The 144,179-nt window shown below is 42.7% G+C and overlaps 1 protein-coding gene and 1 non-coding gene across 2 annotated transcripts; one reads left to right on the forward strand and one right to left on the reverse strand.

Annotated features, from left to right (window-relative positions):
- Nucleotides 1-11,732: 11,732 nt before the first annotated feature.
- On the forward strand, nt 11,733-11,805 carry trnad-auc (transfer RNA aspartic acid (anticodon AUC)). Its single transcript has one exon. It is a non-coding gene; the product is annotated as a tRNA-Asp (tRNA).
- Nucleotides 11,806-33,623: 21,818 nt separating this feature from the next.
- On the reverse strand, nt 33,624-109,541 carry LOC129824233 (forkhead box protein J3-like). The gene is made up of 13 exons (XM_055883712.1): nt 109,273-109,541; nt 87,696-87,798; nt 84,147-84,571; nt 70,276-70,350; nt 57,960-58,043; nt 52,944-53,036; nt 52,682-52,798; nt 47,137-47,332; nt 43,517-43,825; nt 40,230-40,331; nt 37,210-37,398; nt 36,833-36,934; nt 33,624-36,753 (listed from the first exon to the last, which is right to left on the reverse strand). Exons 3-13 carry the CDS (start codon nt 84,465-84,467, stop codon nt 36,644-36,646), a joined length of 1,698 nt encoding a protein of 565 aa, XP_055739687.1. The 5' UTR covers nt 84,468-84,571; nt 87,696-87,798; nt 109,273-109,541; the 3' UTR covers nt 33,624-36,643.
- Nucleotides 109,542-144,179: the final 34,638 nt, after the last annotated feature.

Here is a 144,179-nt window from a genome sequence, read left to right on the forward strand (position 1 = left end):
TACTTTAAAGTTTAACAGAAAGACTGTAAATCTCCACATTTTCCAAATTCTGAAATAACATTCAAAGATGTCTGTAGAAAGAATGGTGCGTCAGCATACAATTCTGTCAGTTATATGAAATGATAATTATTTTACGGTTATAAGAAAGGTGCCATTTCTATCTTTCTGGCAGTATAAGCATTAATAGGTAACACAGGAGGTTGGTGGCACCTTAATTGGGGAGGACGAGCTTGTGGTAATGGCTGGAGTGGAATGGTATCAAATACATCAAACGCTCATGATAAATAATTTATCTTGGGTATGTCTATTTAGGCGAGAATCGACATTTTGACATTACATTTAATAGGATCTCCTTAACTGTGTAATTGTATACTTTCCACAAGGAAGACTTTGATGTAGACACATCTGTTTTAATTAGGTGATTGATGAGCCTATACGTTATTTGCAGTTACACCTTGTGGATGCAGACGGAAATGCAGGTTAAATGCTTGGTATGTGAAAAACACCTACTTCTATTAAATTTGTATTTTTCGATAAGGGAGTGGCCTAAACTACATGTTTTACCCACTTGAAGGTGGATATAATGAAAGCATTCCCTTAGTCTGATGTAGTCCACTGCTTACCATCTTCACTGAATCGTTTTTGACCATGGTTGTTTTCTCTGATGGGGGAAGGCTGCTGGCTGTAAGAAGAGACACACAAATATATTCATTTTTATTTTGACAAACAAAAGCATAATTCAAAAGACCTGATCAGCTTACTGTAGTAAAAACAGATTCGGACATGTTTCATTGCAAGCTAGCCTATGAAAATGCAATGCCGAGTAAAACCACTAGAGCTACAGTAGGAAACAGTCAGTCAGTGTCTAGGATTGTCACTTCCACCTGCTCCATTATATAACATTAAGGCCAGCAACACAAGCAAAACAGGACCAGTGGAGAAGCTTTTGTCAAGGTAATTTTGGCTGATTAGTATAACATGTCTCAATCAATGAGAGAAGATTTGAAATAGACAAGATGGCACATTACTTGATGGAGCAAAACAATTATTTAAATAACGGAGCATTTTCTAAATTCAAACACACCACCTGCAACTGGACATTTTAGGAGATACATGTTTGGCCGAATCAAGACGGAAGATAGTATTGCCAATACCAGGTTAGCTAAAATCTATGGTGACGTTTTATATAGGATAACCTGTAACACCCAGTAATTGATACCAGAAATCTTTGGTGTACAATCTGTAGCTAGGCCTTCTTTAGTTCAACTGAAATCGAGCTAATGCACTGACTAGACCAGCTATTCCCAAACTCGGTCCTAGAGTTCCCAAGGGATGCAAGTGTTGTTTTTTGCACTCGCACTACACAGTTGATTCAAATAATCAAAGCTTGATGCTGAGATCATTGTTTGAATCAGCTGTGTAGTGCTAGGGCAAAGACCAAAACGTGCACCTCTTGGGGTCCTAAGGACAGAGTTTGGGAAACGCTGGACTAAACAGTCAAAGAGATAGCTAGCCATTATTGTAAACAATGGGGGTCATTGTGGGGTTTTTATAATTTTTTTTTGACATGCTTAACTAACTATAAGCTAGTAGGGCTTCTTATGCATTAAAGTTTGAATTGCTGACTCTTGTGAACCTGCATTTTCCATTACTCTCTACTCTTACCAGTGCTCTGTCTAACCATGAGGCCACAGCCTGAAATGTGTGTGTGTATGAAATATGTGTGTGTATGCAACAAAGTATCAGTAGTGTGGGCGCTGTACTGTGTGACCGAGACTGCTAATCTTAGAGAGACACAGGAGGGGGTGAATCATGAGATTGCTGACTGTGGTGTACAATGGAGAATAACAGATAAGCTATACACACGAAGAACATATGTGAGGTTCTGAGTAATACTATAACACACGTGATTGAATATTAGCAACTGTATTACTTGTGATTGAATACTATAACAAACGTGATTAGCAACTATATCATATGTGATTGGATATTGACAAACTGTTGGTCTGGGCGCCTGGATGTGTGTGTGCTGGAAGTAACAGTTAGCTCAGATAAGAGTGCTGAGAAGCTGTAGTTAGCCTTGAGCGAGAACAGTGGACATTGTATACAGGTGGGAATATCTCAGACAATGTTATAAAACTGTCTGACCCCAGTCTCTGGGGTGAAGGAGCGTAATCTACACAGCAACAGCGACGGGACAACAGAGAGCGCAAAGGCATTAGGACTAGCTTATGCGCCAACACCAACGATATGCTGGGTGAGTCTAAACCACGCCCAGTCTCTACTCTGACAGGCCGGCTCGGAAGCGGGAACTATCTCTGTCACGAGTATAATATACTATCTTTGTCAGAAACAAATCAGTTCCTTGTTCCACCCTGCGGGGTGTTGCAGTGAACCCGTATATACGAAAAATGTATTTGCCATTTATTAGCTTTTGAATTAAACAATTATTTTAACCAAGTTCAGGTGTGGTATTGTTCCTATCTCAGTTGAACTTTCGCAACCCTAACATCATACGTCAATCAGACCTTACATGTTATCTGATTATTTAGTTTTCAGAGATTCTTAAATCACTAGATTTAGCCAAATTAAGATTGAGCCCCGGTCGACACATACATTGTGTGTCATATAGTGAAACCTGTGCTGTACCTCATCCGAACACCACCTCAGTCCTTATTTGTATGGATATACTGTATATAGCAAGCTAGCTATCAAATCCCGTTTCATTTCGCTCATGTTATTCTATCCGCAGGTTTCTGATGTTGACAAACTAGCTACGTGCATTTCAACCAATTATTTATTTCAAAGATGTTCTATTATATTGACAAGATAGTCGATTGGCCGTTCTAACAATGGAAATATACATGTCCTCAAAGATGGAAGGCAGGCAAGGTCAGGTGGGACCATTCTAGCCAATGAGGGCAGATACACCTGGGAACAGGCAGGCCATAGAGATATGTACAAGACTCATCTTTCTATCTGTGTCCTTATAAAACGGATTGTTTGGATCCTGGATGCTGATTGGTTGATATGCGGGAGTTGTCCGACACCTCTTGCAAAATCCGGTCAGGAAATTCATAAATGTCATCTTCCTCGGGAAAAAACGTCTACAGAAAGAAATAAAATGATTCAGAATGGCCAACTGACACCATGAAAAATATTTTTTTTGCGCAAAATAGTATGCAAAAAAGTTAAACATTCACCTTCTGCCACTTTCTGTCTAGCAATATGCACCACAACTGCCCCTGTAACGCAATGCTACAAGGCAAACGCAGCGTTTCATTGGAAATGTGTAGTTCTGTTGTACCAAAATGCCATAACGCTGTCGGTGGGTTCAAAGCGTCAGTGAACAGCATGCAGATAAAACAGGACTTTCGCAATATTTCAAATATAATCGCGGAAATACTGTTTGGATTCTTAGAGAAGACTAATCTGTCGGCTGTAGGTTAACAAAATATTTGAAGTTACAAATATTGTTTGAGCGAGATATACGGTTTAAGAAGTTAAGCACGAACGCATCGGCCATCACCTGTGAGTGAGCTGCGCTTGATTGGGTGAGTCAGTGAAACTAAAAGGCATGTTAAGGATTATAATTTTCTCGTCATACCACACATGGGCCTATACTATTGATGGATTCAAGTTCGTTTTTAATTGTTCTCAGATAATCAATTTGTCAGTGTCAAAGTAGCTTGTCATTTCGAATGTCATGATATGCATGTAATGCTTTATTATAATGGGGATTTTTTTCTCATGCTTTCCGGTACCTTTTAAAGCTTCCCAGGTCACCCCCTCTTGCGCTCACTTTTTGTACTGGCACGTCTCGATTTACAAATTAAGCACTGAAGTCCTCATCAGCTCATCGACAATACAGTAAAACCGCTATTCAAATATACCTTAGATGGGGTTTAATGATGCATCTGCTTCGTCACCTGTAAACAAACATTCCAACAGAGCTTGCCTGAAGGCTGTAATTGACCTTGCAGGACTTGTATTTTTTAAGACTGTCAGCTCAACAAGTCTCTTCTATTTCAGAGGCATTCATATCCGGGCCTTGAGGTCTGCAGTGCTGCAGGTTTTCTTTCTTATGTCCTTTGACTAATCAAAGCCCACACACCTGGTCTAAATTGGTCCAGATCCAGGATTAGAGGGGAAAATGAAAACCAGCAGTTCTGCAGACACTGATCATAGATGCATTAGCTTTATTCTCCACTAGAGTGCACTATGTCCCAATGTATAGAAGGAGATAGACCACTTTCTCCAAAGTCAGCATCTGATACTACAGGCTACATATAGCAAAGAATACCTTGCTTTGTTTTGTAAACATAATTATGTAGCTCATTATACAATAAACAGGTAGTAGAAAATAGTAGTAAATGTTAAGATGTTAAAGGCATATACTATTGAATCTGTTGTATCCTAGAGATTATGTAAACCTACATTTATACTGAACAAAAATATAAACACAATATGTAAAGTGTTGGTCCCATGTTTCATGAGCTTTGCCAAGATAATCCATCCACCTGACATGTGCAGCATATCAATGTGCTGATTAAACACCATGATCATTACATGGCTGCGCCTTGGGCTGGGGACAAGAAAAGGTCACTCTAAAATGTGCAGTTTTGTCACAATGCAATGCCACAGATCTCAAGTTGAGGGAGCGTGCAATTGGCATGCTGACTGCGGCAATGTCCACCAGAGCTGTTGCCAGATAATTGAATGTTAATTTTTCTACCATAAGCCGCCTCTCCTACATCGTTTTAGCTAGAGAACTTGGCAATGCGTCCAACCGGCCTCACAACCGCCGACCTAAAACCTCCACATCCAGCTTCTTCACCGGCGGGATCGTCTGAGAGCAGCCACCCGGACAGCTGATGAACCTCTGGATTTGCAAAACCGAAGAAATTTTGCACAAACTGTCAGAAACCGCCTCAGGGAAGCCAATTTGCTTGTCGCACAATTTTTTACTTAGTAGGTCTGGATTTGCTTGTGGTGTCAGTCTCTCAGAATTAGAGCTTTTTTTGTGTGATATTGATGTGTGAATTTGACCCAATTTTACTCTGCGTTTGCTAGAGGTTCACATCTCGCTGGTATATTCGTGGTACTTCAATCAAACCGTTACATTTCCTAAACGATACTGTACCATTGATAAATAATGCCTATGGTTCAAATGCTGATTTAAAGCCGTGCCAAAGCAAAAAATGATGTCAATGTATCAAACCTAAAGTAGCTGTAACACCATCTGAAAATAAGTTTATTTAGATTCACTTTTGACCTTAGTTTGGATAGTTCTGCTACACTAACGATGGCGGCGCGGCTGTAAAGCACAAGTAGCTCTACAGCCGCCCTTCTTCTGTTTGATTTAATGGGCATATACTGTATGTTAATATACCATAATGAGATTAAATGAATGAGGACCACACACAACTGAAAAAAAACAAGAATGGTGTCTAACTAGTGCCAGACAGCCACATAACACATGCCTGATAATAATCCAATATTACTCAGATTATGGAAGAGGAATTAGAAATCTTGCATAGTCTTACTCTTATTATCTATATAAATCAGAGTAGGGTCTTAATCAAAGTAATCATACTCTGATTAAAACGCATAGAATATCAAGCTATTTTCTGAATTATTAGAGGAGTATTAGGAGATGTAAACATCTTACTCAGACTAGTATTCCACAAGGTCGGTTGGCTGTTGACTGCATGTGAACCTTTGTGTGCAAAGTATTAGACGCCTTTTGAAGGACAAGGATAATGACAGGCAAAAACACAGCTTGTGGTGGAGTTTTGGTGTAGAGACATAGAGAACAATCATTTAACCATAATGAACTCAGCAAAAAAAGAAATGTCCTCTCACTGTCCACTGTGTGTTTATTTTCAGCAAACTTAACGTGTAAATATTTGAATGAACACAAGATTCAACAACTGAGACAAGAACTGAACAAGTTCCACAGACATGTGACTAACAGAAATGGAATAATGTGTGCCTGAACAAAGGGGCGGTCAAAATCATAAGTAACAGTCAGTATCTGATGTGGCCACCAGCTGCATTAATTACTGCAGTGCATCTCCTCATGGACTGCACCAGATTTACCAGTTCTTGCTGTGAGATGTTACCCCACTCTTCCACCAAGGCACCTGCAAGTTCTCTGACATTTCTGGGGGGAATGGCCCTCACCCTCCGATCCAACACGTCCCAGACGTGCTCAATGGGATTGAGATCCGGCCTCTTCGCTGGCCATGGCAGAACACTGACATTCCTGTCTTGCAGGAAATCATGCACAGAATGAGCAGTATGGATGGTGGCATTGTCATGCTGGAGGGTCATGTCAGGATGAGCCTGCAGGAAGGGTACCACATGAGGGAGGAGGATGTCTTCCCTGTAACGCACCGCATTGAAATTGCCTTCAACGACAACAAACTCAGTCCGATGATGCTGTGACACACCGCCCCAGACCATGACGGACCCTCCACCTCCAAATTGATCCTGCTCCAGAATACAGGCCTCGGTGTAACGCTCATTCTTTTCGACGATGAAACGCGAATCTGACCATCACCCCTGGTGAGACAAAACCGCAACTCGTCAGTGAAGAGCACTTTTTGCCAGTCCTGTCTGGTCCAGCGACGGTGGGTTTGTGCCCATAGGTGACGTTGTTGCCGGTGACGTCTGGTGAGGACCTGCCTTACAACAGGCCTAATAGCCCTCAGTCCATCCTCTCTCAGCCTATTGCAGACAGTCTGAGCACTGATGGAGGGATTGTGCGTTCCTGGTGTAACTCGGGCAGTTGTTGTTTCCACCCTGTACATGTCCTGCAGGTGTGATGTTCGGATGTACCGATCCTGTGCAGGTGTTTGAGTTTATTTTATTTTTACAGGGACAGTGCACATTAATCAACGTTTCAGTAAAAGTGCCGGTTTTAGCCAGCCGGCTAATTTTCAACCGCAGTCCCTGGGCAGGTTATTAAAAGCAATTACAATATAGACAATCATTGAGCAGTGAGCACACTTAGAGCAACATAGAACAAGCAAGACATAGCATACAGACAGAGCAACATAGGACAATAGGACAAGCAAGACATAGCATACAGACAGAGCAACATAGGACAAGCAAGACGTAGCATACAGAAAGAGTAACATAGAACAAAAAGCAGCAAGACAAAATTCATAAAAGCAACTAAGTGTTTCCACACCTCACAAGCTACAGACAACATGGAAAGCGGCAATACACAGCTAGGGATTATGTTCACAAATCTGATTGACCTTTAGCCATGTCTTCATGCATTTTGTGAAAGTGTGATATGTGGTGCAGTTATGTGTGTCTGATGGCAGTGTATTCCAGACATGGGAAGCTCTCACAGAGAAAGCGGATTTACTAAAGGTGCTTTTCCTTAAGGGAACTATACAGTCACCTCTCATGGCAGACCTTGTGGATCTGCTGCCATATGTTTGGGTTTTCTGTTTAACAAAAATACTGAGTGGAGGGGGAGCCAGGCCAAGAGTTACGTGGTCTGCCACTGCGAGGACGATCAGCTGTCCGTCCTGTAGCGCCGTCTTAGACGTCTCACAGTACGTACATTGCAATTTATTGTCCTGGCCACATCTGCAGTCCTCATGCCTTCTTACAGCATGCCTAAAACACGTTCACGCAGATGAGCAGGGACACTGGGCGTCTTTCTTTTTGTGTTTTTCAGAGTCAGTAGAAAGGCCTCTTTAGTGTCCTAAGTTTTCATAACTGTGACCTTAATTGCCTACCGTCTATAAGCTGTTAGTGTCTTAACGACCGTTCCACAGCTTCATGTTCATTGAACAAGCATGGGAAACAGTGTTTAAACTCTTTACAATGAAGATCTGGAAAGTTATTTGGATTTTTACGAATTATCTTTGAAAGACAGGGTCCTGAAAAAGGGACGTTCCTTTTTTTGCTGAGTTTATGTGCACCAAAGGTGGCTAGAGGCACAGAGGTAAATGTTTCAGGGGCACCGAGAGAGTTACAAAGGCTGATAGAGACACGGTGGGCATGTAGGCACAATGCTTGCAAGACAGTGAGGGACAGGCTGCCAGCATTCATACGTCTACGCAAAGAAATATCTGAAGAGAGAAATGGTGACAGAGCTGTAGAGGCAAGAGTTCTATTAGCCCAAATAGATCTAAACTTTGTTGGCCAATGTTTTGGTGAGATAAAACATCTGTCAGATATTTTACCGTCCCCAACTCCGTCCCCAACTCCGTCCCCAACTCAATTTGGGCATGGCTGTTACCCTTGTTGATTATTTTTTTGCTGAGTTTACATATAACCACCTCCACCCTTATTGTAACTTCAGAAAGCATTCAAATAATACATAATCATTCGTCAAATCTACATCTTTCATGTGAAAATCTCTCACAAATGCAATGGCTCTCAACCTCCCTTGACTTGTTGAGTTTATATTCAGTGATCATGTGTGTCAAATGTTTCCACCACATGTCCAGTGCATGCATGGCATCTTTTGTGACTTCTGAGAAACAGGTTAACCATACGATAAATGTGGCCGTCTGCCAAAACGAGGACTACTTTAAGGTTAACATGCTACTCCTCTACAGCAGTAGGATGACGGGACCTGAAAGCAAAGTTCACCCAATTTTAAAATACACTCACAGATCTACAGTCTGATCAAAGGTGATCTAAACGGAGCTATTGTTGGAAGAAATCAGTAAAACTGGGCAGAATCGTGCAACTGATTTAAATGCATGGGAAAGTATCCTGTCGATGCAGACACAATCTTGTGCCAATGACATGTGCGCCATGGCCACTGAAGTGTGAGGGACGGAGGGCCCTGTAATGCCGTTGTGAATCTGGGCCCCATCAATGCACAGTGTTTTGGGCAGAACAATAGGTGTCTCTTACAGACACTGAGTGTCACACGACGGTAATGCATGTTCCCAGCTGCCAGGCACAAAGCTGTGCCTCTCAGGAAAGTACAGTCATGCCATTGGAACAGAAAAACACTTCTATATATCTCAGCACACCAGATGTGCAGCCAAAGGACTCGCCCACAAGTACTTGTGCGTGCACACATGTACACATGCACAAAAACATACAAACACACAAATACCACCTGTCCTGGACGCCTAATGCCCGATTCATGGTAGAAAAGACAAGTGTATTCCGGGTTGGTTGCAGACAAAAGTGACGTCAGAGCAGACAAAAAGACCTGTGCATTGGCTGCAAAGGAGTGTTGTGGACACCCTTTGTTTTTTTTAAATTGTCACAGACACCCTCAGACCACACTTGTCTTTTCTACCATACATTTGACTTATTCTCCCATGGTCCTAGTTCCCTTAACACAAGACACACATGTTCATACACACCATACACAGTGCTCTCCCTGTCACTTCCTCAACACTATTGACGTGCGGGTTGACTCCTCCCTGCGGTTATATCTGCGGGGCAGGTTTAGGGTCATTAAATATTGTGGACGAAGAGAGGGTGGGTAGCGGGCAGGTTGAATGAAGAGAAAACAATGCATTAAAAATCCATGAATCTATCATTATTGTGCAATTCATATCAATAGGTTACCCTGAGGGTTTTTCTTTCAATATTTTGATCTGGCATTAGTGCATAAGCATACACTTTAGGGCCTAACTACGTGTGCCAAATACAAGCCAATTGGCAGAGTTGGGGAGTAACGATTACATGTAATCCGTTACGTTACCAGCAAAAATATCGTATTCAGATTAAAAATGTCGTCCAAGATGGCATAGCAGTCAGACGTCTTTTTGTCCTCGTCTTGTCGTGTCCCGTGTGTGTGTGTGTGTATATATATATACACACACAGTGGGGCAAAAAAGTATTTAGTCAGCCACCAATTGTGCAAGTTCTCCCACTTAAAAAGATGAGAGAGGCCTGTAATTTTCATCATAGGTACACTTCAACTATGACAGACAAAATGAGAAAAAAAATCCTAAAAATCACATTGTAGGATTTTTAATGAATTTATTTGCAAATTATGGTGGAAAATAAGTATTTGGTCACCTACAAACAAGCAAGATTTCTGGCTCTCACAGACCTGTAACTTCTTTAAGAGGCTCCTCTGTCCTCCACTCGTTACCTGTATTATTGGCACCTGTTTGAACTTGTTATCAGTATAAAAGACACCTGTCCACAACCTCAAACAGTCACACTCCAAACTCCACTATGGCCAAGACCAAAGAGCTGTCAAAGGACACCAGAAACAAAATTGTAGACCTGCACCAGGCTGGGAAGACTGAATCTGCAATAGGTAAGCAGCTTGGTTTGAAGAAATCAACTGTGGGAGCAATTATTAGGAAATGGAAGACATACAAGACCACTGATAATCTCCCTCGATCTGGGGCTCCACGCAAGATCTCCCCCCGTGGGGTCAAAATGATCACAAGAACGGTGTGAAAAAATTCCCAGAACCACACGGGGGGACCTAGTGAATGACCTGCAGAGAGCTGGGACCAAAGTAACAAAGCCTACCATCAGTAACACACTACGCCGCCAGGGACTCAAATCCTGCAGTGCCAGACGTGTCACCCTGCTTAAGCCAGTACATGTCCAGGCCCATCTGAAGTTTGCTAGAGAGCATTTGGATGATCCAGAAGAAGATTGGGAGAATGTCATATGGTCAGATGAAACCAAAATAAAACTTTTTGGTAAAAACTCAACTCGTTGTGTTTGGAGGACAAAGAATGCTGAGTTGCATCCAAAGAACACCATACCTACTGTGAAGCATGGGGGTGGAAACATCATGCTTTGGGGCTGTTTTTCTGCAAAGGGACCAGGACGACTGATCCGTGTAAAGGAAAGAATGAATGGGGCCATGTATCGTGAGATTTTGAGTGAAAACCTCCTTCCATCAGCAAGGGCATTGAAGATGAAACGTGGCTGGGTCTTTCAACATGACAATGATCCCAAACACACCGCCCGGGCAATGAAGGAGTGGCTTCGTAAGAAGCATTTCAAGGTCCTGGAGTGGCCTAGCCAGTCTCCAGATCTCAACCCCATAGAAAATCTTTGGAGGGAGTTGAAAGTCCGTGTTGCCCAGCAACAGCCCCAAAACATCACTGCTCTAGAGGAGATCTGCATGGAGGAATGGGCCAAAATACCAGCAACAGTGTATGAAAACCTTGTGAAGACTTACAGAAAACGTTTGACCTCTGTCATTGCCAACAAAGGGTATATAACAAAATATTGAGAAACTTTTGTTATTGACCAAATACTTATTTTCCACCATAATTTGCAAATAAATTAATAAAAAATCCTACAATGTGATTTTCTGGATTTTTTTTTCTCATTTTGTCTGTCATAGTTGAAGTGTACCTAATGATGAAAATTACAGGCCTCTCATCTTTTTAAGTGGGAGAACGTGCACAACTGGTGGCTAACTAAATACTTTTTGCCCCACTGTATATATATACACTGCTCAAAAAAATAAAGGGAACACTTAAACAACACAATGTAACTCCAAGTCAATCACACTTCTGTGAAATCAAACTGTCCACTTAGGAAGCAACACTGATTGACAATAAATTTCACATGCTGTTGTGCAAATGGAATAGACAAAAGGTGGAAATTATAGGCAATTAGCAAGACACCCCCCAAAACAGGAGTGATTCTGCAGGTGGTGACCACAGACCACTTCTCAGTTCCTATGCTTCCTGGCTGATGAGGTCATTTTGCAGGGCTCTGGCAAAAAAAATTCTTGGAGTTACATTGTGTTGTCCCGTGTGGCTCAGTTGGTAGAGCATGGCGCTATCAACGCCAGGGTTGTGGGTTCATTCCCCACGGGGGGACCAGGATGAATATGTATGAACTTTCCAATTTGTAAGTCGCTCTGGATAAGAGCGTCTGCTAAATGACTTAAAATGTAAATGTTTAAGTGTTCCCTTTATTTTTTTGAGCAGTGTATATAACTCATAAAAAAAAGATGTTCTCCTCTCTTCCTTACCAACTAGGTAAATTGTTTAGGATCAAGAATTGTTAAGATCTGTTAGTTTGTCATAGTGCAGTGGTTCCCAAACTTTTTATAGTTCTGTACCCCTTCAAACATTCTCCAGGGTCAGGTCACTCTCAAATGTTGTTTTTTGCCATCATTGTAAGCCTGCCACACACACACTATACGATACATTTATAAAACATAAAAATGAGTGTGAGTTTTTGTCACAACCCGGCTTGTGGAAAGTGACAAAAAGCTCTTATAGGACCAGGGCACAAATAATAATAATCAATCATTTTGCTCTTTATTTAGCCATCTTACATATTCACAATTTCGAAGAACAAATAAAGTTTTATAACTCACAACAGGTTAATGAGAAGATTGTGCTTGAAAGGATGCACATAACTCTGCAATGTTGTATTGGAGAATCTGTCTTAAATCATTTTCCACACACAGTCTGTGCCTGTATTTCGTTTTTTTGCTAGTGAGGGCCGACAATCCACTCTCACATAGGTATGTGGTTGCAAAGGGCATCAGTGTCTTAACAGCGCGATTTGCCAAAGCAGGATACTCTGAGCACAGTCCAATCCAGAAATCTGGCAATGGCTTCTAATTAAATTCAAATTTCCCCCGAACCGCTTGTGGCAATTTCGATGAGGCTCTCTTGTTCAGATATCGGTAAGTGGCCAGGAGGCAGGGCGTGAAAGGGATAACGAATCCAGTTGTTTGTCATCCGTCTCAGGAAAGTACCTGTGTAATTGCACACCCAACTGACTCAGGTGCTTCGCTATATCACATTTGACGTTGTCCATAAGCTTGAGTTCATTTGCACACAAAAAATCATACAATGATGGAAAGACTTGTGTGTTGTCCTTGTTAATGCAGACAGAGAAGAGCTCCAACTTCTTAATAATAACCTCAATTTTGTCCCGCACATTGAATCTAGTTGCGTAGAGTCCCTGTAATCCTAGATTCAGATCATTCAGGCGAGGAAAAAACATCACCCAGATTGGCCAGTCGTGTAAGAAACTCGTCATCATGCAAAATTATGGTCAGTAAAGAAAACTTTAAGCTCGTCTCTCAATTCAAAAAAACGTGTCAATACTTTGCCCCTTGATAACCAGCGCACTTCTGTATGTTGTAAAAGCGTTACATGGTCGCTGCCCATACCATTGCATAGTGCAGAAATACACAAAGTTCAGGGGCCTTGCTTTAACAAAGTTAACCATTTTCACTGTAGTGTCCAAAACGTCTTTCAAGCTGTCAGGCATTGCTTTGGCAGCAAGAGCCTCTTGGTTGATGCTGCAGTGTACCCATGTGGCGTCGGGAGCAACTGTTTGCACACACGCGTTATCACTCCACTATGTCTCCTTGTCATGGCTTTTGTGCCATCAGTACAGATACCAACACATCTTGACCACCAAAGTCCATTTGATGTCACCAAGCTGTCAGTACTATAAAAATATCCTCTCCTGTTGTCCTGGTTTCCAGTGGTTTTTACAGAAGAGGATGTCTTCCTTAATTGGCCTCCCATAAACGTAACGGACATTTTCCAGGAGCTGTGCCAGGCCCGCCACGTCTGACTCATCCAGCTGTAACACATAGAATTCACTGGCTTGTATGCGCAGGAGTAATTGTTTCGAAACATCTCCTGCCATGTCACTGATGCATCATGAAACGGTGTTGTTTGATGAAGACATTGTCTGTATAGTTTTTTGGGCCTTTTCCCCCAGCATTGTCCCAGTCATATACATGGCACCAGGAAGAATTAAGTCCCCCACAGTAGTATGGGGCTTGCCTGTCCTAGCCACTCGGTAGCTCACCATATAAGACGCTTCTAGCGCCTTCTTATTAATGTTGTCTGTTGCTTTTATACATGTCTTACTACTCGAAAGTCGTCTTAGTTGTCACTCCAAAAAACTCCTGTGGCTTACGTTTGTCTACATATGGACCGTTAGTGGAATTCCCACGAGAGCGTAACGGTTAATGTGATTGGATGTTCATTATTTGACTAGGCTACCTGTATTTGACATTGTTGTTATTTCGGTGAACACTAGATGGTTTAATGGTTTTTTTTGGAAGTGAAACGATGCTACTCAGGCGAGTAAAACATCTCATCCAAATGTATAGCCCCGTTGGAAAATGTGAAGATTATTAATATTTTTTAAAATGTGAATCACATTTTTATTTGGTGTACCCCCGACAGCATTGCATGTACCCCAGTTTGAGAATACCTGGCATAGTCCATCCAACCTTTCACAACCCACTGGGAACACACTGGTTGAATCAACGCTGTTTCCACATCATTTCAATGTGGAATAGACTTTGACGTCTGTGCCCAGTGGGAAGCTTTGTAGATGACAGCGACTGACTACTCTAGACTAGCAATATCTTGAAAATATGATAACCAAGCTTGTGGTGAGAGGATTGTAAAAAAAAAATGACTTTATTCATGTACACTGCATTCTGAAAGTATTCAGACACCTTGACATTTCCACATTTTGCAACATTGCAACCTTATTCTAAAATGGAGTGTCATTGCACAGCTTTTTTTCGCTGCACAGGATATAACCCCACCCACTTTGCCAAAGCACAGCCCCCGCACCACTAGAGGGATATCTCCAACCACCAACTTACCATCCTGAGACAAGGCCGGGTATAGCCCACAAAGATGTCCACCACAGCACAAACCAAGGGGGGGCGCCAACCCAGACAGGAAGATCACGTCAGTAACTCAACCCACTCAAGTGACGCACCCCTCCTAGGGACGGCATGAAAGAGCACCAGTAAGCCAGTGACTCAGCCCCTGTAATAGGGTTAGAAGTAGAGAATCCCAGTGGAGAGAAGGGAACCGGCCAGGCAGAGACAGCAAGGGCGGTTCGTTGCTCCAGAGCCTTTCCGTTCACCTTCACACTCCTGGGCCAGACTACACTCAATCATATGACCTACTGAAGAGATAAGTCTTCAGTAAAGACTTAAAGGTTGAGACCGAGTCTGCGTCTCTCACATGGGTAGGCAGACCATTCCATAAAAATGGAGATCTATAGGAGAAAGCCCTGCCTCCAGCTGTTTGCTTAGAAATTCTAGGGACAATTAGGAGGCCTGAGTCTTGTGACCGTAGCGTATGTGTAGGTATGTACGGCAGGACCAACTCGGAAAGATAGGTAGGAGCAAGCCCATGTAACGCTTTATAGGTTAACAGTAAAACCTTGAAATCAGCCCTTGCCTTAACAGGAAGCCAGTGTAGGGAAGCTAGCACTGGAGTAATTTGATCAAATTTCTTGGTTCTAGTCAGGATTCTAGCAGCCGTATTTAGCACTAACTGAAGTTTATTTAGTGCTTTATCCGGGTAGCCGGAAAGTAGAGCATTGCAGTAGTCTAACCTAGAAGTAACAAATGCATGGATTAATTTTTCTGCATCATTTTTGGACAGAACATTTCTAATTTTTGCAATGTTACGTAGATGGAAAAAAGCTGTCCTTGAAACAGTCTTGATATGTTCGTCAAAAGAGAGATCAGGGTCCAGAGTAACGCCGAGGTCCTTCACAGTTTTATTTGAGACGACGTTACAACCATCAAGATTAATTGTAAGATTTAACAGAAGATCTCTTTGTTTCTTGGGACCTAGAACAAGCATCTCTGTTTTGTCTGAGTTTAAAAGTAGAAAGTTTTCAGCCATCCACTTCCTTATGTCTGAAACACAGGCTTCGAGCGAGGGCAATTTTGGGGCTTCACCATGTTTCATTTCCAATTTGTAAGTCGCTCTGGATAAGAGCGTCTGCTAAATGACTTAGCTGTACATTTACATTTACATTACATTTGTGTGTCATCCGCATAGCAGTGAAAGTTAACATTATGTTTTCGAATGACATCCCCAAGAGGTAAAATATATAGTGGTCCTAAAACGGAACCTTGAGGAACACCGAAATGTACAGTTGATTTGTCAGAGGACAAACCATTCACAGAGACAAACTGATATCTTTACCACCTTCAAGTGCAGTCTCAGTGCTATGATGGGGTCTAAAACCAGACTGAAGCATTTCGTATACATTGTTTGTCTTCAGGAAGGCAGTGAGTTGCTGTGCAACAGCTTTTTCTAACATTTTTGAGAGGAATGGAAGATTCGATATAGGCCGATAGTTTTTTATATTTTCTGGGTCAAGGTTTGGCTTTTTCAAGAGAGGCTTTATTACTGCCACTTTTAGTGAGTTTGGTACACATCCGGTGGATAGAGAGCCGTTTATTATGTTCAACATAGGAGGGCCAAGCACATGAAGCAGCTCTTTCAGTAGTTTAGTTGGAATAGGATCCAGTGAGCTCCTCTCCACAGAGGAGCTCTGTCAGAGTGACCATCAGGTTTTTGGTCACCTCCCTGACCAAGGCCCTTCTCCCCCGGTTGCTCAGTTTGGCCAAGCGGCCAGCTCTAGGAAGAGTCTTGGTGGGTCCAAACTTCTTCCATTTAAGAATGCCGGAGGCCACTGTGTTCTTGGGGACCTTCAATGCTGCAGAAAATTTTTAGTACTCTGCCCCAGATCTGTGCCTCGACACAATCCTGTCTCGGAGCTCTACAGGCAATGCATTCGAACTCATGGCTTGGTTTTTGCTCTGACATGCACTCCAAACTGTGGAACCTTTATATAGACCAGTGTGTGCTTTCCAAATCATGTCCAATCAATTGATTTTACCACAGGTGGAATCGGATCAAGTTGTAGAAACATCTCAAGGATGATCAATGGAAACAGGATGCACCTGAGTTCAATTTCGAGTCTCATAGCAAAGGGTCTGAATATTTGTGTAAATAATGTATCTATTCTTTATTCATAATACATTTGCAAAAAAATGGGGTATTGTCTGTAGATGAGAATTTTTTTACTTAATTTTAGAATAAGGCTGTAACGTAACATTTGGAAAAAGTTAAGGGGTCTGAATACTTCCAGAATGCACTGTTTGTGGCCTGTTTTTCTTCACAGTTGACCTCATTCATCTGACTTGTGTAGTTGATGCTGGACTAGCTAAATTGCAAACATTCATGTACGCATGTTCTAGCATTATTGACAGATTTGGAATTCAATCCGAAGTGTAGAACACTTGACATTTAAATATTTTCTGATTGAGCTGACTTATGCAGCGTTCACCGTGAATGTGGTCTCTGCGATCACAGGAACATTGTCTTTAAAAGGTGAATTGTCGATAACGCCCAATCGGATTGAATCCCGGCATATAATAATATCACATTTCCAGTCACAAATTAACTCACGTCTGTGTAGTGGGTTCTGGATAAGCTAGGCTACAAGTATTGTTTTGTTACAGGGCATTTTCACATTAATGGACTGGCCATTAATTTCAAAGATTAACAAACCATACAATTTTATGCACAAGGACTACTTTTTACAATTTAACAAAAGCACATTTACTGGAAGAACTGTGCAGATGCAGTTTGGTAACAGAATTTTGGTCAAATCTCCCTAATTTTTTGGTGTTCACAATTGCCAAATATTTGCTCTGAATTAAGATTCAACGATGTCTGCAGAAAGAATGGGGTGCCAGCGATATCATGACACATTGACATTGAATCTACTCTGTTTATTGAACTACAGTAAGTGAAGTGGATTTACACCCAGTAATGGAGTTGCAGTAACGGAATTTCATCATGGGTCGCTGATCTGTACTACACAGAAATACATAATTATGGATGTGAATGTCGTTCTCTTCATGGTGATGTATCCTAAATAGCTACACAGAGGTAAGAAGATGCAATACCATCCTTTGCATTTGGGGGTATTATTCTATACACTGGCTGTTATTTTAATGAGCTCTGCACCCAAAACAAGATCAAATCTGAACCAATCGTTAGACGTCGATGTTTCACAAGTTTGGACATCAAAGTACAGCCCAGTATAGTAAAGTACAGTAGATTAGTGTACTCAACTCGTGTACTGTACTGAACTCTCCTGTGCGTTCCCAACTTTGACTACTATGATTTACCATTGTAGCCAATTCAATTGCAGATATTCTGTTAGATTTTAATTTCAAGTAATTTCTAGGAAGAGTCTTGGTGGGTCCAAACTTCTTCCATTTAAGAATGGAAGAAGAACAAAACAATACTTAACAAAATTGATATCAGTAAAAACACTAACTAATTGATTGGTCTACCTTTCCTTGTTATTTCTGTGAACTTTTATTATCCTCCCTCATGAGGGAGAGAAATTAGAAAATATGTTAAGAATATGGGTTTTTGGTAACGGAATTCCAAGGCACAAGGCAACGTTTCTTTAACTTCCAGAAGGCAGAACATTTTCTCAAACTAAATAGAGGTATTGATGTCAGTTGGCAGGGGTCTTTACTTGACCATTATTGTGATTTGATGTACTTTAAGACTTTTTCTGGTCTATGTTGTGTATCTATTTGACCAGAAATCAAGGCCTTTGCTTATTGCAATTTTTTGGGTTGGAAAATGGTTGAAAATGTAGATATGCCTTCATTTTGAAAAAAATCTAGACTCTTAGCTTTCATTTGACATGTTTCTATGAACTTCACATGTTGGCACTCATTGGTCCTTTTACATGGACAGGACCTACACAAGATCTCTAAGGACTTTCTATTTGGAATTTGTCTGCTTGCCTGAGTTACTGTATTGCTGCGCGTTTTCCCTCTGCTCGGCCTTCCTGAGTCGACAGGCCTATGAAACAGCCCACCACCTCTTGAGCAGGACAGGGGTGTGTACGTGTGCGCGCACAGGGATGCTGGGGGAAGCAGCCATAAAAACCCAGGCAGGAGGACACCGGCACAAGGATTTATTTCACACACACCAAGCTCATGTTTACACCTGCACAAGTGGGAGCTTATGAGGGAGGTATTGTTCACTTGAGGCAGGGAGTTGTGAATGTGTGTGCAGACAGACATGACTGAAGCCGTGTTTACAAAAAAAAAAAAAAAATGAATCGGGGCGGGCCAATTAATTTTTTTCTTCAACCAATCACATCAAATATTTTTCAGAGCTGATCTGATCGGTCAAAATACCAATTTGTGAGAGTTGGGCAGCCTGAGTTTGAGTGTGGCTGTGTGCCTATCCGGGCTTCTGCATCAGTGTGAAGGTGATGCTTGTAGTCTTCCGTGTGTGCGTGCATTCATGTGTACAGTATGTACCTGTAAATAATAATGTATACAGTTGTGTACATCTGCATGTAAGTGAATGGAGGAAGTGACTCCACCCTGGAGCAATGTACAGAATTTGCCCTAGCACCTCCTGTGGGGTGCGTGGGGAGTCCATGCAGGCTGTGTAATGACAGAAGGAGAGCAGAGCTGGGTGAGCATCACAACGGCCCATAGCCTCTCCATCTTTTCCCTCTCAAAAGACTCCATTGTTCCCTGTGTGGAGGGAGAGAGCAGAGCTAAAAGGGGATGAAGCTGGCAGACTGGGGGCGGCTGGGGCAGTGGGTTTTGGGACGCTGCCTAAAACCACATGGAGGAGAGAGCAAGACACAGGCCAGCTCTGTGTGCCTCACAGCTCACTGTTGGAGAGCTGCCCCAGGTTAACAGTGCCGTACGAAAAACTCCACAACATAAAAAAAAACACACGTAACTGTCAGAGAAACACCCCAGCCGGAGAGAGCTAACGGACTCAGCAGTCTCAGGCAGTCCATACAGGACCGCATTTGGCCGTAGTTTGTCTTGATTCAGTGGAGGGGTGTTTTGTGCATTACCTGACTGGAGCAATCAGCTTTCGCCACTGACTTCTACCCCAGTGCATGCTGGGTAGCGATGTGTGCTAATTTTACACTGACGGTTGTGTAAAAAGCAGAGTCATGAGATAATTACTTCCTGTGTCAGCACCTCTTGTTGCAATTTTGGGGGAAATTACTTGGGAAACTTGATTTGATAAGCAACAGCCAAAAAACAATGGAGCAACAAAGACAATATAACGTCTGAAATCTACCAACACACACACAAATAAAAACATGTCTCAAGCCAGCGTATATTTGGAGTGTTTTCACTTGTTTATTGAAACAGTATGAACAAAAACACTGCAATTAAATAAAAGGACTCTAAAAAAAATCTGAGGAGTAAAATGAAAGACCTAGATTTGATACTATGGAGCAGAAGCATAAACAAACATCGTTGCAAACGATTGCAGTGTCTAAAGCGTATCCATTAAACAATTGTCATCACTCATTCAGTGCACTTATTAACAGTTCTTAAAGCAAGCGGAGCTAAGCTGAGACTGAATAATTTTGACACCCATTGATGTCCTAATGATTATGAAGGAAATGTAAAACTGGGTGCAACTATTGAAGTCAAAACATCCTTTGCATTCAGTGGGGAACCTGCATTTAAAGATTGTGTGTTTGCTTGGTATACTCTAAAGTAAGCAGAAGTACAGTGAATACATTGTAAAGGACAATGCTAGCAGAATGGGGGCTGATGACTTCTACCTGTATATGGAACACATGATTTTTGTGAAAACCTGAAGTCATCAAAGCTGTCCTATTGGAATGGGTGACAGTTAAAGTACAGTCCATTCACATTAATGCACTTCAAAAGTAAAATCTCAAAACTATCCAGGGAATACCAGAGACAGTGGCACAAACCCTTCTGCAAAATTTCACAGATCTGTATTAGGTTTTTATATGTCAGTGTTAAAGCTGGCAGAATGTCACGTTACACTTGCAAATGAGGCGTCTTTTCATTAGCCCCTCGCTAACCCTCAGAACATGAGCACAATGTCGAAACAACTTCTGCATACAGTGCCTCATATAGTTGTTGAACACTTTGGTAGGTAGGGACTCATTGGCTAGGTGTTAAGGTGAGAAAATACTATGTGGATGTTTTTGGCTGCTTTGCAATGTTCCATTAACTGAATACTATAGTGAGCAACTGCAACATATAATCAAGTAATAACTGTAGTCCCTTTGCGTGGTATATACACCTTATTAAATTCACCACATTCTCTTCCGCCTTCTGTATTCAACTTTTTATTTTCTGTTTCTTTTGTGTCGTGTTTTTAGGTCGTCTTCAACTCAAATGCAAATTGGAATTAGTGTACACACCACTGCATAAGAGAGCGTTTTCTACCACAAATTAAATAATCCCTTACTTCCTTTCTTTTTACAAACACATATGAAAAATCCTGAAATTCACTGACATCCTGTGGGTCACTGTGGATGTCAGTGGGGGGTCACCCCCCCGTTTGGTTATCGGTGTGGAGGGTTGCTGTGTGGTTGGGCAGGACCATTGATATCAATGGCTCCGTCTGGGGGTTGGGGGTAGAAACATTCTTCTCCCCCCACACCTCCCCCTCCTTTTGGCAACAGTACAAGATCTTGGTTAGGTTAGTGCTGGTAGCATGCTTGTTTAATGACAGGAAATGACGTAGTTCAGCAGTTCAGAATTGCCATTACTTTTTGGGGACTTCCTGTCTTGCAGCTTTTCTCCTCAGGGGCTGAGGGATGAAGAGAGAAGGTGAAAGAGTAAAACACACAGGCCAACACTCAAAACAAAATCTGTTCACGGCTCATACATTTCAGATGATTGAAAAAATGGTTTGGATAAATGATATCTAAAAAGCTGCTTGGTTTAGGATTTTAACGATACCACAGCACACGGAGAACATGACTTTTAGTACATTTTTCATGAAATGTGATCATTCGTAGGGGGAGTCACCAGTGATTGTAACTGAATTAATTTCAAAAGTCACTCATATACTGCATGCTATCTTAGTTATGGGCCCTACAGCCATTCAGCTTGTATAAGGATATAGTTAGTTTTGAATGGTTTAAAGGAGAAACATACTTAACATAATGCTATTTATTTAATACATTTGACTCAGTTTACACAGTTTAGGTCAAGTTGGTACAATAAAAAACAAAAGTGATTCAAAACTGACCAACAACCTCTCCGTGTGTTATCCTGTTAACTAATTCATTCAAGAAGACAGCCTTGAGTTGCTACTCCACTTCGAACCATTATGCCACTGAGACAGCCAGCATAATCAATCAGAACTGATGTAAAGCCAAACAGCTGGGAAACCATGTGTCAATGGACCCACTAAGTCCATACATGAGCCTTTTGACTGAAATTGAAGTGCAAATGAAGCCACTTGTTTCACTGAATGAACAATGCCTGATGGCTCATTGGCCTATGAGTGGATGTCTCAGGGAGCGGTTGCAGGGAACAGCCTGTCGATCGGCGACGGACAGACACAAAGCGTGCATCCTAAATGGCACCTATTCTCCTTTATAAAGCCCTACTTTTGACCAGGGCCCTATAAAAGGAATAGGGTTGGATATGAGACGCATCATTTGTTTTGTGTTTGAGTCATGGGGTTAAGATGATTAACTGGGAAAACAATCAAAGAGAAAATGACAGAAAACAAGATGCTCTCTTTTGTGTCAGCCTTTTCCTTAGCAGCAGCAGCCCTATGGCATAAAAAAACGTTCCCTGTTAGCAGGCAAGCACATCCCCAAACATAACAATATTTTCAGAGGAAAAGGTGTGCGGTGTGGTAAGGAGTACAGCAGCTGTCGTGTCCTCTATTGGAAGACACTTCTTGTTCCCATTTAAAATATCTATAAATAAATGTCAAAAAAAAAGTAGATAAAGGGCTTAATTGCCAAAATCCCAAACTAGCCCTTTAAAGTACATGTATAAGTTGTGAAAATGAGAGTATGGCGCATGGTTTTATACAGTAGTAGCATGCTGTAGCAGCATGAAGCTTAGTCCTCTCATAAGATCACAAGGCAAACAGGACATGCAGAGTGTGCGTACATGTGCACATGAGTGTGTGTGTGTGTATATATATATATATATTCATAGAAATAAATTGACCAATACTTTGACCAATTCTAGTTCAATGGGTGTATCCCTTGGAGGTACTTACGAGTATTTGCCCATTCTCCTCACCAAGGCGATCACCACGGCGATGACAATGATCACTGCCACCAATGCGCCAATCACAATACCCACCACTTGTCCAGAGCCAGTGCCCTCTGTGGAAGGAACACAAAAGACGAAGTTAACCCACCAGACTGACCTCGATAGGGAATCAACACGTTTGGTGAAACAGGAAGGAAACCGAGAGAAGGGGGGGAAATTATGGAAATAAGGAGAGTGAGGCAAAGGCAAGGATAGAAATTTAGAGACCAGGGGGCAGAGCAATTTCATCGTGTCTTGAGCTCTACATATATCCTTGCCCTCTTTGATTCCCGCCTATAGGAGCATCTACAGACTGTTGCATTTACAGGGTTTCTCGGCTTCATGGCCTCTATATCTGTAGCTGACATCTTCTATCCTTACCCTCCTCCACCACCAACTCCTCCTCAGCCTCTGCAGCTGCCGTGGCCTTTGCTTCGGGATACGCTGGGGACGTGGTGGCGACAGGAAGGGCCTCCGTTGTGGCCGCCTCCTGCTCGGCAGCCTCAGTGGCCTTGGTCTCCGTGGGAGCGGCCTCTGTCACCTTCGGGGTAGCCTCATCGACCTGAGTAGTGACAGGTTTATCGGTGGCAGGGGCTTTCGTTACGTCCTCGTCGGCCGCAGTCTTGGGTTCAGCCGTGGGGGCATCGGTGGCTCCTTCTTTGAGGGTATCAGTGGCAGCAGGGATATCTGACACCCTGTCTAATGGTGTCACCAGTGTACCTGAGGGGCAGCAAAGAGAGGTTGAAGACTGCTAGAGGCAAATTAACAATATTTACACACGCTGAAGAAAAGGGCTACCACTTGTGATTGGATACATGACAACTGAGGTGAATTACTTTCTGAGTATGACCATAACTTCACTCTGTCATTTCACAATCGTTTTGAAATGTATTCGCTGGAAAGAGGGAACCGTTGGAAAGTCCCTCATTGCAAGGGCATTGTGGGAAAACTCTAAAGAAAAACCGACAAATATTAGCTCTTCCTTGACATTTTTTATTTCTCTCCCAGCCCATAGCTTGACACATCAGTAGCAGTAAGAACATGGCTGCCACACCCCATGACTGAACAAATGTTGGTCCTCCCCAGTGCCATCCACCTTGCCCCTCGCCATCCTGTCTTGGGCCGTGTTTGTGCACTCGCATGCCTCATCCGCTGCCTCATTTCTTGTTCATGGAGTCTCCGCCCTAACAGCCCCTGGATGGGGATGGCAGGAAGTCAGCATATGAGGCCATACCATTAAAACATAGTCACTAAGAGGGGAAAGAGGGGGAGGCAACAATGGACAATTCAGGGTAAAACAACACAACTGGGTGTTTAACAGAGATAACGGGATCCAAATGACTTGGATGTGTTGGAATTTGTTGTTGGTGATATTACGAGAGACCAAAGACCTACATGGATCTCAACTTCAAAACATCCTCTCATCAAGCCATTTTTTGATGGCAATAAGAGTTGTAATGGAAGCTCTGAGTTCAGTGGACTGTTTAAAAAGACCCTTGTTTTACCAGTTAAGTTGACTGAGAACACATTCTCATTTACAGCAACGACCTGGGGAATAGTTACAGGGGAGAGGGGATGAATGAGCCAATTGGAAGCTGGGGATGATTAGGTGTCCATGATGGTATGAGGGCCAGATTGGGAATTTAGCCAGGACACCGGGGTTAACACCTCTACTCTTACGATAAGTGCCATGGGATCTTTAGTGACCAGAGAGAATCAGGACGCCCTTTTAATGTTCCATCCGAAAGACGGCACCCTACACAGGGCAATGTCCCCAAACACTGCCCTAGGGCATTGGGATATTTTTTAGACCAGAGGAAAGCGTGCCTCCTACTGGCCCTCCAACATCACTTCCAGCAGCATCTGGTGTCCCATCCAGGGACCAACCAAGACCAACCCTACTTAGCTTCAGAGGCAAGCCAGCAGTGGGATGCAGGGTGGTATGCTGTTGTCAATGCTTGAAGTGAAATCTACCATCATCTATCCTATAATTGAATGTAACCCTCTTGTAATAAGAATAGCCTCTTTGATCAAAGGGTTGGACCGCAAAGTACAAGCTGAGTGAGACCTTACTGTTGTGCTCTACAGCCCGTCCTATCTGTGCCTGTTGGAAATATTCCCCTCCACACCACAACTGAAAGCTTTGCTTGGACAGCGCAGCTTCGAAATTAAGAAGCAGAAGTCAATTTCAGTGAAGGACTGAAATTATGGTTAACTTGCAAACTGGCAACATGTCCTTTTGCAATCCCTCCTTTTCCCTGAAAGTACTTTTTGCCCTTTTCGAATGTGCAGCTCAAAACTTCTCCCAACTCCAGAAATAAGAAGCTGAGCGATCGGTCTAAACTTAGAACCTGACATCATTTCTTCGTCCTTTTCCCTGATTGTTCGAGACCGTTCGTAATAGAGCATTCTTTATGAGTTAAATAACATTGAATAGATGACTCCTTCTCTCTCTCTCGAGTTGTCCCAGACCCATTATTCTTAGTTCCCTATTTGCTCTAGCGTTCATTAGAAACAAGCAGGTTTAAATATAACAAAAAGTTGTTCTCCCATTACAGATCGTGAAGCACTTGAAACTGCAACGTTTATGTTTGTTTGGAATGTCTGTGATGATAAAGTGCCCATAATTGAGTGAGAATAGCCTTGCGCTATATGTATGCATGCCCCCCCCCCCCCCCACTCCGCTAACAATTGCTTCATTATGTCTGCTGTGCTCACAATTAGCTCTAAGTACTATTTCCTTTCCACTGCGTTGGCTAATACAGATGCGCTAGTGAGTAAGAGAACACGACATCTCTCTCCCACCATACCACTCTCTCCCCCTATCTTCTCTCTGCCCCGCCTCACCCCGTGGATTAAGTTGTCCTGATAAAGGTTTTGGGAATGCTGTAGCTCTGCAAGAGGAGAGTGGTGTAAAAGGGTGGAGGGAACCCCAAAGGGAACGGTATGTTTTTTTACTTAGAGGGGAGAGCTCAGCGGCAGCCCATTCCGTTTATTCGCTCTCTCTAGCTCTATTTTGTGAACAGGGGCCTAGTCCCACAGTCTGTCTCTGATTTAATGTCCCATGATAGCCTGACCTCAGAGCAGATGTGTGCATGTGTGAGTGTGTGCATGCTTGAGTTTGAGTGTGTCATCAGCTCCCTTAACCACCGCTGCGCATTAAATGTCTCTCAATCGCCCTGCATTAAAATCTCTCTCGAACAAGCTCTTTGGAGAGAAGGGGGGCATACAAGGCAGGCAGGCAAAGGGGCGAGAGTGAAAAGTGAGAGAATACAGCAAAGGGCCAGGAGAAGCGGTGGGGCCCGTATGGGGTGGAGATCCTGCCTGTCGGACAGTAATGGCATCGTGAGAGGGGGAGAGAGAAAGATAGTGTGAGAGCGAAGGAGGGAGCAGGACACATCCATCACCATCACAATCAGCTGCCACTGAGGCTCCCCTGTGTGTGCATATGAGTGAGTGTGTGTGTGTAAGTCTGTGCTAAGCTGTCTGCAGACAGGAAGGGCCCATCTCCAGACTTGTGAGAGAGTGTGTGTCTGCTGTGGCCCCGGAGCCCAAGAATGTTGTTCCTTAGCTGGGGAGGGAGGTATCTGCCCATCTCATCACAGTATGGCACCTTGCAGCCCAGCTAGCCTCCCACGCTAGCTGTAGGAGTCATGCATAAACATATAGTGCCGCACCTCACTGCCTGGCACTTTGAGTTGAGTGGGAGAGGTCCGATAGAATATTCCACTCTGGCTAACTGGCTCTTATCTTAGACACAATAGTGTCCACATACAGGCCGCGTTTATTTTCCCATGAGTGGAGATACAGGACATTAAACATGTATCTTCTGGACAACATCAGTGAGGCAACCAATGGCACAAGACTTCTATGAAGCCATGGGCCTATATCAAATGTACTTGAACAATATAATCGGGCAAACAATAATCATCAATAACGGACTTGTGAAATAAAGTCAGCACAGAAATACTCCAATTAAGCCAATTTATTAGATACACCACCCCATTCACAAAAATGTTCGCTCCTACAGACAGTGTGGCCGTGGCTTATAAAGCAGGCAGGCAGGCATTCAGTTACAGTTTGATTGAACGTTACAATGGGCAAAACAAGTGACCTAAGCGACTTTGAGCATGGTGCGATCAACGGTGCACTGGACAATTGAGTTGTGGAAAAACATTGCCTGGTCCGACAAATCCTGGTTCCTGTTGCGTCATGCTGGTGGCAGAGTCAGGATTTGGCGTAGGCAGCATGAGTCCATGGCCCCATCCTGCTTGGTGTCAGCGGTACAGTTTGGTGGCGGTGGTGTAATGGTTTGGGGAATGTTTTCCTGGCACACGTTAGGTCTCTTGAGCAACATTTGAATGCCACACCTTGTAGAACCCATGCCACTAAGAATTCAGGCTGTTCTGGAGGCAAAGTGGGGTCCGACCCCGGTACTAAAGGAGTGAACCTAAAACTGGCCACTGAGTGTATAGGGATAAATATATGCTGTGAAACTCAATCAATTATTCATTACATTAAGTACAGTGAATTGAGATGACTTAAAAAGGGAGCCACAATAAATATCAGGGAACGTTAGTAATATATCAAATGAACGTCCAGAAAAACATCAAATTATTCTCAGTCCACTGGTGTATACGTTTCTCTGCAGCCCTGTGGGTTTTTTCTTCTTCGCTCCGTGTCTGGCACTGTGGCGTAGGTGCCAGAGACATGAGACGTTCATGCTGATAGTGAAGACACACAAACCCTTGGTTCGGCCATGTTGTGGGAGTGCCCCCTTGGTCTAATGGCAGGGCTGAATTACCCTCTCTGTCAGTGCCTGCCACACCAACCCTACAACTACGTCTGGGGCTACCTCGTTCGTGAGCTAAAATGGCCTCCGCCTGGGCCGACTCAAATAGATGTTTGTTTTCTCACCGCACAGATTTTGCTTTACAGAGGTAGGCTTACAACTTTCAACTCTACATTTTGGATGGCAATTATTATTTTTTTATCGCTGTAAGCAATGCTTTTCCTGAGGGGATTTTACATCGTACGCCTCATATTTGGCGAATGAGCACACACTTGACTCACTTTACAAGCCGGCACGGACAGAAAGCATTGACCCGTGTCTGCAGCCAGATGTGCTGGATGGAGTCTTTTAAAAAAGGCGAGTGGCTCAGACAAAGCTCATTATGAGCTGGGTGGGGCGTCGGCGAGGAATGTAGGGGAGTCCAGAGTCAACAGGCTGTTCTGTTCGGAGCGTGTGCAGGTTGTTGCATTTCTTTATTGTTGTCAGGGTATGGAGCAGAGAGGAGAAGCTTGAGGAGTTAACACTGTTACAAACAGGCCTTCGTTGGAAAGAGGCACGTCTGGTTGGTAAAGGTTGCCGTTTAAAAATAAATCCCACCACTTCCTCCGCCCCTAGACTCATCATCCGTTAGTAGGGGGAATAGTATCAGGGGGCGGCCGGAATGAGGGGTGAAGGGGGCTTGTAAAGCTTGATACCCTGCCTAAGATGGGTAAATGTGGAGGGGGCGGTGGGTCCTGGCAGTCTAACAACATGTGGTAGGGGTGGGGCAGCAGCAGCAGCCCTCACTGTTAAGCTCTCACGTAGCCGGGTGTTCGCTCTCCCGGTCCCATCCATGACAGTCTTAAAATATAGAGCTTCCCTCTATTAATACCCACACGCAAACCGACCCTGCCCTGCAGCACTCAGTCTCTGCCCCCTTCTCTCCTTCCCTCCCACCCCATGGGGAAAGACTTTGGAACCCAGGATGGGCGAGGGAGAGTGGGAAAGGGAGAGCGATGGAGAGGGGTAAGCTTTCCGATAAACGTGTACAGTGTGTATATTTGGCGAGTCAGACCCGAGCACTATTTGGGAGCCTTCCAAAGGATATTCCTTTTACTCCCTGCCGGCAGCCAAGAACTCATGTGCACGAGGCACAAGACCTAGCACCATTACATCACATTCCCCCTTGTCTCCAAATCAAACTTTCCCTCATCCCCTAAGCTTGGGGGGGGGGGGGGGGTAGAATCGACACAGACTATCCACCCAGTCAGCCCTCTGTATTACATTAACACCCTCAGCCAAGGCTTGTCTTTTTCCATCCAGGATGAGCCAAAGAAATTCACTGCTAAATGAACTTATACCTAGGAGGAGAATACATGAGTCCTATACCATAGCTGAGCAAATGTTAAGTGACAAAGACTACTGTGAATAATAAAATAAAACCTACATCAATCAAAACCAAAGAGAACATGTGTACGCTCTTCCTTGAGAGAGGAACTTTTGAACTAAGGACAAAGAGCTTAGAGCAGCCCCGAGATTCAAATTCAGGACGCTCCCGGATACAAGCCAAACAGACAAAGAGTGAGTGAGTATGAGAAGAGAGGTGTGGTGTGTGTGAGCCGAGCAGAGTGACCGGACAGAGCGGACACGGTGTGCTGCGAGGGCTCGAGCCCTGGATGTTGACTTACTTGCTCGTGCGACGGCACAGAAGGGGCCGACCAGGCCCAGCAAGAGCAGCAGCTGAACTTTGATCATGGTGACAAGTAGTCTTCTCCTCCTCCGGTCAACAGCGTACAGAGACCCCAATGGCGAAGAGCAACACTAGACCCTATCACACACAGCACAACCCGCACTGGCGTCTCAAGGGAGGTATCAAAAAAGAAAAAAGCTATTGAGGAAAAAGTTTCTGAAAAAGTCCCAGGGAACTTGTTGCAGATAGATAGACTTGGACCGTCAGCGGCGGCGAGGGTAGACGGGCACGGCTGAGGGAGAAAGGCGTGAAACGCTCGAGGGATGTCGACAGGGCAGAAGAAGAGAGAGGAGGTCTGGCTGGCTGCTTGGTAGAATGGAGAGAGACAGGCACAGGGCAAGGGAGAGAGTGCGAGTGTGTTGGGAGTGGAGGAGGGGGGGGGGGGGGGGGGGGGGGGGCTGAGCAGTGTAAGGTGGTCTCAGCCCCGGTCCTGCCTCCCTACTTGAACAGGCCAGTCCTGAGTGAGCCCCACTCTTCATGTAGTCCACCCCTCTCCAGTCCACTGAGGCTGCTGACTGCCTTGCAATACCAGCAGCACACAGAAATACTGAAAATAAATAAATACACCAATATATTTATACACACAAGGTAGACACCACAAAAACATAAGAAATCCGTTACATACAAATATACCCTCAAAACAAACACATTCTATCCCCACAAAACCTTTACAGTGAGTGGAGAAAAACATTCTAAACAATGTTTTTTTGTTCGAATTCACCATTTAATGATATGCAAGCAGTCCAATTGGATCAAATTACACCAGGAAATAAGTTGTTCTTAATCAGATTGTGATTTTAGATTCAGCTAATGGTGAGTTTTCCCCAATATACGTACAAATACATTTGACTAAAAGGAGTGCCCATTTAGTTCTATAGAGAAGTCTATAGGCAATACACTACTGTTTTAATAGATTTATCTTGTGGTTTCACTACATGGTTTAGGTTAACATCCAGTCGTTGTTGACAGAGTGGCCTCCACAGTAAATGCAGTTTGAACACTATGTGACTAACACATGCGGTCATGGTGGTCCAAATAGTTGACGAAAGTGCAAACATGCTCTAGCTTTGCACACTAGTGACACCTGTTGGAGGAAAAAGCAGCACTTGTGTAAAATGTAGGAAATAAATAATCAAATCAAATTTTATTTGTCACATGCAGCGTATACAACAGGTGTAGACCTTACAGTGAAATGCTTACTTACAAGCCCTTAACTCTTATTTTTCTGCATTGTTGGTTAAGAAAATATTTACTAAATAAAGTAAATAAGAGCAATAATAACATAACGACGCTATATACAGGCGGTACAGGTACCGAGTCAATATGCGGGGGTACAGGTTAATCAAGGTAATATTTACACTACCGGTCAAAAGTTTGGACACACCTACTCATTCAAGGGTTTTTCTTTATTTTTACAATTTTCTACATTGTAGATTAATAGAAGACAAACTATGGAATCATGTAGTAAACAAATCCAAATATATTTGAGATTCTTCAAATAGCCACCCTTTGCCTTGACAGCTTTGCACACTCTTGGCATTCTCTCAACCAGCTTCATGAGGTAGTTCCCTGGAATGCATTTCAATTAACAGGCGTGCCTTCTTAAAAGTTAAATTGTGGAATTTCTTTCCTTCTTAATGCATTTGAGCCAATCAGTTCTGTTGTGACAAGGTAGGGGGGGGGGGGGGGGGTATACTGAAGAGAGCCCTATTTGGTAAAAGACCAAGTCCATATTATGACAACAACGTTTCTTCAAGTGCAGTCACAAAAACCATCAAGCGATATGATGAAACGTTCTCTCATGAGGACCGCCACAGGAATGGAAGACCCAGTGTTACCTCTGCTACAGAGGATAAGTTCTTTAGACATACCAGACTCAAATAAATGCTTCAGAGTTCAAGTAACAGATATATCAACTGTGCAGAGGAGACTGTGAATCAGGCCTTCGTGGTTGAATTCCTGCAAAGAAACCACTACTAAAGGACACCAATAAGAAGAGACTTGCTTGGGCCAAGAAACACGAGCAATGGACATTAGACCAGTGGAAGTGTGTCCTTTGATCTGGAGTCCAAACATGAGATTTTTGGTTCCAACCTCACGTGTCTTTGTGAGACGCGGTATGGGTGAACGGATGATCTCCGCATGTGTATTTCCCACCGTAAAGCATGGAAGAGGAGGTGTTATGGTTTGGGGATGCTTTGCTGGTGACACGGTCTGATTTATTTAGAATTCAAGGCACACTTAACCAGCATGGCTACCAAAGCATTCTGCAGCGAAAAGTTATCCCATCTGGATTGCGCTTAGTGGGACTATCAATTGTTATTCAACAGGACAATGACCCAACACACCTCCAGGCTGTGTGAGGGCTATTTTACCAAGGAGAGTGATTGAGTGCTGCATCAGATGACCTGGCCTCCACAATCACCCGACCTCAACTAAATTGAGATGTTTGGGATTAGTCGGACCGCAGAATGAAATAAATCAGCGAATAAGTGCTCAGCATGTGGGAAATCCTTCAAGACTTTTGGAAAATAATTCCAGGTGAAGCTGGTTGAGAGAATGCCAAGAGAGTGCAAAGCTGTCACCAAGGCAAAGGGTGGGTATTTGAAGAATTTCAAATATGAAATAGATTTTGATTTGTTTAACACTTCACACAGTTGTCCAGAACAGCTGGCGCTCTCATGCATGCGTCAGTGTTGCTTGCCTCGAAGCCCGCATAGAAGTGGTTTAGCTCATCTGGTAGGCTTGTGTCACTGAGCAGCTCGGCTTCCCTTTGTAGTCCGTAATAGTTTGCAAGCCCTGCCACATCCAACGAGTGTCAGAGCTGGTGTAGTAGGATTCAATCTTAGCCCTTTATTTATGATTTGCCTATTTGATGGTTTGTCCAAGGGCATAGTGCGATTTCTTATAAGCGTCCGGGTTAGAGTCCTGCTCCTTGAAAGCAGCAGCTCTACCCTATAGCTCAGTGCAGATGTTTCCTCTAATCAATGACTTTTGGTTGGGGTACGTACGGTCACTGTGGGGACAACGTCATCGATGCACTTATTGATGAAGCCGGTGACTGATGTGATATATCCAATGGCATTGGATGAGTCCCAGAACATATTCCAGTCTGTGCTAAGATATACAGTACCAGTCAAAAGTTGACACACCTACTCATTCCAGAGTTTTTCTTTATTTTTATTATATTCTACATTGTAGAATAATGGTGAAGATATCACAACTATGAAATAACACATATGGAATCATGTAGTAACCAAAAAAGTGTTAAATCAAAATATATTTTATATTTGAGGTTCTTCAACGTAGCCACCCTTTGCCTTGATGACAGCTTTGCACATTCAGGCCAAAGAGAAAATCTGGGTTTCATCAGACCAGAGAATCTTGTTTCTCATGGTCTGAGAGTCTTTATGTGCCTTTCGGCAATCTCCAAGGGGGTGGTCATTGTCCTTCTGGAAGATTCTCCCATGGAGCTCTGTCAGAGTGACCATCAGGATCTTGGTCACCTTCCTGACCAAGGCCCTTCTCCCCAGATTGCTCAGTTTGGCCAGGCGGCCAGCTGTAGGAAGAGTCTTGGTGGTTCCAAACTTCTTCCATTTAAGAATGATGGACACCACTGTGTTCTTGGGGACCTTCAATCCTGCAGGTACCCTTCCCCAGATCTGTGCCTCGACACGATCCTGTCTCTGAGCTCTACGGGGAATTCCTTTGACCTCATTATGGGGTATTGTGTGTAGATTGATTAAATACAAATTGTAGAATAAGGCTGTAATGTGGAAAAAGTCAAAAGGGTGTGAATACTTTACGAATGGACTGTATTGGAGAATTTCTTGTGAGCAAGAATCATTCCTATGCCTCCTGAGTGGCGCAGTGGTAAGGCACTGCATCACAGTGCTAGCTGTGCCACTAGAGATCCTGGTTCAAATCCAGGCTCTGTCGCAGCCGGCCGTGACCGGGAGACCCATGGGGCAGCGCACAATTGGCCCAGCGTTGTCCAGGTTAGGGTAGGGTTTGGCCGGGCGCAGTTCACGCTGACACGATCGCCAGGTGTACGGTGTTTCCTCCTCCGCTTCCGGGTTAAGCAGCGTTGTATTAAGGAGTAGTGCGGCTTGGCTGGGTTTCGGAGGACGCACAGCTCTCGATCTTCGCCTCTCCCGAGTCCATACGGGGGTTGCAGCGATGGGACAAGACTAACTACCAACTGGATACCACGGAATTGGGGAGAAAAAGACAACAAAATCAAGTACAATTGATCAATACCATTTTAATAAACATTGAAACATTTAACTATAAGACTGCAGTACAAGGAAGAGTGTCACACAAAAAGCCAATGCATTTGATCACATTTATATATACACACATAGGGTTTCTCTCTTGAAAGAGGAAGAACAAAATACTACCCCTCCCTCCATTTATTTAATTCATGAGTCCCTTCACTGATGATTGCAATGACATACAGTTAGCACAATAACACACTGACATACAATATATTGTTTCTGCTCGTCTTCAAAAACCAGCACATGACAGAAATCAGGAATCTTGACCATAGATGCGGTAAAGAGGTCAATGGAAATGCCATGGAAACATATGGGGAACGTTCCCGAATCTCATCATTACCCCCCAGCAAAATGATCATACACTTAGTGCGAAGTACACATGTAAACAATAGCCTATGTTGAGGTAAAAATTGGAGTACAATGCTTGTATGGATGTCAGGCCCAATACATGTTCATTCATCATCACCAATCAACCGCATTATGCATTACAGTTAAAAACAACTAACACCACCGATTTCGCTCAAACGTGAGCTAGCATTTAGCAGTCACTTCTTCTAAACCTGAAAAGGGACTACTTCTAAATGTTATGTAGCAAAAACATCCAAATATATCTAAATCTGACTTTAGTAACCACATTGTGGGCCCGTTACAATAAATCCATCATTACGGATTTGACGAATATCCACTTTGTTAGAACAGATTTGTTGAACGTGAGGCAATCCGGCATCTGTTCCATTGACCTCTTTACCGCATTTAGAACTCGTTTGAGTTCTTTAAAAAAAGACACGAGCACTTTGGGTCCCGTTTAATAATCATCCCTGTATATATTCAGTTAAATACTGATTTACGTCGTTCAATGGATACGATTTCAATTATGGAACTGTAGGTATACAGAGAGAACAAGACACTGAAAAATGTAAGTATCACAGTTCAAATGCAGCTCATTTGATCATTTTGTCTGTTTATTTATTGTTTCTACTGCATTATCCACCACGCTCTTTCCCTCACTGAGCTCTTTTTATGATTTTTTCCCCAGAAGATAGGGGACAGGTTAGGCCTATCAGTCCAACCATTTTCTCTACTTGATGCTACCGTACCCAGCATTGTGCAAAAACGGCTCACCCTCTCCCATCCTATGACTAGGCACCTTGGAATCATCGGTGTCCCCGTCCATTCCGATTCTTTACCCTCAAAGTATACTCACCCCCCCTGCATTTCAAATGACTGGATTGGTGCAAGTTAATTCCTTTTAAATCTATGAGGGGCAATTCAAGGATACGATTGCACACTTCGGGAGAATCGGAATGTAGCCGATCTGTAACCATGTGATCATTTTGAACAGGAGGACTACATGTTATTTAGTGTCAGTCCAAATTAATATAATCCTTGACTAAAGTCACGTTATAGTAGTCTCGTTCACCGGGCACGCGAGTCTACTATATACTAAGTCCTAAATCCACATTTCACTTAATTTAGCTTATAACGTAGTACATTGGGTGTACCTTTCCACCACAGTGGTCGAAACACCTGCCAACAGGCACATTAAACTACACACATACCCATTTGACCTTTGACGTTTTGGTAATGCTAAAAAAGGAAGTGGGCGTTATGCATTATTCTGAAATAACAGGAAACAGGGGCCCTGAGGGCTTCGTACCATGGAGTTACTAACAGGACATTCCTGATGAACGCTAACACATACTTGCACACTCTCACACAGGCACAGGCGCATGCACTCACACGCACACAGACACTGAGATAGATACAACTGTAGACACCATAACACCACCAGTAAGGGATTGACAGGTGACACATACATAGCCCAGCGTCACAATTTTTTTCTATGAGCACAGAGTTAAGTGGTGACATACAAAGCACAAAATAACTGCTACAGCGGAAGATTTTTGTTCATCAAACCATTGAAAGTTAAAGCAAGTTACATAGACATTAAGGATTTTAAATAAAAAAATGTAAGGGTGCAATTCAGACCTGGGTTCAAATTCTCTATAAAACTTCCGCTGTGCTTGATTGAGCATGCCTTTTGCGATGGAACCAATAGAACCGTCCTTAAAGTGCAAGCCTCACTCATCTGGCACTCAAGGCGGGCTGAAACAAATGCTAAAAGAATTTGAATGATTTCAAAAAGCATTTGAACCGAGGTCTGGTGATTGTGATTTCTCCTCTGACCAAATACGGTAAATTCCCTCTGCAATATAAGCCTGCAACCACAAGATGGTGCTCAATTCCATACAATTGGCATTGTTTGAGTCGGTCAAAGAGATCAAACACTTGTTAGAATGAGCATCCTTATCTGGTCTTCCCTTATCAAATGTTGAACTAACTTTATTTCTTGGAAGTGGCGAAAGTATCATTCCATGGATCACTCCTGTCAGATAGGTGAGGGCTGCTACATTGAGGTACAAGGAGTTGCAATACTGTCCGGACTAACTGGCAAGATGCCAGATGTTTGTGTAGCGATGGAACAAAAATGTATCACTTTGAGGCAAGTCTTGTTCATATGTATAATGGCACTATCTTTTTCATCCACTCCCATTCCTTTCAGTTCAGTGGCATGCGGACGTTCCTTGAAAAAAAAGTTATTGTGAATCACAAACCCTAGCTTCCACTTTCAGTCTTCAGTGGAAAGAAACGAGAATAGAAGCATGAATAAAAAAATATATACTTCACCGACACTTGTAAAACTGTTTGCACTCGGAACATTGAGACGAGACAATGCAAACCATTCCAAAAGTGTTTTTTTCTCTCAAATGTGACCATCCAACTTGTCTACTGGCAAACGTTGACTAGTCTCCCTCTGTGTATGATTGTCTTCAAAGTCACTCTCTATACTCTCGTATAAAAAGACCAAGATCATGGGATTGATATTCCTCTTCTGGAATGTCTTTTTTTTCAGGGCAGATGGTTGTTTCCACTCTCCTCACGCCCTCTCCCTATCCCTCCTTTTTCTTCCTCTCTTCAGGGTGATTCTAAACGATGGCGTCCCAGTCAAAGTCGTCCTGGATGTCGTTGGTGGGCATCCTCATCTGGTAGTGCCCGGGTGGCATCATGTGCTGCTGGTTCATCTGGCCATGGTGCCCTGAGAATGGAGGTAGGCGTGTAAGGCAGCTGCACACACACACACACTATAAGAGGGTCTGAGTAGTTAGCAGTAGTACCTGTCACCGTGGAGCCTGCATTGCTCATGGGGGGCATGTGGGGGTAACCCGGGGGTCCCATCATTGAAGACATGTTCTGTCTGGAGTCCATGTACAGATTACCTACAGGAGATGAAGACATCCAACAGGAAGCAACAGTCATTCAGTTCTTACCTCACAACTCCACTGATCTACAGACTGTGATAAGATCAGTAAAAGGAGACTTCGTTTTAAGCAATCCAACCCTTTCAGATCTACGAGACACACGTTAGAGGTTGCCCTTAGGCATAGACCTAAAATCAGCTGCAGTCCTCAACCCTAAGTTACTATAGGGGAAAACGCAAAACTGAACTTAGATCAGTGTCTAGTGAGGCAACGCCATCCTAATGGCCACTGACCCGTGTTGATGTGCTGGCTGGGCTTGCTGGTGTGCATTGGGCTGTGGCGGGCGGGCAGGGGTGGCCCCTGTGGTGGGATGATACCGGTGCGTGTGAAGAACTGATTGATGGAGGAGCATAGGTCTGCTATCTGGGCCAGGTCCAGGGACCAGTTGTTCAGCTCTGCCTGCCTCATGTTCTCCTTCAGTCCTGTCATAGACACACACGGTCATTCTCATTTCACTAGTCCTTAGTGGTTTCCTCTTCTCCTAGTCTCCTTTCCCTCACCTGCACATGACAATCATACCCATAGCATGACGCTGCCACCACAATACTTGAAAATACAAGTGTTTCACTCTGTTGTATTTGATCCAAACCTGTAGTTTTTAATTTAGCCCATTCACATCCTTGTACTTTGTTTAGTACAATAGAAAAATGCATTTAGACAGTTCACATTGAAGTTAAGACATGTCATTATCTATCATACTTTCAGTGTCAAAGTTGCGATTGAGAAAATGAAGAAAAAATGTTACCTGAACAAAAACAACATGTAAAGTTTCATGAGCTGAAATAAAAGATCCCAGACATTTTTTTATATGCACAAAAAGCTTATTCCTCAACTTTTGTACACAAATTTGTTTACATCCCTGTTAGTGAGCATTTCTCCTTTGCCAAGATAATCCACCTGACAGGTGGGGCATGTCAAAAAGCATGATCATTACACAGCTGCACCTTGTGATGGGGACAATAAAAGGGCACTCTAAAATGTGCAGTTTTGTCACAACATGATGCCACAGATGTCAAGTTGAGGGAGCATGCAATTGGCATGCTGACTACAGGAATCTCCAGCTCCACCAGAGCTGTTGCCAGATAAGCCACCTCCAACGTAGTTTTTAGATTATTTGAATGTACGTCCAACCGGCCTCACAACCGCAGACCATGTGTAACCATGCCAGCCCAGGACCTCCACATCCGACTTGAGACCAGCCACCCGGACAGCTGATGAAACTGTTGGTTCGCACAAGTGAAGAATTTCTGCACAAACCATCAGAAACCGTCTAAGGGAAGCTCATCTGAGTGCTTGTCATCCTCACCAGGGTCTTGATCTGACTGCAGTTCGGCATCGTAATAGACTTCAGTGGGCAAACGCTCACCTTTGATGGCCACTGGCACGCTTGTGAAGTGTGCTCTTCACAGATGAATCTTGGTTTCAACTGTACCGGGCAGATGGCAGACAGCGTGTATGGTGTTGTGTGGGCGGGTGGTTTGCTGATGTCAACATTGTGAATCTCTCCAAGGTGTTGGAAAAAGTGGTTGCCGTACAGCTCCAGGATCATCCCAATCGAAACAATCTGTTTGAGAAAGTCCAGTCTGAGTGAAGCGTTCAATACCGCTATCCTCCTCGAACGCCTCCGGGACACCATCGGACCAGCCCCGAGTTGGTTCTGCTCATACCTCTTCGTCAGAACGGAATATGCCTCACTAGGTGGGTCCAGGTCCCAGACCCACCCTGTCAACTGCGGTGTCCCACAAGGATCCATTTTTGGACCCATCCTGTTCATTCTGTATTAGCTACCCCTTGGCCGTGTCGTAAGCCGGCATGGAATTTCCTTCCACTGCTATGCTGATGACACTCAGCTGAATGTAAAAACTGCCCCAAGTCCCTCTCCTGTGTGTGCCTGTCTGAACACCTGCCTTGAGTAGAGATGGCAATTTTAAATAATTTCACTATTCAAATATAATACAACATTTTCGGATACCCGGTTACTCAAATCGATGTAAAGAAGCTAGCTAAGATAGCTAGCCAGCTACATAGCTAGGCTAGTTGAGGCTATTTGGCTGCACTCCCCATCCATCCTTGTCTACAGCAACTCCATTCAGATTAAACAGCCTCCCTGTCGGTTGCTCATTGTAGCATACTCCTTCCATTTAGCTAACTTCATGCCATCATTTTAACTATGTTGCATTGATTAGAGATCTCCCACTTCACGTTGCTACACATGGAGCCTCTGACTAGTGCCACCAATAAGCTACTGTACATGCGGTCCAGCACTCACCCATAACCCACCTCACCATTGCAGGCCAGAACATTGATCTCCTCAGTCTAAAATCTGGGTGTTGAGCTCGACTCCTCTCTGACCTTCGACGAGCACATAAAACATCTGTGCAAAGCATCATTCTTTCACCTTAACATTGCCCAACTCCGTCGCACCCTCACTCCGTCTGATGCTGAGAAGATCATCCACGTCTTTAGATGCCAGGATGGGGGCGAAGTGTTAGTGTTCATGCACTCATCAGGATCCTGGCAGCACTGTTCTGAATATACTGGAGCGTTTGGAGACTCCTGCCAGTGATCCCGATGAAGAGTGTGTTACAGTAGTTCAGCCTTGAGGAGACAAAGCATCTCTGGACTGGCTCCCCGTCTCAATCAGAATCAAATTCAAAACCCTCCTGCTGACATGGCATCAAATTCTTTTTTTAACCTATTTACCTATTTAACTGGGCAAGTCAGTTAAAGAACAAATTCTTATTTACAATGACGTCCTACCCATGGCAATGCCCCTCCATAGCTCAAAGAATTGCTCGTATCCCATAACCCCAACTGTAATCTCAGAGAGCGATAGCCTGCTCCTCTACGTTCAAGCTTTGCTCCACAGGGGAAATCGGCTTTCTGCTCGACCGTCCCCCCGCCTCTGGAATGCACTCTCGGACCAGCTGAAGGCATCAGACTCCTTTAAAAAACCCTCCTCGTTATGAAGGCCTTCCATTAGATATTGCTGTGTTCCTTGTTGTCCTTGCCCCTTATACCGTCAGCTATGTTCTTTGTGTAAGATGCCCTGCCTAGTTGTGTCCTTTGTCTTTGTCTTGTTTTTATTTATTGTAATGCATTCACTGTATGACTTTGAAAAACGAGTTATAAATTCAATGGATTATTATTATTACTATGAGTGTGACAGACGTTATAAGAGCATTATACACATGGTGGTCCAAAGAAAGTGTTACCACAGTTTCTTCATTTTAGGATAATGCAAGTCTGTTACCTTGGAATGGAGAGAGGTCCACGTCAGCCCAATTGTAGCTGCTGGCAATGCGACAGCTCTCCTTCAGCCACTCCAGGTTGGGGTACCAGTTGGCGGACAGACCTGCGCAGGCAGGCAGACACACACACACACACACACACCCTGCAGTGATTCCTCCCGATTTCTTCTAAGACAAATTATTTCAGGTAGGGGGAGTGGGTAATAGAGCTAAACAGGCTAGGCAGGAAGACGCAACTAAGTAACGGTAGGAGAAATGTTAGTCGTGTCCACCAGCCAGCTCTCTAAAACATTGTAGCAATTACCCTGGAAACGAGGTTAGGGAAATGTTGACAAGAGCACGGTGCTGTAATCAACAGAGTGACAGTCAAGGACCAACAGAAGTAATGTCATGTTTGAGTCCGATGCAGTGATGCTTTTGACCACAAGATGTTGTTTTTTCACGTCACAGACATTAGTGAAGAGGAATGATTTTCTGCCTTTCATCACAAACCCAAATGGCAACACATTTGAAGCTGTGGATCAAAGACGGGGATTGCTTTTATTCATCCCAGCCACTGTGGAGGGAGAACTAACCCAGATAATGGAGCGTCTATTTGTATAGGGCTTCTCTGAGCCGAAAGCACAGTGCAGAGACACAGGAAAAACAAAGTCTAGGCAAATGAAAGACGTCGGCGAGTTTCAGAAACGCCTGTCTCTGAGTTTGTCAGCTTCACACAGCGTTTGAGGAGTAGCAGAAAAACAAATGACATAGCTACAGTGCCTTGCAAAAGTATTCATCCCCCTTGGTGTTTTTCCTATTTTTTTGCATTACAACCTGTAATTTAAATTGATTTTTATTTGAATTTCATGTAATGGACATACACAAAATAGTCCAAATTGGTGAAGTGAAATTGAAAAAATTACTTGTTTAAAAAAATGTAACTGAAAAGTGGTGCATGCATATGTATTCACCCCCTTTGCTATGAAGCCCCTAAATAAGATCTGGTGCAACCAATTACCTTCAGAAGTCACAATTAGTTAAATAAAGTCCACCTGTGTGCAATCTAAGTGTCCCTGTCACATGGTCTCAGTATACATATGTACGCACACACACACACACCTGTTCTGAAAGGCCCCAGAGTGTGCAACACCACTACGCAAGGGGCACCACCAACCAAGCAACACCATGAAGACCAAGGAGCTCTCTAAACAGGTCAGGGACAAAGTTGTGGAGAAGTACAGATCAGGGTTGGGTTATAAAAAAATATCAGAAACTTTGAACATCCCACGGAGCACCATTAAATCCATTATTTAAAAAAAATGGAAAGAATATGGCACCACAACAAACCTGCCAAGAAAGGGTTGCCAACCAAAACTCATGGACCAGGCAAGGAGGGCATTAATCAGCGGTGCAACAACGAGACCAAAGATAACCCTGAAGGAGCTGCAAAGCTCCACAGCGGGGATTGGAGTATCTGTCCATAGGACCACTAAGCCGTACACTCCTCAGAGCTGGGCTTTATGGAAGAGTGGCCAGAAAAAAAGCCATTGCTTAAAGAAAAAAATAAGCAAACACGTTTGGTGTTCGCCAAAAGGCATGTGGGAGACTCCCCAAAGATGTGGATGAAGGTACTCTGGTCAGATGAGACTAAAAATGTAGCTTTTTGGCCATCAAGGAAAACACTATGTCTGGTGCAAACCCAACACCTCTCATCACCCGAGAACACCATCCTCACAGTGAAGCATGGTGGTGGCAGCATCATGCTGTGGGGATGTTTTTCCATCGGCAGGGACTGGGAAACTGGTCAGAATTGAAGCAATGATGGATGGCGCTAAATGCAGGGAAATTCTTGAGGTTAACCTGTTTCAGTCTTCCAGAGATTTGAGACTGGGACAGAGGTTCGCCTTCCAGCAGAACAATGGCCCTAGGCTTTCTGCTAAAGCAACACCAGAGCGGTTTCAGGGGAAACATTTAAATGTCTTGGAAAGGCAGAGTCAAAGCACAGACCTCAATCCAATTGATAATCTGTGGTATGACTTAAAATTGCTGTACACCAGCGAAACCCATCCAACGTAAAGGAGCTGGAGCAGTTTTGCCTTGAAGAATAGGCAAAAATCCAGTGGCTAGATGTGCCAAGCTTACACACCCCAAGAGACTTGCAGCTATAATTGCTGCAAAAGGTGGCTCTACAAAGTATTAACTTTGGGGGGGGGGTGAATAGTTATGCACGCTCCAGTTTCCTGTTTTGTCTTATTTCTTGTCTGTTTCCCAAAAAAATGGTAGTCATGTTGTGTAAATCAAATGATACAAACCACCCAAAAAGTCATTTTTATTCCAGGTTGTAAGGCAACAAAATAGGAAAAATGCCAAGCGGGGTGAATACTTTCACATGCCACTGTAATATAATCAGTGTTGGAGAGTATGGAACTACATTTCGTTCAACTTGTAATTAAACTACATTGTGCAGTAGCTTGATGGTAGTTCAACTAAATTCAAATCTAGGTCCTGTTTTCAGTAGTTAATTACTTTTTTTTTTTTTACCATGTAGCGGTGTAGCTAACTACTGGAACTACACACTACTGTTTTACCATGTAGCAGTGTAGATAACTACTAGAACTACACTACTATTTTTGCACAAAAAAATGAAAATCTGGGCAATGTAGAATTTCCGTTTTCTGTTTCAGACCGGCTTAATTCTCACTTTAAACAGTTTTTATGTTTAATAGGCTAAATTACACATTCTGTTAACATATGATCCCAAAGTGATATGTTCTTGCAATTTATAGTCTGACATTTCAGATTTTGATATGACCATTTTTCACAAAGTAGTTTGGATGTAGTGAACTACTTTTGAAAAGTAAACTATATTTTTCTTAGGGGTAGCTTAAGTGTAGTTTAACTTCTTCCAGTGTGAAGTAATTGATAAACTATTTTCAGAGTAGCTTCCCCAACACAGAATATAATGGAATCCATGCAGAGCATGTAGATATCAATGCTATATATAGTAAGGGACTAGCATTTAAGGATAGTCACTGTTCCTGAGGCCTGCCTGTAATTCCAAACACACGCAACGATGAACAGCTAAAAGCTGAGCGTGACCGTCCTATCGCTTGCTGTCGCCACGGTATGTTATAGCGACAAGTGGTGGTTGTTTGCGCTGATGATTCAACATATAGAATCGGCGGAAAATTAACAGAAAACTATGGCCAATAGTCTAGTCAGAGGCACTCTGCTGTCCATCGTTTGGGTGTGTTTGCTCTCTGACAGTACAGTAGTGTGTAGTGTGCACTGTACTCTCGTGTCTTACAAGTGTTAGTGCAGGTCATCTGTGGTGGCTGGCCAGTATGGTGCTGGGACTGCTGCCCACTGTTGGGGTGCTGGCTGTGTTGAGGGTGCTGCCCATGTTGAGTGTTCGGATGAGGTTGATGTTGGTTGTGCGTCACGTGGGGAGAGAGGTGCTGCGAGAGAGGCGGGTGGTGGTGGGGGTGGTTATGAACGTGACCGTGGTTGTGTTGGTGGCTGTGGGCACTGCCGCTGCTGCCCACACAGGGGGAGTGCTGATAGGAGCACGACGTCCGCGGTTGCTGGCTCAATTCACTGGGCATACCCGTGATACCTGCAGGGCCAACCACACACAAGGACAGACAGACAATTAACTAACCATTCTGCCTACCTGTAAATCATTTTGCTTATGCATTTTCCTTGACTGTCCTTTTTTTCTCTTCAGTGTTTGTTGTTTGCAGTAACGTCTTTGTTGTAAAACCGCAAACAGACATGGCAGTTTCACCATTAAGGATTCCAGCTTTAAAACTATGTTCATATTTATATATATTTTCTTGTTTGCCACAACAAAATAAATGCTACTATGCTACTACAGTGCAGCATGTGACTGACAGCTGCAGAGATGTCGTCTCTAATATATAATACTGAAACAAACCAGAGGGATTTCATTCGGATGGTTTAAGGGAATTTACTCTTAAAATAGAATGGAACAGAGCGACATTTTCTTCACACAAAAGTGCACAGATCGGTGCAAAAAAAATACCATAAACCTAATTTTTATCTCGCAGCGTGATTTAATTTGTAACATTTAAAAATATCGAACATTAAGGAGGCGATATATTTAACTCGACTAAAGTTCACCAAACCTCGCAATGCATAAATAGTTGCCTCCTTAAATGAATGCATTTTAACGCTAGGGGTGTAACGGTACACATAATTGTACCGTACCGGGGACCTCGGTTTGGTCAGTATTGTGAAACCGAATAAGCACATAAAAAATATATTTACAAAATTAAAACACTAGGCCTATAGGCTATGCTTGCGTTGTAGATCTATGCCGCTTGAGTAAATCTGAGCTGAAAAAAAAAAACAAAAAACATTTCAGGCGCACTTCAAACTGTCCTTTGAGGCGCAGCCGGGAACTAGTTCTGTACGATGGCGAGTGGTGGGGTCAATAAACCAAAATTGGAGGATCCTCCATCATCCTTTTAATCACCACATTTTGGCTTCCCATTAGATTACAACGCTGGTTGACAGAGAGTTGTGGATAAAACGTTAACAGTATGTCGGCACGCTCAATGAGAAATAGACAATGCAGCAGTTAACACATTTACACCGACATTACGCCGGAGCAAGACGGAAACGTAAAGCAACACAACAGTCTCCCATCTTCATTCAAGCAGCCCTTGGCAGCTGATTCTGACCGAGCCAAATAAATCACAAGAGCGGTAGGTAGGCTATGTTTACATCTTATGGTCTTTGGTTTATAGCTGCGGATATGCGCCCATTCCCAGTGGTTGAGAATAGGGTGTTTCAGCATCTCGTGAAAGTGCTCAAGCCACGTTACGAACTTCCTTCGTGCACTCACGTCAGAAAACAGGTTGTATCGCTCTATATAAGCAAGCCAAAGCTGAAGTTTTCAATGAATTGGCCAATGCACCCTGTGAAACACAACCAAAACAAACTGCAAATGCATCCAACAAGTGTGGTCACCAGCTTGATGTACAGTAGTCATTGCGTGCTAGGAATATTGGACCAAATACTAAAAACGTTGACTACTTTAATACACATAAGTGGATTTGTCCAAATACTTTGTTCCCTAAAAATGGGGGGACTATGTACAAAAAAAGTACTGTAATTTATAAACGAGTCACCTGATATGGATAAAAATACCCTCAAATAAAGGCTGAAAGGCTGCACTTTAAAAGGTCCAATGCAGACGTTTCTATCTCAATATCAAATAATTTCTGGGTAACTATTAAGTACCTAGCGAAGATCAATTTCTCAAGCTAAATTTTTGCTAGTACTCTCGGGGTGGGTTTGAGTGGGGATGGAAAACTAGCTGTTATTGGCAGAGAGGTTTGGAACTCTCTTATTGGTCTTTTAACTAATTTACCACTTGGTTATGTCACCAGGCAGGCCAAAACTCCATCCCACCACAACAGGCTTAAATTGCAGGTGGTCTTTTCAAATAGCTCTTACACTAAGGGCATTTTCAAAATTTCACAGTATTATTCCAACCTCAGTGTGGAAGTATATAAAACACAGAATATTTTTTTTTTTTTACTGAACTGGGCCTTTAACCTCAGTCATTGTATCATCTAAAATCCCAAAGTGCTGGAGTACTTACCTGACAACTCAAACTGAATTTATCCTCTGCTCTATCATTCACTACAAACTTCAGTCTGAGACTGCCATAATTGAAGTTGTTTGGTTGTCAAAATGAGGGGTGTTGTACAAAAAATATAAGTAATCAGCGATTGGATGATCTCTAACCAATCAGAGTATCAAAGCCAATGATGAACGTTCAAAATGCTGCTTCAGCCACGTGTGTTATGGCCCTGGCCCAACCCATCAGTTTCTGGGACCAATCAGATCTAGAAAGGATTACCATTCTAGAAATCGCCTGGGAGGCAGACTCATTGCGGAGGAGAAACTAATATCCATGGGCGTAGTGTAGCGTTTGGCCCGAGCAAGGAGTTTGGGCACCCAAGCAACTGGAGTACAGAGCCAAAACAACCACTAAATGTGTCAACTACTTTTGGACCTCACTGTATGTGTTCTTTGCATGATAAATTTGCTCATATTGTATGGTGGGAGTATAGCAAACTGCCAATTTATAAAAAAGGGGCTTGGACCTTATACACTGCGGGATAGAGCGCTGCCATTCCAGCCATTGGGTTTCAATGCTCCCTAGAATGTGTCAGTGTTATTTATTCTCGCAGTGATGTATATTTGTTAAGTTTGGATTTTCAGAATTGTATTGCTGTACACAATTCAGCTCGTTGCTGCGACTTAAAATATTTTTAAAAGGTTGATTTCAGGCAACAGAGAGACGATCAACAGAGCGTGTTCATGTCTGGGGTTAAAAAGGTGGATCGTAATAGAAGCAGGAGGAAGGCTGTTGACCCAATAGGAAGCTGCAGGAAGCAATTACAGAGGAGCTTCACAATCTAATTAGCAAGTTTCAAAGCTACTCCCACAGCCACTGAACTTTTCTCCACTCAAGTGTCAATATAATGTTTTGTTTTTCTCCAAATTGGCCTCGCTCGTTTGACTGAGCAACGCAACGATTGTAGATATGTGGCACAATTTATTATTTGTATATGCAAGTACAAAAGAGGAATACACACAAATGCTTTTATTACTGTTTAACATAAGTGTCCAATCTGTGGTGTAGGAGATTATTTTATAGGTTAGCTAAAAGCACAAGGTAATCATTCGCACTAGTGTTAGCCATACTGTTTTCTCATCAACCGGGTAAGACGTTAGCTGTGAACGTGCTCGTTTTCTTTCAAATACTTTGAAGACGTTTGATAGAGCTTGCTTGGTTGCAAAATGCACCCATCTGTCACACCAAGCAGGCTCATCTAAAACACTATTTCAACCCCGGTCTGCTTCAGAGTACTGTTTCCCATGACCCACCTTGCTGGCTGAAGGACTGCTGAAAGACAGACTTATAGAGGTTTTGGAACGAGACACTGAGGTCCTCGAAATCAGAGAAGAGGAGCTGCTTGTCCTGCTCGGCCACACTGTACTGGGGTTGGGAAGGAGGAGAGGGAGGGGGGGGAAGAGGCTGCTGTAGACTCAGAGACTGGGAGGGCTCCAAGTTACTACTGACCTACAGAGAGATAGAAAGAGAGACAGTCACTTATTTTCATTACTTTAGGTCCAATCACTAAAAAGGCTGAATTCTAACTTGAGATATCCACACTGTCTGTTTTGGGCATGGCAATGGTAAACGCGTGTTCAGTATCCCTGTCTCCTGCTGGTCATTCACCCTTCTAACCCGAGGGCCCAGGCCGATTGTACCTACAGTATAGTCATGGGCGCCTGACTTTGTCTTAAAGTGGTGGTACAAATATATATATATACACACATACACACAGTGGGGAGAACAAGTATTTGATACACTGTATTTGAAGACACCTGTCCACACACTCAATCAAACAGACTCCAACCTCTCCACAATGGCCAAGACCAGAGAGCTGTGTAAGGACATCAGGGATAAAATTGTAGACCTGCACAAGGCTGGGATGGGCTACAGGACAATAGGCAAGCAGCTTGGTGAGAAGGCAACAACTGTTGGCGCAACTATTAGAGAATGGAAGAAGTTCAAGATGACGGTCTATCACCCTCGGTCTGGGGCTCCATGCAAGATCTCACCTCGTGGGGCATCAATGATTATGAGGAAGGTGAGGGATCAGCCCAGAACTACACGGCAGGACCTGGTCAATGACCTGAAGAGAGCTGGGACCACAGTCTCAAAGAAAACCATTAGTAACACACACTATACACATGCCCCATGAGGTGAGATCTTGCATGGAGCCCCAGACCGAGGGTGATTGACCGTCATCTTGAACTTCTTCCATTTTCTAATAATTGCGCCAAGAGTTGTTGCCTTCTCACCAAGCTGTCTTGGCCATTGTGGAGAGGTTGGAGTCTGTTTGATTGAGTGTGTGGACAGGTGTCTTTTATACAGGTAACGAGTTCAAACAGGTGCAGTTAATACAGGTAGAGTGGAGAACAGGAGGGCTTCTTAAAGAAAAACCAACAGGTCTGTGAGCCGGAATTCTTACTGGTTGGTAGGTGATCAAATACTTATGTCATGCAATAAAATGAAAATGAATTACTTAAAAATCATACAATGTGATTTTCTGGATTTTTGTTTTAGATTCCGTCTCTCACAGTTGAAGTGTGCCTATGATAAAAAATTACAGACCTCTACATGCTTTGTAAGTAGGAAAACCTGCAAAATTTAGCAGTGTATCAAATACTTGTTCTCCCCACTGTATATGTATATCTATATATATAACACACACACACACACACACACACACACACACACACACACACACACACACACACACACACATATAATATGTGTGTGTGTGTATATATATATATAATATGTGTGTGTATATATATAATGTGTGTGTGTTATAATATATATATATATATTATATATATATACACACACATACAATAAATGTAAGAAGAAATGTAAGATAATGTCTAGATCAGGGCTGCCCAACCCTCTTCCTGGATATCTACTTTCCTGTAGGTTTTACCCTGATCTAGACATTCTTACATTTCTTTTAGCCAGAGATTTGTATAAACCTTTCTGTCTGTCTCTCCAACGTTTGCAAGATTGTTTCAATATTCAAATTCGATCTCCAGCTGTTAATTGGCTAGCTCCTCTCAACAACAGTGACCTGACAAGCGAGCACATTTTCTATGCCAGGTGAAATTGCACCTCATTAGCTAGAAAACAGCTTAAACAAATGCAAATGCAGCTACTTTGCTGTTATTCTGGCTGCACTTTTTGACGTGACTGCGTTAACCCTTGTTTGCTAGCTAGCCAACTATGGCTAAGAATGTTAACAGTCAGTATGGCAATGGAACATTTAGAATGAACGACTGGGTTGCTTCCATACATACAGAACAAAAAGACTGAATGACTGGGTCGTGTGTCTAGCTGGATACCGCCCAACCGTAGCTGGCAACTCCAACGGCCTCTCTTTTCCATCGTCTCCCCCATCCCTCTTATAACTCTTGAATCAGTAGCCTAGCACAAAGCACGTCCCAGTAGTAGCAATATAGTTTGGACACTTATTTTGAGCAATTCAAAATATATATATTCAAGGAAAGAAACACCTTGCTCTTGCTTGCTGGATATAAAATAGGCTACAGTGTTCACAATGAACTGACGGGGAAGTTTGAATGGCGAGAGCTTCTCTGGTGTGCTGTGATCACATTGCCTTGTGGTAAAAATGCAATACACAGGAATACTCTGTTCTCCCCACAACCAATGTTAAAATGTTTCCAATCAAATGTATGAATTAAGTTAGCACGTATTCTTATCAGTCCAATTTGCATAAACATTGATTGGATGATGTGAGGGTTATCGAATCAGGATCAAATCCTTTGATCTCCTCGAGCTCATCAATGATAGAACGTTCAGACTTTAACATTGCCGGCAGGCAAATGGCAAGGAGCAGAATATAATAGCTGAACAGAAACGGCAACCAGGCTAAGTAGGGTGGGGGGAGGGTGGGGGGGGCAGTGATTGGTAAACAAAAAGGTGCGCAGCTACCTCGCCCACTCAAAAAATGTCAATTTGAACAGTTTCTTCCAATGATCCTAAGCAAAGAATTCCGTCACGTCCACATTGTCTACTCAGTCACACAGACCCAATGACCTTTTCTGAAAAAAAAGATTGGTTTCCACACTGTGGCAAAATTAGTCCCGTAGTCTATTATGTACTAAGTCTTTGGGGTTATTTTCTTTGGCCGACACTACAGGCAACGAGACAGTCACAGTAGACAAACACCACAATGCCACAGGAGTGCCTTGGTATAAACTGCCTGTGGCAATCCTGAGGGCACCGCAAGAGTAGAGGTGCTGGAAGGTATCTGTAGAGTGGGAGGGGAAAGAGGAGACGAGCAACGGCATAAAGTAGTGTCTTAAACACGTTCAAGAATACAAAATACTGGGGCAGGTCTTAGGGGATGGTATCATGGAAACCGGCCCTACTGTAAGTGCTCCGTGCGAGTAAGGCAGAAGAAGAACATTAGGCCTACTGGGGATTCAAGTTTCCACCGGGAACACACCAGGTGCCCAGTGTAGAATAAAACAGGCTCTCAAGAGCATTTTTTCTACCCCTTAAAATTCCACAAATAAATGGTATTTGCCTCAGTAGGTATTACCACACGGTGTGTGCGACCTAGAATAGATCAGGGGTTGTGTGTAGTGACTGTGTCACAATGCCGTGACCTCAGACACAAACAATAACACAGCCTCAGACAAGCAGCATTGCCGCAATTACCACTGAGGTAGTTAGTCAGCAAACACTGATCCAAGACGAAGGTCAAGTACAGCAGTAAAGGTCCACCAATATAGTACCACATTATGAATCATAATACCCATAAAACCTAGCGTTCAAACAAGGAAATGGTTCCAATCGTTTTTCCATCATTCTTTTTTCCCATAGGGGATTTAAGAAACACTTAAAGGGCTGTGTTTCATGACGTTTTGATAAGTGTAAATCTATCTAGGACAAGGTGACTTATCAATATATTATCCTGTATTTACCCCCCAAAAATGAAATGCTAATTGGCTGCTAATATGGCTATCATAAAGAACTAAAAATGCCATGATGATCTGTACGAGACTGCCGAATCAAGGCAAAGGTAAGAATCTCTGGATTAACTAACTAATATTAGCTACATTTTGTAATTAATAAACTGGCAACATTTATTTAAATAACCAATTGTGTGAACTGTCTTGTGCAAGCTAGAGATGACGTGCAGGAGCTTGTAGGGAATTGTAGTCTTGCTTTGATGCTAATTAGCATTTTTGAATCAGAGAGTAAATAGAGCCGACGATATTGATTAAAGTCTCCTTGTCCGAGAGAGATTTACATGGTTATCATAACTTCATGCCAGAGTAAGCCTACATGAAACACAGCCCTTATGTTAAGTGTTTCTAAAATTCCCTATGGGAAATATTGATGGTGGAAAAACGATTGGAAACAATTGCCTGTTTGACCGCTAGATTTTATGGGACACAACCACTGCAACAATGGATAAAAAAAATAAAATGAGCAGGGGGCTCTCATAGCTACAATGAACAAAAATATTAACGCAACATGTAAAGTGTTGCTCATGTTTCATGAGCTGAAATAAGACACCAAAATGTTCCATACGCACAAAAAGCTTAATTCAAAAAAAAGTACACATTAGTTTACATCCATGCTAGTGAGCATTTCTCCTTGGCCAAGATAATCCATCCACCTGAGAGTTGTGGCATATCAAGATGCTAATCAAACAGCATGATCATTGTGCTGGGGAAAATAAAAGGCCACTCTGAAATGTGCAGTTTTGTCACACAACACAATGCCACATGTGTCTCAAGTTGAGGGAACGTGTAATTGGCATGCTGACTGCAGGAATGTCCACCAGAGCTGTTTCCAGAGAATTGAATGTTCATTTGTCAGTGTGTCCAACCGGCCTCAACCACAGACCACGTGCATGGCGTAGTGTGGTCGAGCGGTTTGCGGATGTGAACGTTGTGAACAGAGTGCCCCATGGTGGCGGTGGGATTATGGTATGGGCAGGCATAAGCTACGGACAGTGAACACAATTGCATTTTTTTTATGGGAATTTTAATGCACAGATAGCGTGACGAAATCCTGAGGCCCATTATCGTACAATTCATCTGCCGCGATCACCTAATTTTTCAGCCCCATGTCGCAAGGACCTGTACACAATTCCTGGAAGTGGAAAATGTCCCAGTTCTTCCATGGCCTGCACTCACCAGACGTGTCAACTATTGAGCATGTTTGGGATGCTCTGGACCGACGTGTACGACAGTGTGTTCTAGTTCCCGACAATATCCAGCACCTTCCCATAGCCATTGAAAAGGAGTGGGGAAACATTCCATAAGCCACAATCCACAGCCTGATCAACTCTATGCGAAGGAGATGTGTCGCGCTGCATGAGGCAAATGGTGGTCACACCAGATATTGACTGGTTTTCTGATACACACGCCTACTTAAAAAAAAAAAGAAGGTATCTGTGACCAACAGATGCATATCTGTATTCCCAGTCATGTGAAATGAATAGATTAGGGCCTAATGAATTTAATTCAATTGACTGATTTCCTTATATGAACTGTAACTCCTTCAAATCTTTGAAATTGCTGCATTTTGCATTTATATTTTTGTTCAGTTTATATAGGCAGTTTGGGTTACATGTTCCCTACCTCTACAAGTTGACAACACTTAATGTGTGTCCCAAATGGTACTCTATTCCATAGATGGGCCCTGGTCAAAAGTAGTGCACTATGAAGGGAATAGAGTGCCATGTGGGAGTGCCATCTTAGTATATCTACCTCCTCCTCAAAACGTTGTACATGAAACATCCTGTTGTGGCAGTGTTAGTGGTGACTGAATGGAGGCGTGACGTACCGGTGTGTAGCGGTGCACACTGTTGAGGTTGACGGCGGCAAGGCTCTGGTCTGAGAGGCTGTTGAGGCTGCGCCCGGGGCTATCGCTGCCCTTATTCTCCGTTTTATACAACGCTACCTGGAACAAAGATGGTCGACGTTAATATATCACTTGCTGGAACACAGATGGACAATGTGTTAAGTCACTTGCTGGTACAATGGCCAGTTTTAACATATTGACAAAGAGGGCAAAGGGTTTGCATGTCATTATGACAGACGATTACCTTGTTAGTTACTGTGTTGACTGCCAGAGTGGGCGAGGCATCTCCGTACATTATACAGTCCATTCGCAGGGTCTCCGATTCTAGGCTGTACGTCTGGAGAGAAGAGGAGAGAGAGAGCTCTGCAGAACATTGATGGAATGGGATAGCATGTAATCTGGAGCAGGTACCACCCTCTGAGGCTGTGTTACACAGTAAACCATCACATATTAATATACAGTACATTTAGATACATTCGTGCATAAGGGAAAACATCTGACGGACCGACAGTCAGTTGGTCTCCCAAAACTGCTAACTGAAAGATTGCATTGTTGCAAACCAATCTTTATGATAAACTCTAAAAGAGAGGAGCGGGTTGCAGGTTCCCTGACAGGTGCGTATATAGAATTAAGGGAACGGCTTGATTCAAGAGTCGTATGAACATAAGAGCAATGCAGGAGGAAGGAGACAGTGAGAATTAGTGCTACTGTACATTTACAAGAGAGGATGGCAGTTGGCGTTAACTCAAAATGACAACAACAAGGTTCCAGTTTAACAACATTTACTCCACCGTATTAACACAATACATGGTTGCCATTGCACTCATCTACAACGAGACCCCTGCGCAGGCGCACTAATAACAGAGTGATAGCCCCGTAATAACAGAAATATAGGGATACATGAACTTAAAATCTCCCACTTTTCTTTAAAGACAAATAAAACAATTAAAATGTCCCAAGAATTATTTAAGTTACCCATTACAAATGGGTTGTGCGACAAAGTTTTTATTTGTGTTACTCAAGCTGCTACTTTCCATTACTGAATGGCTTTAGGAGCACAAGACCAGCTGCTCCGTTTTTAGTCAGACTGTTCCTTTGTGGCTGACCACTAAATCCGCTGGTTTCTCTGTGCTTGAATAAATTCCTTGATGCTGCTAATCTCAAGACAAAGTCTTTTCTCTGTGACAGACTTGGTTGACTTCACAGCATCAACTAAGGAGTAGTTGTCAGTGACACAAACTACTGATAGAACGTGCCGTTTTGTCTCACCAGTGGTAAGCTCAGAACAGAGTTGCAAGAAAGATAGCAGTGTCAATTCCATCCGCAAGAGCAAGGGTTTCTCCAGCAAGTGTGCTTCGGACAACCCTTCTGATCCTTTTGACTGCCAACTGATAGGTGAGAATCTATTAACACGATTGGATGTCCACCTTGTGTGCCTCCATCTGTAAGGTTCCCTAGGGAAGCATCACTGAAGGCAACTAATTTCAGAGAGTCACCTTTTCCAACATGCTGAAACTTTAGTCACCTGTTGTGATTTCAGTTGACGAACAACTTTGTTTTCCTCATGAATGGTTTGTACAGTGGCGTGTTTTGTGTTGGATGCCAAGTTGCAGACATCAAACATTCTTATTTAATTTTGTTACTTATACCCCTTTTTCTCCACAATTTCGTGGTATCCAATTGGTAGTTACAGTCTTGTCGCTGCAACTCCCGTACGGACTCGGGAGAGGTTGGGAGCCGCGCGTCCTCCGAAACACAACCCAACCAAGCTGCACTGCTTCTTGACACAATGCCCACTTAACCCGGAAGCCAGCCGCACCGACAAGTCAGAGGAAACACCGTGCAGCTGGCGATCATGTCAGGATGCACTGTGCCCGGCCCACCACAGGAGTCGCTAGTGCGCGATGGGACAAGGACATTCCTGCTGGCCAAAACCTCACCTAACCCGAACGACGCTTTGCCAATTGTGCGCCGCTCCATGGGTCTCCCGGTCACGACAGAGCCTGGATTCGAACCCAGAATCTCTAGTGGCACAACTAGCACTGCTCCACTTGTGAGAGCCATCAAACATTACATCAGGTCTACTCTGTCTAACAACCCATAGAATTTGACCTCAATTGATCAGCTTAAATTCCACAGAGAGGGGAATTCCTTTGTACGGGTCTTGAAGAATCCATATGGATAGGTTGAAGATTCTTTATATAGCTCTCCTGTTGCATCAGTATTGTTCCATCAACTGTAATAAATTCTATGCCAACATTACAAAAATCATCATGCTCCTTACGGCCGACCTGGAAAACAGCTTTTCACACTTGTAGCAAAGGTCTGTGAGCCACCCCAGATAAAGTCATCAATATGACAGGCAAGTACTCCAGTCCCATTGCAGTCTTGATCAAGACAATAGAAGACTGCAGGATCCACTTGTGACATTTTTCCAACTGTACTCAGCATTGTTGCCTTGGCTTTGTTGTACCAATAGAGTGATGCATCTCCCAGGCCATACACACACTTTTTTAGTTTCCACAGTGTTCCTTCGCTCTTCGCTTCAGGCGAAAATCTGATGTGAATGTCCTTTGACAGCTATGTTCCCTGCAAAAATGCAGATTTGATGTCTATGGAATGAAGGTTCCATTTTTTCTGGTAGATCACTGACATCAGCAATCTGAGTGACTCTGAGGCGCTTGTCGGTGAGTCTTTTGGGAGTTCTTTAGCAGCCAGCTCCTCAAAACCTCTAGATGTGCTTTTGGCACCATTCCAGTTAAGGATTCTTTAAGGGTGCAAACCCACCCTATTGAGACAGAGTTTTGGCCAATGTCTTTGACTTCCTCAAACACTCAAATTTTCCTCCAATTACTGAGCTCATCTAGCTTAGCTGAGTCAAATGACATCCTTTATTTCAAGTACATCATAATTTTGAATGTCATTCTGTTTTTCTCAATTTTCCATTGGTTCAATTCTGAGATGATCTACAAGTGACAGGTCAGCTGAACCTGTTGTACCAGAAAGTGTAGCTTGCTCAGAGTACCAGTTCTGGTGTTTTCCTTTGGCTTTTCCAGCTCATCCAATGACGGTTCAAATCAAATCAAATTGTATTTGTCACATACACATGGTTAGCAGATGTTAATGCGAGTGTAGCGAAATGCTCTACAGTCCTGGCCAAAAGTTGAGAATGACACAAATATTAATTTTCAAAGTTTGCTGCTTAAGTGTCTTTAGATATTACTATGGAATACTGAAGTATAATTACAAGCATTTCATAAGTGTCAAAAAGGCTTTTATTGACAATTACATGAAGTTGATGCAAAGAGTCAATATTTGCAGTGTTGACCCTTCCTTTTCAAGACCTCTGCAATCTGCCCTGGCATGCTGTCAATTAACTTCTGGGCCACATCCTGACTGATGGCAGCCCATTCTAGCATAACCAATGCTTGGAGTTTGTCAGAATTTGTGGGGTTTTGTTTGACCACCTGCCTTTTGAGGATTGACCACAAGTTCTCAATGGGATTAAGATCTGGGGAGTTTCCTGGCCATAGATCCAAAATATCGAGGTTTTGTTCCCCGAGCCACTTAGTTGCCTTATGGCAAGGTGCTCCATCATGCTGGAAAAGGCATTGCTCATCACCAAACTGTTCCTGGATGGTTGGGAGAAGTTGCTCTCGGAGGATGTGTTGGTACCATTCTTTATTCATGGCTGTGTTCTTAGGAAAAATTGTGAGTGAACCCACTCCCTTGGCTGAGAAGCAACCCCACACATGAATGGTAATACGGTGGAGTCTGTTCTTTTGCCCATCTTAATCTTTTCTTTTTATTGGCCAGTCTGTCATATGGATTTTTCTTTGCAACTCTGCCTATAAGGCCAGCATCCCGGAGTCGCCTCTTCACTGTTGACATTGAGACTGGTGTTTTGCGGGTGCTATTTAATGAAGCTGCGAGTTGAGGACTTGTGAGGCGTCGGTTTCTCAAACTAAACACTAATGTACTTGTCCTCTTGCTCAGTTGTGCACCAGGGCCTCCCACTCCTCTTTCTATTCTGGTTAGATCCAGTTTGTGCTGTTCTGTGAAGGGAGTAGTATACAGCGTTGTACGAGATCTTCAGTTTCTTGGCAATTTCTCGCATTGGAATAGCCTTCATTTCTCAGAACAAGAATAGACTGACGAGTTTCAGAAGAAAGGTCTTTGTTTCTGGCTATTTTGAACCTGTAATCGTACCCACAAATGCTGACGCTCCAGATACTCAACTAGTCTAAAGAAGGCCAGTTTTATTGCTTATTTAAATAAGTAGAACAGTTTATCTCTGCTAACATAATTGCAAAAGGGTTTTCTAATGATCAATTAACCTTTTAAAATTCTAAACTTGGATTAGCAAACACAACGTGCCATTGGAACACAGGGGTGAGTAAAGCAAAGTACTCTTCCTGTGAGACAATGTAACAAGCAAGTCTGCCCAGAAATGCAACCGAAGCGTAATAAAAGCGTTGAAGGGCTTGCATGTAAAAAAAAATGACAAGGCTCTGAATTAATTAATGTTTGTGATAAAAAAAAATAATTCCAGAAGAAAATACTGTGTGTCTAAATGGCAGCCTAGGGGCTTGTGTAGGGTAATTAACTAGAACAGAAGCCTAGAATACTCCCCCCCCCCTTTCCTTTTGCCCTCTTCTGCTAGCTCTCCCTTCCCTTCTCTTTTCCTCCCTTCCCTATACCTGCCCACCCCTCTTCCTCTTTTCGTTGGACTGCGATGATTGTGCACTTTGCCGCTCCATGCATCCTTTGTTTCCATGGTGATGGGTAGGGCAGAGGCAGTGGTAGATGCGTAGGGGGAGAATGGGTCTGCTGCTACTCAGTGTTCAGTGAGCTGCAGAACGGTGTTCAGTCAGGCGCTCAAATCACTGAACACCAGTGGTGTAGTGCTAATTCTTTAGGGACAGGAGAGACGTGATTGTTCATGGCATGACGTCACCATCTCAAAGAAGATAGGGGATGACTGTAGGCCGAAATGAGACAGCATCACGAGTCGTTTAAAATTAAGCCAATAATGCAATGCCCAATGACATAGTTAAGAGCAGTCTGGCTGTGATGTGATGCTTTATTTTAGCTGACTCCCCGGTCAGTCTGGGATATTTTGTTGCCCAACCTGCTATCCCGCTACATTTGTGCACGCCGTGGGTGACCATTAATCGGAACAGTGTAAATTGTATGTCGGCCCATGCTGGGAAAGGTCGGCGGTGTCGAAAGCAAGGTTTGACACCAGTCCAGTACTCACCCTTTCTCCAGAGTGTGGCCTCTTCTTTGGCCTGGTGGGAAGTGTCTCCTCTTTACGATTGGTGTCTATAGCCCAGTAGGAACCCTGGAGACGACGACAACAAACCAGATATTAACACTAGGGCCATACAAATGCTATTAGTGGTTTAACAGATTCCCTGCTTGACAATCCACCCACTTGATGTTAAATATTAAGCACTAATAAAAATAATGTTGAAATGAAGTCATCCCACAAGAATCTCTGCTACATATAGCAATAATACATCACTGATTCTCTACACCAACCCAACACAGCAGCATCAAGCAACAAGACATAAGTGGAGTAAATCAATTACCGGTTGCATCCCAAATGGCACTTTATTCCCCATATAGTGCACTATTTTTGACCATCGTCCATAGGGCCGAAAAGTAATGCACTATATAGAGCATAGCGTGCCCCTATATCTTTCCCTCTGTTCTCCCTTGTTCTCTCCCTAGGAGGCCCACTGCGCCTGACAGAATGAAGTTCATATAGGAACACAAACATGGATTATCTGCTCTCATCTCCTCTCGAACTCTTTTTCCCCCCTCGGTATCACAACCCAGCGAGGTGGGCTACAGAACAAGTTGATAACGTGAGTACATGATGTAGCTATCGTTATATCTCGGAGGTTCTCCACAGTGTATAAAAAGGATAAATGTATGGCTACCCTCATGTTGCGCAGGTCTCCCCTGCAGTTTTATTGATTGGTTCGACCTGTTGTGCGAGTTAAGGCTCTGGTCAGGTCCACGTAGAGCTAATCAGGTGAGAACCTCCGTGTCAAACTACAGGCCTCGGCTGCGGATTCCAGCTGAATTATTGAGTTGATTTCCTTTCAATTCATTTTTCAACGGTTCACATCCCTATGGCCATGAGAAACACTCTTTGGTGAAAACAAAATTGGTAAAACCTATAAAGAATGCTAGCCTGGAATTCAGACTCAAAGCGCAGCACTCGGCAGATCACAGTAATTACGAGTACAGATACAGTACACTTGTAAGATGTCACAGTAAAAAAAAATAAGAAATGTGTTAACTTAAAAATGGGGCTTCACTAAATGTTTGTGTTTATACATTTACTCAGATCAGCAATTTCTTAAAACACAGCACAAACAAGGACTAGAGAAAACTCTTCTACCAAACACACTTTTCCTGGCACAGCAATTTCACTTTACCTTTCCAACCACTTCATGATGAAAGGAAGTGCCAATTTAAACTAGAGACAATGACGCAGCAGAAGACATACCCAAGTCACTAATTTATTGCCACAAACACACACAACATTGACTCATAGAAGTACTAGTGGTAGTAGTTGAAGTACTTTTTTTTGCATTGACTAGCACCATACCATGTTAGGAAAAGTTTGCATTCCAGTATGCACTACTCAGTTAAAATTGGAATACACGTCTCTGTTGGAAGAACTCTGCACTAAAGACCGTCTCTGTTGGTAGAACTCTGCACTAAAGACAGGTTAGGGTGGAACAATGTTTTTATAGTTTTCCCTGCCCATTGGCCTGGGGCCAGGTCAAAGGTGGTGATGGACAGGTCAAGAGGTCCAATGAAAGATCACTGGGGAGACATGCCCTAACATGTTATTAGAGCAGAGGGCAGCTTATCCCCCCTCTAGCAGGCCTTGCACCTCAAAAGAATAAACAAGTCCTTGAATAGAAGGACGATTTTCTACAGCCGGGTGGTAGTTCCTGTGGAAGAGGCTCTGTTGCCCCGTAGTACATGGTGGCACCAGCGTGTTTCTGCTGAAAGGCTGCAGGCTTCTCCTGCTCGGTATGGGCACTGGCTGCTCTGCTTCCATCTTCAGCCATTGTGCTAGGTACAGAAAGGTGTGGGGGAGCTTGTGGTTATGTGGTGCAAATATGGCTTTTGAATTTGGCATTGTTCTCTGAGGGGAGCCGAGACACTCGACGTGGGAGCCGCAGAAAAGCTTGGTTACGGCGGGAACACTGGCTGTTGAAGTGAGTATGTGTAGGCGGCGGCACTGGATAAAGCTGCTGGCCTCGGGTGCTGCCAGTCTCGTCCGGGGCTGTACTGGCAGCTTATGGGGAGAAGTAAAGGCCACAGCGGCTGCATCCGGATGGTAGGAGTACACCCATGGGTCCGGGGGGAAACTTCCCCTGGAAGGGGAACCGTGTCCAGGTGTGGGCATAGAGGTCTGTGGCATCTGGAGGGGTTGCTCGTACCAGGTAGCTAGAGCTTTCCGTCCTGTATCCTGGGCCCTTGTGAGCTGCAAGCAATTGCCTATTGTCCATGTTGCTCAGCATATCTAGAAGATCTGGAAGTTCGACTGAAGCCTGAGACTTGGGCTGTGAGCCTTCTGAGGATTGGGGGCTGAACACCTTCCATCCTCATCCTCCTCCTCTTCTCGCCAGTGTGTGCTTGCCTAACTCTGATCAGGACTACCCTGGTCCAAGGAGTTGATTTAGTTGACTTTATTAGGATCCCATTAGCTACTGCACATGCAGCAGCTACTCTCCCTGGGATCTACATAAAATGTACAGATACAAGACAAAGTACAGAACAGTTATTGACAAGAACATTAGACATAAACAAAAAAATAAGAGTTATACATTGGAAAGATAACACGAGAAAACTAAAATATTAGTCATATACCATCCCTACAGTATATACATATTCTGATATACAGGACAGTTAAATCCAATCTTTAGAAAGAGGACAGGTGCTGAGATCAAATCATATTTTATCTGTTTTTGCCTCAGTAACCTCTGGTGGCAGAGCATTCACAATGACATGGAAAGGGAATACCTAGCCAGTTGTACAACTGAATGTATTCAACCAAAATGTTCTCTTCCACATTTAACCCAACCCCTTTGAATCAGAGAGGTGCGGGGGCTGCCTTAATCGACATCCACGTAGTCAGCGCCTGGAGCCCAGAGAGCAGTTGTTGGGGGGTTAACTGCCTTGCTCAAGGTCAGAACGGCAGATTTTTCCACCATGACGGCTCGGGAATTCAAACGAGCGACCTTTTGGTTACTGGCCAACGTTTTTCTACACATAACTGATAGCGACGCAATAAATCTGTTTTTGGTTTGGGTACTGTGAAGAAACTCATAGGGGCATGTCTGTTGGGGTATGGACAGTGCCTTCAGAAAGTATTCATACACTGACTTATTTCATATTTTGTTGTGTTACAGCCTGAATTCAAAATTGATTAAATTAATGAGAAAGTGAAAACATATTTTTTTGAAATCTTTGCAAATGAAATACAGAAATACACTGCATATACAAAAGTATGTGGACACCCCTTCAATTTAGTGGATTTGGCTAGTTCAACCACACCGTTGCATAACATCGAGCACACAGCCATGCAATCTCCATAGATAAACATTCGCAGTAGAATGGACTTACTGAAGAGCTCAGTGACTTTCAACGTGGCACCGTCATAGGATGCCACCTTTCCAAAACAAGTCAGTGTCAAATTTCTGCCCTGCTAGAGTTGCCCCGGTCAACTGTAAATGCTGTTATTGTGAAGTGGAAACGTCTAGGAGCAACAACAGTTCAGCCGTGAAGTAGTAGGCCACACAAGCTCACAGAACAGGAGCACGTAGAGTGTCCTCGGTTGCAACACTCACTACCTCTGGGAGCAATGTCAGCACAAAAACTGTTCATCTGGAGCTTCATGAAATGGGTTTCCATGGCCGAACACAAGCCTAAGATCACCATGCACAGTGCCAAGCGTCGGCTGGAGTGGTGTAATTCTCACCGCCAATGGACTCTGGAGCAGTGGAAACACGTTCTCTGGAGTGATGAATCGTACTTCACCATCTGGCAGACGGACGAATCTGGGTTTGGCGGATGCCAGGAGAATGCTACCTGGCCCGAATGCATAGTTTCAACTGCAAAGTTTGGTGGAGGAGGAATAACGGTCTGGGGCTGTTTTTCATGGTTCGGGCTAGTCCCCTTAGTTCCATTGAAGGGATATCTTAACGCTACAGCATACAAAATGACATTATAGACAATTCTGTGCTTCCAACTTTGTGGCGACAGTTTGGGGATGGCCCTTCCCTGTTTCAGCATGACAATGGCCCCGTGCACAAAGCATGGTCCATACCGAAATGGTTTCTCAAGATTGGTGTGGAAGAACTTAACTGACCCCTCAACCCCATCGAACGCCTTTGGGATGAAATGGAACGCGACTGCGTGCCAGGCCTCACTAATGCTCACGGCTGAAAGGAAGCAAGTCCCCGCAGCAATGTTCCAACATCTAGTGGAAAGCCTTCCCAGAAGAGTGGAGGCTGTTATAGCAGCAAAGGTGGGACCAACTCCATATTAATGCCCATGATTTTGGAATGAGACGTTAGACAAGTAGGTGTTCACATACACTACATGACAAAAAGTATCTCATTTACATAAGTATTCACACCCCTGAGTCAATACATGTTAAAAATCACCTTTGGCACCGAATACAGCTGTGAGTCTTTCTGGGTAAGTCTCTAAGAGCTTTGCACACCTGGATTGTACAATAATCTTGATCATTGCTAGACAGCCGATTTAAGTCAAAACTGAAACGAGGCAACTCAGGAACATTCAATGTCGTGTTGGTATGCAACTCCACTGTACGCCGACTGTATAAAACATTAGGAACACCTGCTCTTCCATGACATACACTGACCAGGTGAATGCTATGATCCCTTATTGATGTCACTTGTTAAATCCACTTCAATCAGTGCATCTGAAGGGGAGGAGACAGGTTATAGAATGATTTTTAAGCGTTGAGACATGGATTGCGTATGTGTGCCATTCAGAGGGTGAGACAAAAGATTGAAGTGCCTTTGAACGGGGTATGGTAGTAGGGGCCAGGCGCACTGGTGTGAGTTTGTCAATAACTTCAATGCTGATGGGGTTTTCACACTCACATTTCACTCACACTCACTCGCTCTTCTTTTCAGTTCGCTGCAGCTAGCGATTGGAACGAGCTGCAACAAACACTCAAATTGGACAGTTTTATGGGGTGTTGTGTTGTCTCTTGTTGTGATGTGTGTTTTGTCCTATTTATATTGTATTTATTTTAATCCTAGGCCCCCGTCCCCACAGGCCTTTTGATAGACCGTCATTGTAAATAAGAATTTGTTATTAACTGACTTGCCTAGTGTGGAAGGACCACCAGAGGGCAGGCTGGGCTCACGGATAGTAGCCCAACAAGGCATGTGAGACAAGGTAACCAACCAGAGGCAATTAAGCACAGCTGATGGTACTAATGACATATTCTCTTTCCCCTATAAGAGAGAGGAGGGAACCAGCAGGAAGGAAGAAGATAAACTATCTCTGTAGAATGGCTACCAAGAAAGGGGAGCTATCCAAGAAGATCCTTTAAGACAAATCTGTGATTGTTGTTCTAGTTTAAGTGATTGCCTATCCAATATACTGTGCCTATGGGGTCAGATTGCACTTCCTAAGGCTTCCACTAGATGTCAACAGTCTTTAGAAAGTTGTTTCAGGCTTCTAATGTGAAAGGGGAGCGAATAAGACCACTCACAGTAGGTGGCTCAGCTGAAAGCCTTTAGTTGTTTATCGCGCACGAGCTCCGTTCCCTTTCTACTGACAAAGGAATTGTCCGGTTGGAATATTATTGAAGATTTATGATAGAAACATCCTAAAGATTGATTATATACATCGTTTGACATGTTTCTACAAACTGTAATGGAACTTTTTTGACTTTGTCTGGACTTTGTGCTCGCACTTTGTGCATTTGGATTACTGGACTAAACGCGCAAATAAAAAGGAGGTATTTGGACATAAAGATAAACTTTATCGAACAAAACAAACATGTATTGTCTAACATGGAGACCTGGGAGTGCCATCAGATGAAGATCAAAGGTAAGTGATTAACTTTAACGTTATTTCTCACTTTTGTGACACCTCTCTTTTGGAAAATGGCTGTATGGTTTTCTGTGGCTAGGCGCTGACCTAACATAATCGCATGGTGTGCTTTCACCGTAAAGCCTTTTTGAAATCGGACACGTTGGCTGGATTAACAAAAATTGTATCTTTAAAATGGTGTATAATACTTGTATGCTTGAGGAATTTTAATTGAGATTTCTGTTATTTGAATTTGGCACCCTGCAAGTTCACTGGCTGTTGGCGAGGTGGGACGCTAGCGTCCCGAACGATCCCAGAGAGGATAAAGATAATCGTCTTGTGTTCCTGTGTCATCTAAAGAAGAAGATGTATGTTGTTCCTTGGGAGATTCTCATTTGATTGTGTTGGAGTGTTTGCATTGTCAGAAATCTCTCAATAGAGAACTGTGTTCAATCAAGAAAACCTACTCCTGACTCGTTTATTCCACCGTTCCGCTTTAGAGTGACACCAAATTACTTGGTCACTAGTTAAATAAAAGAAAATACAATTTCTTTGTCACATTTTTTGCAGTTTTACTTAGTGCCTTATTGCAAACATGATGCATGTTCTGGAATATGTTTTATTCTTTTCACTCTGTCATTTAGTTAGTATTGTGGAGAAACTACAATGTTGTTGATCCATCCTCAGTTTTCCCATATCACAACCATTAACCTCTGCTTTAAAGTTACCATTGGCCTCATGATGAAATCCCTGAGTGGTTTTCTTCCTCTCGGGCAACAGATAGTTCTGTGTGTGCCTTTCCTTTAAGGGAAAGGCGTGCTGCTTGGTTTTGAGCCAGCTTGCAGCTTTGCTAGGTCTTTCTTTGCTGCACCTGACCATATCACCGGTCAGTAATCAAGATGGGATAAGATCAGAGACTGAACAAGTAGTACAGTTGATCTGTATGTCAAAAACGCTTAACATATTTTCATAACATCTCTCTCCCAATCTTCACAACAACTTTGTCAATATGACTTGACCATCCAATGTTACTCCTAAGAGTCCTTCAACTTGTTCAATTGTACACCCTTTATGCACAACTCCAGTTGAGGTTTAGGTCGCAGAGAATGCTTTGAACCAAATACAACGCTTTATTTTAGATATATTTAAGACTAGTTTATTGTTAATTATCCATTCTGACACCGACTAACTCCTTGCTAAAGCCTATGTTACACAAAGCATTCTGAATGCAATTTATGTTGAATGCAACAAGTTCCATCTGGGTTCCTCTGTGTGTCACCCCCCAAAAATTGTGCATAAACGATGTCGTCCCCACATTGACTACAAGAACGTATTCCAACCAAAAACCATGGGTTACAGGCAACATTCTGAGCTGGGCTGAAGGCTAGAGCTTACAATGGGACACGGACGCTTACAAGAAATTCCCCTACGACCTACGAGACATCAAACATGCAAAAAGACAATATAGGAGGAAGGTGGTATCCTATTACACAGGCTACGATGCTCGTCGTATGTGTCAGGGCTTGCAGCCAATAACGAATTACAAAGGGAAAGCCAGCCATGAGCTTTTAAAGAGGTTAACAATCACAGATGGAATAACAGGGCGCGTTCTCAAAGCATGCGCAGACCAGCTGGCAGGTTTCTTCACAGATATTTTCAATCTCTCCTTGTCCCAGTCTGTAATCCCAACATGTTTTAAGCGGACCACCATTGTCCCTGTTCCCAAGAGCTCTAAGGTAACCTGCCTAAATGGCTATCACCCTGTAGAACTCACATCTCTAATTATGGAGTGCTTTGAAAGGCTGGTCATGACACATCAACACCATCCTCCCAGACACCCTAGACCCACTCCAATTCGCATACCGCCCCAACAGTTCCACAGATGACGTGATCTCAATTGCACTTCACACTGCCCTCTCCCACTTGGACAACAGGGGAAATAACTATGTGAGAATACTGTTCATAGACTACAGCTCAGCGTTCAACACCATTGTCCCCTCCAAGCTCAGGGTTGGCCCCAGGTGGTGAGAAAAGGCAACAACTCCGCCACACTGACCCTCAACACGGGGCCCCCTCAGGGGTGTGTGCTTAGTCCCCTCATGTATTCCCTGTTCACCCACGACTGCGTGGCCGCGGACAACTCTGTCATGACTCTCTCTCTCTTGGGTGAGGCCCACAAGCGTCAGATCAGCTCGGCAAAGGGCTGACAAATAACCAAACCTCCCCCCTCGCCAAAGTTTTATGACTTAACCAGATCGTAAATACCTGTCAGAAAATCTCCCTTCTGCTATGCATTATTGAGTTTAAAAAGTTAAAAACAAAAAGATTGGACATTGGAACATTCGTTTTGGAATCCAAACGTTGGGAAATGGTTGGTGGGGATCCAAACAATAATCATGTCATTTGTTGTTTTGTGATATTAAGAATGGTATAACAAGATAACTAACTCTGTAAGTGTACACGTCCTAGTTATCGGATTTACATCTAAATGTTGGAAAGCTTATGATTAAATATGAAACAATTTGTGAAAAGATAGCAATGTGATTTTAGCCTTCAGTAACCATGCTCACGTGAGCATTGACGTTATGCCGGCGTGATGGAACAACTCCTTTGAACAGGGTGCTTAAAAAGGACTCGTGACGAAATTTAGAATAGACCAAGCAGGTGGACGATGTAAGCCAGACGTTGAGACTGGTTAAGACTACCAGACCAGTGTGACAGATAGTGTGAGCTGAACGTGACAAATGGTTTAAAACTACAATACCATAAAATGGTAAGACCCTCAAACTCTCGACGAGCGAAGGTGAAGACCAGGCATTCACAATCTGCAGCTGTATATGTAAAATAGTCTAGGAAACTCGACCAAAGACGGACGGCAAAGTATGGTTTCCTCTCACCACCATAGGTACCTTTGAGGTATCAATTCTAACGAACAGGAGGAGGAACAGACCCCTCAGCAACGTGTGTTACGTCTGAAGGATCCAGTCTAAGAAACAAAGAAGCCTACTACCACTACAAAGGACATTGTGACCTCTGGTGGACAAACCAGACTTACATCGAACCACTTCTCATAGATGTATCGGTTAACAGAGAAACGACAAAGACATACAAGCATAAATACGTGTTGCATTTCTTATCTGAATAAGCGGTCGTTCATGTGCAAAGTATTCATGTCTCCATGAGCATAGCTTCCACATGTATGTAGATATGGGTCCACCCTCTGTCTCACCCGCTCTTTACCCGTCTCCACCCCATTTCCATTGTGTAACAAGCCGTCATTTCGGGTTAGTCCACTAGGGACTTTTCATTGCATTATGTTAGTAATCAATTAAACCTATAATGTGTGTGTGTTTACGTATTTCTGTGTGATTATTTAGTTAGTAAATAAATAATTAAGCCAATTTGTGTGTTCATCATTTAGGTTAGGGTTCGTGCAGATTCACAAAGTCAACGACGTTCAGAATGAGACTGCTGAGGTAATAATTAATGTAAGAGATGTTTATATCTTTAGACTTTAAGTCGGGAGATAGTTTTTCCGTGGTGCCCCAAGATTGCTAATGAGATAATTGTTACATGATTAGTTTAATCGCATAATACTTAAACATGATTGATTTAATAAAATAACAGTCATCACATTGATAGTCATGTCACGACAACTCCAACTTTAAGTTTGCTGACGACACGATGGTGGTAGGCCTGATCACCAACGGTGATGAGTCAACAACCTACAGGAAGGAGGTAAGAGACTTAGCAGAGTGGTGCCAGGACAACCACCTCTCCCTCAACGTCAGTAAGACTAAGGAGCTGATCGTGGACTATAGGAGAAAGAGGGGAGAGCACGCCCCCATCCACATCAACATGGCTGATGTGGAGCGAGTCGAGAGCTTTCAGTTCCTTGACATCCACATCACTAAGGACTTAATATAGTCCACATTAACTCGCACAGTCGTGAAGAGGGCACGGCTCAAAAAAGTTCTACAGCTGCACCATCGAGAGCATATTGACAGACTGCACCACTACTTAGTATTGCAATTGCACTGCCCTTGACCGCAAAATGCTACAAAAGGGTGGTGCGGACAGCCAAGTACATCACTGGGGCTGAGCTCCCTGCCATCCAGGACCTTTATACCAGGCGGTGTCAGAGGAAGGCCCGAAAACAAGCCATAGACTGTTCACTCTGCTACTGTCTGGCAAATGATACCGGAGAATCAGCTCTCGGACCAACTGGCTCCGACACAGCTTCTACCCCCAAGCAATAAGACTGCTAAATAGTCAATTATTGGTCCCCAAAATATATTGCACTGACCCTACACCCACACACATATATATACACTGCTCAAAAAAATAAAGGGAACACTTAAACAACACAATGTAACTCCAAGTCAATCACACTTCTGTGAAATCAAACTGTCCACTTAGGAAGCAACACTGATTGACAATAAATTTCACATGCTGTTGTGCAAATGGAATAGACAAAAGGTGGAAATTATAGGCAATTAGCAAGACACCCCCAATAAAGGAGTGGTTCGGCAGGTGGTGACCACAGACCACTTCCCAGTTCCTATGATTCCTGGCTGATGTTTTGGTCACTTTTGAATGCTGGCGGTGCTCTCACTCTAGTGGTAGCATAAGACGGAGTCTACAACCCACACAAGTGGCTCAGGTAGTGCAGCTCATCCAGGATGGCACATCAATGCGAGCTGTGGCAAGAAGGTTTGCTGTGTCTGTCAGCGTAGTGTCCAGAGCATGGAGGCGCTACCAGGAGACAGGCCAGTACATCAGGAGACGTGGAGGAGGCCGTAGGAGGGCAACAACCCAGCAGCAGGACCGCTACCTCCGCCTTTGTGCAAGGAGGAGCACTGCCAGAGCCCTGCAAAATGACCTCCAGCTGCTCCTGCACAAGGCTCTCCATCACGTGATCCGGTCTTTCTCACAGGCTACAAGTGAAGACAGACACATCGAGGATGCAACTGCGTGTGTCCTTATCCAATTCCGAGGTGCATGTTGAAGATATTGGAAGAACTGTCCACATTTACTTTTCGTCAGCCAACAAGATGAGTAGGCCTAACGAACAACAAAATCACAAGCCTATGTAAATCTACTATCCCACATAGTGCAAAAGTTGACCTATTCTAGACGAGAAATAAATATTCCAAACATAGTCTAGGACAGTTGTTGGATGCGATAGATCAAATTAATACAACCACTAACATAAAAAAAAACTGTTTTACGCAATGAGGCTGACAACAGTTCAGTACACATCACTTAAAACATTGATAAACTATTAGGCTATTTCTTCACATTATACAGTGGCAAGAAAAATTATGTGATCCCTTTGGAATGATCTGGATTTCTACATAAATTGGTCATAAAATTCAATCTGATCTTCATCTAAGTCACAACAGACAAACACAGGTTCCCTGTTATTTAGACTGGTTTATGGAATGAGTTTAGCTGTGGATGTGTTCCGTGTGATGCATGGATGATGAAGTTTGCATTTATCTTTTACAATAAACTGTCAGATTGAGGAATACAGTTTAAGACCTTTATTTTCCATCAGTACCAAAAAATATTTAGATGCTGTTCAGACAACAATGGTGTTTAGGCGCATTTGTTGCATCATTTGTTATGTTACTACTGTTCCAATCACATATTTGAGATCATTGTTGAGTGGTCCCTGCAGCGTACGATCTCAAATATGTGATCGTACGCTTCAAAGGGTTAATGGTGAAGAGTTGATTATCAGGCACCTTTTCATCAAATAACAAGATCTGTCGACCATTAGTGATTCCTCCCTTTCTGGCATGGCCAAAGTGCCTACATGCGGCAGAATGCATTGTATAGAAGAGCAGGTCAGAGATGGTATTCTTGTCTCCAATTAGGGTATAATCAGCAATTGTCTCTGGGTTTTCCCTTAGCATCAAAAACAAACGCTGCTGTTCAGAGTTCTTTTCAGCTGGTAAATCAAATGGAATGGGCTCCTGCTACTGTTGACAATATTTTTTTTAGAAATTGTTATCATTAGAGTTGATTGATTATCATTAATGCATGCACTTATTCAAATAATGCACCAACTGTGTACACCGATTTTAAACAATGCACTTTTTAGCTATTAAATGTGTACTTTAGTGTAATTAACACTGTCCACATCAGTTACAATGTCCCGAATGATTCTACCTCACCTTTGTGCTTTTGTTTGTTTTTTTCTTTTTCTTATCAAGGCATGTACTGTCTTTCCTCCAGAAATCCTCCAAAACAATTACTCTTTCTATTGGTTTATTCTCAGTTTTTCCTCATTCTTCTCATTGTACAGGGAGGAGTCTGAGCATGACGAAATGACGCATCATATTCAACCTCATTTGTGGGCGATTTGATAGAAAACACACTTGACTGTTTTCTCCTACCAAAACATGTGGTCATTCAAGGTGAAATATGTACTCAGACTATAGTGGTCAGGGAATACTTACTTTTCCAGGGTCATCTTTAGAGCGAGGCACTTTGAGAAAACACTTGTTCAGGGACAGATTATGCCGTATGGAGTTCTGGGAGGGATGAGAGAAAAGAGAACAGACATGTCAGACATGTCGTCACAGCAACATTGTTATTTTCATTTTATTTCACCTTTAATTAACCAGGGAAGCTAGTTGACAACAAGTTCTCATTTACAACTGCGACCTGGCCAAGATAAAGCAAAGCAGTGTGACACAAACAACACAGAGTTACACATGGAATAAACAAACGTACAGTCAATAACACGTTAGGAAAAAAAGAAAGTCTTTATACAGTGTGTGCAAATGGCCTGAGGTAAGGCAATAAATAGGCCATAGTAGCGAAGTAATTACAGTTTAGCAAATTTACACTGGAGTGATAGATGAGCAGATGATGTGCAAGTAGAAATAATGGTGTGCAAAAGAGCAGAAAAGTTTTTAAAAAACAATACGGGGATGAGGTAGTTAGATTGGATGGGCTATTTACAGATGGGCTATGTACAGCTGCAGCGATCGGTTAGCTGCTCAGATAGCTGATGTTTAAAGTTAGTGAGGGAAATATAAGTCTCCAGCGATTTTTGCAATTCGTTCCAGTCATTGGCAGCAGAGAACTGGAAGAAAAGGCGGCCAAAGGAGGTGTTGGCTTTGGGGATGACCAGTGAGATATCTGCTGGAGCGCGTGCTACGGGTGGGTGTTATCGTGACTAGTGAGCTGAGATAAGGCAGAGCTTTACCTAGCATAGACTTATAGATGACCTGGAGCCAGTGGGTCTGGCGACGAATATGTAGCGAGGGCCAGCCGACTAGAGCATACAGGTCGCAGTGGTGGGTGGTATAAGGGGCTTGATTTAAGTGCCTTTGAATGGGGTATGGTTCTAGTTGCTTGGCGCACCGGTTTGAGTGTGTCAAGAACTGAATCACTGCTGGGTTTTTGAAGCTCAACAGTATCCCGTGTGCATCAAGAATGGTCCACCACCCAAAGGACATTCAGCCAACTGGAGACAACTTTGGGAAGCATTGGAGTCAACATGGGTAACGCTTGACACCTTCCAGAGCCCAAGCCCCAACGAATTGAGACTGTTCTGGGGGCAAAAGGGGGCGCAACTCAATGCTAGGAAGGTGTTCCTAACGTTTTGTACACTGAGTTTATATCAAACAAGATGTGCATTTGATCCCAAAGGATAAGTGGTTCTCAATGGTAAAACATTCCCACTTATGGCAGTGGAAACCTATGGAGCTAGCAGCCTCTCCCAGCCTGTTGGTGTGTAGCTCCTGTACCTACATTATAACACAGTAAAGCGCCAGTGCGGCTGGCCTGACATGAACGGTCTTCTCCCTCAGGGCTCCTAATAATACCACGACGGAGTACTGCGCTCCCGCTCTAATTTCCCCTTTCTTCTTAATATCCCTTTCTCCCTCCCGCTCTATCAACAGTTGGGTCTTCATTCGCTCCTCACCGTCTCAATCCTCTTAGACTTATTTTTCACTGTATTATTGACTGTATGTTTGTTTTACTCCATGTGTAACTATGTGTTGTTGTATGTGTCGAACTGCTTTGCTTTATCTTGGCCAGATCGCCAAGATAAATCCTACCTGGTTAAATAAAGGTGAAATTAAAAAATAAATAAACAATGTGAGCTATGGTACGAATAGAGGAAAAGGAGTCTGAGTAGGGCCAAGTTTGAGAAAGAGTGAAGTGAGTATGTTTCCTTTACTTGAGAACGCAGCATGTTAAAACAGAGTGACTACCTGAAATACAAATTAATTTATGTCCATGGCATCCTATGCTGGACAGTTTTCCAAAGAGATTAAACCATGATCCAAAAAACACACACACAGACGCAAATATCCCTGTATTAAAAACCACCAGGCCTCTCACAAGACGACAGCTTTGTCTACTACTCCGAGCAGTGACATCATTGGTCCCCCAGAAGACAGATATAGAAAGCTGAAAACTGAGCACATCTCTCCACAATGAGGCCTCTTCACCAGTTAATTTACTGTAGCAAGCCAGCCCCCCCCAGCTGTACCAGGGCATAAACCGCTACCATGACGAGAGGCAGTGCCGCTCTCACTGAATGGGCTGATTTTGTCATAACCCGACAAGATGGCATTGACAATAATGCACTGAGTGGCTACGACGGGAATAGAGCTAATGTGATTCGCTGCCGCATCCGCCCATTCATGACGGAGTGAATAAGTAGCTTATTGGGCACACCTGGGGCGTTTGCTACTGCCCAGCTTCTAAATGAATCTTGGTGAAAGGCGGCATAAGGTGGAAAAGCAGATTGTCAAATTTACATCATAGGCTACTTCCTTGTTCTCTGGATACATTTGGGGATGTGGGGATTCGAGATTATAATCATTGTGACTATTGTTAGAACTCTGCTTTAGTAATATCTATGATGAGTAAAGGGTTGCAGGCTGTTACGTAAGGCTTATGCTGAAGCATGACAAGAGCCAGTTTGAAAAATGTGGGGTTTTCAGATGCACAGAAAGAGAGGCTGGAGCTTTTCTGCAGATGGTTAGAGGATATAGGCCAGAAGGTGACATAAGCGTGCTGGAGCTACTAGCTAAGAGTGCAATGTGACAGTGCTTTTGGGGATTGACAGTAATAGGGCTCTATAAAATGTGTATATTTTTTTTCTCCCAAATTCCGTTTCCCCAGGTTTCCATTGTCCCCTGTTTTTTCAGGTTTTCACTCAAAATCACACTTTTTAAAATAGAAAAACTAAATTCGATGTTTAAGTCCACAGCAATTGGATTGATGCAAATAATCATGATACTGTATCATTCTGCCAAGTATGTATAGACTACTTTGTAGTTAATATTTCATTGACAAGGTTTATGGGGAAGCCTTTCCATCTATTAGAAGATTTTTTATTAGCATCATCGCTAACGGCTACACAAAGTGGTAGCTGCGTGCACTGCACATACAGACGGAATTCTCATTGCCTCATCAGAAAGGTGCAAGAAATACAAATCACTGACGCATTCTGTTCATGTCTTGTGATCAACTGGGCAAATGAATACATTTAGTTGATTTCCTACTTAAGTTCAATCCATTTTTGAATATTGTTGATTTCCGTTTTATTGTCTGGATTCTGTGATTCCGTTCGCCTTCTGTATATCTCAGATTTTATAGGGCCCCCTAACACTAGTCAAAGTGAATCGGAGCGCTGGAGATGTATACGTCTAAGAGGGTGATGTGTGGGCTACGGTGAAGATAAAGGGTCTACACTGAGTGTACAAAACCTGCTCTTTCCATGACATAGATTGACCTGGTTAATCAAGGTGTTGGATTCTAACGTTAAATATATACTTATTCATGTTACTATAACTACTTTACATGTAATTGTTAAATCTCATGGATCTCATGGAGAGGACAAAAGGGCAACAGTCTGGTTTCAGTCGCTGATAAGGTTGGATAGCCGTGGATTAGGGAGGAGTGAGCAATGTGGGCCGAAGTCAGGTCAGATGAAGTGACAAGGAACAGTTCTATTACACACACACACACACACCACGTAAGTTCCTGCCTAGCAACAGAGATGTATTGGCTGCCTATATGTGCAAGGAGGAGACTAATAGGAGGGTATAAATACTTGTGCTGGTGGAACCATATCTTTGTCTTTTCAGCTGTTTGACCCAGTGGGTGAATAAACCTGGTTTGAGCTTTGACTAGTTGTCAGTTTTTCACTCTGTCTGAACCAAACAGTTGGCATTGTCAGCAGGATTTTCCACGATTAACAGTCAAACTGGAGAGCCCAAATCAGTGGAGCAGGAGCGGGCACAAAACCAACAAGGTAGGCACAGTTCCTACACTCATTCTGACATCTTGGGGAGGTGAGTCATAAGATACAAATCTAAAAGCTTGAATTTATTCAGAAGTCCCATTGTGTTACGACCGGTCGTGGATAAAGGGTAAGTCCCGGACAGGGTGGTCCCTGGGGAGGGTAAGTCGTCCCGGACAAGGTGGTCCCTGTGGAGGGTAAGTCGTCCGGGACAAGGTGGTCCCTGTGGAGGGTAAGTCATCCCGGACAAGGTGGTCCCTGTGGAGCGTAAATTCCGAACAGGGTGGTTGTAGGTTGTAGAGAAGTAGTCCATGGAGAAAGTCAACAGGAGGGAACGTGGATGGTGATAAAAGGTTTCCTATAAGTTCTGGAGGAGAGCCACATTCATGGTTAGAAAAGCAAAACGATAACAATAAGGAGTGAGGTTGGTTTATGCAGATTGTGGAAATAGGGAGACAACTGTGAATAATTTTGGTTGTGTGTGTTGACCACAGTGATATTTGAGGCATAACACTGGTGTAAGACATTAGGTCATCCGTATTCACCAGTAGTAAATTAGCAGACGCTTCAGTATTGGTTCAAATACAAGGTATCAGGTGCCGTGACTAATTAAGACACAAATACCATAAGTACTCTCCGGGGAAGTGGGTATTACTATCTTCGAAAATAGTTATTAGAGAGGGTGTGTATTAGAGCCGTGAATGAGGAAATCCAAACAACGTCAAGGGAGGCGCAGAAATAGCCACCATTGAAATGGCATCCGTTGTTTCTGACACTCCCGAAAAGGGGGAATATAAGAGGAAAACTATAGTAAAGCCATGGATGCACTAAAAGAAGTGCACAATCAAACTAGCAATTTGGCTCAAGTAATGGTTAAATTGAGCAAAGTGGATCAAATTGGTCAGCACTTCCATGCTGAAGAAAAATTCCAATCTAATAATGAATTCAGAGATGCTGTTGTGAGTTGGCACAATGACAAGGGAAAAATCAAAAGCGCAATAGACCAGCGTTTTGATGGCAGGTATGAAACCTGTTATCAAAAACGGCTATTGCGGGGGTAGTGGATCAACATTTTCACTGGGATGAAATAGTACAGCCGGCCTTAAGAGTGGAATCGAATTCTGCTCACTTCGCAACCGTGCGTGTGGTTAATACAGCCACAGTGAAAGTCACTAACAGTGGTGTCAATGACCAAGGTAAGACAAAGAAACAAGGAAGAAAGGGCAGTGAATGAGTCCCAAGGCGCTAGGCGTCAGAGCCCTGTTTTAGGTGAGTGTAGGGCAGCAGGGGAAGAGAGAGACATATACGTCATATACGGGAGTAAATTGTTAGACTCAGTGGTGAGAATGTCGCCATGTCTAAGGGTAGTACGAGCTACATAAACGTTGGGATGGATTAAAACAAATGATAAATGAATGGAGGGAGGACAGTGGACTCCTGGTGAACAGAATTGCTTACGTTTTGTTTGGAATTAAAACCTGTGTGTTGCTGATGTAGATGCTAAGATGTAGCATATTGAATACCAATGAATACCAATACCAATTGAATACCAATGAAATGTGGGCCGAGGTCAGGTCAGAGGGCGAGAGAGAGATATGGAGACCGAGACAGAGCCAGATACAGAGAGAAAGACAGAGATTGAAAGGGAAAGAGAAACACAGTAAGATGACAAACAAACTTGTTACGAGAGAGGATGAGGATACAGGTAGAGAGAGATAGACAGTGTGTGGTGGAGGGGTTGGAAGAGAGTGGGGAGTGGGGAGTCTGTGGACGGGAGAAGGATTTGTAACATCTAAATATCTCCTGGGATCTAGAGACATCACTGGGACACCTTAACTACAGGTGACAGACACATCATGTACGGATAGGGGGTTGAATACGAGTCACTGCTTCAAACGCAGCCAAATAGATTAACATTCCATTTGATGGAGCACCACCCCACCCGCCCGCTCAGTGGAGCCATTGGTGGAGCCCATTGTGTGAGTGATGGGCACAAGGAGACAGAGCTTCCACTCTGCCTGGGTACCTAGCGAGGATCCGTGTGTGTGAGAGATTTTTATAGGCCGACAAAAAAACACACTATAGTGCAGCAAAGCATGTGGTTGGATTTGAACGAATCTGCTGCCAGACTGGGAATGAAAGAAAACTTGGTAATCTTCAAGATGGCAGAAACTGGAGAAAGGTTGGCAATGGTGACCGGCTCCGTCCTTAGTGGATTTGTCGACCCGGTGATCATACATGGAATTTGTATTTTATTGAATCAGATCTACCTAAGATCCCCTTCACTGCATCAAGCATCCTTGATCTCATCTCCCCAACGTCACATCCAGACAAACATATTCTTCCTCATAAAAAAAACGAAAACCGAACAGTCATCAGAATAATATAAACGAATACAATGTTATATAATTTCAGTTTGTGACAAAACAAGCAATGTTGTGTAGAGAATCACTGTACAATCTAAAACGCTGTGAAATATATTTTCAATAACCAAAAATAGTCTTTTCAGCTGGTGTACAAAACCAAAAGTAAAAGGTGCAAAACTTTAGAAAGGGAAGCATAGAAGAAGCACACATAGAACAGATCTACCTCTTCTTAGACTTTTGTTACGTTCTAGATTTCTGGTACAAACTCCAGGCGGAAACCAAGAAAGCTCAAACTAGATTTATTACACCCAACTGGATGCTTCAACTGAGAACATAAAGATAGTCTTATAACTTCAATACAGTACATGAGGTAACATCACAGTGGGATGACCCAGGCTGGGCCAGAAGGTGGTCTGGCTCGGTCTTCCCTTCTTGAGATACAATTCAGCTACCTGTATCCTGTTATTCTCACTCCACTCCCCAGCTATGACGTTGAAAGTCATCTCCTCACTTCCCACAGAAACTAGACGGCAAGTAACTCAACCTCGAACGTATCATAACCCAGACAGGTGGTTTCTATTCATTTCTGGAAAACATTCTGACACATTACTAATTTCCAACCTTTATGAAAATCATTCTTACCCTCAGAGACAGGCCCTTTTTGTATTTTCCCTATGCCTAAATACAATACTCAAAGATTATTGAACCTAACCCGTACCAAAAAATGTACTACTGATACACTAATTCTATAAGAAAAGGTGCTCTGGTCATAACACTCCAACACTGTCACGTCTACTCCCGCTCCTCCCCTCCAGCGTTTGACGTTGCCGGTTTACTAACCACCGGTCCTGGGAACAATCATTACGCACACCTGGCTTTCATCATTACGAACACCTGGACTCCATTACCTCCCCTTTATCTGGCACTCCCTTAGGTTCCTTACCCAGGCAGAATTGTTTCTGTTGCTCATGTCTAGATGCTACTCCTACGTTGTATTGTTACATGTTATATTAAACTTACCACCTGCATCTCGACTCCCAGTGTCTACGTTACAGAATACTGCCACAAAAATAGAAGCAGCAGGAAATCAGAACATCTCCCAGACTGTCGACGAGCAGGGACACCTACTTCGTCAACACCCCGACCAGCTGGCACAACTAGGGATGGCTATGGAAGAGGTTCTTCGCAGTGTTCAACGTCTCGAACATACCCGAGACTGGAGGTCGACCGATTATGATTTTTCAACGCCGATACCGATTGGAGGACCAAAAAAAGCCGATACCGATTAAATCGGACGATTGTTTTTTTGTTTTTTGTAATAATGACAATTGCAACAATACTGAATGAACACAACATAATATTATACATCAATTTAGCCTCAAATAAATAATGAAAAATGTTCAATTTGGTTTAAATAATGCAAAAACAAAGTGTTGGAGAAGAAAGTAAAGGTGCAATATGTGCCATGTAAAAAAGCTAACGTTTAAGTTCCTTGCTCAGAACATGAGAACATATGAAAGCTGGTGGTTCCTTTTAACATGAGTCTTCAATATTCCCAGGTAAGAAGTTTTAGGTTGTAGTTATTATAAGACTATTTCTCTCTATACGATTTGTATTTCATATACCTTTGACTATTGGATGTTCTTATAGGCACTTTAGTATTGCCAGTGTAACAGTATAGCTTCCGTCCCTCTCCTCTCTCCTACCTGGGCTCGAACCAGGAACACATCGCCACCCTCGAAGCAGCGTTACCCATCGCTCCACAAAAGCCGTGGAGCAAGGGGAACAACTACTCCAAGTTTCAGAGCGAGTGACGTTTGAAACGCTATTAGCGCGCACCCCGCTAACTAGCTAGCTATTTCACATCGGTTACACCGGCCTAATCTCGGGAGTTGATAGGCTTGAAGTCATAAACAGCGCAATGCTTGAAGCATTGCGAAGAGCTGCTGGCAAGCGCACAAAAGTGCTGTTTGAATGAATGCTTACGAGCCTGCTGGTGCCTACCATCGCTCAGTCAGACTGCTCTATCATATCATAGACTTAATTATAACACAATAACACACAGAAATACGAGCCTTAGGTCATTAACATGGTCGAATCTGGAAACTATCATATCAAAAACAAAACGTTTATTCTTTCAGTGAAATACGGAACCGTTCCGTATTTTATCTAGCGGGTGGCATCCATAAGTCTAAATATTCCTGTTACATTGCACAACCTTCAATGTTATGTCATAATTCTGGCAAATTAGTTTGCAAACTGTTGCATATACCCTGAATTTGTGTGCAATGAACGCAAGAGAAGTGACACAATTTCACCTGGTTAATATTGCCTGCGGACCTGGATTTCTTTTAGCTAAATATACAGGTTTAAAAATATACACTGCTCAAAAAAATAAAGGGAACACTTAAACAACACAATGTAACTCCAAGTCAATCACACTTCTGTGAAATCAAACTGTCCACTTGGGAAGCAACACTGATTGACAATAAATTTCACATGCTGTTGTGCAAATGGAATAGACAAAAGGAGGAAATTATAGGCAATTAGCAAGACACCCCCAATAAAGGAGTGGTTCTGCAGGTGGTGACCACAGACCACTTCTCAGTTCCTATGCTTCCTGGCTGATGTTTTGGTCACTTTTGAATGCTGGCGGTGCTTTCACTCTAGTGGTAGCATGAGACAGAGTCTACAACCCACAAAAGTGGCTCAGGTAGTGCAGCTCATCCAGGATGGCACATCAATGCGAGCTGTGGCAAGAAGGTTTGCTGTGTCTGTCAGCGTAGTGTCCAGAGCATGGAGGCGCTACCAGGAGACAGGCCAGTACATCAGGAGACGTGGAGGAGGCCGTAGGATGGCAACAACCCAGCAGCAGGACCGCTACCTCCGCCTTTGTGCAAGGAGGAACACTGCCAGAGCCCTGCAAAATGACCTCCAGCAGGCCACAAATGTGCATGTGTCAGCATATGGTCTCACAAGGGGTCTGAGGATCTCATCTCGGTACCTAATGGCAGTCAGGTTACCTCTGGCGAGCACATGGAGGGCTGTGCTGCCCCACAAAGAAATACCACCCCACACCATGACTGACCCACCGCCAAACCGGTCATGCTGGAGGATGTTGCAGGCAGTAGAACGTTCTCCACGGCGTCTCCAGACTCTGTCACATGTGCTCAGTGTGAACCTGCTTTCATCTGTGAAGAGCACAGGGCACCAGTGGCGAATTTTCCAATCTTGGTGTTCTCTGGCAAATGCCAAACGTCCTGCACGCTGTTGGGCTGTAAGCACAACCCCCACCTGTGGACGTCGGGCCCTCATACCACCGTCATGGAGTCTGTTTCTGACCGTTTGAGCAGACATGCACATTTGTGGCCTGCTGGGGGTCATTTTGCAGGGCTCTGGCAGTGCTCCTCCTTGCACTATGCATGTCTTTGTTGTTAACAGTTGGAAAAGAAAGCACTGATTACAGAAATGATTGCAGTTAATATGCAGCCATTGCCAATGACCAACTGGAGTTACGAGGTCATTTGCTAAATGAAGTGCTGCAAGCGGCATTTGAGACGCGACTTTTTCATCAATATCGCTGTTAATTTGGGTCCACAGCACTTGTGTGTGTGTGTGTGTGTGTGTGTGTGTGTCTAGAGGGAGTGGTCGGATCAAAATCAAGTGAGAGACATGTAACAGAGGGAAATGAGAATGTAGGGAAAATAACTGATCACTTGGCTAGATGTATTTTTTGTTCTGAGCTGCTAATGTACTAATCAAAGGGAAGGAACACTAGAGTCAAGGTGAATTAACAGTTGTCTTCGGGACAACATTTCACTGCCCGTTCAGGCAGCCACAATGCAGATTCCAGATGCCTGAGCCTACTGTATGACTGCAGGAGAACTTCACTGCCGCCTAGCTGTCATGCCATGCAATAGGATTTCACGTGGAATTTTATTAAATGTTCGTATCGTTTTAACGAAAAAACTAAAATAATTGCAGTTTAAACGTTAAGAAAAACTGTCCATTTGTCACATGCCTAATTGAAACACACTCACGCACACACAAAAATGTGACCCCAAAATCACTGATGTAGGAATCCCCACTATTATAAGCCCAACCGATGAATGAAGTCAGAAAAAAATCCATGACACTTGCTCATATGATATTATTGAGTGTGACACGCGGCATCTGTTGAAAGGCCATCACAGAGCAGATTCTTTCACCGTCACATTAGGGGCGCTAATTCATAGCCAATTAGCTGGCTATAAGGGAAGGACCACAGAGGCAGGCACAGGTCATAGCAGACATAGTATAACATTACATCTAGATTTACAAAAATGGATACCATTATCAAGTCTGCCTATAGGTAACTTGTGTTACATTTAAGTCAAACTAAAAGTACAAATTTTATGCTTATTCTTTTTAGCCTCAGTTGGGTTCCCTGATAATAATAATGGTATAAAGAAACTTCTCAACCAATGAGAAGAGGGGAAGAGGGGAAATCCCTGTAGTTCGGCTGGCAGCAGAATACTGAATACGAGTTCTGGTGAAGAGGGCCTAGGGGCAGTGTGGGGTGGAAGGACACATGGATGTGAAAGGGCTACTAGGGCAAAGTAGAGGGCATAGGAAAGTAGGGAGGGACAGGGACAGTAGAACCTAAAAGGAGGACATGTTATCTAGGAAGAACACCAGGGGCAAATAAGAAATTAGGCATTCTGCGTGTGAGCTAGGAGTTCAGTTCATAAAATGCCACCTCATGACAACTGAATAGTAAAAACACAAAAAAGTAGTATTGCATGTAGGCTAAGACTCACTGAAACATTTCAGATTTCTCGGTTTTATTCTAAGGTAATAAAACACTGATCATATTGTAACTGTTTTGACTTGGGGTTATTGTTAGGGGTGCCAGAGAACATATTTATTTCTCCTTTTTCGTTTGAGAGGGAATGAGTCTCGTCCAGTCCGTCAACTCTACACCGATACAAAGGATTCATGTAAAAGTCAGTATGGAAATACACTTCTCATAAACCCTTAAAACATGTAAAAAAATAAATAAATCAAAACCACTGTTCTTTTGAGCACAATAATCACACAGGTAGCCTAGTAGTTAGAGCTTTGGGCCAGTAACCGAAAGGTTGCTGGATCAAATCCCAGAGCTGACAAGCTAAAAATCCTGTCATTCTGCCCCTGAACATGGCAGTTAACCCACTGATCCCCAGTAGGCCGTCATTGTAAATAAGAATTTGTTCTTAACCGACTTGCACGGTTAAATACATTTTTGGGCCTAAAGAGTGTCCAGCCCGGTAAATGAGTGCAGTGACCTTAGTCACGCAATGTTTGTCTGTTCATAATGTATAGCGTAAACCCAGTCTCAATCATACAATCAAAATCTGAAACTTTACCACACAACCATAAAGCGTATCAAATCTCAGTGTCTTCAACTACTGTACAACTGACCACAAATCAACACGGTATAAATCCCACTAAAACAAATTAAAAACCGTACGCAAAAAAGTTGTAGTCAGTCAGACTATCCAATCTGCCAACAGATCCAGCGGAGACCAAATGCGATGTGTAGTCCAAAAGGAAGAAATTAGTGGATCCGATCTGGTTTAAACTTGAGACCAGACTCTGTTTCTCAAACTAGACATTAATGTACTTATCCTCTAGCTCAGTTGTGCACCGGGGCCTCCCACTCCTCTTTCTATTCTGGTTAGAAACAGTTTGTGCTGTTCTGTGAAGGGAGTAGTACACAATGTTGTAGGAGATCTTCAGTTTCTTGGCAATTTCTTGCCTTCATTTCTCAGAAGAAAGGTCTTTGTTTCTAGCCATTTTGAGCCTGTAATCAAACCCACAAATGCTGATGCTCCAGATACTCAACTAGTCTAAGGCCAGTTTTATTGCTTCTTTAAAATCAGGACAACAGTTTTCAGTTGTGCTAACAATTGCAAAATGGTTTTCTAATGATCAATTATCCTTTTAAAATGATAAACTTGGATTAGCTAACACAATGTGCCATTGGAACACAGGAGTGATAGTTGCTGAGGGCCTCTGTAGATATTCCAAAAAAAAAACTACCGTTTCCAGCTACAATAGTTAATTACAACATTAATGTCTACACTGTATTTCTGATCAATTTAATGTTATTTTAATGGACAAAATGTGCTTTTATTTAAAAAACAAAGGACATTTCTAAGTGACCACAAACTTTTGGACAGTAGTGTATGTATGTATGTTTTTATTATTAATATTCATATATATTTTTAAGTACATATTAGATCTGGGAATTGCCAGGGCCCTCACGATCTGATATCATGACAGCTAGGTGCCGATACGATATGTTTTGCGATTGTATATGCATTTGATACTCCGAATCTCAATATAAATCAGTGTTTCAAAAATATTTCTCACCATATGTCAGTGGCAGAGGGAAAAGAGAGCCATGAGAAAACAAGATTAGATCAGTCATAGAAATAGAAGTGCTGAAAACAAAATGTCTCCGTGTTTAAAAAGAAGGAGATGCAGACCAAGCTAGGAAGGAAAAATACTGGAGTTTTGGTGCAGGTACAGCCAACTAGCACAAAAATAATATTGTGATTTTGTCAAAAATAATATCCCGATTTGTAACGGTCTTTTTTTCCCATTTTCACAGGTACGCATGTATAAACACGTCATCATAGCTCATAGTAACTAAACATGTTTATTACGGCTTATAAAGCCGCAGCAGAGTACCTCTTTCCATAACAGCTGGTATCAAACGAGCTGTTGAGATCCCAAATGGCACCCTATTCCCTTGTAGTGCACTACTTTTCAAACGCTTTAACATTGTTAAGAGAATACGGGACCATTTGGGACACAGATCCCATGTCCTGCTCCCTCATACCATGTGGACGTGTTATGACCTTGACGAGTTATCTTATTACACTCAGTGTATCCTGTGGCTAAAGCGCTTCGGTTCAAAATGGGAGAGGAGTTAGCATTGGTTTCCAGCCTCTCCTGCCTGCGTATCCACATTATCATACTAAGCAAACGCGTGCTTGGGCTGGGTAGTAAACTCCCCGATACCCATCTTCTCTAGCTGAGCTGGCCCACTAATCTGTAGACTGCACACGTATGCCAACCCGAGTGAGAGTCTCTCTTACTCACTGTGCGTGAGTGTGTGTGTGTGTGTGACTGCGCAACTGTGCAACTGTGTGCGTGCATGCTTTTTTGTGTGTGTGTGCAGTACAAGCTCTTTTAGTTGTACATTAACAGTATATTCTCCAAATCAAAGAACCCAGAGACTGCTTGGGCTTCATGTCTGTCTCCCACTGTGTGCAGCTGATAGTAATCACCTTGACTGTAATGAATTTGCTCACGTTCCCTTTGATGCAGATCACCGTTTCAACCACAGCATCTCTGCACTGGGCCAGGTACATCTGGGAGTACATGTTTAAAGCTTGAGGCTGAGAAGTGGGCCTATTAGTTCATGTGCCAGATTATACTATATATTTCATCATCTGGAGGCAACAAAATTGACATGCACAGTGTGCCTGTATTCCCAGGATGTTTAGTAAGTTAGTTCCTTAAAGGGATAGTCCAATGTTAATCACACCTTTCATGAGTTCACAAAAAAACTGCAGCCGTCAATCCCAAATGAACTGATTCTTAAGTGAACCATCCCTTTAATGCACCCTCACACTTCTATTCCTCCGTTTCCACCCCTTACCTTCCATCCGCTGCCTGCCTCCCAGTAGTAGGGGAAGTTGTGACAGATCCATTGGTAGATCTCGCTGAGGGTCATCCTCTTGTGTGGCGAGCCGTTAATGGCAAAGGTGATGAGGCTGGCGTAGCTGTAGGGTGGCTTGCCGTCCCGGTGCTGGGCCGCCTCCTCCTGGTCCAGTGTTGTGCCAGGGTCCAGCGGGGTGCTCTTCTTGCCCGGCCCGTGGCCATGGTGGTGCCCTGAGTCGGACTTCTGGATGGCTGCCCGCATGGTGAGCTGGGGAAGCCAGTCCATGGAGGTCAGGCTGCTCCCTAGTTCAGTGGTCATGGTGGTGAAGGGTTGTGGGAGTTGGGAGGGAGGGGACTCAGGGGCAGGGGGACGCTCTCCTTTGGCTCACTGGATTGCTGTTGCACGGCGGTCCCGGCTGAATTCTGGAAGAAAAGATGTTTGCTAAACAACTGCTCATTTTGATAACATATCTGTTATGCAGTTTGTTCTGTTTTTTAATCATGGCCAAAAAACAACCGTATTGGGTGGATAAAGAAGAACACTAGAATAAACATACAGATATATGGCTTGAAGCTGACTGGGCTACAGATGAATAGATGTGTCAGGATATAGTTCATTATGTTATTCTTTTCATGGAATGGTCCAGATTTCAGCACAGCAAATACTGTGTCTGGCATAGCTTCCTTCTATTTAAAGACGCACTATGCTAAATCGCCCTGCCATTTCCTGGTTGATACAATTCTAATAGTTTGCCTAATTTCCGTTTGTGACAATACAAGCAAGTATAGTGTAGAGCAGTGGTTCCCAAACTTTGTACCCCTTCAAACATTCAACCTCCAGCTGCGTACCCCCTCTAGCAACAGGGGCAGCGCACTCTCAAATATTGTTTTTTGCCATCATTGCAAGCCTTCAAAACACACACACACAATACATGTATTAGACATAAGAATGAGTGAGTTGTCACAACCTGGCTCGTGGGAAGTGACAAAGAGCTCTTATAGGACCAGGGCACAAGTATAATAATCAATCATATTGCTCTTTATTTAGCCATCTTACATATAAAACCTTATTTGTCCAATAAATTGTGAAACACTCAGTACAGGTTAATGAGAAGGGTGTGCTGGATAGGATGCACATAACTCTGCAATGTTGTACTGGAGAGTCTCAGTCTTAAATCATTTTCCACACACAGTCTGTGCCTGTAATTAGATTTCATGCTAGTGACGGACGAGAATTTACTCACATCGGTACGTGGTTGCAAATGGCATCAGTGTCTTAACATGATTTCCCAATGCAGGATTACAATCCAGAAATCTGGCAGTAGCTTCTGATTAAAATTACATTTTCACAGAACAATTTTGATGAAGCTCTCCAATTCAGATATCGGTAAGTGGACTGGAGGCAGGGCATGAGAGGGATAACGAATCCAGTTGTTGGTGTCAACAGTTTCGGGAAAGTACCCGCGTAATTGCGCACCCAACTCGCTATATATCCCATTTGACATTGTCCATAAGCTTGAGTTCATTTGCACACAAAAAAACATGCAATGATGGAAAGACCCGTGTGTTGTCCTTGTTAATGCAGACAGAGAAGAGCTCCAACTTCGTAATCAGAGTCCCTGTAATCCTAGATTCAGATCATTCAGACGAGGAAAAAACATCACCCAGATAGGCCAACTTTAGGCTTGTTTCTCTTTTTTTTTTTTTTTTTTAAATGTGTCAATACTTTGCCCCTTGATAAGCAGCGCACTTCTGTAGGTTGTAAAAGCGTTACATGGTCCCTGCCTATATCATTGCATAATGCAGAAAATACAAAGTTCAAGGGCCTTGCTTTAAAGTTAACCATTTTCACTGTAGTGTCTAAAACATCTTTCAAGCTGTCAGGCATTGCTTTGACAGCAAGAGCTTCTCAGTGGATGCTGCAGTGTACCCAAGTAGCGTCAGGAGCAACTGCTTGCACGCGCTTTACCACCCCACTATGTCTCCTTGTCATGGTATCTGTACGGATGGCACAAAAGCCAACACATCTTGACCACCAAAGTACATTTGAGGTCACAAAGCTGTCCAGTACTTAAACAAATATCCTCTCCTGTTGTCCTGGTTTCCAGTGGTTTGCAGAAGAGGATGTCTTCCTTTATTGACCCCTATAAACGTAACGGACATATACCAGGAGCTGTGCCAGGCCCGCCACGTCTGTTGACACATCCAGCTGTAACACATAGAATTCACTGGCTTGTATGCAAAGCAGTAATTGTTTCAAAACATCTCCTGCCATGTCACTGATGCGTCGTGAAACAGTGTTGTTTGATGAAGGCATTGTTTGTATAGTTTTTTTGGCCTTTTTCCCCAGCATTGTCCCAACCATATCCGCGGCAGCAGGAAGAATTGTCCTCCACAATAGTATGAGGCTTGCCTTTCCTCACCACTCGGTAGCTCACCATATAAGACGCTTCCAGACCTTTCTTATTAATGGTATCTATGGCTCTTATAAATGTCCTACTCCTCGAAAGTTGTCTTAATTCTTGCTCAAAAAACTCCTGTGGCTTATTTTTCAAATTGGCATGTTTTGTTTCTAAATGTCTGCGCAAGAGTGAAAGTTTCATCAAGTTGTGAGAGAGTACTTTTGTACGTATAACACACTGTGGCTGAGGAAAGGCACTACTCCCAATATAAGTGAACCCCAAATCAATGAGGTTCTCATCATCTTTGCGCCTCTGATGGTCCAACGTCCCTGTACGTCGTTCGGTGCTTTCCCGGGTAAGGGGGCAGTAGCTCTTCGGCTGCATCAGATTGACAACTGTCAGTGTCCATGCTAGCTTGACTAACAAGAAATGTATAATTACTGATGTTAGCATTGGATGTGCTCATGGAAGCAGAACAACTTGTGTGTCGTCAACAGGTGCAGGTGTGGTACTGTTGGTAGTAGCAGAACAAACGGAATGAGCAGCAGCTACATTTGGCTACATACGGACCGTTCGTGGAATTCACGCGAGAGTAACGGTTAATGTGATTGGATGTTTTTGGCAGTGAAATGAGGCTAGTCAGGCGAGAAAGAAACCTCACCCAAATATATAGCCCCATTGAAAAATCTAAATGGAGTGTTTGAAAATGTGAAGAATTTTTTTTGCCTTACACCCAGCGGCATTGTGCGAACCCCAGTTTGGTAATACCTGGTGTAGAGAATCATTGTACCATCTAAAACACTGATCAAAAACACTGACCATAATCAAAAATATTGTATTTTCAGCTGGTGTAGAAAACCGAAAGTATACGAAACTTAACGGGAAGCATAGAAATAGCACACATAGAACATATCTACCTTTCTTCTTAGACCTGCTTTCAATTAGAATGACAGATCTATAAGTTACAATTATATGTATATTTGGTTGGGTTGCCCAAAAAGTTACATATTGCAGCTTTAAAAAAATATATTTTATATAGCCTAGCAACTGTTTCCTCTAAGTCTAAACTTCACTCAAACCTATACAATTGACCATAAAAAACAGAGACGGCAGCAAACATTAACATATTTACATAAAATTCTTACTCTTTTCGTTTCTTTCCATCTCTCCTCTGGCTCACGCATCTGTGGAATGTACTGTACCCAAAGGTAGAGTAGTCCTATGGTGCATGTTCATTTAGATCCAATGCTGTAAAACAGAAAGCAAGAAGGTGAGTTTGTTGTCAGCCAGGACATGACACTCAGAGAGCCATAAATACATGCCTTTGCAATATCACAAAGCCACCCACCACAACAGCAAAACTATTCCTAAGAGTTCTGTCTATCCAGCTTCCCTCTGTCATTCTCCATCCAACAAAGTAGAAATGGCAACTCGATCTGGAGTGACTAAAAGCTTGGGAATTGTTTTCAGAACTGCCTGCCAAAATGAGAAAACAGCTCGGGAGGAATTCCAATTCTTCAGCGGAACCCGGAAGGACAGAATAGGTTTGAATATTTTCCCGGTATTTTAGAAATGTTCCATCCCGAGAATAAATTACTTTTATCCCGGGTAACCCCGTATTTCCTGACAAAACCGGAAATGTCTGCATTTGATAAGAGCTTTGATCAGCATGAAAATTAAAACCTGATGCTACCGGAGCCTGATGAGCCATTTATTAAATACATTTTATGAGCCCATGCCCAAATGATTGTGCCCTTATCCAATACATATATGATGGGCTACTGCCCATTACGTACGACAGAAAAACATGAAAAGCCCATTGATGTTGATGGCTATATGGTATCTTGGGCAAATTAATTAAACTAGCTCCAGTAGGATCATCTTTTTGAGAGTAGCCTATTGAATTATATGGACTGGAATTACACACATCATTCAAACCATGATAAAGCAGAAGAGAAATTGTGATTCTGGTGCAGCAGATGCGGCCTACAAAGTCACAAGTATAGGCTAGTGATTTGGATTTTAAAATATAATAGGGCCTAATTGTATAATTAGTAGGCTGACATATTTTTCCACTAATCTTATTAGCCTATCCTTCATCGCTTTCAACAATTAAATAAATACGTTACGTTGTCCCTAATGACATCCTTGAATAACATAGGACTGGAATTATATGCAAAAGGATTTATTTTCTTCAAAGATTGATTGAATGGTTATGGGTCTGAAAATAAATAACTAAATAACTAATAACTAAATAATAAATAACTGCTACAGCCTACCCCCAAGAGCTTGCGTCCCTCTTCAAGTAGTCCATTGGTGTAGGAAATGCAACAAAGAAATGTCCAGCAAGCTATTCTAGTCAAGCTTTTACTGCATGGGACCCCAAGAGCTAAGGAACATTTAAGGAGGCCAGCGGAGCACAGGTGCTTACTTACTGCGCGACAGACAGAGGAAAAGTTGAGCTTATGCATAACCCAAAATGAGCAAAAAACAAGGCTTGAATGTATTACCTGAAAAATGTAGGCTAGGACATCTACAGTTGAAGTCGGAAGTTTACATACACCTTAGCCAAATACATTTAAACTCAGTTTTTCACAATTCCTGACATGTTATCCTAGTAAGAATTCCCTGTCTTAAGTCAGTTAGGATCACCACTTTATTGTAAGAATATGAAATGTCAGAATAATAGAGAGAATGATTAATTTCAGCTTTTTTTCTTTCATCACATTCCCAGTGGGTCAGACATTTACATACACTGAATTAGTATTTGGTAGCATTGCCTTTAAATTGTTTAACTTGGGTCAAACATTTCAGGTAGCCTTCCAAAAGCTTCACACAATAAGTTGGGTGAATTTTGGCCCATTCCTCCTGACAGAGCTGGTGTAACTGAGTCAGGTTTGTAGGCCTCTTTGCTCGCACATAACTTGTTCAGTTCTGCCCACACATTTTCTATATGATTGAGGTCAGGGCTTTGTGATGGCCACTCCAATGAGTTGAGTGTTGTCCTTAAGCCATTTTGCCACAACTTCGGAAGTATGCTCGGAGTCATTGTCCATTCGGAAGACCAAGCTTTAACTTCCTGACATATGTTTTGAGATGTTGCTTCAATATATCCACATAAATGTCCTCCCTCATGATGCCATCTATTTTGTGAAGTGCACCAGTCCCTCCTGCAGCAAAGCACCCCCACAACATGATGCTGCCACCCCCGTGCTTCATGGCTGGGATGGTGTTCTTCAGTTTGCAAGACTCCCACCTTTTCCTCCAAACATAACGATGGTCATTATGCCCAAACAGTTCTATGTCATCAGACCAGAGGACATTTCTCTAAAAAGTATGATCTTTGTCCCCATGTGCAGTTGCAAAACGTAGTCTGGCTTTCTATTGGCGGTTTTGGAGCAGTTGCTTCTTCCTTGCTGAGCGGCCTTTCAGGTTATGCCGATATAGGACTCGTTTTACTGTGGTTAAAGATACTTTTGTACCCGTTTCCTCCAGCATCTTCACAAAGTCCTTTGCTGTTGTTCTGGGATTGATTTGCACTTTTCGCACCAAAGTACGTTCATCTCTAGGAGACAGAACGTGTCTCCTTCCTGAGCTGTATGACAGCTGCATTGTCCCATGGTGTTTATATTTGCGTACTATTGTTTGTACAGATGAACGTGATACCTTCAGGCATTTGGAAATTGCTCCGAAGGATGAACCAGACTTGTGGAGGTCTACCATTTTTTTTCCTGAGGTCTTGGCTGATTTCTTTAGATTTTCCCCATGATGTCAAGCAAAGAGGCACTGAAGGTAGACCTTGAAATACATCCACAGGTACACCTCCAATTGACTCAAATTATGTCAACTAGCCTATCATTTTCTGGAATTTTCCAAGCAGTTTGAAGGTAAAGTCAACTTAGTGTATGTGTAACAGTATAACTTTAAACCGTCCCCTCGCCCCGACACGGGCGCGAACCAGGGACCCTCTGCACACATCAACAACGGTCGCCCACGAAGCATCGTTACCCATCGCTCCACGAAGGCCACGGCCGTTACCCATCGCTCCACAAAGGCCACGGCCCTTGCAAAGCAAGGGGCAACACTACTTAAGTCTCAGAGCAAGTGACGTAACTGATTGAAATGCTACTAGCGCGCACCCGCTAACTAGCTAGCCATTTCACATCCGTTACATATGTAAACTTCTGACCCACTGAAATTGTGATACAGTGAATTATAAAAAAGTGAAATAATCTGTCTGAACAATTGTTGGAAAAATGACTTGTGTCATACACAAAGTAGATGTCCTAACCGACTTGCCAAAACTATAGTTTGTTAACAAGAAATTTGTGGAGTGGTTGAAAAACATGTTAATGACTCCAACCCAAGTGTATGTAATCTTCCGACTTCAACTATATATACAGTATCAATCTAGAATAAGATCTATTTTGGATGCAATTTGAATGGAGTTGAGAGAGAGAAAGACTGCGAGAGAGTGCTTGCGCAGGGACTGATTTAAAGCAACAATACTCGTGTGACAGGCTGTTTTTAAACACTGCAGCTGCAATTTTTTTTAAAACAAGGTGACCCCCGATAGCCAGATAGAGATTAGACACGCATTCGTTCTTTATATTACTGTAGCATAGGTTATGGTGCAGCAAATGAGGCCTACTTGTCACAAGAAAAAAAGTTGCCATGAGTTAATAGGTCTTGTGTTGTGAACTGCGCTGCATACGGAGATGGGCTGTCTGTCCCCCCCTGAGTGTTGATTCATCATGCAGGGGCCGTAGAGAAGCCAGATTAAGACATTGCATATAACTTAGCGGTTCCATTTCATGACAAGCTGTTCATATAAATCATTTATGATGATTTACTGGTTTCTCGCAGTCATTTATCCTGAGAAAAGGGAGTGGTTTTGATTGGTAAATCCCGGTAAACGGGTTCCCGCCATTCGATCCTAGCTCAGAACCCCCGCTGTTTTGCCTCACTCTGCTGTCAAGTCAAGGCCCGCCTCTCCATTTCGGACTTGAACACAGCACAGCTTCTGCTACAAAACAACCAGAGTGCTTCAGAAGAGAATGCTCTACTGTTAATTTGTTAACTGAAAATAGGAGTTTCAGGAAGGTTTTGACAAAATTATTTGAGTAAGACTTAGAAATATTGAGGGACCGTTTTCAATCATTCCTCCATCAACAGTGTACAGATTTTTTTTTTTAAATGTTAATGCTATTAGAGATTAATAGTGAATACCTGTGAATCATTATAGTGATTAGGGTTGAGCAGAATCCAGATTTTCATACAGTTTCTGTTCCATACAGGGGTATACGGTATTACCAGAAGTGCACACAAGGGGCACTATTTGTAAAAAAAAAAAATATTAAATAAACACCAAACAATTTTGGCAACATGGGTCTTCATCCAGGATGGGATTGATGGTCTCTGCTTTAACCAAGAAGATGAATCTTGCCATCTAGCCACATAGCTGTCAAGTTAGCAAACCAAATGCATAGCTGGAGCCCTCAGCTGGATATCATTGATTTGGAACAGCTTCGATAGTTAACTTAAGCATGGTGGGGGGGGCCCAACCCCCCAGAAATAATAAATAAAACAAAATATATATATATATATACACTGAGTATACAAAACATTAAGAACACCTGCTCTTTCCAATACTTTTGAATCTAATCAAGATATATAATAATGGAAAATAAAATTCAAATATAATTTTTACTTTTTCTTCCACTTTGGCATTAAAGTATTGTGTGTAGAGCGTTGACAAAAAAAGACAACAAAATCCATTTTAATCCAATTTAAGACAACAAAATCTTGAAAACTTTCTGAAAGCACTGTATACACGAGTGTACGAAACATTAGGAACACCCGCTCTTTCCATGACAGACTGACCAGGTGAAAGCTATGATCCCTTTTTGAAGTCACCTGTTAAATTCACTTCAATCAGTGTAGATGAAGGGGAGGAGACAGGTTAGTCTTTTTAAGCCTTGAGATAACTGAGACATGGAATGTGTATGTGCGCCATTCAGAGGGTGAATGGAAAGACAAAATATTTAAGTGCCTTTGAACGTGGTATGGTAGTAGGTGCCAGGTGCACTGGTTTAGGTGTGTCAAGAACTGCAACGCTGCTGGGTTTTTCACACTCAAAAGTTTCCCGTGTGCATCAAGAACGGTCCACCACCCAAAAGACATCGAGATAACTGTGGGAAGCATTGGAGTCAACATGGGCCAGCATTCCTGTGGAACACTTTTGACCCATGCCCCGACGCTGTTCTGAGGTCAAAAGGGGGTGCAACTCAAAATTTGGAAGGTGTTCCTAATGCTTTGTCCACTCAGTGTATATAACATTCACTGTCAGAACACAAGCAAGGCTAAATAATGCTGTACACAATTAAGATCCTAAAATCGCAGTTTATATATAAATAAAATCTCAAATATTTATTTCAGAGTATAGGATCATTTCAGTGTGGACCAACGTCCTGCTTGAACAATTTCCTGACTAAACCTGGTCAGGAGTAGAGCTAAGTCTCCAAAGGATACCTGCACATCTTTGAGTAATTAAAACAACCTTCAAATGTCCTTAAACAGAACACACCAGCCCACGCAATCACACACACTATCGTCTCCTGAAACTTCAACGAGCCGATCTACCCGGAATACAAAACTCTCGGTCTCTGCGGAGCCCCCTGGAGAGCAACATACAAGAGGAGAAAACAGAGATAACGCTCCGCCCGCAAACCAGTTTATTTTTCAGTTGAAAAACCCCCAAATGTTTAACACACATTCATCTAGTCAAACATGCATGGCAAAAGAAAAAGGGAAGAGGGAAAATGCCAGGTGAGCTTTTGCACAAGTTCTTATTTTTTCCCTCATTAGGAGTAGGCTTTAGCTGCAAATCAAGCTGCCACAAGCCCCGATCTGCTGAGGTTGTTGTTGCAGTTGAGAGCGTGGGCTTGAATGTTGTGGCGGCATAGCGTTAAGAGTAGTGGAGGTGCTAGGTTGAGTAATACGTTACAACAGAGAGGGGTCATAGCACTGCTGCTGGGTGAAAGGGGGGTGAGCACCCAAAGACGGTGATTACCCAGTCAACCAGTTCCACAGTGACTACCCATATATCTGGGAGCGCTCCCCTATTGTATCTGAAGCAAGTGTGCCATTACAAATCATGCTAATTTGTTTTCTTTCAAGTCTGCAGAGGCAAGCCTTACGGTGCTTTGCTGCGTAAAACAGTTAAATAGGCTAGCTATTGAGAAGCACTGAGGTCCTTACCACAGGTTTGATTGGTACACAGGGTTCAGAGCATGTCTGTGATTTGTGGTCACGTGTTAAAACCATCAGAGGTATTTCGCTTCTGTAACCACGGCTCAGCCATGATGAAGCAAGCTCCAAAATCAAATCTCTGAATGCAACCACACCTTGAACCACAGCCATCCATAGAATAATTGCCTGTCAAGCGTGTGACGTGACACAGGAATTACAGACAAAAGTGCAAGACTAGTAGAAACCCTGCGACCTTGGATAGAAAGGGCTTGTGCCAAGTCTGCAAATGCATTCATTAAGGGTGGTAAATTAAAGCGTGATGAGGAAGTGGTTGGTGCTGTTATAGCCCAACACGTCACCGAGGGCACACTGCCTGCCCTCCAGGACATCTACAGCACTCTGTCACAAGAAGGCCAAGAATAATATCAAGGATCTCAGCCACCCGAGCCACAGCCTGATCACCCCGCTACAATCCAGAAGGGAAGGTCAGTACAGGTGCATCAAAGCTGGGACCGAGAGACTGAAAAACAGCTTCTACCTCAAGGCCATCAGTATGTTAAATAGTCACCACTAGCCAGCCTCTACCCGGTACCCTGCCCTGAACATTAGTCACTGTCACTAGCCGCCTACCACCCAGTTACTCTACCATGCACCTTAGAGGCTGCTGCCCTACATAGTCAGGGAACACTGGTCACATACACTATTCTTCAGATATACTACATATTCTATATTGTCTATACATTCAATTATATACATACAGTGCATTCGGAAAGTTCAGACCCTTGACTTTCTCCACATTGTTACGTTACAGCCTTATTCTAAAATTTATTAAATCGTTTCTCCCCCCCCCTTCATCAATCTAAACACAATATCAATTACAAAGCAAAAACAGGTTAAGAAATTTTGGCTAATTTATTAAAAAATAATAATTGAAATATCACATAAGTATTCAGACCCTTTCCTCAATACTTTGTTGGAGCACCTTTGGCAGTGATTACAGACCAGTCTTCTTGGGTATAATGCTACAAGCTTGGCACACCTGTATTTGGGGAGTTTTTCCCCATTCTTCACCTGCAGATCCACTAAAGCTCTGTAAGGTTGGATGTGGAGCGTCGCTGAACAGCTATTTTCAGGTCTCTCCAGAGATTGGGTTCAAGTCCGGGCTCTGGCTGGGCCACTCAAGGACATTGAGACTTGTCCCGAAGTCACTCCTGCTTTGTCTTGGTCGTTTGATTAGGGTTGTTGTTCTGTTGGAAGCTGAACCTTTCCCCAGTCTGAGGTCCAGTGCCCTCTGGAGCAGGTTTTCAAAAAGGATCTCTGTACGTCGCTCCGTTCATCTTTCTCTTGATCATGACTGCCACCACCAAGCTTCACTGTAGGAATAGGTGCCAAGTTTTGTCCAGATGTGACGTTTGGCACTCAGGCCAAAGAGTTCAATCTTGATTTCATCAGACTAGAGAATCTTGTTTCACATGGTCAGAGTCCTTTAGGTGCCTTTTGGCAAACAGCAGGCTGTCATGTGCCTTTTACTGAAGAGTGGCTTCCATCTGGCCACTCTACCAAAAGGCCTGATTGGTGGAGCGCTGCAGAAATGGTTGTCCTTGTCGGAGGGTTCTCCCATATTCACAGAGGAACTCGGGAGCTCTGTCACAGTGACCAACAGGTTCTTGGTCACCTCCCTGACCAAGACCCTTCTCCCCCGATTGTTCAGGATGGCCGGGCGGACAACTCTTCCTAGTCTTGGTTGTTACAAACTTCTTCCATTTAAGAATGATGGAGGCCACTGTGTTCTTGGGGACCTTCAATGCTGTAGAAATTAGTGATGCACCGATATGACATTTTTTGGCCGATACCGATATTTTCCTTGCCCCCCCCCCCCAAAAAAATGATACCGATAACTGATATTTAGAATTTTAGCGTCCTTTTAAGCATTCTAGTACAGTTAAATAGTTAACACGCACACATGGGCGCAGTGGTCTAAGGCACTGCATCTCAGTGCAAGAGGCGCCACTACAGTCCCTGGTTAGAATCCAGGCTGTATCACACATCCGGCCGTGATTGGTAGTCCCATAGGGCGGCGCACAATTGGCCCAGCAACGTCCGGGGTAGGCCATCATTGTAAATAAGAATTTGTTCTAAACTGACTTGCCTAGTTAAATAAAAGGTTACACACACACACCACACTGACCAAAAAGTTATTTTGTTGTCATTTACGTATGTCCCCACTACCAGTAAAACATAATCAAAACCTATTAATTTCGCTTACTTGCTGTTCTGTTTTGTTGTTCAGTCGTTTATTCTCAACCAGGATTTCTATGGAACGCCATTTGGGTCTTTGCGTGTCAAAAAATATACAATTTGAAGTGTCAAGCTTGTTGACCAATCAGCAGCTGAATATAACTGCACGTCACATAATTTAATGCGTTCATAATTTGTTTTTCTTAGTTATTACACAATCACTCGTATTTCATATGTCACAACGATTCATAGATACATATGCTAATGATGCTGGTAAAGTTGTCTCGCGCACTTACAGTGCTGGTCATAAAAAAAGCTAGCTAGCTCATGGATGCAAACAATGTTCTTCCCCAAAAACGAGAATCTGTTTCAATAGCTATAGTTAGTTAGCTAACTATATAGCTAGGTGTCATCATCTAAAATAAACCTAATTTATAAGACAGTTCTTATTTGATTAATGGTGGTTGGACCCATCTATGTAAAGCTAGCCACCATAAAGATTAGCCACAATAGTAGACTTTGCAGTTAGCCTTCAAAATAAAAGGCATAATTCTACAATTTGTATTCATTTGCATGACTGCCAATAACATACTTTTACCCTGAAGGATAACCGCGAAGTCCACTATTGTACCTAATCCTTATTGTGGCTAGCTTCACAACACATTACCCGGTCCAAGTCGAGCCTCACTAACCAGATGACTGTTTATAACAAAATAAAAATAAAGGGAACACTTAAACAACACAATGTAACTCCAAGTCAATCATACTTCTGTGAAATCAAACTGTCAACTTAGGAAGCAACACTGATTGACAATACATTTCACATGCTGTTGTGCAAATGGAATAGACAAAAGGTGGAAATTATAGGCAATTAGCAAGACACCCCCAAAAAAGGAGTGATTCTGCAGGTGGTGACCACAGACTACTTCTCAGTTCCTATGCTTCCTGGCTGATGTTTTGGTCACTTTTGAATGCTGGCGGTGCTCTCACTCTAGTGGTAGCATGAGACGGAGTCTACAACCCACACAAGTGGCTCAGGTAGTGCAGTTCATCCATGATGGCACATCAATGCGAGCTGTGGCAAAAAGGTTTGCTGTGTCTGTCAGCGTAGTGTCCAGAGCATGGAGGCGCTACCAGGAGACAGGCCAGTACATCAGGAGACGTGGAGGAGGCCGTAGGAGGGCAACAACCCAGCAGCAGGACCGCTACCTCCGCCTTTGTGCAAGGAGGTGCACTGCCAGCGCCCTGCAAAATGACCTCCAGCAGGCCACAAATGTGATCCCAAAGAGGATTAGATTAGCAGGAGTTTGGTAATTGCATGGTTTCCTATAAATCCTTATTATCCTGATGCTCATTATTTCATAATTTGCCTGAAACTGAATACAAGTTGTGCATATATTGGTGAACGAGTTTAGATAAATCCTGAAATATGCTATTCTTTACCCCACATTTTTTTTTGCTAAAATCACACCTGCCATACGGGAGGGAAGAGGGAGAATAGTGAGCAATAGAGCAGTTTTACATTTATTAGCAACTATTAGCCTACATTTAAAAAAACATGACCAATAAAATATAATGAGCAAAGATTTTGATTGAAACTGAAAACATATTTAAAGTTGCACACCCATGTGAAAAGGGTATGAGGCTTTCATAAGTGGGCACACATAGTCCCTTAAAAAGAGTTTGGGTCTCTGTGTGATTGAATGTATTCACCGTTTAGACTTGTGTGGCTGGTATGCACTCCCTCTGCTGAATGGATTGCTAACAGCCACCCACTGATCGCCAGGCTTTGACAGAGCGGCTTTACACTTCTGCATTTTAAAGGGGTGGAGGGCAAGAGTAAGGAGGAATCCAAATATTTTCAGAAGAAAACAAAGTATTGGAAGTTATGACAAAATACACCCTCCTCCCAGAGTTTGACGAGCTGAGGGGGTTTCCTGGGGAGGACTGCGTTGTGTGGGTAACCTAATGTCTCTAAAGGAGCCTGTCGGCGTGTCGAGAACTGTCATGTCTGGGAGTAATGGGCATTGAAGAGAGGGAGCAAAGGGTCCAAAAAGCCAAAAACAACATTGTTATTACTTTCCACCTCGATGCCAAAGCCGATGTTGTCATTTGAAGGTTCTTGCTCATCTTTCAATAAAATTGAGTTAAGCCCCTTGACTGTAATTACTGTTTGATACTTCACTAGTTACGGAAAAAAATTCAAATGTATGCCCTCTACTGTAAGTCGCTCTGGATAAGAGCGTCTTCTTAAATGACTAAAATTTAAATGTAGGTGTCCTCTTTGGGTCGAATCCTGACTTGAAATGCATGCGCCCTAACTCGATTTGAATCATTCATTGATCAAGGGACAATTTGTGCATGGTTTGGAATAAATAAACATCCCATGGAAGGATGGGGCCATACATAAGTAGGCTATTGAGTTCAGCAGGGCTGACTGTAAATTCATCCTAAGAAAAGGGCCTGTGGTCAATTTGACGTTTGACCACGTCCTTTATTTCAGGCCAAGTGTATTCAGATTTTAAAACACTCGCCCACAGTCAAATTAAGTGACAGCTAGCTAGTGCAAGATTTGGTTTTGGGTTCTGAGATTATGGTTGAATCCACGCTGATTTAATAATTTCAAATGTATTAACTTCTTTGGGGTAGGGGGCAGTATTTTCACATTCGGATGAAAAGCGTGCCCAGAGTAAACTGCCTGCTCAGCCATGAAAGCTAGAATATGCATATTATTAGTAGATTTGGATAGAAAACACTGAATGATGTCTGTGTATAACAGAACTCATAAGGCAGGCAAAAACCTGAGAAAAAATCCAACCTGGAAGTGGAAAATCTGAGGTTGGTCGTTTTTCCAACTCATTCCCTATTGAAGATACAGTGGGATATTGGTCATTTTTTCACTTCCTAAGGCTTCCACTAGATGTCAACAGTCTTTAGAGCCTTGTCTGATGCTTCTACTGTGAAGGGGGGCCGAATGAGAGGGGATTGAGTAAGGTCTACCATGATCTGAACATGCGCTGACCATGCGCGTTCATGTGAGAGAGAGCTCTGTTCCATCGCACTTCTGAAGACAAAATAATTCTCCGGTTGGAACATTATTGAAGAATTATGTTAAAAACATCCTAAAGATTGATTCAATACTTTGTTTGTCATGTTTCTACGGACTGTAATATAACTAACTTCTCGTCCGTACTTTCCGCTGAACTTGCCCGCGTGTCTTGAGTTTAGAAAGTGTACTGAACGCTAGAACAACAAGGAGGAATTTGGACATAAATGACGGACATTATCGAATCAAACAAACATTTGTGGAACTGGGATTCCTGGGAGTGCATTCTCATGAATATCAAATGTAAGTGAATATTTATAATGTTCTGACTTCTCTTGACTGCAAAATATGGCGGATATATTTGTGTCTTGATTGGGCTCTGAGCAGCGACTCAAGATTATTGCATGGTTTGATTTTTCCGTAAAGCTTTTTTGAAATCTGACAGCGGTTGCATTAAGTAGAAGTGCATCTAAAATTCCATGCATAACACTTGTATTTTCATCAACATTTCTAATAAGTATTTCTTTAAATTGATGTGGCTCTCTGCAAAATCACCAGATGTTTTGGAACTACTGAACGTAACGCGCCAAAGTAAACTCTGATTTTTGGATATAAATATGAACTTTACCGAACAAAATATACATGTATTGTGTAACATGAAGTCCTATGAGTGTCATCTGATGAAGATCAAAGGTTAGTGATTAATTTTATCTATATTTCTGCTTTTTGTGAATCCTCTCTTTGGCTGGAAAAATGGCTGTGTTATTCTGTGAATAGGCACTCAAACATAATCGTTTGGTTTGCTTTTGTCATAAAGCCTTTTTGAAATCGGACACTGTGGCTGGATTTACAACAAGTGTATCTTTAAAATGGTGTAAAATACATGTATGTTTGAGGAATTTTAATTATGGGATATCTGTTGTTTTGAATTTGGTGCCCTGCAGTTTCACTGGCTGTTGACAAGGTGGGACGCTACCGTCCTACGTACCCTAGAGAGGTTAAATAAGTGAAATACATTTTTATTTCAGGGAAAATAGAATACAAATTATTCATGAAATGTTATCAATTCACATCCCAGATCAACAGAAGAAAATGGAAATGATTCACCCCAGCACTGCTTTTCAGATCTCAACCAATAGCTAATGAACTGCCAACACACTGTGGCCCTCGAGAACTTAGAATCAAATATCTAGCCTACACAGATACACAGTAACACCTAAAAACGGCTTACAGGAGAGAAGAGGTTGCAACCCATCGACAATCAGAAAAAATCCTGAGAACAGCAAAGTTAAAAAGGTGTATTTTTCCATAAATAAAATATGGGAGTGCAGCATTTGGGCACACTCCCCCTACGAGAGGTCCCAGGAGAGGGAAGGATGCTGTTTGTGAACTCGGGCTCAGCACAGTAAAGGTTACAGCACTGCATCACCGAGAAATCAACTGCATTCCCACATCAACCCATGTTCAGTTGTCCTCTTTAAAAATGCATTGATTTACAGCAAAAATAGATTAAAGCGCCCAACTGCGCCAACCTAAAAGTTTGGCTTCTGCATAGCATTAATAATGGAACAACCCCCAAAACCTAGAGGCATTCACTTGAAGGAACGGCTTTGGTTTTGTTGCACTTTAAAAATGGGGAGAAATTTACATGTTTTAGAAGTATCACAGCTTTTTATGGTTATTTATAATAACATTTTTCACTTTTCAAATAGGCTGACAATTGTTACTCATTAAAAACATAACCAGTACAATGCAATACACTACTGTGTCAACCCAAAGTTTTACACAATGTTCAGAAGTGGAGCTTTGTGTTCTTCTCACTAAGATAGTTGGCAGCAATAAGAAGTTTGCAAATGCCAGTTCAGTTCTGCCAAACCAGTTCTATACGAGACACTTAAAGGGTAGGTAGCATAAACGTAAATCACATGTAGCATATGGATTTGCATTAGTACACACATCAAAATTCCCAATGCAAAGTTACACCTCAATTAAAAACTGTTACAAGTTATTAAAGAAAACTGATCAGAATTTCAAAGAATGCTGAAGTCATCTTGGAAAGAAAAAGAAATCCGGGGTGTGATGCAATTTGGAGGACCCGGCAAGCCAGCCTATTCCCTATAATGTAAACTCCAAATGTTTAACTTTAAATTAAACCAAATTGTTTGCACTAGTTTCTTTTTAATTTAACTTACATTTTTCAGCCAATTTACAAGCAAATATTTTAACGTTAGCCGGCTACTAGGGATAACATTAGCAGGCTAGTTGGCTAGAAACCTTGCAAGTTGATTTATTGAGTCAGCCAGTTGCTATCAACAGTGAACCAATGTTTTCCAAATACATTACGCCATCTCACCAGTTATGAAATAATGTTATCTTAACCAGCAAGCTAGCCAGCCAGCTAACGTTACCTATTTAGCCAACTAGCTATTAGCCTAGCCAGCCAAACGTACAAGACTACTTCACAGAGAACATGCCAAAATGTTAACAAAACAAAAAGAACCAGAGGTACTACACAATTAGCAAGCAGGTATGATTTTCGATTTCATTTTTAACCCACGGCAAGAAAGCACTAGAGCCTGCTCTTTGTTTACATCACACTTCCTCGTGATTGGTGGATTGTAATTCACCACCACCAACACTTGGATCTGGAATGTAATTACATGCTAGCATGGCTAACTTTAGCCAGCTACGATACAAACTCGGTAGCACAGAGTAGGTCCTCCATATGACCTTGAGAAATTGTGGGTAGTTTAGAAGAGATCCGGAAATAATCAATAAAAATAAGTTAATAAATATTTAATAACCCAAAAACGTAACTAAGTGTACTTATAGGTAATGTAACCAGATCGTGACTACAACTACGCTACTAAGTCTTTGACCACAGTGTGTTACATTGGCGAGTAAAAACTCATGCGTGTCTAATGTTAACTACTGCCACCCTTTCAATGTAATGAGTCCCACACTGACGTCTTTCCCTAGCTTTGAAATGACAGAACACACTATTCAACGGAAATCAGAAAGGTCTTTCTAATGGTTGAAAATCTCATCAATTCAGGTGATGTGCAACAGTTTGAGGGCCCGGACCACAATCAGAGTACACAGCCCAGGTTCACAGAATGGATGTTCAGATGAATCTAGAAGTACCTGGGCAATAACACAAGGTACACGCTGTCAGTAATATCATTTCCTCTTCATCGTGACACACAAGAGGTAGAATGCATTTAAAAGGTGCAGCACACTAGTGGCCTGGGGTGGTGTAACGGTTACTGCCACTGCCTTCAGGAACACACATATATACCAGTGCTGGTGTGGGTTCAAATCCAACCTATGCCCTTCTAGCACACCATCTCTCCTCCTCCCTTTCCTGTCTCTCTTTGCAGTCTGTCCAACAAAATAGGCTATATTCTGAAAAAGAAAATACAGCACAGTAGGTATACATTTACTGTGAAAACATCCAATATAAATAGTTAGTTACATGTTGGGAATAGCCCAAGCAGAATGGAGACTTAAATGCACATTACTCCCCGTAATGGCAGATCATTTGAATAATCACTTTAACAAGGGGGCATTAATAATGTTTTCGGGGCAAAGGACTGGATTTCCAAATGATCAAATTGGTATGCAAAGGTGGGAATATTCCCTTGGATGAATGTCACTGGAGAGACGATTGCACAATTTCAGAGACATGTCGTCTGATTTGGAGCTGTAATTTAAATGCACAATTTACAGACATCTACACTCCTATGAAAATAATAGTCAGTAATGTTACAGCATTACTCTTTGACCAAAGAGGTTATCAAATGATGTTATATGTTATGCAACGGGTGGTTCTAATCCTGGATGCTGATTGGTTAAAACCACATTCCAGCCGGTGTCTATTCCACAAGTTACCACCGGCTAAAGCTATGTTGTTGAAATGACTATTTACTCTGTTCCATCTCACTGCGCAATCCACGGTCTCATCAGCCAGGTCAAAAAACAGGTCAAACTAAACAAAATGCAGCTAGTCTTTCCAGCTTCAGTTTGAAGTTGTGTTAGCTGTGTTGTTGGCTAGATCTTCTGAACAACAGTGTCCTGACAAGAGAGCAAATTTTTTTATGACAGGCAACATCGTAGATCATTAGCTCATTGTTATGGATGTATCCAAATAAATGTCTGTCAACCGAACCGATAGAATGAACAACCAGCCGGTGTGGGTAGCAACCTTAGATGTGTCATGACTATATCTTGTGGAAGGATTAAATAGAATGAATGAAATCAAAATACAATGTTTAATGAAAATATGTCAATCATTTTTTGAATATGTTGGCAACCCGTTGTATAAAAGTGATAATGCTTTCGAAGCCGGTGTTTGGAGGATATATTGGCATGGTTTGCCGGCCCTCGACTTAGTCTCAGGCCTAACACCAGTGCCAATATATCCCCCAAACACCAGCTTCTCAGGATTTATCACTTAAATATGGCATGGCATTGTAATCACTAAACTGGAACTTGGGCCTACAGTTTTTTTAAAGGGATAGTTTGGGATTTTGGCAATGAGGCCATTTATCTACTTCTTCATAGTCAGATAAACTTGTGAATGTCATTTTTATGTATCTGCGTGCAGTTTGAAGGAAGTTGCTAACAAGCGTCAGCGCAATTGCTAACTAGCGTTAGCGCAATTACTGGAAGTCTAATTGCTAGCTGGTCCTGTAGACTTCCAGTCATTGGGCTAACGCTATTTAGCAGTGGCTTGTGAAACAACCTTCATACTGGACGCAAATAGATAAAAATTGTATGCACGAGTTAAATCTGATTCTCGGGAAGTAGATATAGGGCCACAGTGCCAAAATCCTCAACTATCCCTTTGTCATATTTAATGTTGCTTAACCCAAACATTTACCTTGTATTTAACCAGGTATAATGTAGTTAGTGGTTCTTCCTTTAAAAGTTACGAGCTTATGCTGCGACCGTTAGTGGTAGATTGTGGCATTCTGTCATTGCACCACACTATCCCAAAGGGGAGTTAGAACGCTGATCTATCGGTAGTCGAAACTGTGGCAATTAATGGAGGCATTTTCAGTCTGAGAGTCTCTCTTCTCCGGCAGTAGAGTTCTGCATCAGGCAAAAAAATATATAATAATAAAATAAAACTGTTAGTGGTCCTGGAGTTAAGAGAGAACTTGGGTAAATACAGTGGGGGAATTTTACTTGACATGTGAACTGATGATTTTTGAAAAATAGGCAAGGTGGGCTTTTGGTTTCTCTCCCTCTAAAAAAAACAGAAATAAATCATTCCAAAAAACAAACTGGCTTCTTTTACAAATTAGTAAGAATGTCTCACCCCATGTTCAAGAATGGCCTTTTCCCCTTTATTCAGATTACAACTGCTCACTTTTGGTTATTTGAAATGAAATCATGTCCAAAATATCAAAATCGGTTAAAGAAAATTGTCATAAATAAAAAATATATACCCGTTTTTATTTTTTATTTTATTGACAGCAGTGCCATATAGATTGCAAAACAGTTGGGAAGGGATTTTCAATGTACTGATTCCATGGCATATGGTTTATGAATTGACACAATTTTTGTTTATTATAACCTACTGCAGGCCTAAAACCTATGGGTTTAACCTTCTGAATTAATGATTATATTGAAGATAGAAGCCGCCTCTTAATGTGTTCCGGGAGCCGATCTGTTATCCAACGATTATTATTATTACTGAATGACAGAATGGGGACTGGTCTTGATAAATCAATCAGATATTAAATTAACAATACTCTCGACCGGTCACATTGTACAGCGCCACATTTTTCTAATTGAAACCTTAAATTAAAGTCACTTTAGCCTTGATTGATTTTACAGTCAGGGCAGAAATTACTTTATCAATTGGAACCGTCATCAAGTGGAAGGGGGGGGGGGGGGGGGGGGGGAAGAAAGGAACTTGTCTGTCGGCCCTGCATTAAATACCAAAATTGTGATAACTGGTATACATTTTAATTTTAATTTAAGGACCAAAAAAATTGACAGCTTTACCATATAGATTGCAAAACAGTTAGGAAGATCTTCGATGTACCAATTCCATGGTTTATGAATTGGTTTATGAATTGACACGCAATTTTCCGTTCCTCCTGGAAGCGCTAATATTGAAAACAGTCAAACGCATTCTCTCCGTTGCACATTTGTGGCCTGCTGGAGGTCATTTTGCAGGGCGCTGGCAGTGCACCTCCTTACACAAAGGCGGAGGTAGCGGTCCTGCTGCTGGGTTGTTGCCCTCCTACGGCCTCCTCCACGTCTCCTGATGTACTGGCCTGTCTCCTGGTAGTGCCTCCATGCTCTGGACACTACGCTGACAGACACAGCAAACCTTTTTGTCACAGCTCGCATTGATGTGCCATCCTGGATGAACTGCACTACCTGAGCCACTTGTGTGGGTTGTAGACTCCGTCTCATGCTACCACTAGAGTGAGAGCACCGCCAGCATTCAAAAGTGACCAAAACATCAGCCAGGAAGCATAGGAACTGAGAGTGGTCTGTGGTCACCACCTGCAGAATCACTCCATTTTTGGGGGTGTCTTGCTAATTGCCTATAATTTCCACCTTTTGTCTATTCCATTTGCACAACAGCATGTGGAATTTATTGTCAATCAGTGTTGCTTCCTAAGTGGACAGTTTGATTTCACAGAAGTGTGATTCACTTGGAGTTACATTGTGTTGTTTAAGTGTTCCCTTTATTTTTTTGAGCAGTGTATATACTTCTGTGTATTGATTTTAAGAATGCCAATGATTTTTATGGTTAGGTACACATTGGAGCAACGACAGTCCTTTTCGCGAATGCGCACCGCATCGATTATATGCAACGCAGGACACGCTAGATAAACTAGTAATGTCATCAAAGGAGGGTCAACCATATTTCAGGTATAAATCATAGTTTTACATTGCAGCCACCATCACAACTCTCACCAAAGCAACTAGAATAACTACAGAGACCAACGTGAATTACCTAAATACTCAATATAAAACATTTATGAAAAATACACAGCGTACAGCAAATGAAAGACAAAGATCTTGTGAATCCAGCCAATACCTCCTTTTGCAGCAATAAACTCAACCAAAATGTTTTCTGTAGTTGCGGATCAGACCTGCACAACAGTCAGGAGGAATTTTGGACCATTCCTCTTTACAGATAGCCTTACATTCTCCTGCAAAATGTCTTGATAAACTTGGTAAATCATTTCCCCGTCTATGATAGCAAGCTATCCAGGCCCTGAGGCAGCTCCAAACCATGATGATCCCTTCACCATACTTTACAGTTGGGATGAGGTTTTGATGTTGGTGTGCTGTGCCATTTTTTCTCCACACATAGTGTTGCGTGTTCCTTCCAAACAACTCAACTGTAGTTTAATCTGTCAACAGAATATTTTGCCAGTAGCGCTGTGGAACATCCAGGTGCACTTTTGCAAACTTCAGACGTGCAGCAATGTTTTCTTTGGACAGCAGTGGCTTCTTCCGTGGTGTCCTCCCATGAACACCATTCTTGTTTAGTGTTTTATGTATCGTAGACTCGTCAACAGAGATGGTAGCATGTTCCAGAGATTTCTGTAAGTCTTTAGCTGGCACTCTTGGATTCTTCTTAACCTCATTGAACAGTCTGTGCTGTGCTCTTGCAGTCATCTTTGCAGTATGGCCAAGGAAGAGTAGCAACAGTGCTGAACTTTCTCCATTTCTAGACAATTTGTCTTACCGTGGACTGAAAAACTTGAAGGCTTTTAGAGATACTTTTGTAACTCTTTCCAGCTTTATGCAAGTCAACAATTCTTAATCTTATGTCTTCTGAGATCTCTTTTTTTCAAGGCATGGTTCACATCAGACAATGCTTCTTGTGAATAGCAAACTCAAATTTTGTGATTGTTTTTATAGGGCAAGGCAGCTCTAACCCACATCTCCAATCTCATCTCATCGATTGGACTCCAGGCTCCTGACTCCAATTATATTTTTGAGAAGTCATTAGCCTAGGGGTTCAGATACTTTTTCCAGCCTACACTGAATGTTTAAATGATGTATTCAATATAGACAAGAAAGATACAATAATGTGTGTTATTAGTTTAAGCACACTATGTTTGTCTATTGTTGTGACTTAGATGAAGATCAAATCAAATTTTATGACTAATTTATGCAGAAATCCAGATAATTCCAAAGGGTTCACATACTTTTTCTTGCCACTGTAGATTACAGCATCAATACATGAGGGGAGGGGGAGTGAATTATGAGTGAATTATTGTGTGTGGTCATAGGTATTGTCTGTGCTATGTTGTGTTCATAGGTACAAGGAGAAGCAACACTTTCCCCCCCAAAATCGCTACAATAGTGTTGGAATGAGGATGACCTGGTTTGGCTATCGGAGATGCATGTACACGTGAGGGACAAGCAGCTCCAGTGGGTGGCTGTTATTAAGACCAAACCTCTCACCCAATGGAACTAGCTGTCTTGGAGCAGTGGTAACGGTCGCTGCCTTTGGTCATGGCTACCTGAGTTCGAGCCTCGTGAATCTCTACAGCATCGATGGCATTATGGGAAGTAAATAATAAACAATATTCATGAAAATATGGCACAATTTCCCAACACCTAGCAACCAAACGGAACCTCCAATTTCAATTCCTAAGTGAGTTGATGCTGAATCCCTAATTTATTAGTGATGCATTTGCTGACAATGACCGTAATTATATTGACCTCAGAGATTAAAATACAAATCAAAAAACATTAGGAGGGTTCCTTTTTATCACGTTTAATGGGAATCTGCATAATATATCTTAATGAGGCACTTAATGGTCTATGAGTGATCTATTGAGAACGTCTACATGGCAATTAGCCCAGAGTGTGTGGCAGCTGTTCTACAATTAAAATGCCAAATTACCTTCAATCAACACCATTTAAGACTGCACGTAAAACTCAACACAAAATGTGGAGAAAAATCTGTTCAGACAACTCTGATCTTGATAGGAGTAAGGGACTTGTCCAAATCAGGAACCAGTGTTCTCTCTTTATAAAATAAACAATTCTCTTTCACCCTCTCACTTGATGGTCTGGTAAGATTAAACATTCTATTTTACCAGTACACCTAAACTGCAGTGTTGTGAAAGGAGTCATTCCCAACTCCTCTATGGCAAACCTGATTTTATGAGACTTGAATACAGGCGTTAACACCAAAAATGGATAAAATATACAAGGCCCATAGAACAAATGGACGTCTGAAGATATAGCATAATGCAAAAAATCTTAATGTAGTAGGTTCTGTCTGTATTCATAGGCAGACATAAAAGCCATGGTCATTATTCAAACAAAAACATGCCAATATACTGTAGGCTACAGATGTTATTTGTCATGGACATGAGTAGGCTGCCAGTGAATAGCCATCATTCTTGTATTTCCGGTACCTTCCTTTTGACATGCACTTAGTTTGACACTTTCAATAAAAATGACTAAATAATATATTAGTTCGTACATGGCTAAATTGTAGCAAGAAAAATACCTGTCTTCGACAAGATAAAATCTGTGGAAACTTTGCAACGGACCATTTCGAAATATAAATATTGTAACTATTTGCTGAATGTTTAGTGTGCAACAATTGTTGCAAACACAACATCACATCCATTAAACTGACACATAGGTGGGAAGTGACAACATCGTAATACAATAATGCTACTTACGTCACTAAAATTGCACTAGATTTTTGTTCTGTAATTTACCAGTTACTGAGAGGCAGCCCCAGTAGCCTACTTTGACATTTCACAACTGTCATCGCTTCAAAAGTTCACGCGGGTCTAAAAAGTATAACTTATAACGCATGTATGGATGCATAACGTTACATGTCAGAATGTTTGAGCATCCGTTTCAATTTCGACTAATCGAAATTCAATGTAAAAGTCATTTTACTACTTGCAAGGCAATTAAACAGCAGAATCAATCTGAGCATCACGACCGAGGATCACCCTGAAAAAAAGGTATAGGATATTGCAAACTTGAAGTTAATATCCTCAAATAACATGGGCTGTCTATCTGCATAGTATGATGACAGGGAGAGAGAACCTGTCAGGGCCTGTCCACAGCGCAACCCCGGAGCTCAAGTACATTTCTTTGCCTATGTGAGATATTTTCTCCAGGCCTTATTAGGCCTAACGTTGCGACATTCCCAAATTCGCTTTACTTACCCCGGTGGATGGTTATTAACCGGTTCAAATTTGAGAGGTTCAGCTGTTCCAGTGCTGCACTTGAACATTTCCTCCGAGGACGGAACTACTTCACCTTCTAGGGCTGTCACTGAAGTTGCATGCCCCATGCGATACTCGTGTCATATTGACCGGTTCTGTGGTCAGTTGCGTCCCTTGATTTGAAGACTTCCTCACCCGGCTATTCGCATTTGCTTCTCCAACAACAGAATCCCGCCGGGTCTCCCCGCTCCGACTCAGTTCTCTTGCAAAACCACCGGAACTACTTCCAATGCCAGACGGAGCACGTTGAAGGCAAATCCATGCACCACGGTCAGACAACAGAACATCCCATAACTAGTCCCCATATTCAATACTTCATTAACTTTTCATAGCGAATTCATTGTCGCCAACAACAATAACGTGACAATAATAATAATAATAATAACCATAACCATCATAATATGTTCATCATTATTCATGTGTTTATATATTTATTCATTTAAACGTAACTAGGAAGCTATTTCAAATCCATAGTCACTGGGCAGGTTAAAACAGACCATCAAAACATAAATACAAAAACATAGCATAATAACAAACAAATAATATATATATATTTTTTTTAATGCATGCATCAAACTAGTCATGATTACAGCAGCTAATGGGGATCCATAAAAAATACAAATACAATGTAGATTCCTTTTCAGGCACTTCTTCGGTTTGTGTTTACAGAAGCCATAGTTAGAAAAGCCTTTATTTCTGTATTGTGTCCCAGTAGTCTGTGGTACAATGAATGTATGAAGGAAGGAGGAAAGGAAGGAAGGAAGCAAGAAAAATGTTGTCCCATAGGGAATCTGGCACACACACCACTTCAACATATCACAGGATATCACAAGACATAATCAGACAGACATACAGTACATTTGCTGTGTAGCTGCTGGGTTATAGTTTATAGTCCTTATAGTTCAGGAAACTGATGCTGGTTGGTGTGAACAACTTGTGTGCTAGGTTTCTCTTGTTGTCCTGCTATTGCTCTCCCTTTGGTAGAAGAGCTGGCTCAGGGCCGGCCCCAGGCATAAGCGACATAGGCGGTTGCCTAGGGTACCTGGCCGCTAGGGGGCCGCCGACCAAAAATGAATAAATAAGGAACTCAGTCAGGGTCTCAACTTACTGTTGAATAGTAGATTACACTAGGTGCAATATTGAAATGTGGTTGTGCGTCAGGAGTTTTTCTCTTCTTATGTCAGTCACTGAGAGTCACTCAATTAGCCATGTCAGCTAACAATTTTTCGATTGGTAAATTAGTCTAGCCAGCTATCTAAACTTGTAGTAATCATGGCAGAATACCGACCTTGCTTACAGGTCACATGCACAGAGGCTATTCTCTCTAGACATCTGCATTGCCTCTTACTTTTTTCAAATGCTCCGGTTGCCTAAGGTCTGGTTTTCGAGAATACCCAGGGGCCCTGACCTCTAGGGGGGCCCCATTGATTTTGTAAGTCACTCTCACTCAGATATCATTAACATGGCATAAGTCATGGCAGCATGTGTAGAATTACAGAAAATTAGATGTAAAACTAAAACATTTCTCTCTACCCCATGGCAAAATTGGTAGAATTACAGGAAATTACCTGTACAACTAAAAATGTTCTCTCCGCTGTCCAGAGGGGGTCCAAACCCAGCCTGGAGGCCCCTTTGGCAAGACTGAGAGCAGATAGGAACTTGGCTTCAGCCTGACGAAGACCTTCAGGTCGAAACGCAGTATACTGGTTCCATCATTTCACCACCTGGATTCACCTCTTCATGCCCACCTTTGGGGCTACTCTGGAAACCGACAGATATGTGCAGATATACAGTTGAAGTCGGAGGTTTTACATACACTTAGGTTGGAGTCATTAAAACTTGTTTTTCAATCACTCCTCAAATTTCTTGTTAACAAACTATAGTTTTGGCAAGTCGGTTAGGACATCTACTTTGTGCATGACACAAGTCATTTTTCCAACAATTGTTTACAGACAGATTATTTCACTTATAATTCACTGTATCACAATTCCAGTGGGTCAGAAGTTTACATACACTAAGTTGACTGTGCCTTTAAACAGCTTGGAAAATTCCAGAAAATGATGTCATGGCTTTAGAAGCTTCTGATTGACATCATTTGAGGCAACTGGAGGTGTACCTGTGGATGTATTTCAAGGCCTACCTTCAAACCCAGTGCCTCTTTGCTTGACATCATGGGAAAATCAAAAGAAATCAGCCAAGACCTCAGAAAATTGTAGACCTCCACAAGTCTGATTCATCCTTGGGAGCATTTTCCAAAACGCCTGAAGGTACCACATTCATCTGTACAAACAATAGTATGCAAGTATAAACACCATGGGACCACGCAGCTGTCATACTGCTCAGGAGATGCTTTCTGTCTCCTAGAGATTAACGTACTTTGGTGTGAAAAGTGCAAATCAATCCCAGAACAACAGCAAAGTACCTTGTGCAGATGCTGGAGGAAACAGGTACAAAAGTATCTATATCCACAGTAAAACGAGTCCTATATTGACATAACCTGAAAGGCCGTTCAGCAAGGAAGAAGCCACTGCTCTAAAACTGCCATCAAATAGCCAGACTACAGTTTGCAACTGCACATGGGGACAAAGATCGTACTTTTTGGAGAAATGTCCTCTGGTCTGATGAAACAAAAATAGAACTGTTTGGACATAGTGACGATCGTTATGTTTGGAGGAAAAAGGGGACGCTTGCAAGCCGAAGAACACCATACCAGCCGTGAAGCACGGGTGTGGCAGCATTATGTTGTGAGGGTGCTTTGCTGCAGGAGGGACTGGTGCACTTCACAAAATAGATGGCATCATGAGGAAAGGACATTATGTGGATATATTGAAGCAACATCTCAAGACATCAGTCTGGAAGTTAAAGCTTGGTCGCAAATGGGTCTTCCAAATGGACAATGACCCCAAGCATACTTCCAAAGTTGTGGCAAAATGGCTGAAGGACAACAAAGTCAAGGTATTGGAGTGGCCATCACAAAGCCCTGACCTCAATCCTATAGAAAATGTGGGGGCAGAACTGAACAAGGCATGTGCGAGCAAGGAGGCCTACAAACCTGACTCAGTTACTCCAGCTCTGTCAGGAGGAATGGGCCAAAATTCACCAAACTTATTGTGGGATGCTTGTGGAAGGCTACCCAAAATGTTTGACCCAAGTTAAACAATTTAAAGGCAATGCTACCAAATACTAATTCAGTGTATGTAAACGTATGACCCCACTGGGAATGTGATGAAAGAAATTAAAGCTGAAATAAATAATTCTCTCTACTATTATTCTGACATTTCACATTCTTAAAATAAAGTGGTGATCCTAACTGACCCAAGACATTGAATTTGTACTAGGATTAAATGTCAGGAATTGTGAAAAACTGAGTTCAAATGTGTTTGGCTAAGGTGTATGTAAACGTCCGACTTCAACTGTAGATAGTGTACAGTTTGATATCAACTTTGGCACGGAGTTGTTTCTGAGAAACAGTTCAGGCTGTCAATTTGGTGTAGTGGAACAGTGTGTGCGTGTGTGTGTGTGTGTGGGGGGGGGGGGGGGGGGGTGTAGGAGCACATTCAGAATGTCGAAACTGACTGAAATTAGATTGCCTTTGATCTATGCAGTCAACATATTGAACTGAATTAACTGCCATAGAGAATTATGTGTCCTATCTTACCCCCTTGTGCCTGTAGATGTCAGTAACATATGTAATTACAGTATGGCATAATGGTTTCTGGCTCGGAACATGTTGTCTGCGGTGAACTGACGGGAGAGGGCGTCGGGCTTAGTATTAGATCCGGGTTGATAAGTGAGTGAAGTTGAATCTTCCAAAAAACGCCCACCTGGCCTGCCGAGAGTTCAGAAGTTTGGCAGCACATGGATGGAGCTTCTTATCAGAGGGTGAACGTTGAGACAGGACAGCACCTATCCTGGTGTCGGAAGCGTCCACCTCGAGGACGAACTGCAGTTCTGGGTCTGGTAGGGTAAGGATTGGAGCGGAAGTGAAGCCGTCCCTGAGTTTCCAGAACGCTGCCTCTGCCTTCGGGGGACCAGTGGAACGGAGTGGAGGTGGAGGTGAGAGGACCCGCCAAACGACTATAGTCAGATGAAACGTCTGTAAAAATTGGCAAACCCCAGAAAATGCTGTAGCTGTTTCAGCTTAGTGGGCACAGGCCACTGTGACTGCCCTAACCTTGGCAGGGTCCATTCGTAGCTGTCCTTGTGCAATAATGTAACCCAAAAAGGACACAGGAAACATGAACTCCCACTTCTCAGCCTTAACAAAAAGTTTATTCTCCAACAGCCGTTGGAGGACTTGGTGAACGTGTTGCTTGTGAGCCTCAAGGTCCTTTGAAAAAGAAGAATGTCATCCACAGACAAAAACAAAGCATCCAATACCATCCCTCAAAAATTATTCACCAGGCTCTGAAAAACAGTTAGTGAGACCAAACGGGATGACCAAATACTCAAAGTGTCCAAGAGGTGTGTTGAACGCCGTTTTCCCCCTCTCTGATGCGGATAAGGTGGTAGGCATTCCGGAGGTCGAGTTTAGTGAACACCGTGGCACCATTGAAGGTGGCTAAAGCAGAACTGATGAGTGGCAAGGGATACTTGTTCCTGACAGTGATACTATTCAACCCACGGAAGTCTATGCACGGCCTCAATGACCCATCCTTTTTCTTGACAAAGAAAACCCCAGCTCCCACCGGAGAGGAAGAAGGCCTGACATGTCCGACAGCCAGGGAGTCCTGGATGTATTCCTCTATAGCCTCTTGCTCAGGGCGAGAGAGGTTATACAACCTGCTACTAGGGAGAGGAGCTCCAGGCTGAAGCTCGATAGCACAGTCGTACAACCGTGATACTCTGGAGGAACAGAAGACAGGTCCGGGGGATCTGGAATGGACTGGGGTACAAACAAGGCAGGTGGAAGGGCAGAATGTAGACAATTGGAATGACAAAATGGACTCCAAGTAGTTACCCTTCCGGTGGCCCAGTCAATCTGTGGGTTGTGTAGTTTTAACCATGGATGGCCCTGGGTTTAGTAACCACTTTCCTAGCTTCATCTTTTTGCATTTTTACTGTTCTTCTTTTTATTTTAGATTGAGAGGTCATTGTTGTAGACTTTGACTTACCAGGTACCAACTCCAATATTTTATTCAGTCCACCTTTGTCCTTGGGGGCCGAGGAATTATCCTCTTCAACCTCAGTCTCACTTTATGTCATTTCAATTGAGATATGTGGTACGTCTGCGATACTCATGGGTACAGGATTGTTGTCCTGTACATAGCGTGAAAAAGTTTCCACGATATACACCTAATGTTTTCCTGTGTAGTAGGGCTGTACTCTAGCATCTCCTGACTCCCTTTGGAGCCGGGTTGTGTCTGCCAGTCCTGTCTACGAGCAGGGCCTTGTCCATCATAAAATACTTTGACCCGGTGAGGTGCTGCTTCAACATATACAAATCTCCATTTGAGCAGTTTGTGAGTTGACCCTTGTATCGTTCCATGTGCCTCATCACCCTCCCCACCACCTTGCATCCAGCTTTATCCAGAAACTCAGTCACAACACTATCATCTGTTGATTCAAATAGTTATTTAATTGCAACTTGAATTGATTTCTGGTCAGCCATGCATGACTTCAAACTGAAAGGATTGTTCTCTTTGAACACTATGTTTTGCTCTGACTGTTATACTTCTGATCAGAAGCATTGCCCTTGGTTCCTTACTTAGAATATATATATATTCACGTACTGTCTGTACTGACCTCATGTGGTTTGAATGAATTTCATATATTAGACTGAAGTATAGCTCTTCCTCCTTAATGGGGTTGGCTAAGGCCTTCTCCTTTGTCAGGATTTCTCTCTCTAAGATGAACATGGGTGAAGCATTCTCCTTTGAGGCATTTCGTCCCACAACCTTCCTCCAGGTCTCATTTTCCTTGACATCATCAGCTTTTGCATCGCTGGTGATAGTCACAGTTGCTGCAGCCATTTTGATTTGATCAATATGTATTGTGTTAATGTGTAAAGTAATTTGTTTATCTTTGAAATATATAAAAGATGGTTCCGGCGCCGACAGAGATGGCCGCCTCGCTTCGCGTTCCTAGGAAACGATGCAGTATTTTTTTTTTTTTTACGCGTTATTCATTACATTGGTACCCCAGGTAATCTTAGTTTTTATTACATACAGTCGGGAGGAACTACTGGATATAAGAGCAACGTCAACTCACCATCATTACGACCAGGAATACAACTTTTCCGAAGCGGATCCTGTGTTTTGCCCACCACCCGGGACAATGGATCGGATCCCAGCCGGCGAACCAATACAACAACGCCGTAGAAGGGGCAGACGGAGCGGTCTTCTGGTCAGGCTCTGTAGACGGGCACATCGCGCACCGCTCCTGAGCATACTACTCGCCAATGTCCAGTCTCTTGACAACAAGGTTGATGAAATCCGAGCAAGGGTAGCATTCCAGAGAGACATCAGAGACTGTAACGTTATTTGCTTCACGGAAACATGGTATAACATCTAAACTCAGCAAAAAAAAATGTCCTCTCACTGTCAACTGCGTTTATTTTCAGCAAACTTAACATGTGTAAATATTTGTATGAACATAACAAGATTCAACAACTGAGACATAAACTAAGCAAGTTCCACAGACATGTGACTAACAGAAATGGAATAATATGTCCCTGAACAAAGGATCAAAATCAAAAGTAACAGTCTGGTGTGGTCACCAACTACATTAAGTACTGCAGTGCATCTACTCCTCATGGACTGCACCAGATTGGGTATTTCTTGCTGTTAGATGTTACCCCACTCTTCCACCAAGGCACCTGCAAGTTCCCGGACATTTCTGGGAGGGAATGGCCCTAGCCCTCACCCTCTGATCCAACAGGTCCCAGACGTGCTCAATGGGATTGAGATCCGGGCTCTTCGCTGGCCATGGCAGAACACTGACATTCCTGTATTGCAGGCAATCACGCACAGACCGAGCAGTATGGCTGGTGGCATTGTGATGCTGGAGGGTCATATCAGGATGAGCCTGCAGGAAGGGTACCACATGAGGGCGGAGGATGTCTTCCCTGTAACGCACAGCATTGAGATTGCCTGCAATGACAACAAGCTCAGTCCGATGATGCTGTGACACACCGCCCCAGACCATGACTGACCCTCCACCACCAAATCGATCCCGCTCCAGAGTACAGGCCTCGGCGTAACGCTCATTCCTTCGACGGTAAACGCAAATCTGACCATCACCCCTGGTGAGACAAAACCGCGACTCGTCAGTAAAGAGCACTTTTTGCCAGTCCTGTCTGGTCCAGCGATGGTGGATTTGTGCCCATAGGCGCCGTTGTTGCCGGTGATGTCTGGTGAGGACCTGCCTTACAACAGGCCTATAAGCCCTCAGCCAACCTCTCTCAGCCTGTTGCGGACAGTCTGAACACTGATGGAGGGATTGTGCGTTCCTGGTGTAACTCGGGCAGCCTTCCTGTACCTGTCCCGCAGGTGTGATGTTCGGATGTACCGATCGTGTGCAGGTGTTGTTAGACATGCTCTGCCACTGCGAGAATGATCAACTGTCCGTCCTGTCTCCCTGTAGCCCTGTCTTAGGCGTCTCACAGTATGAACATTGCAATTTATTGCCCTGGCCGCATCTGTAGTCCTCATGCCTCCTTGCAGCATGCCTAAGGCACGTTCACGCAGATGAGCAGGGAGCCAGGGCATCTTTCTTTTGGTGTTTTTCAGAGTCAGTTGAAAGGCCTCTTTAGTGTCCTAAGTTTTCATAATTGTGACCTTAATTGCCTACTGTCTGTAAGCTGTTAGTTTCCTAACGACCGTTCCACAGGTGCATGTTCATTAATTGTTTATGGTTCATTGAACAAGCATGGGAAACAGTGTTAAAACCCTTTACAATGAAGATCTGTGAAGTGATTTGGATTTTTATGAATTCTCTTTGAAATACAGGGTCCTGAGAAAGGGACGTTTCTTTTTTTTGCTGAGTTCACATGAATATTTATTTATAGGAAGCTTTAATTGTCTCTGAAAGAGACGTGTTACTTGTTTCTTTCTTAAATATGGGGGATACGATCTTTAAACTTCCCGGTGTCTTATAGTCTATACACTATAGTATAGTATGTCTTTAAAATTGACTTATGTGTAGTATTTTAATAATTTAGTTATTGTAAAGTGGGAATGGGGAACATTTGGAAGATTAATTATATTCTGTTTTGGGTATCTTGTATTACCACAAGAGAGCAGCATCCTCAAAGAAGTTCTCTCTTGCCTTTGTGGGTGAAACATACAGCAACACTGTTGTAGAGTATTTGATGTTATATCATCAAGATTTGGTTCCAATCTGTCTTTATGTTTCACACAAAGCAAGCAGGGAATTTAACCCAACATCAGGACCATTTAGAACCATGTACAATTTTGAGACAATCTGTGCCTAACCGTAACTGTCCACAGATTGCGCCAGAGATTCAGCTCAGAGAAGGGTATCATGAATATACCACAAGTCAAAAGTAACTGTATGAATACTTTTGGGATGTGTAAATGATTATGTCATGGTTTCTCATGGGATGTAAATGAAGTGACAGTTGATTGTATTTATGTAGACCAGATGTTCACCAGATATGTTCACCAGATCATACCTCAAGCACCACTAGTGTAAAACACCTATACTCATATCCCACATTCTAAATCATAACAAAACTTCACATTAGTATACATTTCCTTGCGTAATTAGCTTGCCATGTTTCAAATGTGACAAATGTCAATGACATAAGCAGAAATGAGTTTGATGAGTGGGGGCTCTGTGGGCTCTGTCATCCCAATAGGTACATATGTGGGAATTATGGATACTTCCCAGCGAGTGTATTTGTACAACATACAGTAGTATGGTATGTTATAGTGTGGTATAATATACCACAGAAAATGTTATACAACAGAAAATAAGAAAGCTATTGCCTCCAGCCATTCAGTATTTCAGATGATCTCCAGAGTCAGGTGGCAGGCCGAATAGTATTCATCTTTACCTGGCATTTTACAAGCTAATCATTCATTTTACCAGGTAACTTCAATGTACTGCACATGGTTTTCACTAATTAGGTTGAATTGGGACTAAACTTAGCTGTGCGCGTGTGTGTATGTGTTATAGGCTTCCTCAGTTAGATCCCCACCACCTTGTCCCCCCCCCCCCCCCCTCGTCTCTCTGCCTGTGTGGAAGTTGTGTTGGCACCATCTGTATTGCCCCATGCTAGAGCATGCTGGACCCTGTTATCTGGCAATCCATCTGTGTTATTGATTTTTTTTCGCTCCCTCTTTATAGAGTTTCATCTTTCCTCCACTCGCCACTCTTTTCAGAGGAGCGATGGGGAGAGAGAGAGAGTGATAGGTGAGAGAGAGAGGTGCGAGCAGAGATCTGAGAGAGGGGGGGTGGAGAAGTGGTGGGGGTTCTGAGGATAGGGGTGTTGGGGGTTGAGGGGGTGGGGGGGTAGGGGGGCATGCAGCCTAGGCTGTGGATGATTGGAGAGAAAGAGAGAGAGGTGCTCTCAAGTGTTGAAGCTCTTTTTTTCCATTCTGTCTCAGGGGAGCAAAACTCTCCCTCCTTCTCCCTCCCCCCTCCATCCTGCTCTGGTGCTCACGCTCCACTCGGAACCCCCCCCCGCCTTCCCACCCTCCTCCTCCCTCCCCTCCTCCTCTGCCCGCCTGCCTGACGTCCCGGGGGGCTCAAGCAACGCTGCCGGCTCGGCCATGATTTGCGGGAGATTTGTCTAAGTGAGAAGCAATTAGTGTGCCGGGGCCTGCTAATGTATGCATGCTCTGGCCTCCACCCCTCCACCCATTCCATTTGGCAAGCACCAGGGCAGGGCACAGCGGCGGCACCGCCCGCTCCCTCCCTCCCCTCCATATTTTTCATGTGCAGCTGTCACAGTGCTCACATTCGCCTTCAGATGACCCCATGCTCTCGGATTTTATTAGCAAGTAATTAGCCCACTGTCAGTATTACAAAACTTTTGGGTTGTCTCTGAACACTGAGCTAGCGTACGTACATTTTACATGACATTTGACATTTTCAGTCATTTAGCAGACACTCTTCTAGTCAAATGACTTGCAGTCAGCGCATTCAAGTAAACAACCCTATATCATGGTCAGTGAAAAAAGACAAGTGCAAGTGTGAATGCAAGAAAGACAAGTTCATCAGTATTTATTTTAATGTAGTACATACAGTACATAGATAGTTGTAGTTGGCAAAATATTTGGTTGTGAGAAGCATTCTCAGATCATCCTGGTGTTTCCTACCACCACTCTCCCCCCTACAGCCTACACCTGTTTCCACTGTCGAATATCGGCAAGCATCAATGGGCATGAAAATAGTCGGTGAGTGAGTGGTAACACAGTTTTGGCCCACAAAACACCCTTCACGCACACACACAGTAAGTCGCCATGGAACAGTGGTGGGGGAGAGGATTCCCTTTGAAACCTGCGGTGTAGATATGTGTGAGGGCGCGGGGGTTCCGCATGATGCAACTTTCAGTTCATACTACTCCGAAGTCAAATTTGCCCTTTTCTTAAGCCTCACTGTTTACTCTGGTAGAGCTGAGCTTAAACAACAGAAAACAGGCCTGATTTAAAGAACATACAGTCTTCCAAGATGTAGTCTACGTGTGAGATGTGGGTGGTTTGGAGTGAGGTGCTCGTTAATTAAAGATAGGCTAATTACTGGCAGTTCTTAGCGCAGCTTTAATGCGCTGATAAGAGGATAATCCTCAGAAGAAAGGCTGAGATCGAAGTGGTCCCTGGTGGACTTGGCCTCCTGCTCAACTGGTCCGGAAGAAAACCCCCCTCTCCAAAGACGGGCGGATTTGTAAGCAGAGAGTATAGACTATTCAAGCAGAGTTGAGTTGAGAAGTGAGAGGGAATCCTAGAAAAATTGCTCCATCACATTAATCTTTACAAACTACCAGGAGGAAATTGGAGGTCACCTTTTTTTTTTATACCAAGGTTGCAGTCAATTCCATTTCAAATACATCAATTGCAGGAAGTAACTGAAATTCAAATGCTCCTCAACGTTTCTAAAGTGTAAGTTCAGTTTAGTTCCTGAATTGCGATGGAATTGACTCTAACCTTGGTATTCACTGAGCCATACCCCTTCAGATTGATTCAGTCATATTGATCAAACAAAAAGCAATGCATCATCCTCACCTGTGCATTTTTCATTGGCACATCCAATGTTTTGTAAATGCTCGTGAACAGTTACGTAGTGTCAAAAAAACATCGAAGGGTAATCGCTGATCGCCGTTAAGTAACCCTCCCTATATAAACAATGCACTGCATATCTCGCTATTATTGGGTAAATGCTTGCGCAAAATAAAATTAAAACAGGTTGATACAGAGTAGAATGTGCGCCACTGTCTTGGTTCTTTCCATGCACCATCTTTCAAAACGTCAACAGCATCAAATGACTCAAATGTAAATGTCAATTTGTAGATACGTACGATATGTGTTTGACACGATATGTACCATGTGGGAAAACCCATATTTTGTCATAGGGAGTTTTCCATTAACACACGCTAGACTGTTCCCATATGTTTTGGCTCCACATATCTATAATTCAGTGGTGGCAGATGTCCCTCATGCATGATTCATGAGTGCCATTCCACACTGAGTGGGAGAGCTAATGCACCCTCGCTGCAGTTAGAGGGTCCTATTCACTGACCCCCGAGTGCACCTCACCTCGACGGGGCGACACTGCAATAAACCCCCCTTGCTTCCCCAGGATGGTCTGTTCCATCGAAGAAGCCATGACACACTGAGAGACAAACCACTGTGCAGGTTAGGAGAAACATTGTTGCAGAGATGAACTGTATAGTGGGAAGACCAGTCTGTAAGTATGGCAACAATCAAGAGAGCAGCCGCTTGTAAAACATCCAATAACGATGCTATTTCAACAGGCTCGTGGACACACCAGTAGTTACGGCCAGCAACTGACCTAATTTATTTCAAGTAAGTAAAGAGTCAAGGAAGTTTATTCAATAGAGAACTATAGTAAATCACAAACCCTAAGAGAGAGAGAGTATAGTGATTAAGAAAGAAAGGGAAGGGTGGGGGGCGTAGCCGGGTGCGTAAATCATACCTGTACCTGGAAAGGATAGTGTGGTGGTACCCTTAACCCGTCGGCCCGGGGGATGACGCAGGCAGGCACTGTAGATCAAGCCGCCGCCCTGCTGCCGATCGCAAAATGGCAACCCGACACCTCCATTAGAGAGGAGAGGATTTTCATCAAGTCTGTGCTGCCAACCGCAGTAACAGGAGATCACAGGAGAGAGACACGCTGCCTCTGAGTTAGGAGACGAGGTTATTCTTGTGTAGTCTAGGGAGGACCCCCATCCCAGACTCACATGAGGCCTTCACAAGACCGTTGGTGCCATGTGGAACTTGTGTCCTCTGTGTGTATGATGTGTGTGAAGTGTGTGGACGGGATGTTCAAGGTGTGTGTGTGTGTGTGTGTGTGTGTGTGTGTGTGTGTGTGTGTGTGTGTGTGTGTGTGTGTGTGTGTGTGTGTGTGTGTGTGTGTGTGTGTGTGTGTGTGTGTGTGTGTGTGTGTGTGTGTGTGTGTGTGTGTGTGTGATGTTATGTACCAGGTGTATGCGTGTGTTTCCTTTAAGTACTTACACGTGTATCCAACATGGTTTAGGTTAAGTATTTAGTATTTAATTAGGATCTCCAATTAGCTGCTGCTGGGGTGCAAACACCACGGTATTGTATACTGTAGACTATGTGTTAGTGTCTTTAGTTTCTGTGGATGGGAATTCATTTTGGAATTCTATGTATATCTCTATGTCTGTGCCATAGATACATTTAACTGTTTTAATCTTCCTTAACTGCCTTATTTTCTACTCCCAAATCCAAAACATGTTTTATTGTAGTGTATTTCACTAAAATGTATAGAGAACACATTTAGTGGTAGTGGATCAACTTGGCTCTCATTTAAGATTCAACCAAAAGATTTCACCATCTTCCTGCAGTACCATTGCCTGTGAGTGTTCCATAGACGTGACCAGCATCCCATGTATCTAACTCAGCAGTAAACTAAAAACATTACTGGCCATATTGGTCGACGGCGCTGCCAAGGTGTTGCCCTTTCCCTGATCTTAGCGGTTGGCCAGAGAGACACAGGGCTGGGGCTGCGGGTTGGCTAAGGAACGGGAGGACCCTGGCTGTGTCCCAAATAGCATCCGATTCCCTAGATAGTGCAACATTTATCGCTAAAGACCTATGGGCCCTGTTCTAAAGTAGTGCACTACACAGGGAATAGGGTGCCATTTGGGATGCGGATCCTATTGCAGCCGGTGAGGAGGTTAACTGGGCCACAGAGGAGCGAGGCGCTGGGTTATTGACAGGTTGGAACCTGAGGGCTCCTGAAGGATATTAGGCTGGAGGGAGGTTACTGCCGCCTGCCTGGGAGAGATGGATGCAGGGGGAAGGGAGAGAGGGATGGAGGGAGAGAAAAAGTGGAGAGGGAGAAACGTTCGGAATATATAAAACGGAGACTGAGATAGATCATGTAAGTTGGAAAAGAGAGAGGGAAAGAGAGAGAGAGAAATAGAGAAGGAAACATACACAGAAACGAGACTACATAAAATGCACCATCAGTTAGCTCCAGTGCAAAAGCATCAGCTAGCTTAGCTCCGCCATCTTTGTCAGTAGAACTCAGCTAGCCCACATTCTACCCGGCGGGCAGGTGCAGCTGTGGGTCATTCGCCATTGTTACGGTAGAGCGGGTCAGGAGGTCATGGACTGCACCGAGACCCGTGTTTTGAACCTCATATAGCGCTGACCTCACCGTGACCCTACACCAGATCAATACTCTCCTTAAACTTTTATTTGTTCTCGTTTGCCCGTCTTCTGATTCAATTGCAAACCTAAACGTGTATTTTCAGCTCAGATTGGATTGGTTAGAACCATTTTCCCCCTATATATCATTTGAATCTCTAGTCAATGATATGAATATTGGAATTTTAGTGGGACGATCGAATTCAACTGATATTTAAAGAGTAAAGTTCAGAGGTTACACTACATTAGTAGGAGAGTTTATGACACAAGGATTCATTAGGCAATATGGGACCGATACGTTTCTGTTTTGTCTTTTCAGTGTATGCGGTATGCATTTTCCAACTGAATTCTAGAACCTCCTCTATTTGGAGAAGTAGCCTACAAATTGTAAACCCTTACTTCTGAGGTAACTGACATTTGTGTAATATAAAAAAATGTCAAAATGGTGTCCCTCCAACACAGGAAAGCCCTTCCGAGGCCTATACTCTCTCTCTCTCCACCTCCGCTTCTTCATATTTTTGTTTCTCTGTCTTGGTTCTCTCCCCCTCCTTTCTCACTTTCGTTACCCACGAGCCCTGGCGTTGCCCAGTCAGTACACAGGGTTTCCCTCTAGAGAATGCCTGTGTGTGGGTTCAAACCCTCAGCTCTGTTACACATTCCACTGATACTCTCTGGGGTCACACTTTTCCACTCCTCCACCTCACACAAAGACTATTGGCACAGGACATATCTGCTTAGCACAGCTCTACAAACTGAACGTTAGCTCCCAGACACAGATTAAGCCTATTCCTGGACTAAAAAAGCATATGGAAGAGTGTCCAATGAAACAGCTTTTTAGCATTTCAAATCTGTGTTTGTGAAACCACTCCTTGACGCACCCCTTGAATCTACCAACATACATTAATGACATAATGCTACAGAAGTTGGTCCGCTCAAATCGTTAGATAAGTCAGTTTATGTTTCATGACATTAGTACTGTTTTGTATAATGTCATCATTATTGGGAATGGATGTGGTTGATCAAGGTCATGCTCTCAGTGCAGAGTAACAGTCACAGAGCATAAGTGTCCAGTTTTTCACTGACATTGGGCCTAGTGATGCAATGGTAAAAAAAAATGAGCAGTGAAAAAAGTAACGGTCAAAATATTTTCAATAGAGGTAAACGCTGTTACCACATTAATAAGGTGCATCAGCAGCTATACTACACCACTACTGAGTGGGCCTCAATACAGTGGTGCTTCTAGATAAGTCTCTCACAATGGTGTTAGTATGTGTTGTTCTTGCACCCTGAAGAAGGCACAGTGATACTGAAACGTTGGTGGTTTTTTACCCAATACATTACTGGGAGATTATACATCTAGAGTGTGTGACTCGCTTAGTTTTTTTTATAGCTTTATTGTTCTTGCACTATGGAATAGTGTTTTGAAAGTGTCAAAGTGGCATCGGAAGCCATAGACCTCAGCCCATGTCTGAGTGTTTATAAATAGCGTGTACAGGGCCTCAACCTCTGACAGCGAGCCAGCGAGTGAGTGTTGCTGTTGTGGCGTTTGACTAGAGAACCGTGGGCCCGGCTCGGGACAGGAAACGCGTCACGGTGCTAACTGTAACCAGATGTCTGGGGCCGGGGGATTCTCGCAATGGAACCTGTGCTTCAAAAAGGGGAAACTTCTCTCTCTCTGTCTGTCTCTCTCTCTCTCTCTCTGTTTGTCTCTCTCTATCTCTCTAGCTCTCTCTCTCTCTGTCTCTCTCTCTGTCTCTCTCTCTCTCTGTGAAGAGTATTTTCAAAGCCATCAGTCATTAGGGCTACATGGTGAGCGCCAGGCAGTTGAGAGATGCTTTTGCAGACATCGATTGAGAACAAGAGCTAAAGAAAGGGGAGAGGAAGAGAGAGAGTGCATGTGTGAAAGTAGAGTTTGTTGCCTTGAAATCTAGGGGGTTATAAAAACTAAAAAACAGAACCTCATGGTGGTTAGCTCGACGTTGATGCAGTGATGGGGGCCATGGCCATGTCGACTTGACTGACTCGTCATGCATTATGTATCGTTTTAATTTGTGGGCACGCTTGGCAAGAATGTGTAGTGTGTGTGTGTGTGTGTGTGTATGTGTACTTGTTTGTGTTTCAATTTGAATGTTGATTTTGTCTGTATCTCCATTTTCGTATGAGTGATACTAATCCAAGCCCTTATTCCCCTTCCCCTCCACTCTCAATCTCTCTCTCGCTCTATTTTTCTCTCTCTTTTCTCTCTCTCTCTATCGCTCTCTCTCCTCCAGTCCAGCAGGGACTCTGGATGTCACTGTAGGGTGGGATAGAGTTGGCCTTCTTTCCATGCCCGGGAGCATTGCCTGGCCTTCTCCGCTTCACTGCTTCCCACACACTCTCTCTCTCTCTCTCTCTCTCTCTCTCTCTCTCTCTCTCTCTCTCTCTCTCTCTCTCTCTCTCTCTCTCCTCTCTCTTCTCTCCTCTCTCCTCTCCTCTCTCTCTCTCTCTCTCCTCTCTCTCTCTCTCTCTCTCTCTCTCTCTCTCTCCTCTCTCTCTCTCTCTCTCTCTCCTCTCTCTCTCTCTCTCTCTCTCTCTCTCTCTCTCTCTCTCTCTCTCTCTCTCTCTCTCTCTCTCTCTCTCTCTCTCTCACACTCACATACGTGTGTGTGTGTGTGTAAGAAGGAGAGTGACATACACACATGCATACACATGCATGTGAGTGCACACACACACACACACAACCCCTCAACTACTGCTAGCTACAGGAGTGGGCATTGTGCCAGCTCAGCCCCCAGCCAAACCCAGGCTGTCCCTGGCCCAGCCTCAGTCTCTCTGAAAGGCTATGGTAGATGGTAGCCTAAACTGAAGCTACAAAGAAGACTTTCACTTGGGCAAATGTTTTTTATTTGCACAACTCAAGTGTCAACCATAAGTTTTAGTGTTTGACCAACCGATGCAGACTAGTTTGGATTATTCACTATAATTAGTTTATTCTAGTGCCCATGTATTTATTCTTCATGAAAGAAAGGTGGATAGCTCCACAATGTCATTGGGTATTGGGTGGCAAAATGAAAGGTAGACAGGTACCTTGTGAGAGGCTTTGTGTGTGTATGTGTGTGATGTTGGTGTTATCATTTCAAGCACGCATGCACGCACGAACACAGACACAAACACACACAAGCAAACGCACACACACACACACACACACGCACACACACAACCGTCCCTCTGACCCAGCCGGCATACTGCCCTTGGCTGATCTATGGGCTGGGCTGAGATGCCCTGCACAGTGTGTGTGTGTCATTTGTCCCTACGAATCGATATCCGTTGCGTATCCATGAGCCGTGCCTGACCTCTGTCCAACCTTGCACAGCATTGGTGCCTGGAGCTGCTCTCCCGAGTAGACAGAGGCAAAATAAAGTGTGTGACGCCGACACAACATACAGCTTTTTCTCAAACGAATCAACTCTGGGTTCAAAGTCATTTATTCCAGACTCATTCATTTTGTCGGCGTGAAAAACCCTGACATTAAAGTATTTATCTGATGAAGCCGACGACGCCATAATATGTAGGAAACAAGACCACATGAAGCACTTTAGCAGAGACAGGAATGACTTAATGTGAGGTCAAGGTAGAGGTCAAAGGGGATACAATTTTATCCCAGTGTTAGTCGCTATGAGAACTGTGCTGTTTTTGTCGACTGCAAAATAAAAGGTAGGAATCATAAATATAAGCTATCCTAGCTTTAAATCAAAAGCTTTGGTTTTCACACAACCAACAGTGAACCACCATCCACGTTTGTATGAATTACCTCATTGTTTTCCAGGCTGAGGAAAAATCCATAGCTTCTTTATAAGAAGAGACCAACCCAGAGCCAACCCTGACGTAGCTGGGTACAGGTTGAGTTCAGCGTTGCGTGGTGGTGGTAATATAGCAGCTCCCTGCCTGAGGGCTTGGGGTGCTAGCGTAGCCGCCACCAGCGCTTATTGAACCCTGGCAGCAAGGTAAGGGAGGAGGCTGTCAGAGAAGGAAGGGAAGGAGGGGGGGGGAAAGGAGTGTGGTGAGAGAGGGAGGGAGGGAGGGCGAAGTGCCCCTGGAGGTTTGAGTCCCTGCCTGTCTTCCCTCCTTTCCCCCCGTCTAAATAGCTCTGCCGCTGCTGCAGGGCGTCCTGCAACTTATCTGCTGATAATTGGGTACTGGAGCTCCACAGCCCGTTTATGAAATATAGATTCCCTGATGGAGAGTGGGGGGGGGGGGGTCTTCTTCTCCTAGTCTGTGGAGTCTTGTGGGCTTTACGCTGTAGGCGTTTTGTCATTTTGCAGCATGCTAACTCATACTGTAACTCGTTTAGAGATCACATCCCTAATCATTGCACATAGTCCTTGCAACAGAGAGAACATGTCCAAAATCTGAAATGTCCAAAAAATCTCTCTTAAAAAAAACCAATTCAGTATTTTATCACACTGTTGGTTCCATCTGCTGAATACAGAGGGAAAAAATACTCCTCGTAAACCTAGCCAATTTCTCAACACTGTAACATTACACTGTAACATCGTTGATGCAAGGTCCTATGCAGTTGTAGGGAAAATTTGTGTCACTAGATATCTGGGGCTTATAGGTCTTGTCTTCCTGCACAAACACGTGGTTGTTTAGACATGAGGAAATGCTAGCAATGCTGTAAACCATGTCCCAATAAAATAAATACTTTTTTCTGTAGAACTGTGTTTTCAAAGGCTCTCCCCTTCTCTCAGAGCGTTAAGTTCACACACAGACACAAGTTCACACACACACACACACAGTGCCATGGAACAGTGGTGGGTGAGAGGATTCCCTTTGAAACCCGGCTGTGTCGATATGTGCGGGGGCGAGGGGGTTTCACATGATGCAACTTTTAGTTCCTCTGCCACTCTAATGTCAACTGTGCCCTTTTCTTATCACTCACCGTTTACTCTGGTAGAGCTGAGCTTTAACAACAACAGGACACAGGCCTGATCTCTCCTCAGCTCTCTGTTTACCATGTTTTTCTTTTACACTTCTCTTTTCAGCTGATTTCGAGTCCACACGTAGGTCTGTTCACGTTCCAGTGAGAGATGGATTTAATGAATGGGTATCTGGCTATGTGTGGTGTGAGCTAGAACCAGACATATCTCAATATATTTCCTGAGTCCCAAATGGACATAATTCTACATCCCAAATGGCACCCTATTCCCTTTGTAGTGCACTACTTTTGACCAGGGATCACAGTGCTGAACCTGCCAGCAGGAGGGGCTGATAATATTTTTTGGGTCCGGAGAAAAATAGACTTAGTCAGATATAGTCAGGTAATATTTTTGTCAGGTAAAACAACTTATGAAATCTGACTAATCATTATTTAACAATCATTCATAATTCATATAGACCACATTGGTTTTGACTACTACCATGTGAAAATCAAGGAATCTGATCATCAATTTCAAACTGAACCAAAAGCACACAGTAACAACAGTTAACCTCTTTGTTGTCAGACATAGTGTATGTATGCAATCTGTCCTAGTTCTAAGTGAGATTCAAGCCAGTTGATGTGTGTGTTATGTTTTAGTCCATAACCTCAGATGTCCCTCGAAAAGAAAGACATCACACATTGACGAACGCATTAGGACACAACAGTAACTCACCTGTTACATGTTCCCCCCTCTTTCCTCCCTCCCTCCTTCCTTTTAATTACTAGCCACAAATGCTAGGCTCTGCATTGATCTTAGCGTGGCGGATACTCTCAATGAAGGGCTCCCTGTTTACATCCCAAATGGCACCCTATTCCCTATGTAGTGCACTACTTTGACCAGGGATATTTGGCTCTTGTCAAAGGTAGTGCACTACATACAGTCTCTAGTGAAAGTCTGCACACCCCATGCACTGTCTTCGTATTTTGCTTCCTAAAAAGCAAATCTTAAAAATTATTAAATTAGATTTGTTACCTACTGATCTATCCAACCTAATTCACATTTTCAAAGTCAATGGAAAATTATAGAGCATTTTCCTAATGAATAAAATATGTATTGACTGCATATATCTCACAACCCAGAGCTAATACTTGGTGGAAGAACCTTAGGCAGCCAATACAGCTGTGAATAATTAAGCGATAAGGCATGAGGAGGTGTGGTATATGGCCAATATACCATGGCTAAGGGCTGTGCTTATGCATGACGCAACGCGGGGCGCTTGGATACAGCCGTTAGATGTGGTATATTGGCCATATACCGCATACCCCCGATGTGCCATATTGCTATTATATGCTGGTTACCAACATAATTAGTAAAAATACATTTTAGGTCATACCCGTGGTATACGCTCTGATATACCACAGCTTTTAGCCAATCAGCATTCAGGGCTTGAACCACCCAGTTTATAATTTTTAATAAGATTCTATAAACCTTGCACAACTCTTATGGCAACAGAAATGTATATCCATTTATTAAAACTTTTTACCCCCTTTTTCTCCCCGATTTCGATCTCGATCGTGATGATCACTGCAACTTCCCAACGGGCTCTGGAGTCGATGGTCGAGTCATGCATCCTCCGAAACATGACCCACCAAACCGCGCTTCTTAACACCCGCCCGCTCAATCAGGAAGCCAGCGGCACCAATGTGTCGGAGGAAACACCGTTCAACTGATGATCGAGGTCAGCCTGCAGGCGCCCTGCCCGTCACAAGGAGTCGCTAGAGCGCAATGAGCCAAGTAAAGCCACCCCCGCCAAACCTTCCCCTAACCCGGACGACACTGGGCCATTGTGCGCCGCCCTATGGGACTCACGATCACGACCGGTTGTGATACAACCCGGGTTCTAATCCGGGTCTGTAGTGACGCCTCTAGCACCCCGATGCAGTGCCTTAGACCGCTGCGCCACTCGGGAGGCTCATATCTGTTGATTTTGTCCATATTGTTCAAGCTCAGTAAATTTGGCTCTGATTTTCAAGCAGATTTAAAGCAGGACTGAGGCTGGACAATTTCAGGAACATTCAATACCTATTGGAAAGCCATTCTGTTGTGGATTTGGTATCAAAACTTATGTAATTGTCCAGCTGAGTTTTTAACTCTGTCAAAGGGTTAGGTTTTCAGAAGACTACAGGCAGATTTTCCTTTAACTTTTTACCTGAGCTTTGCCTCCTTTCATACTTCTTTTGATTCGGATAAAGTCTCAATCCCTGCCAGATGACAAGCATACCCATAACATGATGCTGCCACCACAATATTTGAGAATACAGAGGATCAACAATATTGCATTAACTCCACATTACTGGCCTGTATGAAAAGTGAAAAGAAAGAAGCCTGTGTCCACTCCAAATCTTCCATTCTGTTTGCAACATGGCTGTTAAGTAATACTGCAAGACACCATTTCAAATAAATTTACTTTTTGGCCTAAATTAAAACTACAGGTTTGGGTGAAATCCAATACAATACAGAGTGAAACCCTCTGTATTTTCAAGTATCGGGGTGGCAGCATCATGTTATTTACATTTAATTTTATTAGGATCCCCATTAGCCAACTCCACTATGTGACAACACAAAAGACATTACACACAAAAGACTACAATTTACACACAGTACATTTAACATCAACATAAATTAAAGAGATGCTCTGCTTTTTTTGACACCACACTCCAAAAAGCAAGTTCTGCAGGCTCTAGTTTTGTCTAATCCTCATTATTGTCCAGTCGTGTGGTCAAGTGCTGCAAGGAATATAAATATTATGCATGCCAGTCTCTCTTGTCTAAGAGTTGAGGAGAGACTGACTGAATCACTTTTTCTTTTTATAAGAAACATTAATGTGTTGAAAATCCCAAATAGTTTGCAAAGTCAACTTACACACAGCTCTGACACACAGACTTATCCCACCAGACATGCCACCAGGGGTCTTTTCACAATCCCCAAAACCAGAACAAATTCAAGAAAGTGTACAGTATTGTATAGAGCCCTTATTGCATGGAACTTCCTTCCATCTCATATTGCTAAAATAAACAGCACACCTGGTTTCAAAAAACAGATAAAGCAACACCTCACGGCACAACGCCTCTCCCCTATTTGACCTAGATAGTTTGTGTGTATGCATTGATATGTAGGCTATGTGTGCCTTTAAAAGAAATCTACACTACCAGTCAAAAGTTTTCGAACACCTAATCATTCAAAGGTTTTTCTTTATTTGTACTATTTTCTACATTGTAGAATAATAGTGAAGACATCAAAACTATGAAAACACACATATGGAATCATGTAGTAACCAAAAAAGTGTTAAACAAATCAAAATATATTTTATATTTGAGATTCTTCAAGTAGCCACCCTTTGCCTTGATGACAGCTTTGCCCACTCTTGGCACTCTCTCAACCAGCTTCATGAGGTAGTCACCTGGAATGCATTTCAATTGCGTTCTTAAAAGTTAAATTGTGGAATTTCCTTCCTTCTTAATGCGTTTTAGCCAATCAGTTGTGTTGTGACAAGGTAGGGTGATATACAGAATATAGCCCTATTTGGTAAAAGACCAAGTCCATATTATGGTAAGAACAGCTCAAATAAGCAAAGATAAATGACAGTTCATCATTACTTTAACTTCTTGACGCTAGGGACCAGATATTTATTAATTTAAAACAAAATAACGTTCCCAAGGTAAATGGACTATTTCTCAGGCCCAGATCGTAGAATATGCATATAATTTACAGATTAGGATAGAAAACACTCCAAAGTTTCCAAAACTGTCAACATATTGTCTGTGAGTATAACAAAACAGATTCTAGTAGCATTTTCGACATTTTCTTTCCCTCTTTTATTGAATAGGTTACCGTCCGGTTGAAATATTATCGATTATGTATGTTAAAAACAACCTGAGGATTGATTATAAAAACGTTTGACATGTTTCTACGAACATTACGGATACTTTTTGGAATTTGTCTGACTTTCAGAAACGAAACGAGGCTGTGGTTTTCTGAACATAACGCGCAACACAAATGGCGTTTTTTTGTTATAAAACTAATATTTATCGAACAAAAATAACATTTATTGTGTAACTGGGTGTCTCGTGAGTACAAACATTCGAAGATTATCAAAGGAAAGCGATTAATTTGATTGCTTTTCTGACTTTTGTGACCAAGCTAATTTAAGGCTAACTGTTCTAGCATTGACTGATACACTCACAAACGCTAGGATTGCTTTCGCTGTAAAGCATATTTTCAAAATCTGACACGATAGGTGGATTAACAACAAACTAAGCTGTGTTTTGATATATTTCACTTGTGAATGCATGATTATAAATATTTTTAGTATTATTTTTTGAATCTGATACTTTTTAGAATTTTCTTCTGCCTTTCAGGACCGGAATGAGCATGTGGTTTTCTGATCATAACGCGCAACCCAAATGGCGTTTTTTTGTTATAAAACTAACATTTATCGAACAAAAATAACATTTATTGTGTAACTGGGAGTCTCGTGAGTGCAAACATCTGAAGATTATCAAAGGTAAGCGATTAATTTTATTGCTTTTCTGACTTTCGTGACCAAGCTAATATAAGGCTAACTGTTCTAGCATTGACTGATACACTCACAAACGCTTGGATTGCTTTCGCTGTAAAGCATATTTTCCAAATCTGACACGATAGGTGGATTAACAACAACCTAAGCTGTGTTTTGGTATATTTCACTTGTGATTCCATGATTATAAATATTTTTAGTATTATTTTTGAATTTGGCGCTCTGCAATTCAGTGGTTGTTTAGAAAAATGATCCCGGTAACGGGATCCGCAGCGTCAAGAAGTTTTAACCTGTTTGGGGTGCAAGCCCGAAATCGGACCGAAAATGACACCCCTGTAGGGCGCGAAATTCAAAATCAATTTTTTAAAAATATTTAACTTTTACACATTAACAAGTCCAATACAGCATTTGAAAGATAAACATCTTGTCAATCCAGCCAACATGTCCGATTTTTTTAATGTTTTACAGAGAAAACACCACATATATTTATGTTAGCTCACCACCAAATACAAAAGTGGACAGACACGTATGAATTATGATTATGAAGTATGAATTATGATTGAAGTAGCATGCACAACCAACCGAAATAAACTAAAACCAACCTAAAGAGCCCAGAAAAAACTACCTCAGATGACAGTCATATAACATGTACACAATAAATCTATGTTTTGTTCATAAAAAGTGCATATTTTAGCTATAAATCAGTTTTACATTGATGCTACCCAAAAATGCTAATACATAGCTTGAGTCTGAATCCAGCCGGGAGTAGCCAGAGAAAATACATACACCAACGTCGGCTACTAATTACACCTCATAAAACATTTCAGAAAAACATATGGTGGATGACTAATGAAAGACAGATATCGTGTGAATAAAGCCAACATTTCCGATTTTTGAAGTGTTTTACAGCGAAAACACAATATATCGTTATATTAGCTAACAACAGAAGCTAGCATAAGGCAGCATTGATTCTAGTCAAGCGCTAGCCTAGCACAGTTAGCAGAGTTAGCATTCAACAGTTCGACATATATATGAAAAAGCATCCCAAATTGGGTCTTATCTTTCTTGATGTTCCATCAGAATGTTGTAACGGGGTCCAATGTCCAGTAGAGTCTTTAGTTGGGTTCCAGAACAAATTATTTCCCTCTTTGGTTAGCAGGCACGATAGCATTGCTGCGCTAGAAAGCGTTTCTTCAAAAAATTCTTCCGTCGTTTCACATCTAAAGTCCAGAATAAATTGCAATAATATAATTAAAGTATATTGAAAAAACATACTTTAGGATGATTTTGTGACATGTATCAAATAATATCGTAGTCAGGCATCATATTCAACGTTATCTACCTTGTTCCAGAAGCCGAGAACAAATTATCCTTCGCGCCCGGATTTTTTTTTTAACTGCGCAGGTCTCACAAGAAGGTGTGTTATTCAGTCCATGGAAGAGATATTCGACTCCTTTCAATTCTCACTTCCGCATTACAGTCTGACGAACGCCTATGACGTGTCCCTATGGTCCTAAGTCAAAGGGCCTTTTATAGAGAAGGTCTTAAAGAGACACATCGCATTTTGGAAAACTCAATTCGGCTGGGAAAATGGCTGTAAAAATATTTCTGTTCGACTTAGAGAAACAATTCAAACCTTTTTAGAAACTACAGACTGTTATCTATCCAACAGTAGTAAATATATGCATATTGGAAAATAAAAAGTTTCTTAGGAGGCCGTTTGAAAATGTGCACACATTTTCCAGTTTTTTCAATATTCAGCGTGCAGCCATAACAGGTTTAAGACATTAAGGTTAGTGAATGCGGAACATTTCATGAACTTTGAAAATTGTCAGTCGCAAAAACCAGTAAGCGCTATGATGAAACCGGATCTCACGAGGACCGCCACAGTAATTGGAGGCCCAGAGTTACCTCTGCTGCAGATGATAAGTTCATCAGACTTACCAGCCTCAGAAATTGCAGCCCAAATAAATGCTTCAAAGAGTTCAAGTAACAGACACATCTCGACATGTTCAGAGGAGACTGCGTGAATCAGACCTTCATGGTTGAATTGCTGCAAAGAAACCACTACTAAAGGACACCAATAAGAAGAAGAGACTTGACTGGGCCAAGAAACATGAACAATGGACATTAGACCGGTGGAAATCTGTTCTTTGGTCTGGAGTCCAAATTTGAGATTTTTGGTTCCAACCGTCGTGTCTTTGTGAGACACGGTGTGGGTGAACGGATGATCTCCGCAAGTGTATTTCCCACCGTAAAGCACGGAGGAGGAGGTGTTATGGTGTGGGGGTGCTTTGCTGGTGACACTGTCTGTGATTTATTTAGAATTCAAGGCACACTTAACCAGCTTGGCTACCACAGCAATCTGCAATGATATGCCATCCCATCTGGTTTGTGTTTAGTGGGACTATAATTTGTTTTTCAACAGAACAATGACGCAACACACCTCCAGGCTGAGTAAGGGCTATTTCACCAAGAAGGAGAGTGATGGAGTGCTGCATCAGTTGACCTGGCCTCCACAATCACCCCGACCTCAACCCAATTGAGATGGTTTGCGATGAGTCGGACCGCAGAGTGAAGGAAAAGCATCCAAAAAGTGCTCAGAATATGTGGCAACTCCTTCAAGACTGTTGGAAAGCATTCCAGGTGAAGCTGGTGGGAGAATGCCAAGAGTGTGCAAAGCTGTCTTCAAGGCAAATGGTGGCTACTTTGAAGAATCTCAAATATTAAATATATTTTGATTTGTTTAACACTTCTTTGCTTACTACATGATTCCATATGTGTTATTTCATAGTTTTGATGTCTCCGCTATTATTCTACAATGTAGAAAATAGTAAAAAATAAAGAAAAACCCTTGAATGAGTAGGTGTTCTAAAACGTTTGACCGGTAGTGTATGTAGTTCTGTCTTTGAGCTGTTCTTGTCAATTGATGTTCTGTATTATGTCCCAAGAAGATTAGTTGCTGTTTTTGCAACAGGGGATCCAAATAAAATACCACCAAAAATAACATGTAGTGTGTGTGTGTGTGTGTGTGTGTGTGTGTGTGTGTGCGTGTATGTATGCATCAGCTACACATGCAGTTCAGTACATACACACAAGTAGGTCACATGGGGGTTGGGCCTGTGAGATGTTGCTATATTTGTTTTTCGAAACCAGGTTTGCTGTTCACTTGTGCCATATGAGATGGAATAGATTTCCATGCAATCATGGCTCTGTATAATACTGTGAGTTTCCTTGAATTTGTTCTGGACCTGGGGACTGTGAAGAGACCCCTGGTGGCATGTTAGCCCTCTGATTACATTGAAGAGCAAAACGTGCCACTCTGTTCTGGGCAAGCTGTAGCTCAACTAGGTCCTTCTTTGCAGCACTTGACCATATGACTGAACACTAATCAAGGTAAAACTAGGGCCTGCAGAACTTGGACAGGATGGTGCCGTACTGGATGGCCACCGTTTTGCAAGCTCTGACCCAACTTTGCAATTTTGTGATTATTTTGTTGTTTATTTTTACTCTATTTTCACAAATTGTATTCACTATTATTTCTTACAACCGACAAAAACTCTTGAACATCAGATCAGCAGTTACTTTCCCCAAGAGGAAACGACGGCATTACATAGGTAAGAGAGGGGGGATCCTGGTGAGATTCAGGCGAATGTACATTCTACTGGCAAATGTGAAGTCAATTGATAATAAGATGGATGGATTTGCGATCGGAGATCATCCATCTTATTATCAAGTGACTTTACTTTTCTACCAACTGGCCTCTTGGAACTGTAATATTCTTTGCTTTTCAGAAACATGGCACTCGGACAAGATACCCCTCATGGCTATCTAACTCAATAGATTTTCCATTCTCCAGGACACTGGAGTCTGGGAAATCGAGGGGGGGGGGGGTTGCCTCTTCATCAAATCCAACTGGTGTGCTAATTCCAGCGAGGTGGAAGTGTCGACCAACTGTTCACCCATCTTGGAATACCTGATGGTCAAATGCCGACTCTTCTACCTCCCGAGGGAATTTTCAGCTGTTATCGTGAATGCTGTACACATTCCACCTCAAGACAATAAAAAGAACAAGCTGGTGCTTAACGAACTGTACAAGGCTATAAACAAGCAGGAAACCCTACACCCAGAGGCTGCTTTTCTGTTTTCCGGTGATTTTAATTAGATATCCCTAACACACGTAATGCCTAATTTCCATCAACACGTCTCCAATGCCACTAGGAGCGATAAAGTCCTAGACCACAGCTATTCTACGCACAAGCAAGCATACAAGGGCCTCCTGTGTCCAAAGCATGACTCTGTATTTAATCAGATCATGACTCCGTACTCTTTCTTCCTGTTTACAAGCAGAAGCTGAAACGGGAAGTACCCGTAATTCACTCCATTGAGAAATGGTCACCAGCATCAGAGGGTATGCTACAGTACTGCTTTGCTAATGCTGATTGGACTATGTTTAGAGACTCTGCTGATACCATCGATGAGCTCACCACCTCCATCACTGGCTTCATTAGAAAATGCATCGAAGACGTTGTACTCACAGTGAGGGTTCGCTGCTTCCCCAATCAAAAGGCCTGGATTAACACAGAGTTTGGCGCTAAACTAAAGAGCAGGGCTACTGAACACAGAACTATTGCAGACAACCCTGATGCTACTGTACGGCCAAAGCCAGGAATAAGTACAAGAAGGCCTGCTATGACCTCCGCAGAGTCATCAAACAAGCAAAAGGACAATATAGAAATAAGGTGGAATCATATTACACAGACTCCAATGCCCGTCGCATGTGGCAGGGGCTACAGTCATTTACGGATTACAAAGGACGACCCAACCCTGATCTGCCCATTGATACCTCTCTACCAGACAAACTCAATGCGTTTTATGCAAAGCTGGGTGTGAGGGCCGTCTCAGACCCAGAGGACTGGGTGATCTCGCTCTCCGAGGCCGACGTGACAAGGATCTTTAATCAGATAAACACCTCGGGCCCAATGGTATTCCAGGGCGCGTTCTCAGAGCATGCGCAGAACATCTGGCAGGCATATTCACTGTCATTTTCAACCTCTCCTTGTCCCTGTAATCCCCACATGTTTTAAGATCACTCCAATCATTCCTGTTCCTAAGAACTCTAAGGCTTCATGCCACAATGATTACTGCCCTGTAGCACTAATTTCTGTAATCAAGTGCTTTGAGAGGCTGGTTATGGCACACATTAATTAACTACACCATTCCAGCCACCCTAGATCCACTCCAATTTGCATACAGCCTCAACAGATCCATATATGACGCAATCTCAATTGCTCTCCACACTGCCCTCACCCACGTACAGTGCATTCGGAAAGTATTCAGACCCCTTGACTTTTTCCACATTTTGTTGCGTTACAGCCTTATTCTAAAATGGATGAAATACCATTTTTTTCTCATCAATCTGCACACAATACCCCATAATGATACAGTGAAACAGATTTTTTTTAAACAGTTTTGCAAATGTCTTAAAGAAAAAAAGAAGTACCTTATTTACATAAGTATTCAGACTCTTTGCAATGAGATTCAAAATTTAGCACAGGTGCATCCTGTTTCCATTGATCGTCCTTGAGATGTTTTTACAACTTGATTGGAGTCCATCTGTGGTAAATTCTACTCTTATTTCTTATGTGTTTTTTCTAGGAATATATTGTTATTGATTATTGCATTGTTAGGTTTTGAGAAAGGCATTTCACTGTACTTGTGCATGTGGCATTAAAACTTGAAACTTGCTTGTGGAGTGTGGTATGAAAAAAAGAAAAGAAAAGCAGAGCATCGCTTTATCACAGACAGATCTCTCCCCATCTATACAACCATTGAATCTATATGTTTTGACCATGACAGTTTACAATCTAAGGTACTACCAAGTAATTTGGTCATGCCCTGACCATAGAGAGCGTTTTATGTCTCTATTTTGGTTTGGTCAGGGTGTGATTTGGGTGGGCAGTCTATGATCTATGTTCTATGATTTTCTATTTCTATGTGTTTGGCCGGGTGTGGTTCTCAATCAGAGGCAGCTGTCTATCATTGGCTCTGATTGAGAACCATACTTAGGTATCCTTTTCCCACCTGTGTTTTGTGGGTAATTATTTTCCGTGTGTGTTTGTGTGCACCTCGGTTGCGTCACGTTCTTTGCTGTTTACTTTTTTGGTTGTTTCGGTTTCACTTTCATTAAAAGATGTGGAACTACATGCACGCTGCGCCTTGGTCGATTTATGACAGGGAGTTTGAGGATAGCGAGCGTGACAGATTTAGTCTCCTCAACTTGTTCAACAGTCACACCATTCATTACCAGTTTGAACTGAGGTCTAAAACTTAGGGAATGGTTTTGCACAAAATACAACGCTCTTAGTTTAGAGATGTTCAGGACCAGTTTATTACTGGTCACCCATTCCAAAACTGACTGCAACTCTTTGTTAAGTGTATCTGTGACTTCATTAGCTGTGGTTTCTGACGGGTGTAGGGTTGAATCATCAACATATATGGACACACAGGCTTTGTTTAATGCCAGTGGCAAGTCATTGGTAAAAATAGAAAGGAGTAGAGGGTCTAGAGAGCTACCCTGCGGTACACCACACTTTACATGTTTAACATTAGAGAAGCTTCCATTAAAGAAAACCCTCTGAGTTCTATTAGATAAATAACTCTGAATACACGATATGGCAGAGTTTGAAAAGCCATATCACATACGTTTTCTCAACAACAGGTTACGGTCAATAATATCAAAGGCTGCACTGAAATCTAACAGTACAGCTCTCACAATCTCCTTATTATCAATTTCTTTAACCCTATCATCAGTTATTTGTATCAGTGCATTACATGTTGAGTGCGCTTCTCTATATGCATGCTGAATGTTTGTTGTTCATTTGTTTACAGAGAAATAGCATCGTATTGGTCAAACACTGTCGTATAGGCTCAGTTTAAAGATATGACAGATAGGAGTGACTATAGAGTCAGCAACCATCCTCAGTAGCTTTCCATCTAAGTTGACAATGCCAGGAGGTTTGTCATTATTGATTGGTTACTATCATTTACAAAATGTACAGCAACATCTTTTGTATGATCTCTTATACATTATTTTAGGCCCAGCGTTTAGAACTTTAGCTTTCCTGGATATAGCCACTATACTGTGATCACTGCATCCAATGAGTACGGATACAGCTTTAGAACAAAGTTCTAGAGTATTAGTAAAAATTTGACCAATACATGTGGATGATCTTGTTCCTGTAGTGTTTGTTTAACACCCTGGTAGGTTGATTAATAACCTGAACCAGATTACAGGCACTGGTTAGAAGCTTCCTCTAGCTGATGAAAACCTGTCAATATTCAGGTCCCCCAGAAAGTAGACCTCTCTTTTACATTACATACACTATCAAACATTTCACACACATTATTTAGATACTGACTGTTAGCACTTGGTGGCCCATAGCAACACCCCAAAATAACAGGCTTTAGAAGAGGCTGGTGAACCTGCATCCACAATACTTCAGTAACACTTGACATGAGATCTTCTCTAAGCATCACAATGATATGGCTCTGAATATATACAGCAACACCTCTGCCATAAGCATTCCTGTCATCTTCTATATATGTTATATCCTTTTATTGCTACTGCTCTATCATAAAAGGAATGAGTGTAACGCTCATCGGAAGAAGACCAAGGTGCAGCGTGGTACGTGTTCATGCTTCTTTATTAAAAACCCAACACCAAACAAAACAACAAAAGAACAAAAGAACAACGACCGTAAAGTCTTGAAGGCTACACAGAGCTAACAAAAACAACATCCCACAACCTAAGGTGGCAAAACAGGCTGCCTAAGTATGATTCCCAATCACAGACAACGATAGACAGCTGTCCCTGATTGAGAACCATACCCGGCCAAAACATAGAAACACAAATCATAGAAATAAAGAACATAGAATGCCCACCCAAATCACACCCTGACCAAACCAAATAGAGACATAAAAAAGGCTCTCTACGGTCAGGGCGTGACACTAAGGGAGTCTCAGAAATGGCTAATATATGAATGTTATCTGAAAGTTATCGATTTCATGAACCTTATTTCTAAGGCTCCATATATTAATATGGGCTATTTTCAGCCCTTTCCTGGGTAGCTTATCAGAGATAGAGATAATATGGAAAATAACACACAAAGCAAGAGAGAGAAAAAACATTCAGCAGTCCATTAATCAGCTGGTGTGTGTAAGTGTGTGTGTGTACTGTGGGGTTGAAGCTTACGGACCCATAGGCTTGTGTATGCTTGTCACCGGCAGGGACTGGGGAGTTTGTCAGGATCAACATAAACATAAAAGGAGCAAAGCCCAGGTAAAAAGTTAGAGGAAAACCGGTCTCAGTCTTCTGAAAACCTAACCCTGGGACAGAGTTTTATTTTTTTAGCGGGACAATAACACAAATTAATGCCAAAGACAAGAGGTGTTGAGTGTTCCTGTGTTGCCCAGTCCCAGTCCTGACTTAAATTGGCTTGAAAATCAGAGACAAGGTTTGAATATTAATGTCCATCAATGATTCCCAACCAAATGTACTGAACTTGAGCAATTTTGACAAAAACAGTGGATATATGTTACTCTAAGAGTTGTGCAAAGTTGAGAGAATCTTATTCAAAATTATTCACAGCTGTAAGGGCTGCCAAAGATGTTTCCATCAAATATTAACTCTGGGATGTGAAGGCATACGCAATCAACATATCTTGTTTTTTTTTATTTTTTTTTATCAATGTGTGATATTTTCTATAATTTTCTTTCACTTTTAAAGTGTGGAGTAGGTTGTGTAGATCTGTAGGATTTAAAAAAAAAAGTTAATCCCTTTTTGGTTTTAATTTTAATAAGGCAGTCAGATTTGAAGACTGCAAGGCATGGGTCGTCTTTCTCAACGCACTTTAGGAAACAGCTTGCAATTTGAGACACAGTCACTGTTTCATTTCCCATGACCACCGGTGGACCTTTTTTGGTCAATACCAATTGCAAGTCCCGGCACCGGGCGGCAGACATTCATTTCAATTACAATTAGCATGACTGCTGGGCGGGCTGATTTATGGCGTTGTTTTCTTTTCAGTGCTTTCCCTCGCGCATTAATCACCCCCACACCGCCCATGTGTGATCCACACTTCATATACCTGCCAAGGCAGCGGCCCCGCCGAGCATTCCTGGACCACTCCCCGCTTACCGCAGGGAGAACCAAGGTCCTTAACTCACACCTGACATATATTGGCTGGAGTTAGCAAGGCTGACGTCTGGCTCTGTGTACCAAGCAGCCTACAGAAAAGGCTACCTGCTGTAACATAATATGCTGATCTGCGCCTACCTTTATAGATTTTGTAAATATCTTTGTGACTAGTTCACTAAAGTGTCTGCATCATACTGGCTGGCATCTTGTCTTTTTGGGATTCCACGTGCTGTTTTGGGCCCTTTCTTCCCACTGACCTTCTCTCACTAGTGTACAGAATTAGCTATGTGTTTTTAGCTCCATTAGTTGGTGTTCATGGATGTCTGGCAGCCGGTTATGACTGGCAGCCAGTTGTCAATATTATTTTTGAGAGGAGTGATGGGCACGAATTCTCCTTCTTCTTACAAACACACAGGCGCATACTCACACAAGAACCCTCACCTACACACATTCCAATGAAATCCCATCCCGTCCCCTGACCAACTCACAGTGTACTTAAATGCTGAATAAACATGTTCATTACACATTTATTGAATCTGGTCATGTGATGTAGCTCATAAAGTAGCTTTGATTTTCTGCCCCGGCAATGTAAGACATTTCAGCAGCAAAACGCTCCCCTTAATTCGACATTTGGTTACCATCAGTCAGGGACAAACCGTGTCTATTTTGGATTGTCTGGAAATGTTTGGGACGGTTCCCCCTCACAGTCTCTCCCCTCTTCAGAGGGTGAGTCACTCTGTTGCAGACTTTTTCCAGAGAGACGTTTTTCAAGATGAGTCCCTGATGGCCACACTGCATCATGTTTATAGGACCGGCCAGGGCTCGGTCAGTCCCCATGGGTCTGGCAGCTGTGGCCCTCCATCCCCCCTTCCACTGCTGCCGCCCCATCTCTGTGCTGTCGTGTGGGATGGAAAGAGCCGACCCACATGACGGAGCCCTTACGGTTACGGGAAAGACGGGGATTCAGGGCAGCCAATAAAAACAAGCGGCAATGGGTTGCTCCGCTCTGGGCAGACTAAACAACTGTTTGGACAGCATCCTGACTTTTAGTTGAGTTTCTCCTTGAGGTGGTGTGTGTGTTTATGTTGTTAGCCTATCCCACACAGAAACAGCTTAACAGGAACTGAAGATATATGTCATTTAGAAGACGCTGTTATCAAAGCGACAGCAGTGCATGCAAATATTTTTGTATAAATGGCTGCTGCAGGAATTGAACCTATGACCCTGACGTGGCAGGCGCCATGCTCTACCAACTGAGCCACACAGGACCCAAAGAGGGTCAATTCCACTTAGAGATAATTTATTAAAAATGATAAAATAATACCTGGACTCCCAGAATATCTCCTCATTTTATATAAAGAGCAGGATACATGGCCATGATGTTAACTCAAAACCATGGGATTTCAGGTGTATTTTACAAATATACAGATTCAGCACAGAGCTCTTTCAATTGCGATTGACCCTAGTTTTTTATTTATTATATATATGTATATGTATTTTTTTTCAGGGGGTGGATCAGCTTTAATATTGCGGATAAATTGTTGCTTCCATTAATGTAATTGTCTGCATCATTTCCAATCCCCTATATATTTTTGGGGTAAATATATATATATATCTATCTATCTACATACATACATACACATACCCATATATATACATAAACATTCATGCATATACACATATACAGTTGAAGTAGGAAGTTTACATACACTTAGGTTGGAGTCATTAAAACTCGTTTTTCAACCACTCCACAAATGCCTTGTTAGCAAACTATAGTTTTGGCATGTCGGTTAGGACATCTACATTGTGCATGACACAAGTAATTTTTCCAACAATTGTTTACAGACAGAAAACTTATAATTCCCTGTATCATAATTCCAGAACGCGTCTCCTTCCTGAGCAGTATGACGGCTGCATGGTCCCATGGTGTTTATACTTGCGTACTATTGTTTGTACAGATGAAAGTGGTACCTTCATGCGTTTGGAAATTGCTCCCAAGGATGAACAAGACCTGTGGAGGTCTACAATTCTATTTCTGAGGTCTTGGCTGATTTCTTTTGATTTTCCCATGATGTCAAGCAAAGAGGCACTGAGTTTGAAGGTAGGCCTTGAAATACATCCACAGAAACACCTCCAATTGACTCAAATTATGTCAATTAACCTATCAGAAGCTTCTGAAGCCATGACATCATTTTCTGGAATTTTCCAAGCTGTTTAAAGGCACAGTCAACTTAGTGTATGTAAACTTCTGACCCACTGGAATTGAGATACAGTGAATTATAAGTGAAATAATCTGTCTGTAAACAATTGTTGGAAAAATTACATGTGTCATGCACAGAGTAGATGTCCTA

Source organism: Salvelinus fontinalis, chromosome 2, assembly GCF_029448725.1.
Source record: "Salvelinus fontinalis isolate EN_2023a chromosome 2, ASM2944872v1, whole genome shotgun sequence".
NCBI lineage: Eukaryota > Metazoa > Chordata > Actinopteri > Salmoniformes > Salmonidae > Salvelinus > Salvelinus fontinalis.

Coding starts and splice junctions, on each gene's coding strand:
- LOC129824233 (XM_055883712.1), bottom strand. CDS start 84,467: ATGACCACTGAACTAGGGAGCAGCCTGACCTCCATGGACTGGCTTCCC. Junction 47,333..52,681: donor GTGTGCACCGCTACACACCG/GTACGTCACGCC, acceptor ATCTCTCTGTAG/GTCAGTAGTAACTTGGAGCC. Junction 36,935..37,209: donor CAGCCAGCACATCAACACGG/GTCAGTGGCCAT, acceptor CATCTCCTGTAG/GTAATCTGTACATGGACTCC.